Source organism: Mytilus californianus, unplaced genomic scaffold (genome assembly GCF_021869535.1).
Source record: "Mytilus californianus isolate M0D057914Y unplaced genomic scaffold, xbMytCali1.0.p SCAF_11, whole genome shotgun sequence".
NCBI lineage: Eukaryota > Metazoa > Mollusca > Bivalvia > Mytilida > Mytilidae > Mytilus > Mytilus californianus.
Window position 1 is genome coordinate 17940299 of NW_026262593.1, and position 121896 is coordinate 18062194.

At 33.1% G+C, this 121896-nt stretch overlaps 3 protein-coding genes and 2 long non-coding RNA genes across 6 annotated transcripts; 2 read left to right on the top strand and 3 right to left on the bottom strand.

Annotated features, from left to right (window-relative positions):
• Nucleotides 1-3030: 3030 nt before the first annotated feature.
• Nucleotides 3031-14562, top strand: LOC127720805 (uncharacterized). The gene is made up of 4 exons (XM_052227556.1): nt 3031-4032; nt 6075-6246; nt 9370-14462; nt 14548-14562. Exons 1-4 carry the CDS (start codon nt 3043-3045, stop codon nt 14560-14562), a joined length of 6270 nt encoding a protein of 2089 aa, XP_052083516.1. The 5' UTR covers nt 3031-3042.
• Nucleotides 14563-17383: 2821 nt separating this feature from the next.
• Nucleotides 17384-19298, bottom strand: LOC127720731 (uncharacterized). Its single transcript, XR_007990967.1, has 2 exons — nt 18387-19298; nt 17384-17753 (listed from the first exon to the last, which is right to left on the bottom strand). It is a non-coding gene; the product is annotated as an uncharacterized LOC127720731 (long non-coding RNA).
• Nucleotides 19299-28114: 8816 nt separating this feature from the next.
• LOC127720721 (DNA fragmentation factor subunit alpha-like) lies at nt 28115-39166 on the top strand. 2 transcript variants are annotated; one of them, XM_052227493.1, is made up of 5 exons: nt 28115-28225; nt 30919-31019; nt 32981-33139; nt 35383-35516; nt 38395-39166. In XM_052227493.1, the coding sequence occupies exons 2-5, from the start codon at nt 30926-30928 to the stop codon at nt 38608-38610; spliced, it is 603 nt and encodes a 200-aa protein (XP_052083453.1). In that variant the 5' UTR covers nt 28115-28225; nt 30919-30925; the 3' UTR covers nt 38611-39166. The 2 variants fall into 2 exon arrangements, with proteins under 2 accessions (XP_052083453.1, XP_052083454.1); XM_052227494.1 differs by lacking the exon at nt 28115-28225 and adding an exon at nt 29694-29712.
• Nucleotides 39167-42421: 3255 nt separating this feature from the next.
• LOC127720703 (exocyst complex component 8-like) lies at nt 42422-92410 on the bottom strand. The gene is made up of 16 exons (XM_052227458.1): nt 92320-92410; nt 83528-83677; nt 76364-76459; nt 74090-74187; nt 73667-73809; nt 66318-66471; nt 65709-65832; nt 61890-62036; nt 58991-59042; nt 53503-53647; nt 52680-52860; nt 51543-51676; nt 49922-50041; nt 46577-46679; nt 44760-44950; nt 42422-43273 (listed from the first exon to the last, which is right to left on the bottom strand). Exons 1-16 carry the CDS (start codon nt 92384-92386, stop codon nt 43112-43114), a joined length of 2067 nt encoding a protein of 688 aa, XP_052083418.1. The 5' UTR covers nt 92387-92410; the 3' UTR covers nt 42422-43111.
• A 12774-nt stretch (nt 92411-105184) lies between these two features.
• On the bottom strand, nt 105185-108954 carry LOC127720741 (uncharacterized). The gene is made up of 2 exons (XR_007990978.1): nt 108876-108954; nt 105185-107522 (listed from the first exon to the last, which is right to left on the bottom strand). It is a non-coding gene; the product is annotated as an uncharacterized LOC127720741 (long non-coding RNA).
• Between the last annotated feature and the right edge of the window lie 12942 nt (nt 108955-121896).

Genomic DNA, 121896 nt, shown 5'->3' on the forward strand with positions numbered 1-121896 from the left:
CCAAGGTCGGTTGACAGGTGTCAGACTGACCTGAACAAACCTGCGGATTATTCCATAGACCAAATATCATTGGCCTATCATGTGCAGTTACCGAGAAACAGACCGAATCACAAAAAAATTATAAAGTTTTACGCCGCCGTCGCAGGAAACGCAATCCATATGTCTGGCTTTCTACGACTTTCATAGAAGGCGAGACAAAAAATTGTTATTTCACCCATGCGGTTTATTTTAAGTAACGGTGTCCATGTTGTTGGTTGTCGGTCATAATCGACGGACGCCAAGTGATGACAATAGCTTCCCAAAATATATTTCAACTCAGATGATGGGTCAAACCTGGGAATAGTATATATATAGATTCTACCACTGCATCGAGTGTGATACGATATTTATCCACTCGAGACAGTTAAATTTTCAAATTTAAAACGCGAGGCTCGCCGAGCGTTTTAAATATTTAAAATTTAACTGTCGAGAGTGGATAAATATCGTATTACACGAGATTTGGTGGTGGAATCTGTTTCTCTAATGATTTTCAAACAATACGCAGGCAAATTTATTCATTCTTTTCGAATGATCTGCAAAAAGATGTGCTCTTTCTATGTGACGTCATCCGGCATGGTCGATTTTATTTCATGCCGTCACAATAGGAAATTCAGAGGAAAGCAAGAAAATTCGACGTCAAAATCGGACTTTAACCAATGAAGAACTGAGATCAAACGAACCACACGTTGATTAATTTTTTTTTATACAATGGGTGCAGAAAGGGATAAATTGACGAAGAATTAGAGAAATATATATTTCTTGTGTTTATTTCGGAGTTTACTAGTAAGACGTCCATTATCACGAGGCGAGGGAAGAACAAAAAATTTGCGAAAGCAAATTTACAGATCTAACATTGTTGGGTTGATGTTTAGACGAATTGTATATACAAAATGTACACAGCCATGTATCACCATCACTGCTTGTGATCTGATGGATAAATCTGTTGTAGAGTTGTCACTGGTTCAGACGTACTTATAAATATAATTATTTCTGTGACTGTATCTTACATTAATTTGTAGGATCCTTTACTATAGATAATTTAGCTGATCTGTAAAAATAACATCTGCATGCCTTATATATCATGTACTGTATTACGACGCTAGATTAAAACTGACGTGGAAATGTAACACCCGGCCACCGAAAACTTCATTTTTGAAGCCCAGGTGGTCGTGTGGTCTAGCGCGCCGGTTACAGTGCAGGCGATTTGGTGTCACGATATCTCAGTAGCATGGGTTCGAATCCCGGCGAGGGAAGAACAAAAAAATTGCGAAAGCAAATTTACAGATCTAACATTGTTGGGTTGATGTTTAGACGAGTTGTATATATATATATATATATGTTACTGACCAAACTGATCTTTCTGGAATTTTGTCATATTGTCATGATGAACCCTCGACGGAATTGTGATAGATGTAACAGTTTTCGGGATATTTGCCAAAAATGCTGTGTGATCATAATGCCCTATTTTATGTAACAGCGGCTGTTTTATTTTAGGAGTCAAAATTCGAAACACGCCATTTGTGGAGGAAATATTTATTTAGGAATAAACAAACCTTCAAGGAGTTTTGCAAAGTAATTTCCGAGTAGAAATTTTAAGAAAGCTTCCGACAAACGACGACGGACGCCAAGCGATACCAATAGTTCACATAATCCTTTGAATACAAGACACATCTTCTCAATATTTTCATGCATGCCAAATATAACTAGATGTTCCAAGGAGCATGCATCGCTCACCTGTTCACTGACTCGGTCTCATTAGAATTGACTATAAAATAAAGTTCTATTATGAGCAAGACAGTAAATAACTTTATAATCAAGTTCTATTATGAGCAGGACAGTAAACATCTTTGTAATAAAATTTTATTATGAGCAAAACATACAGTAAATTTTCTCATTATTGAGGGCATAATGCATAATGATGACCTATAGTTGTTAATTTCTGTGTCATTTAGTGTCTTGGCAATCATAATACATATTCTTTTATATATATATAGCGATGTCGTTATTACGACATAGCTATGTCGTAAATACGACATAGTGATGTCGTAATTACGACTTGTTATGTCGAAATTACGACATAGCGATGTCGTTATAACGACATGTTATGTCGTAATTACGACATAGTGATGTCGTTATTACGACATGTTATGTCGTAATTACGACATACTGATGTCGTTATTACGACATGTTATGTCGTAATTACGACATACAATTTTTTTTTTTGAATGGCCCTTATCGGCTTCCGTATCGATGAGACAAAAAGTTCAAATCTAATTGAAATTTAAAGTGCCCATGAACTCACTGATCATGCACGAGTGATTCTATTCATAAAAAGTGTCCGTGTAACAACTAAAAAGTATCCGTGTAACATCTAAAAAGTGTCCGTGTAACATCTAAAAAGTGTCCGTGTAACACCCATTAATGTACTGTTTTTCTATAGCTCTGCTGGGGGCAAAGTCGTACAAATCAAGGTTAGTCCGTTTCTTAGATACCATTAAGCAATAGGTTACTACATACGGTAATGGAATGATTGTACATGTCTGTTTGGCCTTAATCTTATTTTTATGGTTCATTAAAGAAAGATCGTTTGACTATCATGCAAGTGTTTTGGCAATAAACAAGAAAAAGACCAGAGTAAACTATGATGCCATACAAAAGCAGTGATAAGATATAACTTTAATGAAATAGGCATAGAAGTAATTTAAATTTCATTCCAAATCCATAAGTATAACATCTTCCGAAAGTGTAAATATTCCTGTTTGATCAAAACAAATTGATTTTTTAGAATAAAAGGAAAAAAAAGGAAATAACTACTTATCATTTCTATGTTAATTATATACAGTCGTTTAATATCTTTGACTAACGCCACTCAGATTATGTGAGAAGACTATATCTAATTACTGCTTTACCTTGTTGACATGTTAAAGTCGACTCGTGCTTAGAATAGTCTAAGTACTTAACTGATAATTGCTTAATATTTTTTTCAGAAAAGAAACGGGAAAGATGTCATCAAGACTAAAGGAAAACTTTTTAAGACATGCAATTCTTGTTGTTGATCATTCTAAAGATGCCTTGATCTCATTAGTAGATTTGGATCTGTCAAATAATGGGTTCAATTTTGAACAGTTTATAAACAAGAATCAACACGAAATCTATCATTTACATAATAGTTCAAGGTGTTGCCAATGTCCAAATGGCTACAATCCACCAAGAATATCTCGGATCTTACATGTTCAACAGATGGACCTGTTATTTGACATAACATCGAAGCAACCTTGTCATAAAGCAGGAAGATCGGCTGATTATTGCTGTAGTACTGCTAAGCCTGGACTGCGCACAGACATCCTAGACCTTACATTGGCAAGATGTCTGCTAGTTAACTTTTGTCTAGATGTGTTCTGGTACAGCTGCTTAAATCAGCAGGGGAAGACGTTAGAAGATTTTTTGAACAATCATAAACATGATATTTACCATCTCTGGCAGTATAATACACCATGTTGTGAATGTCCGGCATCAGGGTACAGTTTTCCAAACAGTCGACCAATTTTGGATCAGACCAATTGGATTCAGATGTTTAATGCCCTTAAATTACCATGTTTAAATCACAAAAAAAGACCGAGTCCTGGAGGTATGCATAGTATTTGTTCTGTTGTAGCAATGCCAGGGATAACAGTTACACATCTTGATCCATATCTATCCAAAGTGGTTCTTCAGCACTTCTGTTCACTAAGACAGACCGTTGAAACATTGGTTCAGATAAGAAATGTAGACTATGGCCATGCTACAGTAGGTGAAATGACAGATGAAGAATATAACAAATCAGTCACCACAATCGAGCTTAGTATTATGGAAATCGGAAGGGTTTGTAATAAGGAAACCCACTTTAAAGGAGTTATTCATGATGCCAAACATGGTACACTTCAATATACTCTGTTCGAGAAATATAAAGATAGTCTGATAGAAACACTCGCTCGACAAGATGAACTTAGCAAGGTAACCACAAAGTTCATATAACTAATAATTTTACTTTTGCGGTAAAAATAATAACATATATAAACGCTTTAGTAGCTGTGGAATGTAAAGCATGCACGTACAAATTTTATAAACAGAAATTTGTTTCAAATGGTTTCTTTCTCCAAAATCTTATTTTTCATCCAAAAAGGACTGATAAAAATCAAAATCGCATATTTGTACATATTTAACCATGATAATTATTAAAATAATCAATTAGTTGTAAAACGTATGTTAGCCTTCTTTATCACAAATTCTTGACACTTTAATAGAATTCTATGCGACTGCCAGGCAAGTAAAAGGTTTAGCTAGCTTTAAAACCAGGTTTAATACACCAATTTCTACAGGAAATGCCTGTACCAAGTCAGTAATATGACAGTTGTTTTCCCTTCGTTTGATGTGATTGACCAATGAATTTGCCATTTGATAAGGGACTTTCCATTTTTATACGCCCGTTTACGGGACGTATTATGGTATACCGTTGTCCGTCCGTCTGTCCGTCGTCAACATGTCGGACAATAACTCAAAAACGCTTGAACCAATTCGCATGACCTTTGGTGAGTTTTGGTTTTTATGCCCCCGCCGAAGCGGAGGGGACATTAAGTTTTACCCTTGTCCGTCTGTACGTATGTACGTCCGTCCGTCCGTACGTCCCAAAATTGGTTTCCGTTCTCTAACTTAAGTTTGCCTCAACCAAATGTTATTAAACTTATACACAATGTTTATTACCACAAAACACAGATCAAGTTTGAATTTTGGTGGCGTCACTTTAACCGTTCTAGAGTAATGCTCCTTTATAAATGGAAAAATTACAAAATTTTTCGTTTCCGTTCTCTTACTTTAGTTTGTCTCAACCAAATGTTATAAAACTTATACACAACCGTTCTAGAGTTATGCGTGTTTACAAATAGAATAATTGCTGAATTTTTCGTTTCTGTTCTCTACTTAAGTTAGCCTCAACCAAATGTTATGAGACTTACACACAATGCTTATTACCACAAAACTCAGATCAAGTTCAAATTTGGATAGCGTCACTTTTACCGTTCTTCAGTTATGTCCCTTTATAACTATATGATATGCAAGCCGGGGCATCATCTGTGTCCACATGTGGACACAATCCACATTTATTTTTTTATTCAAAAGGGGAATTTTCCAGTTTTCGGACAATAACTCGAAAACACTTTCACTAATTTGCAAGAAATTTTGGTGAATTGTTTATATCTATTGACATGAGCTCCCTTTCGATTTTATAAATTTTAGATTTTACGTTTCCGAGTCAAAGCGTTTTTTTATTAAAAAAGGGGGATTTCCCAGTTTTTTAGACAATAACTCAAAAATGCTTTCAGCAGTTTCATGAAACTTTGGTGAATTGTTTATATCTATTGACGTAAGCTACCTTTCGATTTTTATAAATTTTAGATTTTATGCATAAAAAAGGGGGGATTTTCCAGTTTTCAGACAATGCTTTGAGCAGTTATCATGAAACTTTGGTGACTGGTTTATATCTATGAAGATAACCTCCCTTTAGTTTTTCATGAATTTCTGATATGACTTGAGAAGTTATTGAACTTTATTCTTTGAAAAAGCGACGGGCGTATCATGAGCTCATGGCGCAGCTGTTTATTAATTTTCTTTGGAATTTTTTTGTTATTTTACTTTTTACAATTGTTTGTTCCGGATGGACATTAGTTCGGTAGCCAGTGTTTTGATACTGAAATGATTTATAACATACCAGTTGACCTTCTATTGATTTAGCATTCTGCTATGTTATTTTTGGTAAGGATCATATAGCTCCTCAAGTTTTGAAGTACCTAAACATCCTTAGTTTTCAAATGTTCGGGCTTAAGGTACCTGATGAAGGTAAACCAAGAAAGTCTATTGGAACGGACCAAATGTGTTTTTGTTTTATTTACCTCATATTGTACTTGGTTGCTGTCAAATGAATGATTCTTCACATTTAAAATTGTTGAAATCACATGATTAAGTGTTTTCTATTATTTTCATACAACTTTTCATTCATTTAGAATGTTACGGAAATGGTGGTTCCAAGACTAGACAGGATTGAAGGAAAAATTGCATTTAAAGCTAAAAAGATACCAACTGTTATTGCTGAAAAAATCCCCAAAATCATTGGTGAATCGGTAGAACAGTTTCAAGAAAACCTTGGACAGAAACCAACCAACCAAGTATTCATATGTAAGTACTCAATCACTGTGTTATAACAGAATATATTTTATATTCCTTCAATGTAATATGTGAACCTCAGTGTATCTCGATACTGAAACAGAACAATACGATTTAAAGAATCAACCAGACAACTTTATCTCTCAGGTTTTCGTGGTCTGTATCTTATGATGTATGTATATAATGAGTGTAATGTCTACATGCCTGCCTGGCAGGTGTCATAAGACTTTGACCTCATTTTCATGGTTCATTGGTCAATTGTTTTTGTTGTTTTAGTTCGTTTCTCAGATTCTTTAAGCAATATGTCAAATATATTTAGTTTAAACATATTTATTCGTCATCATTACAAATATATCATCATACAAAAATTCATTATAAAAACAGGAATCGGAAACTAGCTGTTCATGGCTTATATTAATCCGTTTCCGTGAAATACCAACTCCAATTAACAATTTCATACACATAGCATGCAATGTTACAATGATATGGAACAAGAATAAATAAGTAATTACTTAACAAAGAAAGAAGGGAGAAAACATTTATAATACTTGGTTGGTTGGTTTCTGTCCAAGGTTTTCTTGAAACTGTTCTGACAGGGTTCATCTAACCTTGACTTGCTTTGCCTTTTTCTTTGGTCAAAGATTTGATTTTGTGGTTAGATCTGCTTCTCATATACAATTAGCAATAGGTTTATATAAAAATAAGGAAATCTGGTATGATTTGCAATGAGACAACTATATCCATCAGAGTTCAAGCGACCTGGATGTAAGCAATTATAGGTTATCGAACGGACAACAACAATGAGCAAAACCCATACTGTATAGTCAGCTATAATATGCCCTGACATTAGATAATGTGAAGTAATCAAATGAAAAACTAACGGCCTAATATATAACAATACAATTTAAGAAACATTAATCCATTTGTTAACAGTTTTAGATAACTATCAGTCTACAATGAAGATGTACACTTCAATGTTTACGTTGATGTATGTATGCACAACTTAATTATTTTACAAATGATAATATAATAGTACTTATGCATACATTGTTACTTTCTATTCCAGGAATATTGCAAATAAAATATTTGTAAAATGCACACCAAAATGTTCTTATGTGAGGAGTTTTATGAATATTAGAGAGGAAACAAGTGTGAAGCAAAATGCCGAAATCATGAAACGATTTCCTTTAAAATTCCGAAGAATAACCTTTAAACTGAACATTTATTTACCTATCTTTCCTGATTCTTTCAAAACTGTGTTTTCCTTTACGTTTCTCTAAAATGAGATATAATTGGTTTAATGCCAACTTTGTTGTACATAAATATTTTGAAATGGAACACATGTGGATATAGCCTTTAGTGATAAATTTATATTACAAGCACATGTCCAGTTATTTGTAATCACTTAATTAGAAGAAGCAAAGTATCATTAGAGGTCATAAAACTGCCCAAGGCTACCTTTGGTCCATTGATACCAGTGTCTGTTACAATGTTCAGAGGCGGATTTAGGTGGGGGCTGGGTGTCCAGGCTCCCTAATCAAGCATTTATAATTGATAATTCAGACTTTTAGCTGTTCCACTCCAAACATTTTGTCTATTTCGCGGCCCCCCTTTTTCAAAGGGTTCCGCATAGTCGGTTTCACCAAAAATTGATTGTTAATCATTAATAATTCAGTATACTTACGATCAATCTTAGTATATGTTGTCTTCTGTTTCTTTAAAAAAAAAAGAGAGTAAAAAAATGTCCTTTGGATTTGATAAGATTGATAATTCTGCTCAAGTAGACTTTTTCAGATTTTAATTCTGTGATGAAAGTCCGTTATTGCGACGTCATTAAAACAAGTAATACTTAAGAATTCTGTTAGATTTATGTTTCATGTTAATAGTTATCTCCCCTGGAACTAAATCGAATCGGCCAAGTAACGATGCACAACCTTTTTAGTAATACAAAAGTGACACAATCATTGTTATCTGTTACAACAAGAAGCCGTTTTGAAGATAAAGATTTGACGATGGTGACTTTATGATTTTTATACAACCGTATTATGGTATGACGTTGTCGATGTCCGCGTCGTTGTCGTTGTCTGAAGACATTTGGTTTCCAGACCATAACTTGATTATAAGTGTATGGATCTCTATGAAATTGTACCACAAGGTTCCATACCACAAAAGGAAGGTTGGGATTGATTTTGGGTGTTATTGTTCTAACTGTTTATGAGAAAGTGACAAAAAACAAACATCTTTCTTGTTTATAGTCAGTAACTTGTGTGTCAGTGTATGGATCTCTATGAAATTGTACCACAAGATTCCATACTTCAAATTGAAGGTTGGAATCAATTTTGGGGGTTATGGCCTAAAATGTATAGGTATAAGGAGCCAAAAAGGGGCCAGATTCTGGTATATGATAATAACCAGAGTACAAATATATAGACCTCTACGAGATTGTTCCACAAGGTTCCATACCTAACAAGGAAGGTTGGGATTGATTTTAGGGGTTATAGGGGCCAGAACAATACTTTGTATTATTTGCTTATTTCATGACCAATTTCAATGGAGTTCAATACAAAGTCTTGAATTCTTCGGAATCTTTAATATGCCGAATCTTAACATGTATTTGGATTTTGGGTCCCGTTTTTAAATTATTCCACATTGAGGTCAAAAGTCCAAAATTAAACTGTTTTTTGTTGTTGTTTGATTTCATCAAAAATTGAATTGTTGGGGTTCTTTGATATGCCAGATCTTACCGTGTTCTTGTCTCTTGACACATTCCTCATTTCTAATCTCAATTTTATTTACTTATATTTTGGATTCTTGGCCACGCTATTAATTTGGTCCACATTCAGATCCAAGATTTCTAACATTAAACTTTGTTTGATTTCATCAAACATGAATTCTTGGGGTTATTTGATATGCTGAATCTGACCATATATTTCGATTTTGGATATTGGACCATAATACTTGAACATGTAGGTGAATGTAAAATTTTATTATTTTATTTCTTGCACAAACTATTCAAGGTTCGACTTCTGCGGTCGTATCAAGCTGCGCCCTGCGGACCATTTTATTTTTATATATATTTAAATTGAATATCATTATAACTTTGAAGCTTTGGAATGTTTCTCATTATTTCAATAGGTCAGACAGATTTTGAAATACAGTCCCATGTAAAGGAAAGAACGTATGTAGAAACTAATGCCGTCAGAAAATGCATAAAAAATGCAGAAAAGTACGATGTTTTTGTTATTTACGGTTCAGAAGGTACAGGGAAAACAAGAACAGGATTAGAGATCTTGAGACAATTTGGTTCTAAAGACCAGAGCTATGACCTAATTAAGATTTCTATTCTTGAAGAGGTTAAGCAAGTCATTACAGATAAAGGGAAAATTGTAATACTATTGGACGATGTTTTCCGTACTAATTATTGCTCTTGTGAAAGTGTTAAAAGTAATAACATTTTAGATTTATTGCATTCAAGAAGATCCGCTGGAAATTTAAAACTAATATTTACTATCGATTCAGCAATCAGAAGATCAGTAAAAGAGTTATTTAATTCCCACAGGCTATTTCAGGGTCGCTATCAAATGGACCTTACTCTGTTGCAATTCTGTATGACAGATCCTGAAAAGGAAGAAGTTTTGACCAAGTTTTGTGAATACAAAAAAATTCAAATAAAGTTGAATAAACCTGAGGGATGCAAAGACAGGATGTTAGACAGGAAAACATTTTATGAGATTACAGTGACGGATCCTTACATAGGATACCCAAAAGCATGTTTCTTATTTACTTCAGATATACAAAACTTTCTACAGGGAGCACGCTTTTTCAAACACACAAGTAAATCGTTGATAAATAAAGTAAATGCACTGTGTTATAAGACAGATGACCTTGTCTTATATGCAACTCTAGTTTACATTCTTCTGTGTGACAGCTATATAACAGTTGATAGCATACAAGTGCAAAAGGTAGCAGATATAATGCAGTTATGTGGAAGTAGGCAACGGTTTATCCCTAAATGTAACATTATTCATAGTCTTGAGAAAATGGACGGTAAATATCTCATGTATGATGCATCTGACCAATCCTATCAGTTCAAACATCAAATGGTGTATGAAGCTGTTGCTTTATCATACTTTGATGTGGATCCAGACTCTGTTATATATGTACTCACTTTTGAGTTCATTAGTGCAATGGTGAGGCTCCAAACTGATAACTTAAAAAAAAACGAAGAATTTGTTTTGATAATACCTGAAGACCAGTACATTAATTTAGCAAAGCAACTTATACGAATTTTACAGAAAGATTACCAGACCAAGTCTTTTAAATTCGTTGAAATGTTATGCGAAACAAGATTAATGTTGGAAGACAATGCATATTTCGTAAATATTTTATTGAAAGAATCCGAAACATGTATAATTAGTGATGAAAAAGATCTAACTTACCTCGGAAAACGGGAAAAGGTTATGTTTTACCTTTCTTCTGCCTTATTATTGTATCTGACAAGGAAGCAAAATGTGGACAACTCTATTACAGTGGTACTATCGTTCATGGAGCGGACTATCAAAGACAAAAGAGATCAGAACTTGGTCTTTGCCTGTACCAAAACGATACGTTCAACATTTGACTATTTGTGTGAAAGTGAGGAAGTGGATGCCAAATCAGCATTTATTGTACGAACAATTACTGAATGTGAAATTGATTGCGACTTCAATGAATTTATATACAGAGCAATGGATAATGAAAAGGATTCTACAGCAATTTTTCTTTTGGAATATTCATCACAGGAAATTAATCTAGTTGAACTTATTATGAATATGGAAGCAGTAGAGATGCCAAGACTAATTAATATAGCAATTGAAACCTTCAAAATTCCTTCATCGTGTTTATACAGAGGTTCTGACAAAATTGAACTTATCAAATGGCTTATAAATAAAACACCTTATAACACGTTCAACATAAATAATATAATAATTACATCAGCCTCTGAAAATCTTGTAAGTCTTTTAACTTGGTGTCTGCAGGAAACCAACCATTCTACAGTAGACGTAAATGGTGTTATTTACTATGCTTGTGAAAACGGATGGGAAGAGGTGTTAATAATTCTTATGGATAAAAACACACTTAACCCAAATCAAGTAGTTAACATATTCAATACAGCAAGTACAAAAAGTATGGAGCATTTGATGATACTGATGCTAAGGCGATATTCATCGTTTTGCGACGTTCAAGCAGCATTCACTAGTGCATTAGAAGACAACAATTTTATAACCATGAAATGCTTAATCTTGAATGTCATAAACCCTTTCCATATGAGAATGGTTATGAATAGTATTTTTTTTCAGTTGGAATCATGTCAAATTTATCCCTTTTATGATTGGTTGTTGCAGGAAGCAGATAAACATATTAAGAAATCAGTACTTAATAATGAAAATTTACATATTTTAAAGTGGAGTCTTACCAATTTTGCGTCACATCGCAAAACCTTAGTTGAAAGAATATATGGGACACTTAACACTCAAATTACTAATTATGTAGACATATTACAGTGGTTTGGGGTAAATATGGAACCATCAGTTCTACCAATCAAAAATGTAATGGACATGGCGGTACAGATGAGATTTACAAAAGTTCTAATATGGATTTTAAAGAACTATCATCATGAACTGTGTAACCATCTCGATCAAGCCACTGAAGTATGTAAATCAAAAGATCGAAACTTAATAGAGATATTCTTCTCAAATGTAGACCATCGTCATATAAATTTAGCTGTTGTCATGCAAACAGTGATAGCAACAAATCGGAACAGCCAATGTAATGATCAGATCTTATGGTTTTTACAAAATGTTGACCATACACTATTTGATATGAAAACGTTAATGAACACAGCTTGCAAACACGAGCAAATGGATATAGTGAAATATCTGATGGAGAACGTTGATCATACATTGTTTGATATGAAGACAGCAATGAATGTAGCTTGTCAGTGTGGATCGCTGGATATAGTGAAATATCTCATAGAGAATGTTGATCATAAACTGTTTGATATGAAGGCAGTATTGAATACAGCTTGTTGTAATGGATCGCTGGATATAGTGAAGTATCTGATAGAGAATTTTGATCATACATTTTTTCATATGGAGACAGTAATGAATAGAGCTTGTCAGTATGGAAGGATGGATATAGTGAAATACCTGATTGAGAACGTTGCTCATACATTGTTTGATATGGAGACAGCAATGGATGAAGCTTATGAAGAAGAACATATAGCTATAGTGAAATATATGATAGAGAACGTTGATCATACATTGTTTAATATGAAAACAGCAATGAATGCTGCTTGTGAAGGGGGAGACATGGATATAGTGAAATATCTGATGGAGAACGTTGATCAAACATTGTTTGATATGAAGACAGCAATGAAAGCAGCTTGTCACTATGGATCGCTGGATATAGTGAAATATCTGATGGAGAACGTTGATCATACATTGTTTGATATGAAGACAGCAATGAATGCTGCTTGTGAAGGGGAAGACATGGATATAGTGAAATATCTGATGGAGAACGTTGATCATACATTGTTTGATATGAAGACAGCAATGAATGCTGCTTGTGAAGGGGAAGACATGGATATAGTGAAATATCTGATGGAGAACGTTGATCATACATTGTTTGATATGAAGACAGCAATGAATGCAGCTTGTCACTATGGATCGCTGGATATAGTGAAATATCTGATGGAGAACGTTGATCATACATTGTTTGATATGAAGACAGCAATGAATGCAGCTTGTCAGAATAGAAGGCTGGATATAGTGAAATGTCTGATAGAGAACGTTGATCATACATTGTTTGATATTAAGACAGCAATGAATGCTGCTTGTCAGTATGGATCGCTGGATATAGTGAAATATCTGATGGAGAACATTGATCATACATTGTTTGATATGAAGACAGCAATGAATGCAGCTTGTCACTATAGATCGCTGGATATAATGAAATATCTGATGGAGAACGTTGATCATAAATTGTTTGACATGAAGACAGTAATGAATGCAGCTTGTCACTATGGATCGCTGGATAAAGTGAAATATCTGATAGAGAATGTTGATCATACATTGTTCGATATGAAGACAGCAATGGATGAAGCTTATGAAGAAGAACATATAGCTATAGTGAAATATATGATAGAGAACGTTGATCATACATTGTTTGATATGAAAACAGCAATGAATGCTGCTTGTGAAGGGGGAGACATGGATATAGTGAAATATCTGATGGAGAACGTTGATCATACATTGTTTGATATGAAGACAGCAATGAATGCTGCTTGTGAAGGGGAAGACATGGATATAGTGAAATATCTGATGGAGAACGTTGATCATACATTGTTTGATATGAAGACAGCAATGAATGCAGCTTGTCACTATGGATCGCTGGATATAGTGAAATATCTGATGGAGAACGTTGATCATACATTGTTTGATATGAAGACAGCAATGAATGCTGCTTGTGAAGAAGAACATATAGCTATAGTGAAATATATGATAGAGAACGTTGATCATACATTGTTTGATATGAAGACAGCAATGAATGCTGCTTGTGAAGAAGAACATATAGCTATAGTGAAATATATGATAGAGAACGTTGATCATACATTGTTTAATATGAAAACAGCAATGAATGCTGCTTGTGAAGGGGGAGACATGGATATAGTGAAATATCTGATGGAGAACGTTGATCATACATTGTTTGATATGAAGACAGCAGTGAATGCAGCTTGTCACTATGGATCGCTGGATATAGTGAAATATCTGATGGTGAACGTTGATCATACATTGTTTGATATGAAGACAGCAATGAATGCAGCTTGTCAGAATAGAAGGCTGGATATAGTGAAATGTCTGATAGAGAACGTTGATCATACATTGTTTGATATTAAGACAGCAATGAATGCTGCTTGTCAGTATGGATCGCTAAGTATAGTGAAATATCTGATGGAGATGTTTAATCATGCATTTGTTTATATCAATACTGTTGATAATATTAATTGTGAAGAATCAAACTTTAATATATTACGATACTTTAATGAATATAGACATTGTGTAACAGAAGAGATACAGGAATTACTTAACACAACTTTCAATAGTATTGATGACAATGAAAATGAAGATTTTGAGGATGTTATAATGTTATTTTGTGAAACAAAAAATGAACACATTGAATGGTCAGATGTACTAAGTCGGGCGTGTGGTGTGGGGTTTAATAAAGTTGTTAGATGGCTTCTAAATAATATATCCCATGCTATTTTTGATTTAGATACCGCCGTTATGAGAGCATTGCATTTTGAACATTGTTTTGCTCGTGAAATCGTTTCCTTAATTCTTCTTAATTGTGATCACAATTTGATTGATATGAAAACTGTTATAAATGCAATTTGCCATCATGGCTTCACAGAAATCGCAATGGAAGCTTTAAAAGATCAGAAACTTCCTACATTTGACCTAAAAACAATAATGAATGAAGCATGTCTGCATGGGGATTTGAATTTAGTAAAGTGGTTATGGAAATCTGCGGATAACAGCCTGTTTGATATGAAGACAGCGATGCTTAAAGTTTGCAGATCTAGAGGAGACGACGCTATTTCAGTATTAGATTGGCTGTGGGAAAATATTGATAGAGATATATTTGATATGGAGGTATCTTTGAATAATGCTTGTGCGTATGGAAGAACGGAAACGGTTGAATGGCTTTGGATGAACACCGATACTAATACTAAAACATACCAAATACAAAATGCATTACTGAAGGCCTGTGAAAGTGGTCATGTGTCTACAGTTACATGGTTGACAATGAATATTCCAGGGCAGTTTCTTGACTTACCACATGCCTTACAAACTGCATGTTCGAGTTCTAAATGCAACAATGCAAATATTGTCGAAGTACTTGCAAAGCATGCTGATAAATCAAAATTAAAAATAGACTCATTGATAGGGACAGCTTGTAAATGTTGTAAAACCGATATAGTTCGATACTTGATTAGCTGTACGGAGATAAACACGATTGATTTTAAAAAGGCGTTGAATTCGGTGCTTTCTATTGACATAAATCAAGGTCAAAACGAAAAGCCTGTCCATCAAGGAAAACAGGATTTGGTACTATTGATACTTCAAAAAGCCGATTCGTCGAATATAAACATCGAAGGTGCCATCATTGAAGCTTGTAAGCACGACTGGGTAGATATTATGGAACATATTTGGCTTAATATTAGTCATAGGTATTTCGAAACGAATGCAACAAGGATAAGAATAGCATGTGAATATGGCAGTGTGAATATTATACAGTGGTCTTTATGTGCTATTTCGTTAGAGTGCATTGATATAAATTCGTTAATGATTGAATCATGTGGATATGGTTGGATAAACATTGTTGAACATGTATGGAATCATGAGGAGATAATTCATGACAAATTAGATATGAAAACAGCAATGAATGATGCGTGTGCTTACAATAGACTTGAAATAGTCACGTGGCTACTCCAAAATACTGATGGTCTAACGTTTGATATGAGTAACGTTCTGATTGAGTCCTGTAGAAACGGGTGGATAAATATTATAAAGACAGTTACACAAAATGGTGATTCAACGTTTTACAATATAATGTCATGTATAACTCAAGCATGCACTAATAGTCATTTAGAAGTTATTGAGTACATGTACAAGATATATGGGACAAATCATTTTGATCTTAAGAACATTTTTGAATGCACATCTAAAGCGTCAGAAAACGAAGGTGTTACAATGTTTTTGATTCGACATTTTAATATTGATTCTGTTCATATTCCGACCATTGTGACAAGAGCGTTTTCGTTAGGTTGGACTAAGGTAGTTAAATGGATAGTTGAAGAATTCAAATATAACGGTGATCTAGCAAAACCTTTGAACAATGCTTGCGAAAACGGAGAGGCTGAAATTGTGAAATATCTGCTCCAAAATATTCCCAATCAAAAACTGGATTTGAAATCTGCAATGAGTTCTGCATGTATTAAAGGTTGGGGTGACATTGTTGCATTACTATTACAAAATGTTGACCATCAAAAGCTAAATGTGAGAAATGCTGTTATTGAGGCTTGTCGCTGTGAAGATAGTGATTCTGTTGTTTTAATTATTCGACAAGTGGACCATAAACTCATAGATTTAAATGCGGTTTTAATAGAAATATGCAAGCACTCAGCGCGTGAACGATTAGTACTTTCCATCCTGAAAACACTGGACAGTTCTGAATTTGATAGAAACATTGTAATGGAAAAGGCCAAGAAACATAATTGGCGGAAAGTTTTGCTGTTTCTGGATATTTAAAACGGTTAACACTAAAGCGAACAAAATTATTATAACTTTAAATTCATATAAAACAAATGCGCTACAGAATATGCGTTGCAGAGTATAATTATGCTATATATTTCAATGTAGCACCTATATTAGATATTCAAAACATCGATATCGACAACTAAAAATATGATTATATTGTACATGTTGTACTTTGTAATAATACTGCTCCTTTTTAAAAAAAATTTTTTAACATCGGTTGGTTCATTAACTGTCGATGTACTGATACTCCGGACTGATGATTATATCATGTTATGACGTAATAAATATAAACATAACAGTTTGATAATATTAAAAGCGCCTTAACATTATATTATATATCGCAATATTTTGGAGATATTTTTTTTAATCTCTCTTATGTTTTCTGAAACATTGTTGTTAACTGTAACTTTGAAATATAATAATGTAAAAAACAAATATCAATATTCAAAAGTAAAAAAAAGTGTATCCGTTTATTTCTGTTTCAAGTGTGATTTACAGCTTTGCTGTTTTGTTTGAACTTATGTACATTTACTGTTTTAAAGTAATTAAAATACGGTCAAACAGTTAGTTTATGGACCGCTCGCTCACCTCCTAAAACCTATATTGACCTCAGCTCCGCCACGGTTCATATACTTAAAGGGAGATGACCATCCTGTCCATATACTGTTATTTGATAATCGGCATTAAAATACGGTCAAACATCCAGTTTATGGACCGCTCGCTCATTGTCACGGATAGACGAGAGCTGACTTAGGAGTTTGTACTTACAGATAATAAATGACTACTACTTTAAACAAAATAACAATTTAATTAGGTACAAATTTACAAATATAAATAGATGAAATCAAATGAAATAATACTGTCAAATGTTTAATGAACTGTTCCTTCTTCTTTATATTAAACTATGAAATCTGGATAAACGATACTACGGAATTTTACGTATTTGGTTTTCGGTAACTACACAAAACTGGCCCAACATAAGCGGTGTACACATTACGGCTGCCCTATTGTCTAGACTCGACTCCAAATATTCTATGTTGCCAAACTATTGATGATAAACACGGAACGCCGCACTGTCAACAGGTTTCACCACCATCTGTACTATATCTCCATACTTTACAATACAAAACTACATACACCTAGCCCGCAAACTGGGACCTATTGAAATACATACTGTACGTTAAGATACAATACTATACTTAAGAAATATACATATGTTTATGTATTACACATGTCGCATAAATAATGACAAATACTTAGTACGACTACTTATGTTCAATCTATAGAAAATTATAGCATATTGAATAATGCATTACTTATACACAAATAATTACGGCATATCGTATAATGCCTTACTTTACACAATACAAACTACGGCATATCGTACAATGCCTTACTTTACAAGTCACATAATTGACTTTATTGTATACTATCATTATACAATTACTACACACAATATACAGCTTTTAACGCTGAATATACATTTATGCTTATACGTTGCATATTACTTTACATACTTATGGAGATACATACATCATTGCATTATCGTACGCAAACGTTCCTAAAATACCAAACAATTTCGATACTCGAATATTTACTACAGCCGGAAACATATAACCGTGTTAAACTTTCATTATAATGAACATTAATTAACTTATTACATTTATAAAATAGCAATGTCAAAAATTACAATTACAATTGAAATAATTATTCTATATTTGCGTTGTTGCAGAAAACCGAACACTTTAGAACGAATAATGATTAAATAAATAAGAATAAATTGAATCCTACCTCAGAAATCCAGTGTGTGTGTCCACGCCACATTGTAAACTAACTTTATACAAACATTTCTGACCACACCTTGACTCGTTAAGGTGTTACCTGAGAGTGAATAGTCAGCTCATCAAATACAGGTATCACTGTTACTCAACCCGTTCGACAAGTTTACAGGTAAATGCCCAAGTAAATAGTGGACACTACTTAATTAATTAGATGTAAAATGTGGACATGTATTATACACCGAAGTCTGCAGAATATAGCATTTATAAGATACTGACGTTCTGCAAATCGAAATAGAATTAACAACCAAAATAACAACATATATGTGAGTAAACAAAGTCACCCTGTGACACTCATCTCCTAAAACCTATATTCACCTCAGCTCTGCCTCGGTTCATATACTTAAAGGGAGATGACCATCCTGTCCATATACTGTTATTTGACCATCAGCATCACCAATTGTTTGACTGTAATGTGTATCTTGTTTCCCAATACGATTCTCAAATATGGTTCACAGAAATAAAACGAACATTGGCACCGTACCTTTGTATTTACCTTATTTAAATAATTATATGATAAAATCCCATGGCTTTACTTTAAAAGCCAGCAACCCCAATAACAATCTCATTAAAATCAGCTGTTAGTTTTTTCGCTACGATAATCTCCAAGGAGTGTAGCGTATCACAACATCGGATTTTAATAAGATTGCCCCAATAAATATCCCTGTGAAGATTTATGTTTTAATTTTCATTTGTTTGAGTAAATTTAATGTGTATGTATTGTTAAATGCATTATTTTTGAAAGTGTAACAAGAAACTATGTACATCTGCTTCTTATTCATTGTTATTTATAAATATATCAGCCTGAAATATGATGTTTCCTATACAAACCAAAACTTCTGACCTGAAAAGTGATATTATGTAGGAAATGAGACATGTATTTGAAAATAGTCAAAATGCAGTATTAATCAATTACTTAATTTAATTTATTGTCAGTATATAAGTAATTTTTTATCAAACCCATTTTGGATGCATAAATAACTTCACATTTACAGTAACTATATACCCCATGTTACGAAGTTGTGGAGAGTATATAATGTGTTTGCCTCGTCAGTCAGTCAGTCCACCCCCAGGAACCATTTTTCTAGAGTTTAAGAAAAATATCCACCACTTTTATTTTTATTTTTTTGTCGACGGGATAGAACATTCACGTTTCAGATCCTCTCTCGATTTTGATAAATCATTATGTTTCAACTCATCAAAACCTCGGATGAGTTGATAATTAAAAACAATCAGAAAATAAGGTCCATTTTTGCAGGAGAAGGACTTGTTCAAATATTTGTAATTAGCTCTTGTAGCTGGGGTAGCGCCATCAACTATCATAAGATCTACTTCAAGCCTCCACTCATCAAAACCTCAGATGAGTTCGGTAATTGTAAAAAATCGGAAAATAGGGAAAATTCTTTCAGTAGGGGAAAGTGCAGCCGTGTCCACTATTTACTATATGTGGGGCATGAGGTATGTGAGCTTGCTCACTAATGGTTCTATCATTGCACAGTCAATACATAAAATTGAGAATGGAAATGGGGAATGTGTCAAAGAGACAACAACCCGACCATAGAGCAGACAACAGCTGAAGGCCACCAATAGGTCTTCAATGCAGCGAGAAACTCCCGCACCCGGAGGCGTCCTTCAGCTGTCCCCTATACAAATATGTATACTGGTTCAGTGATAATGGACGTCATACTAAATTATACACAGGAAACTAAAATTAAAAATGATACAAGACTAACAATGGCCAGAGGCTCCTGACTTGGGACAGGCGCAAAGATGCGGCTGAGTTAAACATGCACAGTACTCAGAAAAAGAAATGAGGTATTTGAGTTTTTTTTTCTAAAGAAGTAGAAAATACCAAAGGGACAACTTAAGTCGAAGAAAAACAGACAAAACCATATTGATGGCAGAATACACAACATTGTACACAGACGATTAAAGATTAACCAACACAAACTCCGTCCAAAAACATGAGAAATTTTTTTTTTTTTTTTTTTTTTTTTTTTTTTTTGGGGGGGGGGGGGGGGGGGTCCAAGGTGATCCTGTAAAATGCATGGTAATCTTTAAATTGTCCAGCTGTCCTTTACTGTCAAGGTGAATGCATATATAAATTAAGGAACAACTTATAGATGGTCTGGTGGTAACGTGCTCAATTCGGGTGCGAGCGGTCACGGGTCTTTTCCCCGGTCGGGTCACACCAAAGACATGCAAACTAGTATTTGTTGCTTCTCCGCGTAAAATGCGGCATTTTAGGAGTAAGAGTAGTGAGTGGTCAGATCGGAGTCAGAACAATATGACACATCTTCCTGCGGAGTTTGACATGTGAACCAACTTGTTAAAGTTACGGCTTTAGTAGTGTTGGTCTTATACAGTTCAGGGTTGATATCAATATGACATTAATATGCTTGTGTCCTGATATTCATGTTATATTTGCCAGTGGATGTTAAACACCAATCCATCATCGATCCGTAATTTATTAAATGAAAGCATGAGTGATGTAAAAAAACAATCTAATTAAAATATCGATCTGTCGTAACTAGAGTCAAAGCTTATGTAAGTATAAAGAAATCAGAGATATATTTATTTTAAGTAGATTGATAAAAATAAGGAGAAGTAGTATGATTGTACACGATACAACTCTACACCACTGTCAAACGATGATGTAAACTTATGTTGGTCACCGTACGACCTTCAACAGTGAGCAAAATCAACACCGTAGTGAAACGTCGAAATATGCCCCACGTGAAAAAATGTTAAATAATTCAGAAGAGAAATCTACGGCCTGATCTATGCTAAACAAAATAATAAAAAAAATATAGCAGGCAGCAACCATTGACGATCACTGGTTTACAGGCCCGTGACTTGTGACATGAACGCAAAGAACGTGTTGTCTATAAACGCTCAATATTCCTAACATTAGACATAATTGTTTACCTGCACAACATAATAAAAAAACTATAAAAAAATAAGTTGGAAAGGGTCCGACAGGCATTTACTGAAAGCTAGTTCTAGTTCAACGCCAATTGAACTGATAAATAAACTATTTTTTCTTAGACTTAAATTCAAATCAGTGGACATCCGACGGATTTTAAGACTTTTAAACAGTCAGGAATAAATATGACATTACACATAGCCAAAATACAAGTATCGACAAGATGTAGCATTTATCAAAAATCCGTGTAGTAAAAAATGTTTTCAAGAAATATTCAAACAGCGAACACTTAGTTTAATAACATTTTATTTTTCAAACGTGTACAAATGTCAAATTTACAGCAGAAATGTAGGGATTCGGAGACAAAAAAAAACTTATATAAATCCGTCTACCTTGAACACCTGAAAATAACTGTAAATCTTTTGCCAAACCTATTTAAACCGACAAAATCTCAGATGAGTTCGATAATAAAAAAAATTGAAATATCCTGCTCTTCCTAACACGTCTGTCCCTGACATCAACGTAGATAACGAGTTAATATAAAACCTCGGTATAGAATATTTGACGAGAATTTTCCTTGTACAATGAGTGCTGTAAAATATCGACAAAGACCACGTGGCAGCACGGTAGAAGTAAAATTGTTTACAACTCATTATCAAGTTTCAGGTAAAAAGTAAAGCCAAATAAAACTAACAATGCAGTAAATTTCTCCATTCCAACATCGTGCCGAAGATGATACCATCAATAGTAGAGCTTGAAAAACCATTCGAATGGCAAATGAGACAAAACTCCTTCCAGAAACATTGCTTTTGGTGAGGAAAGAGGAGATGGCATGTGGTAAGACAGTTGAGGGCTTCACATCGTATTCCTACAGCTTGACTAACCAACAAACCCAGATTATACTTTGTAATGAATACCAGATAGGTATAAATGGTAGGTGAACTGCAATTTAAATCTGTTTCAGTGTGTATATCGCATTGAAATGACAAAGATTTACTCGATTGACACTTAATTATGAAAACGCCTTACACTGTAATTGAACCAGATATAGCTTATTATCAAATATGAAAAAATCGTTGATTTTCAATGCTAAATTTTAAAGATGCGAATTTATCAAATTTTAATGTAGTCGGCAAAAAGGAATTTATAAGCTAATGTTCTTACAACTCATTGAACCAACAAGCACTATGTATTCAACTAAGCCAAATACACAGAAAGAAGAAGATGTGTTAATATTTTCCGACAAAAATTACGAGAAAGGAATATTTGCTTGTGACAAAATACTGCTTAATATAATAATTTTGAATGTGTGACTACTTTTTAAATATTTTGAGAAAATATGGGTTTACAAATATTTGAGAACCAGGGTGATCACAATTTCCATCCAAAATGGTTTATTAACATTGACGGTACCATTTTACTGCACCAGATGCGTACATTTCGACAATCCTCAGTGATGTTCGCGGCCAATGTTTAAGGTAAGGTATAAAACAGAGAAAATATTTAGATGATTACCTAAAAAGGTTAAAAGAAACTTATATATCCAGGTTTAGAACTTGAAGTCACTGAACTTATAGAAAGAGATAGATGGGAGACAAGGGAGGTATTATTTACTCAGTAATACTGGAGATGAATACCACTATATACTCAATTGTGCAATTCAATTGATATCAGAAGAACTTTACTAAAACCGTATTATTTAAGCTTAGTAAATGTTAAAATTAAGATTTTTATTCCGTTGTTTTGTGCCCGTAACGGTCTATCACATCTACATCAAAGAATCGTATTGCCGTGGAAAGCTATTGCTGTAGTAACCTTTTATTAATGATTACTATGAAACAAAAACAAGCTTTCGTTCTTTTATTTCTTTTCCCGTATAGTCTTTGAATTCGAAATAAAAACATCACCCTTTTTTATATACAAACGCCACCTTCCGTTTTTTGTTTCATGATATCGAAAATGAAATTCAAATACACTTTGAAGCTTGACTTGAACAACTCCCCGGTCATGTGTGGATAGTATTATAGGGCTTCATAATAATATGGATTCTTATTTTCGTGTCTCATTTATAGAACAGGAACGAGTTGATACATTCACAATGAAGCGATGCAAAATTATTTAACAAACAAAAATTTCTTTTATCCAAACCAAGTTAAATATCAAAGTTTCTGCATCTTTTATTTTACTGTGCATTGATTTGTCTCCCTTCAGTTGTTACCTTCTGAAATAATTGAGCATAATACAAACCATTTCTTTGAACAGATTCCTATATCTGAATTTCGTCCGAAATTTTACTGAATATTTATAGAGAGAATCGACCAACAATAATGCGATAGTTTCTAGGTCAAAGTACTGCTATATGTATAAGTTCGAGTTAAGAAAAAAAAGTATATAACAAAAAATACCAAAAATCCAACAAATAAAACAAGGGGGTAGTTAAACTGAAAAAAGCAAACGCTATCGATCAATGGAACAAGTGAAAAACAACTGTCATTTTCCTGACTTGGTACAGACATTTTCCGAAGAAAATAGTGGGTTAAACCTGGTTTTATAGCTAGCTAAACCTCGTTTGGTATGACAGTTGTTTATGATTCCGTTTATCAGTGATGCTTAGAGCGAAAATAATTGAAATTAAATCAAAAACTTATTCAAAAACTGATCGAAGAGGTAATAAAATCAAAAGAAAAAAGTTAAGATCAGAGTTTTGCACGAGGTAGATATGTTCCTTGATATGAAATAATTTCCAAAATTGTGTAATTGCAAATTTTAATAACTATATCCGTATTTGCATGCCAGTACGGAAACAGTGGCTTCTAGCTAGGCTTGTGATACTCTAGTGGACTAACAAATGTAAAACAATCCAAACGAGAAAACTAACGGCCTGATTTATGAAAATATTAACGAAAACAAATATGATATACAGCAACAAACGACAACCATTGAATTACAGGCTGTTGACTTCGGACAGGCACATACAGAATGTAGCGGGGTTAAACTAGTTTGAAAGCGCCCACCCTCCCCTAACCTTAGACAGTGGTGTAACAGTACAACATAAGAACAAACTATAATATAATGCTCCGCTGGGCGCAGCTTGATACGACCACAGAGGTCGAACCCTGAACAGTTGGGGCAAGTATGGACACAACATTCAAGCTTGATACAGCACTGAATTTGGATTGTAATTAAATATTTGACACAGCCTAGGTTTCTGACACAGAATGAATGTGGTCTAAGAACTTAAAAAAAAATTAATTAACCTATTCAAACTATATCATTATCATTTGCTTTTATATATAAATCAGAAATAACCAATTTAAAATGGAAAATTTTAAAGAAAAAAAAAGAAAAAAAAATCCCCCCCCAAATTTTTTGAACCCCCTTATGATTCATCACCCCCAAACTCAATCCCAGCCTTCCCTTTGTGGTATGGTACCTTGCAGTACAATTTCAGAGAGAACCATACACTTGAACACAAGTTATTGTCTGGAAACTAGAAAAATGCTTGTTTTTTGGCCCCTTTTTGGTCCTAAATTCCTAACTCTTTAGGGCAAATACCCCCAAACTCAAACCCAGCTTTCCCTTTGTGATATGGAACTTTGTAGTACAATTTCATAAAGATCCATACACTTAATAACTTAAGTTATTGTCCTGAAACTAGAGAAATGCTTGTTTTTTTGCCCCTTTTTGGTCCCTAATTCCTAAAATTTTGAGGCAATGACCCCCAAAATCAATCCCAGCCGTCCCTTTGTGGTATGGTACCTTGCAGTACAATTTCAGAGAGGTCCATACACTTGAACACAACTTATTGTCTGGAAACTAGAAAAATGCTTATTTTTGGCCCCTTTTTGGCCCCTTATTCCTAAACGTTTTGGGCAATTACCCCCAAACTCAATTCCAGCTTTCCATTTGTGATACGAAACCTTGTAGTACAATTTCAAAAAGATCCACACACTTACACACAAGTTATTGTCATGAAACTAGAAAAATGCTTGTTTTTTGTCCCTTTTTTGGCCTCTAATTCCTAAAATTTGGGGGCAATTACCCCCAAAATCAATCCCAGCATACCCTTTGTGATATGGAACCTTGTGGTACAATGTCAGAGAGATCCATACACTAACACACAATTTATGTTTGGAAGTTACAAAAATGCTTATTTTTGGCCCCTAATTCCTTAACTGTTGGTACCATAACCCCCAAAATCAATCCCAACCTTCCTTTTGTGGTATTGAACCTTACGGTAAAATTTCATAGAGATCCATTCACTTAAACTAAAGTTAGAGTGCGAAAACCAATGTGTCTTCGGACGACGACGACGACGCCGGACGACGACGCCGACGACGCCGGACGACGACGACGACGACGACGACGACGCCAACGTCATAACAATATACGACCACAAAATTTTTTTGCGGTCGTATAAAAATAAGTTAAAAGGGTTTAACTCATCAGATCGATACAAAGCAGAAATACAGCTAACAGACCGGATGTGACGGTATTTACACATCTCCACAACAAAAAAAGACACTAAGTACAGATCTGAGAGTACTCGCAGCAGTGGCGGATCCAGAACTAACTGGGGCGCTGACTGACCTAAAAGGGGGGCCGCTCCAGTCATGCTTCAGTGATTCCCTATATAATCCACCAAATTTTTCCCACAAAAGGGGGGCCTAGGCCCCCCAGGGCCCCCCTGGATCCGCCTATGCGCAGTTACTGACAGCTAGTTCCAAGCCAACAACAACTAATGAAAAAATCATGCATTTTGTTTCTTTTCGTCGTTTTACTTCTGTCCCTTGGTGTGTTGTTCCTTCACTTATGTTAACGTTGTGTTTGTCCCCTTTGTATCTTCTCCCTTTTTGTGACACAGTATATGAGATATGCTGCCGGTGCTAAATTATTGTACAACTGAGTTACCAAACCAGTTGCAACCATCTTTTGAATTCAGAGGCAGATTAAGGAGGGCTTTTATGGTGCTACAAATATGGTAAATGCAGACTATTTAACATTTCCAACTCCTAGCGTTGCCTAGTCCCCCCCCCCCTTTTTTTTTGAAATCCGTGATCCGCATCTGTAATTAATCCATGGAATCGTGACTCGTGTCATTGAAATGCCTGACGCTTTAGTAAAATTAAGATATAGATCTCTGACTTTGTTATCCTCATACATGTCATATGACTAATCTATACGAGAACACGAGTTAAGATGGACCTGAATTTTAATCCGATTGGGAAAATTCCGTACTTTCAAAGAACTAACCCAATGCAACTACTTGTGTTAATTTTGGCTGTATTTTTAATTGTTTCATGAACATTTCTGTCTCAATTATTGCACATGTCTGGTTTACTTCAACTTTCAAACTTAACTTGAAAAAGGAATTTACATAAATATAATACAAACTATTATCATTCCACTTTTTAATTAAATAATTGCTAAATATAAGTATATGTCAGGACTATACTCAATAACAATAACAGTTGTTTACGAGGATGACCGTACCCGGGGCGGATCCAGCATTTTTGAAGGAAGCGTAATGCGATCATTCATCGCCCCCTCACCCACCCTTTGAATCCGAATCTGACTGTCTTCATGTATTATCCAGTGTTAATAGACTATTCAAAAAGATGATGATTGAAAGTGATATTTTGGTGCAACTTTTCTTTTCTTTTTTATCAATTCTCTATTCTACATATATTCAGAGATTTTGATAGAGATGATAGTTTGGCAAATTTGAAAATGAACATCATTATTCTTAAAGAGATTGTTATAAATTATAACCAAACAAATATGTATGTAATAAAAAAATTAAAAAATAGTCACAAATTTGTATTATATAATTCTAGCTTTTCTTGTCAGGTAGGTTATTTCTTAGTGCATATAAACCATTAACTCCCTTGACAATATAACTTTAGTTATGTCATACTCGTTAAAGGTAAACATAGATGTAAATTTTTCCTCATCAGATATTCTGTTGAAAGATGAGACTATACTCTCTAAAGGGGCGATCCTTTGAAGGTCCTTTTACCGAACGTCGGGATTGGGCCTTATTTTTGTAGGAACTCTGGATTGTGCCTTTATTTTTGCGGGAATTCGGGTTTACACCTATCGGGACTCGGGAATTAAAGATTAATTTGTCGGGACTCTGAGGAATTTGGGATGACACCCCCTTCTAGAAGCCCCTCCTACCCCTTTCTCTGTACTTCTTGAAAATGTTTTTGCCAACGATAAATTTTGACATTTTATAGCAAAGTGAATACATCTCAGTCCAACCTCTCTTCTTCTTCTTAGCGGAAGGATGTTCCATATATGCTTTCAAGGGATACATTAATTTTTATTAATTTACGGTGTCTACCCAGTCCAATATTATTTTATTAATAAATATGGATACCATCAGAGACATATGATATCACGTATCGGTTTTCATCTATCCTTTAGTTCAATCAGAGAATCCCGAAATCCCGGGCTTAAAAACATGGAATCCCGAGGTCCCGAATTTAAAAAAATTTAATATGTTTCTGGTTCAATGTCAATGATGTCCCAGATCTTCAGTTCAATAAAAAAAATATTTTATAATAAGTTTTGAATTTCAGTACGCTTATTTCATTTAGGGCTATTTTTATCATTAAAAGACTAATTTTTTTTCATAAATCTATATATCTTAAGTTCAGCTCATTTATTCCCTACAGCCTAATCAGTCGTGTTTTTTTTATGATTGTTGAATTCCGGCAAAAATTTAGGGTGACATTTCCGGTACGGTCTGATTTTAACACAGATTGTTTTACTTCCGCTTTGATTTCTTTGTTTTTTTGGTTTTGTCTTTTTGCTAGAACTAGAAGTTGAGTTTTCAAGTTGTTTCCTTATTATTTATACAGGTAAATCAATACTGCTTTACACATAAAAAATCTAAATCAAATATGCTTATACTTTCATCCATGCACATCGATAACGTTTTAAAGATAACAATATATATATATATAAGTTCGGTCTTTTACAGCAGGGGAAAGAAGAGCTATTCAAAAAGTCCTTAAAGGCAAAATTTAAACTACAAAAATCCATGTCAGCTTGTAATCCAAGTATTGATACTGCAATCCGTTGATATGATCACACAATCAAACCAAATTTATTATATTGTAGTGAAATCTGGGATACCTTTAAGATTAACTCTGCTGCTTGCAAGAAAAAAAGTGATTATCTATTTGAATTAATTTACATAAATGATTATTTGGAAAAATCACATTTCAGGTATCTAAAATATATTCTTGGTATAAATAAAAAAGCCTCAAATTTGGCAGTGTTATCAGAGGTTGCAAGATTTCCATTTTATTTTTCTGTCATTATATCTATGGTAAAATATGTACACAGGCTTAATAAATTGGACGATGGGTTACTTTATGATGCTTATGTTTGTAATACAATTTTAGATGCAGGAAACATTAATTGTTGGTATTCATCTATGAGATATGTCCTTCAATCACTTGATATACAAAATTTGAATACAAAGCTCAATAAATTAATTAAATTTGTAAAATGTAAACTTTGTAACAGTTTTAAAACATTTTGGGTGGTCAAAAGATCTGATATCTTATCACAAGGTAATAGTAAATTAGAAAATTATTTCAACCTCAAGACTGAATTCGTAAAGGAGGCTTATTTATCAATTAAAGATTTTAATATAAGAAGAGCTATATGTAAATTGAGAATAAGTGCACATGATCTTAAAATTGAGAAAGATAGATATAGTAAAAAATACATAGAGAGAAGTCAGCGTCTATGTCATCACTGCCTATCACATGGATCAAATTCTATTGAAGATGAGACCCATTTCACAGTAAGTTGTCCTTTATATAACGAACAGAGAAAATTATTATGGGATAAAGTAAACAGTTTTTGTAATAATTTTAAAGAATTACCAAAGGATAAAAAATATTTCTGGCTGTTCACAAATGAGCATTTACCAACTCTTATGTGCCTAGGCAATTATATAATTAAGTGTTTAGAAATAAGATCCAGGTGGATACAAAATATATAAAATAATATTTAATTATTATGAAATTATTGTTATAGTTATGTAAGACACATGATGTGTTAGGCTCTGATCCTGTCCATAATATGATAGTTATAGTAGGATCTAGTTTTTCTTTTTTCCAATCATATTGTGCTTAATATTGTTGTAAATGATGCCCTTTATGGGTTCTTGATTAGATTAATAAAATTCTTATCTTATCTATATATATATAATGTCACAGTACCCAAATACGGCAGTTCCGGGATACGGTAGTTAGTTAAATCTATTGTGACCTCCATCACCACGTGACCAAAATGTAGGCATCGTCATTTCCAACACATGTTGAGCAAACGGGTGAACAAGTTTAATTATTATTGCACAAAATATTTGGGAAATTTAAATCTAATAAGCTGGTCACCCTCCCTCAGTCGTATGGGAATTAAGATTACGTAATTACGGAACATTAATTATTTCTATACTAACCTACAGAATGAGGATTCTGAAAGTGCTTAAAACTTTTAAAAGAGCAGGGATACAGGCGCGCCTTCTATCTGGTAAATGACGTCATAAAGGCGTGCGAAATTGACAATCTTTTCCAGTGAAAGACACGATTCCAGAAATGACGTATTGCACCTATTTAGCAAAAATAGCAGCGAAAATCTTACAAGTTTTCTTAGGGACTAAACAATTTGTATTTTTTTAATATTTGACATTACGCACGTCTTTCAAATAGGTGAATATATTTAAATATTGACAAAACGTTCATAGTAAATATCAACAGATGAAGTATTCACCGGAAAAAGTAAAATCTACGGAAACGTCGCCATGCGACGTCCACAAAAGTCATCTTTTAAAAATGAGCAAATAAAATATGTTACGAGCATCCATTTCTTAAGAAATGAATAGTAAGCATGGACTAATGTCAAATTGTTCTGAATATTTGAAGAAATAAAACAAAACATCTGTTATTTGATTTTTAAGGATGTGAATTTAAGCATAGATGCAATTTGGGTACTCCTCATTACAGAATCATTGATCGTTTGGAGGTCGGTTCAAACCCATTTTTCTATAATTCAATATCGATTCAAAATTAAATTGGTGGAACTATATAGTAAATAAGGATAATCTACAAAATAACAAAGAATGGAAACTTTTGTCTGGATCATAAATAAACGTAGGTGAAAAAAACTGTCAAAATAGGTGCAATTTGGGTACCCTCACGTTATATATATATATATACCAGAAAAAAATAAAATTGACTTATGAAAAATGCAGATGAGAGCAACTACGTATACATCATCAGTACATGTAAATCAATTCCAGATATTTGTTAAAAACAAACGTATCCGTGGACTCCGAAATGACTTACAATATTGTCGAAGTGGATGCTATAACATGTATAATAAATAACATGTTTACAGTTTCGAGTTTGCACTTTAAAACAGTTTAATATAGGCAATGACATACATGACATACATGACATAATACATGTATTAGGTAAAAAGGTTATTAAATATAACAAATGAAGTGTTTTATTTGAAAAGAATTTTTATTTTAAAGATTCTCAATGGCTGGTGCCAGACCTTTCAAAATCTGGAACCAAGACAGAAGTGTAAAGAAAGGGATTGTAGCATCTTCTCTTCAAGAACTAGTTCAGAAAGGTATTATAATCATGATAATATAAAAATAAGAAAATGGGGTATATGATTGAAAATGAGACAACATTCCAACAGAGACTAATGATGTAGAAGTTAGTAACTATAAGTCACAGTACTGCCTTAAGAATTACCAAAACCCATACCGCTTAGCAAGTTATAAAAAGGCCCTGACTAGACAAAACAATTCAAACAAGAAAACTATCAACCTGATTAAAAATGGACAAATCAATAGCTCATACATGTATTTCTTTCTGATTGCACCAAGAGTTGATACATTGCTTTTGTTTAATCTGATTTTCAACCTACAATATTTAGGGTATGTTCTATTGGATAATGAAAATTTTATTTCAGAGAACTCAGAAAATAATGAACATAACAAATGTATGATAATAAAGATGCATCTTGTGTTATTAACATTCTATCAAAATATAATTATACTAATTATTTAGAAAAAGTTCAAAGTGGTTGCTGAAAAGTCAACGATGTACTTAAAATTTGAATATAACAATACTTTGGTAGAATAGATTTCCTTAGCAATGTTTCCAAGTATTAAAAATTTTGATGGAATGACAGAACTGTCATATTTACAATTAGAATTGATGGTAAGTTATACTGAAATGTTCATCATTTTCATGACTTCAAAGTATTTATACTGTCTCTTTTTTTGAATTTTGTTGTATGAGAAAGAACTTTAAATAACTTCATCACATTTTCCTTTCAAAAATCAGTAGACAAAACTTTGAGCGTGGTCTTAGAGCAGTTTTCTGATGTAAAAGAAAGATTTTAAAATCATTTTCTATATGTGGGAAATTAAAAATAAACAATGCTAACAAATTCTGGATCATTTAAATAGTTAAAATAAAGGAATCAGTTCTTGAAGTTACACATTTGTAAAAGAAGATAACTGAAGTTAAATTAACATAATTAATGAACCTCAATTTCTGAGCCAGAAGATAAGTTAATGTAAATGAACCACAATGTCTGAAACAGAAGATGAATTAATGAATCTGAAAATGTGAACCAGAAGATAAACTAATAAACCTCAAAATCTGAGCTGGAAGATAAATTAATGAACCTTAAAATCTGAACCAGGAGATAAATTAATGAACCTCAATATTGAACCAGAAGATAAATTTGTTTATTTCTTATACAGCAAAAATCCTGCAATCTGATTGGTTAATTACCCGGGTGTAAATAACACCCCACCCTTGTTCACCCGGGAAAAAATAAAATTTTGCCAAAAATTCCCAAAAATAAAAATTTTGCCAAAATTAAGAAAAGAAAATAATTGCCAACAAAAAAGTACATGTGTATTTGACAATGTGCAGCAATATTGGTGTTGAAAAACTGGAAATTCAATTTTACATCCCGGTTTAAAAATGAGTAAAGGAACACTTCGTTAGAAATAAATTCATTATCTTGGTCAGGGTGTATGAATTTTCTACACCGGTGTAAAATTCTGTACACCCCTGATTACACCAAGATAACTAATAGAACCTCTAAGTCTGAACTATAGAAGATAAATTAATGAATCTCAAAGACTAACGAAAATCCTATGAAATTTTGGAAATATAGACGTGCTCTCATTATGAACTTAATACATGTATATCTTATTAAATTAGAATAGTTGAGAAATGGAGGCTTTGTCTGTAACTTACATGTAGCAACTTTCGCTCGCAGTATAAATATCAGGATTACAGTGGATTCATTAATTTTCGTGAGTACCAATTTTCATGGATTGAGGAACAAATGTATTTTTATAAATATTTGAATTTTTGGTTTTGCCCAAGTCTGCATACAATCTCCTGTGGAAAACTTGAACTTTGTTGAACATTTAAATTTATGGTTAACCTAAACCAACACAAATCCACAAATTGGTATTCCATGAATAATAAAGAATCCACAGTGTGAGAAACAGCTTCAATGAAAAATTTGTAATCAATCATACTTTTTTTTGAATTTAGGTGAAGATAAATTAGGTATAACAAGTACAGATGGGTTACGTGTTGTTATAGCAGAGGATGGAACAGAGGTTGACGATGAGGATTACTTTGTTTTCCTTCCTCATAACTCGACCTTGATGATCTTACCTAAAGGTCAGATGTGGAGACCTGAAGGCATAGGTAGGTATAATAGATCCTGGCCTCTTAAGTTATTTGGTTTTTCTGTCACTTGACTTTGATGATCTGAAATAAATTACCTTAAATCTAAACGTAAAAGTATGTATAAGAGAGGTTTGTAACAAGAATTATACTGTTTCTGCTCCTGCAAACATGACCTTGATTGATAATAAAATTAGACAATCTGATTAAAATACAGATCCCGTGCTCAAGCTTTACTTTCAAGGATCTGAAGACCTTTCCCAGATCCTTGGTATTTGTGGAAAGAAAAATACATTCAGAAATTTGGAGATATATATTTAATTGGTCAAAATAATAGATATCAACATAAAAAGTCGAGCAGAGTGTTGTCAGATTCTTGTAAGCAATACATGGAATCAGGATCTACATTTTATTCAGAATGAACTTGAGATTGATTTGATTGAGTAATACTTAGCATAGATACATAAATGAATAGAAATGTGGGTTATATATGATATCAGTGAGACACAGTCCATCCACATCCACTCAAATTTTTTGTCTTGTATTAGTATCAAACTCAAATGCTTGTCTACTATAATAAACTCAGTTCTTGGATGATTTTCTTTAATTTATGGTGTTCTACAATGACTGTGTTAAATTGTATTCTTCTAGTTAGCAAGAAACCTCAGATTTACAGTATTTTCATAGAAAAGGGCATATAGCTAATACAGAAAAAAGTCCTTTCATTGAATATATTATGTAGAAAATTTAGAGAGAGAACATTTTTCTTAGACACTCTAATTTAGAGCTCCTTGAAATTTGTCATTGGGCAGTACCGTGTGACTTATTTTAAAGTTCATCTCTCATCAACTTCCTGTTTACAAATACATGTACTTTTATATTCTAACTCAAAATGACTTTTTACATTACATTTTTCTAGGGAACTACAAATAGGGCACAGGCTTCCTAAAATATGTTATCAGGTTTCATATAAGCATGATTTATACCCTTCAAAATGTTTTTATTGCTCATCAACTTCCTGATTGTCAATTAATTTATTTATATTATTCTAACACATAATGTCCATGTATGAAATTTTCATCTCATTTTTCTAGGAAAGCTACAAATAACAGTTTCCTGAATTTTGATATCAGGCTTCATGTGAACATGCTTTACTATATATATTATATATATGTCAACATGCTTTACTATATATATTATATATATGTCAACATGCTTTACTATGTTATATAGATGTCAACATGCTTTACTATGTTATATATATATGTCAACATGCTTTACTATATTATATATATGTCAACATGTTTTACTATGTTATATATATATATGTCAACATGCTTTACTATGTTATATATATGTCAACATGCTTTACTATGTTATATATATGTCAACATGCTTTACTATGTTATATATATGTCAACATGCTTTACTATATTATATATATGTCAACATGCTTTACTATGTTATATATATATGTCAACATGCTTTACTATGTTTTATATATATGTCAACATGCTTTACTATGTTATATATATGTCAACATGCTTTACTATATTATATATATGTCAACATGTTTTACTATGTTATATATATATATGTCAACATGCTTTACTATGTTATATATATGTCAACATGCTTTACTATGTTATATATATGTCAACATGCTTTACTATGTTATATATATGTCAACATGCTTTACTATATTATATATATGTCAACATGCTTTACTATGTTATATATATATGTCAACATGCTTTACTATGTTTTATATATATGTCAACATGCTTTACTATGTTATATATATGTCAACATGCTTTACTATGTTTTATATATATGTCAACATGCTTTACTATGTTATATATATGTCAACATGCTTTACTATATTATATATATGTCAACATGTTTTACTATGTTATATATATATATGTCAACATGCTTTACTATGTTATATATATGTCAACATGCTTTACTATATTATATATATGTCAACATGCTTTACTATATTATATATATGTCAACATGCTTTACTATATTATATATATGTCAACATGCTTTACTATGTTTTATATATATGTCAACATGCTTTACTATGTTTTATATATATGTCAACATGCTTTACTATGTTATATATATGTCAACATGCTTTACTTTATATGTGAAGCATTTTGTCCATTGTCCTTCAACTTCCTGTTTACAGCATTCTTTAAGGTATCATTATTGAGCAGTAGCAAGTAGTTCTAATTGTTATACATGACTTGTTACAGGTGAAGTGTCTGGCCATGATGAACCTGATTTTATCGGAGGAGGAACAGAAATCTCTGAGAGGTCCAAAGAAATGATTGCTGGCTTACAGAAGAATATTACTCGCATTATAACACTATCAAATGAAGATTTACAGGTTTGTAAACAACACAAAATGCTTTTAAGCTTACAAACAAAATTATTACTTGCATTATAACACTATCAAATGAAGATTTAGAGGTTTGTAAGTTTAAATAATACTAAATGCTTGCAAGCTTACAGAAAAAATGATTCTGGATTCCTTTTATATTCATTGGGTACCAATTTTTCATGAATTTTCTAGGTATAGGTGAACCACGAATTAAAAAATGATGTTCAACAAAGTAAATATTTTGTATAGGCTAGTAATCACACTTTTGCTAAACAAAGAAATCAAACATCCAGGAACTTACAATTATTCCTCAATCCTTGAAATCCACAAAATGCTTGTGAGCATACTAAAAAAATTATTCACATTATTTTATTGTCTGTATGTAAACAAACAAAATGCTTGCTCATAGTAAAGTTAATCAAAACAATTCCCTTTGCAATGAAGAACTACAGCCATAAATGATAAAAAATACTCATAAACTTATATGAAAAGGGCATTCTATAGTTATGTTTATATCAAACTATTCATTAAGCAAACCAGCTTGTTGGTTATCAGTGTTCCAGCTAGGATTTCAAAAGGGCAGGGAGCCAATCATGAAAAGGGCACTTTAGCACGATGATTGATATTTCAAAAAGGGCATGTCAAACATTGTCTTATGCTAACTGCAGGGGTTTCAGCTAGGAGTTTTGAGGGGGTTTAGTCACTTTTACGCTAGATGAAAATCAACCTTATTTTGGGTAACAGTATTAAAGGCACCATGCAAGGACGTATATTACTAGCTCAGTCTTCCCTAGAACATTTTTGATGCATGGTAGGTCTAAGGTTAAGTTGCAATGCAGAGCGCAGCAGTGTTTTGTAGAATTATTTTTATTTCATTAGTGAAATGAATTGTGCATGTCAGTTAAAATACTACACTAGATCTGCAATACAGTCAGGAACAATACCTTACATTTTCTCCAGGGGCCAACCTGGATCCCAAAACTTTTTTCCAAGAGCCCAGTAGAAATTTTAAGGCCCTACCAGGGTATTTTTACTTCAGGTACATACTTATTAATAGTCTTGAATGTTCTTATAAAGGCAATAATATATGTTTGAAATGCCTAAAACATGTAGCCCAGTGTTTCTGATTATGATAGAAATAATAAATAAATGAATTATAATAAACCACATTGAGTTTTTCAGAATTAAAATCCATTTAACCATGTCTTTTCAGACTGTTAAACTTATATTTGTAATATTATATATAAAAAATCCCTCCCCCCCCTTTTCCATTTTACACACCCTAGATGTAGAGTATTAAAGTATCAGTTTCACCCCAAGAAAGTATTCATTTTTAATGAAATAATCTTAGCAGTTAATCAAAATGAAAATCTTACTGTCTATAAATAACAATGAAATGTAACTGTTTCTTGTTAAAGGGTTTTCCGAAATTTTCACGCCAAAAAAGCACATGGCTTTCAACAAATGTAAACAAAGCAGTCAATTTGTGATCATGGATTACAGCTTTAATTAATTTAATTTGGATATAGATATTCAATGAAAGGTACAGTCAAGCATTGTTTTTACTTTCTTCTGGATAAAAACTAGTTTAAAAGATTAATTTAAAAAAAAAAATCTTTGACAAATAAACAACAGACGATCTACGGATACATCGAACGCAAATTGTCATCTTTTGAGAAATATTGAAATTGAAATACTGACTGACCGAATTCAATAAGAAAAATTATTACAATGGTCAATTATGAAGTTTAATTAACGGATTAATGACCCATCAGATGTCGATAAGTGGATTATCTGTAATCACAACTTATTACACCTGCTGTAAATGGTAATTAGCTGAGGGTCATAAACTTGTCATAAATATGAAGACAGGTAGAATAATTGTATTTTCATCAAAATATTACGGCAATAAAGGCATGGACTTATGATAAAGGGCAGGGCGTCTTAAAAAGGGCACAGGGTGTCAGAAAAAGGGCACAGGGCGGCACTGGGTATAGGGCGGGCGGACCACCCTGTGAAAACGACTTAGCTGGAACACTGGTTATACCCTTCCGGAGCACCTGAGATCAACCCCAGTTTTTGGTGGGGTTCGTGTTGCTCAGTCTTTAGTTTTCTATGCTGTGTATTGTGTACTGTTGTCTGTTTGTGTTTTTCTTTTTTAGCCATGGCGTTTTCAGTTTATTTTTGACTTATGAGTTTGAATGTCCCTTTGGAATCTTTCTCCTCTCTTGTATCTCGTTTCAATTGTTTCAGATTTTGTCATGTCAGGGCCTTAAATAGCTTACTACATGGTATATGTTTTACTCGTGGTTGAAGGCTGTACAGTGACACATAATTGCTTATTTCCACATCCTTTGGTTTGTTGTAGATACTTGTTTCATTTATTTTTTCTTTGGTAATCAGACCACATTTCTCCTTGTTTTTTTTTTTACAAATTAAATCAATTAACTTAAAGTGATGCAAGCAATTAAGCATTCTTGAGAGTTGACCCATAGTTTTTTATGGGGTTTGAGTCCCTCTATCTTCAGTTTTCTATGTAGTATTTTGTAGACTTGTTTTGTTTTTTTGTTATTTGCAATGATATTGTTGGTTTTTCATCCACTATTATTGTCCTTTTCTGTATCTTCTGACCCTTTTTTTTCACATTTATTTGATCAGATCAAGAATATTTGCAACCATCATTTGACATTTTTAAAAGGAATACATATTGGGGACAGTTATACATCCTTCTTTTTACTTCCTTGACATCTCTTCAGTCAACAGTAGTATTAGAATGTTTGCATATTGCTTTCTTTGGACATATTTTTTGTCTGTACTCTTAACATGAAAATTTTTTTTTTTTAAGTTCAGGTTTAACAATGTGAAATTTTTATTAAATTTTCAGCTGATAGTTGATTTGCCGATAGGTCATTTGGCACTTCTTCTGCAGGACACAGAAAACTATGCAAAAACAGTACAGGAAGCATGTCAGCGCCACCTGGACGAGAGATCTCAGACAACACAAGCATTGGACTTATTACAACTTTACCATAATGCAAGACAAAATAGTCCATTTATTGGAGATGATGAAACTAAGAGACAAAAACTTGCAAATACATAGAATAGAAGACCATACATTACATTCCATTTTCATAGACAATTTTGTGTTCAATATGAAACAATGCTTTTCTAGATGCAAACATTTCTTGATTCAGTGACAGCATATGTATATAATTCACAGAAACTACAACACTTACTGAAAAGATGATTTTCAAATTCATGCATTTTCTATATCACAATGCTTATGTTATTATGTCACAGTAGGAACTGATTGTTCAAATATCTCATTTAAGCCGATTGACCTCAGGTCAACCTGTGTAACTCATTCATAAAAAAAAAACTATAGATATATTCAGAAATTCAATGTCTGTCTTGTTCAGTCTCATCATACTTGTAAATATCTACTGGACCAATCAGATTGTCCAATCTAATGATATTCCCATATGAAATCATGCAACAATCGTTTTTAATAAGTCATATGATGAATACAATGTATTACTGATATGCATTTAAAAGTGCTGGTGTTTTTTTTTTCTATATGATAATATGATAGGAAATTTTATTCAACAATGTGTTTTTAAATTTTTTATAAGAAAATAAAAGTGCCATTTTTTTTTCATGTGTTTTATTTATTTTGTATTTAAGAATTTAAATTGATGAAATACTTCATAAAGTTCATTTAATACTCCTTATGAGTGAATATAATATTACCTTTATGAATTTATAGCCACACATTTTTGTCAAGTTTATTCAAACTTAACACAAAATATACCGCTGTTTATACCAACGGTAAAAAACTTATGCAATATTTATTATAACCTGTTTGATTTTTTATCAGATTGATTTCTTGGAGTTTCCCATTGCACACCTTGAATTTTACTATATTAGAAAGATGTCAGAGCTAATCTTATTTAGTTAGAGTTTGAATGGAATGAAACTTGACATAATAGATTGATATCACATGGTGTTGTGCACTTCACATTTTCTTTTTGTCTGATTAATTTTCAAGGTTACCCATAAGGAAACTCAACAAAATCAGTCTTATAAAAAAATGAAATAGGATATATAAGTTTAGCAATATGAACTTTGCCACTTCAACATTCGAGACATCTCTAACCAAAGAATGAAATTGCAAATGTAGTTGTTTTACCCTGCAACCCTATGATTTTAAGGTTTGGGGTATAAAACAAAAACCTATATAGATCGGTAAAATAATCAAGACATCAGGATGAACATAGTCTTCACCAATAGACAGAGGTCTATAAATAAGTCAACCTCCAAATCATCCATTGCCTGTGTGTGTGTCCCTTTGTTAGAGGATTGAATGATTGTCCAGGTATAGTATAAAGGACCCAAAAGAGAAATTTGACATGAACCAAAGACAACCACTGTACTACAATGGTCTGCATATTCAGGGGCGTAGATGCTGTTGGGCACTTGAGACATGTGCCTACACATAAATTTTTCACAAAATAATGACAGTGTTATCTGTAGATGCACTTAAAGTCGTCAAAACTCTTTAATTATCAAATGTCATTTGTACACTAGTCTATCATCCTTAGTGACTGGAGAATTGGATATAATTGTATGTACCTTATACCATCTTATATAGAAACTGGAAACTAGAAGTTGGGTTCAGATCATTTCACTTCTATCAACAAATACTTGAATGAACCTCAACATGCTTAAAACCGACATTTTTTTCTTAGATGCATGATTTTTTTGTTAGTTGTTGGCTTTCAAGTAGCTTTCCTCTTGGTCTTCATCCGACCTACAATAAAACCCTTGCCAAAGAAGGGCATCCGTCTAGCTGTGCAGGATGTATAAATAGGCAGTCATGTCTAGTCAGAATGGGGACATTAAATCTGAAGCCTAGTGTAGAGAGAATACCACACTCTCTGCACGTTAAGAAAACTTGCAACAACTCTTTGAGGATTCCATAGGTGGTCTGCTGAAAGGCAAAATTTCTGTCCCTATCCAATAAACCCTCATTTTCCAATGGCATTTCCAAAATTCCAGACCTTCATCCTGTACAATCCTTATTACAGGACCTACCTATTGTATTTATTGTAAATTTGTATTTGTCCTGAACATGCATGAACTATTTGACACTGGACATTTAGCAATCAATCAACTAGCTTTCAGTAAATTGAGTACTCTAAGATCTACGTGTAATGACCAATATGTACTATCAATTGACGTATATATCAATTATCAGCAATCAGAAAGGTATAGATATGAAAATACTAAACAGGATGAACTGTATCATTATAAGTCTACGCTGATCTACACATACTGTAAATATTTGATTTTAGATTTTCGATTGTACTGCATTAATTCATTAATCAGATGTTATTGTAAAATTGTTAAAATTCTTCGAACTTTTCTTTTGTATATTATCATGATAAAATTACCAGGAAATTTTATGTGTTTTTGTACACAAAAATTTTGCACCTAAAAATGGTAAAACCGCCCCACCAGGCCACTGCCCAGACCCCCTGCCACAATTTGTGCCTGCAGTTTATTGGATACCTAGCTACGCCCCTGATATTGTCAGGGTTTGAAGGAGGTCATATTTTGTTTTATTTTGAATGAAGGGTGTATTGTGTGTCTGCTTAACTCCTTAAGTTTTAGCTGGAGGATTTTTATTTTGCAGACTGATTATAATGATTATGAACATACTGAAGATAGTTCATTGACCAAGTCAATTTATGAATCTCCCTCAATGAGAGGTCATCGTTTCAAAGACTTTTCAGATTTGGACGAATTTGTCGATCTAAACTTTCATCTCAGAACATACCAGAAAAGAAAATTATCCAGCAGAACTGGTACCTGTCAGTCTCATTTCAATGCAGAGGAAAGTGTTACCAATGAGTACATTAGAATATAAAGAATAGTTGAGATTATAATTCTTATTTGATAGTTTCTATTCAAGTTGGTTTTTTTCCCTTAAAATCTGAAAAAATCTGGTTTGTTTACAAAATATAAATTTCAACACTATCTGTGTCAGTGGAAACTCAAAACTTTAACCCTATGGGATTCAGGAGCACATGGACTCGAAAACAATATGCCACCTTCTATTGTAAGAAGGCATAAAACTTTGAAGTTTTTTGTTTTTTTTTTTACATGATTAACTGTAATACACTGAGCAAGATACAATTTCCAAATAATATTAAAAGTATTTTATGATAAATATTTTTTTTTACAAATATCTATTTTATCAGTTTCACTTTGAACACCCCTATTAAAGGTAGGAAAAGTGAACACGTACACAATTTTAACAAAACCTACAATCCATGAAATGATCAGGGAAATGATAAATAAAATTGAGAATGGAAATGGGGAATGTGTCAAAGAGACAACAACCCGACCATAGAACAGACAACAGCAGAAGGTCACCAACAGGTCTTCAATGCAGCGAGAAATTCCCGCACCCGGAGGCGTCCTTCAGCTGGCCCCTAAACAAATATACATGTATATACTAGTTCAGTGATAATGAACGCCATACTAAACTCCAAATTGTACACAAGAAACTAAAATTAAAAATAATACAAGACTAACAAAGGCTAGAGGCTCCTGACTTGGGACAGGCGCAAAAATGCGGCGGGGTTAAACATGTTTATGAGATCTCAACCCTCCCCCTATAGCTCTAGCCAATGTAGAAAAGTAAACGCATAACAATACGCACATTAAAATTCAGTTCAAGAGAAGTCCGAGTCTGGTGTCAGAAGATGTAACCAAAGAAATAAACAAAATGACAATAATACAGACTACTAGCAGTTAACTGACATGCCAGCTCCAGACTTCAATTAAACTGATTGACATGAATGTATGATTCTTGACAATAGTGGCCAAATAATAATGAAAGAAAGTTCTTCATATAATATCTTTAATTAATATTAAATAACAAAATAAAAACAAGTATTGCACTTTACATATCAAAATAAATGAAAAATACTATAAATTATAAAATATGTTATATACATAAATTAAATCCTCTTGGTTTTATTTTCTTTGTATAACAAATGCCTTCTTTAATTTGGGACGATACATTAAGATTTTGTTTAATGTGTGTTTGTAATATTTGTACTCAATTAGTGAAGATTTAATACCACAAAAAAGGTATGGTTACTTCACTTAAATTTGTTACACCTACAGATAAAATTGCAGCAAATTTGGTCATACTTAGTTGGATTTGAACATTAAAAAAGACATAATAATATACATGTACATCAGTATTTGTGATTTTGCAACAATTTTCAACATGTCCATAGAAATTACCGTTCATGTAATTTAAAAAATGTTCATGGTATTTTTTGCAAACATGAAATAAACAAAATTACCACAAAATCAAGCTATAATACATAAACAAAAGCTAGAATTTGTGAATTATGGTAAAATCTGTGTTTTTATCACCACAACTGATATAAGAACTGTTATATGTACATTAATATAGTTTTCCATTTCAGGATTTTAAACTATTATGTTGGTCACTATGACAGTAATTTTCACATGGTACAATAAATATTGGTTCTGTATATCTTAATTATGGTACTTCAAATTCAGCTACCAGATGATTTTGAAAGTGATTCTAGTTTCTTGTACTTTCCACTGACCGACACTAACTGTTTTGGGAATGATATTGATCTGGTTTTAAATTGTTCTTCCACTTTCTTCATTAAGGTCTCCAGGACATATTTGGCATTCTTCAATATAAACTTGTGCTGAAAAACATAAAAATACAATAAGCAAATTACAGTCAACATTATCAATAGTTAAAAACATCACAAAAGTTAAGCCATACAACTGATGTCGTTCATAGCAAGGAACATTTCAAACATTACATATTATATGATTAATTTTATTTATATATGCCTGCATTCTTGCATCAGAGCAATCCATGATAATAGTATCATAGAGAAAAATGTTTTTTTTTTACACAAAAGTACATTCCTTCTTTTTTCCACTGACGAAAAGGGACCGAGATGGGTACAGTAAAATTTGTTTTTATGCTGTCATGTTACTGTGTCAGGATCCTTGTTTGTGGCAGTCTTTATTTACCTATATTTTGTTGTGTTTGTTAATCCTTTCAGGAAATTGGTGTTAATGTAAAATGTTTGATAGGTCTACATTTAATTTGTTCACATCTTTTCTAGACTTGGGACGATTTAGAACTTGACATGACAATGATAAAGACCCATGTCTGTTATTGAAGACTGCATGTTCAGCTCTAGATGTCTGTTGTGTTATAAGTAAAGTTTTTTTTTTATAGTTCATAAATATATGTTAATGTATAATGTTGCAAAATCTTGATCAAAGTAGGAGAAAAATACTAAACTGTTCATTTTCTGCTCCTAAGTATTCATTGGTATTTAGTGATGTAATCAAATTAATGTTTTAAATCAATATATACCCTACAACACAAATAACGAACCACATTTACCATATATAGTTAGTTTCATAATTTGTTTTTTTTGTTACAAATTTGTAGAAATGTAGTATATTTAAGCAAAACCTTGGAATTAATGCAGAGTTTACAGAGACATTTTCATTTTTGTGGTAACAATGGAGATTTCAACCACAAAAGTCTGAGATAAGTCAATTCCAAAATGTTATTTAGAAATAAATTCAATTAAGAAACTGAAAATCAAAGACATTTTTATTGTTTTCAGGTGAAAAGATAAGCAAGACTTTAGTTTAAACAAATTTTGCAAAATTTTTATGGTTATTTGGGTTACAAGTGGTTTTTTTTTAAATGTCAAAAATTAAATTAAGAAAATTTTGTTTTCACAGAATTTGGTGTTGATGACTTCATTAATGTGTCAAACTTTTTACTCATTTCAATCATTTTTAAAAAAGTTATATGCAACAGAACTTTTGACTCCAAAAAATATAATGGTTGTCGTTTCTTTTGTTAATGAATCATTCATTTGTATATGGTTACTTTTACTGCAATTAACTTGAATACTGTAAATTATTATTTTTTTAAAGAGAATTATGAATGAAGACCATAAAATTATAAAGATTTTTAGAACAACATATAGAATCAAAATTTGGTAATAACAAATTGTACAAGTTTTCACATGCATTCTATTTTTATTAATACTTGTCTATTGACAGTTTCTCAAATCTACAAACGAGAGTGGTAGTAAGAAAATCCAAATCACCACTGAGTCTCATTTGATTATTTGTAATACAAACTGTGATTACCTCTGTTTTAAAATCTGGGTTTTTCAAACTATCCTCAAAATGTAACAGTTGTGCTTTAAATACTTCAGTTATTGTATCTGTGATGAGGGGAGATAACTCCAAGGTGTGTAATGTCAACAAATCTTTCGTCATTGTCATACAAATCTTTGCAAACTGAGCTGTATTCATTGTAAGTGCCACAAAACAATCACCTATGGAAAAATAAAAAAATCTTTAATAATACAGAAAAGTTAAAAATGATATTAAGGTTTTAAAGTCACAAGAAATGATATCACTATTCAGGAACATGTATTAAGCCTTAATTATTTATTAAAAATTTGAGAGACAGCATGATAGCAATGTCATAAATGTAAAATTCATCCAAGGGATAACTCAAATAAACTAGAGGCTCTAAAGAGCCTGTGTCGCTCACCTAGGTCTATATGCATAATCAACAATTAACTCTCCAACATTGTAGACAAGCATAGAATTCATGACAAAATTTCTTTTTTGTTGATCTTGTATTGCTGATCATTTTGTGTTTAGTTTCTCTCTATATTCTTTAGTTTTTGCTCAAAACAGAAAAGAGGGTAAAAAAACCCTCATTTAAGGGCAAACACTCCTATGAAGAGTGACAGTCTACTAACTATATCAGCAAAATTTGACATGTTTGTTGGTCTTGCCTTGCTGATCATTTTTGTTATTTAAAGTTTCTATTTATCTCTTATGATTTTATCATATAAGGGAAAACACAAAAAAATTGGTAAAAATTGTCATTAAAGGGCAATAACTCCAATAAGGAGTTGTCGGAAAATTTCCTCCATATTGTCTGAAATGTAGATCTTGTCTTGTTGATAATTTTTGCTTATCTAAGTTTCTATCTATCTATCTATTATAATTTTTAAGATATGACAAAACCGCCAAAAATTGGTAAAAATCGTCATCAAAGCTAATTAAGGGCAATAACTCTAATTTGAAGTCAAATGACAATTTCTACAATACATACTTATATGTAGATCTTGTCTTGCTGATAATTTTTGCAACTTAAAGTTTCTCTCTAACTATAAAAGTTTTCAAGATAAAAGGCAATAATGATAAAAATTGGTAAAATTTGTCATTTAAGGGCAATAACTCCTATAAGAAGTCGCCTGACAGTTTTGAGGTCAAAGAACAATTGGTAGAGCTCAACATTCTGAACATTTTTGTCCTGTCAGATTTTCTCTTTTTATAACGATTTTCAAATTAAGACACAAAACTTGCATTTTACCCCTATGTTCTATTTTTTGCCATGTCGGCCATCTTGGTTGGCGGGTGGGGTCATCAGACACATTTTTTAAACTAGATATCCCAATGATTGTGGCCAAGTTTGGTTAAATTTGGTCCAGTAGTTTCAGAGAAGATTTTTGTAAAAGTTAAGGGACGACGATGGGCGCCAAGTGATTGAGAAAAGCTCACTGCCAAAAATTTTGTCAGAAATCAACTTTTTATGATTAAATCAGTGTTTATATTGAACAGATTAAAAATATATTATTAATATTGAATAAGTACAACATCATATGCATTTTTGAGAGTTGATGCATATATTTTCATTTACTTAGAAGATAATTTATTTACTCCGGTAAATTATAAATGAGTGATGGATTTCTCTTATTAGAAATTTAAAGGTCCCAGTGAATAAACTACACAGAGAACAATAGCTATTGTATTTTTCAATGGGACAATAAAACTGACAAAAGTTTAAATACCTTGACCAAGAGGAGATGACTCTGTGGAAATGTTTCATTTCGTTTGCAATAACATCATTGTTCCTTATTGAAAAAACATTAATGAATTCTTACTTTCTACATAAGGTTTCAGGTCCAAACCTACAGACATCATCTCTTCCAGGAATCTGCTGCATTCCTTTTCTTTTAAATGATTCATTTTCCTCCATTTATCATCCTATTCAAACATGCATTCTTATTATAAAGTAATTAATAAATAAATGAACAAAAAAGATATCTCCAAAGAAGCTGCTTTATAGTTTGTAATAAAATGCTCCGCAGGGCGCAGCTTGATACGACCGCAGAGGTCGAACCCTGAACAGTTGGGGCAAGTATGGACACAACATTCAAGCTTGATACAGCTCTGAATTTGGATTGTGATTAAATATTTGACACAGCATAGGTTTCTGACACAGAATGAATGTGGTCTAAGAACTTAAAAATTTTAAATTGGACATTCACCTATTATGGTCCAATATCCAAAATCTAAATACATGGTTAGATTCAGCATATCAAAGAACCCCAAGAATTCAAAAATCTAAATACATGGTTAGATTCAGCATATCAAAGAACCCCATATATTCAATTTTTGTTGAAATCAAATAAAGTTTAATTTTGGACCCCGATTTGGACCAACTTGAAAACTGGGCCCATAATCAAAAATCTAAATACATGTTTAGATTCAGCATATCAAAGAACCCTAAAAATTCAATTTTTGTTAAAATCAAACTTAGTTTAATTTTGGACCCTTTGGACCTTTATGTAGACCAATTTGAAAACGGAACCAAAAATTAAGAATCTAAATACACGGTTAGATTCGGCATATCAAAGAACCCCAATAATTCAATTTTTGATGAAATCAAACAAAGTTAAATTTTGGACCCTTTGGACTTCAATGTGGACCAATTTAAAAAGGGGGCCCAAAATCCAAAAACTTAATACACGGTTAGATTCAGCATATTACAGAACCCCATATATTCAATTTTTGTTGAAATCAAACAAAGTTTAATTTTGGACCCCGATTTGGACCAACTAGAAAACTGGGCCCATAATCAAAAATCTAAATACATGGTTAGATTCAGCATATCAAAGAACCCCATATATTCAATTTTTGTTGAAATCAAACAAAGTTTAATTTTGGACCCCGATTTGGACCAACTAGAAAACTGGGCCCATAATCAAAAATCTAAATACATGGTTAGATTCAGCATATCAAAGAACCCCATATATTCAATTTTTGATGAAATCAAACAAAGTTTAATTTTGGACCCTTTTGATCTCAATGTGGACAAAGTTGATAACGGGGCCCAACAATCAAAAATCTAAATACATGGTTAGATTCAGCATATCAAAGAACCCCATATATTCAATTTTTGTTGAAATCAAACAAAGTTTAATTTTGGACCCCGATTTGGACCAACTTGAAAACTGGGCCCATAATCAAAAATCTAAATACATGGTTAGATTCAGCATATCAAAGAACCCCATATATTCAATTTTTGTTGAAATCAAACAAAGTTTAATTTTGGACCCCGATTTTGGACCAACTTGAAAACTGGGCCCATAATCAAAAATCTAAATACATGGTTAGATTCAGCATATCAAAGAACCCCATATATTCAATTTTTGTTGAAATCAAACTAAGTTTAATTTTGGACCCTTTGGACCTTTATGTAGACCAATTTGAAAACAGAACCAAAAATTAAGAATCTAAATACACGGTTAGATTCGGCATATCAAAGAACCCCAATCATTCAATTTTTGATGAAATCAAACAAAGTTAAATTTTGGACCCTTTGGACCTCAATGTGGACCAATTTAAAAACGGGGCCCAAAATCCAAAAACTTAATACACGGTTAGATTCAGCATATTAAAGAACCCCAAGAATTCAAGAATAAATCCCCATTGAAATTGATCAAGAAATAAGCAATTTATACGAAGTATCTTCTTTTGCACAATACTGTGCAATTGATTATTTCTTGCTATTGTGCAATACTGTACAATTGACAATTTCTTGCTATTGCGCAATATTGTGCTATTGGATATTTCTTGCTATTGCGCAATACTGTGCAATTGAAGATTTCTTGCTATTGCGCAATACTGTGCAATTGAAGATTTCTTGCTATTGTGCAATACTGTGCAATTGAAAATTTCTTGCTATTGCACAATACTTATTATATAATAATTTACACATCCTGTTTGGAGTGTATCTCCTACCATATCATTATTATTTGCTTTTAAATATAAATCAGAAATAACCAACTTAAAATGGAAAATTTTAAAAGAAAAAAAAAAGGAAAAAAAGAAAAAAAAAGAAAAAAAAAAAAATCCCCCCCCCAAAATTTTTTGAACCCCCTTATGATTCATCACCCCCAAACTCAATCTCAGCCTTCCCTTTGTGGTATGGTACCTTGCAGTACAATTTCAGAGAGATCCATACACTTGAACACAAGTTATTGTCTGGAAACTAGAAAAATGCTTATTTTTGGCCCCTTTTTGGCCCCCAATTCCTAAACGTTTCGGGCAATTACCCCCAAACTCAATTCCAGCTTTCCCTTTGTGATATGGAACCTTGTAGTACAATTTCAGAAATATCCAAATACTTACACACAAGTTTTTGTCATGAAACTAGAAAAATGCTTGTTTTTTGCCCCTTTTTTGGCCCCTAATTCCTAACATTTTGAGGCAATTACCCCCAAAATCAATTACAGCCTTCCCTTTGTGATATGGAACCTTGTGGTACAATGTCAGAGAGATCCATACACTTACACACAAGTTATTGTCTGGAAGTTACAAAAATGCTTATTGTTGGCCCCTTTTTGGCCCCTTATTCCTTAACTGTTGGTACCATAACCCCCAAAATCAATCCCAACCTTCCTTTCATGGTATTGAACCTTATGGTAAAATTTCATGGAGATCCATTCACTTAAACTAAAGTTAGAGTGCGAAAACCAATGTGTCTTCGGACGACGCCAGACGACGCCGGACGACGACGACGACGACAACGACGACGACGACGACGACGACGCCAACGTCATACCAATATACGACCAAAAAATTTTCAATTTTTGCGGTCGTATAAAAATACAGACAAGGTTATTTTATTTAACAACATGTAGATAACTCAATTCACACATGTGATTTCTGATGGAAGTTTCTTGTTTATACCTAATTGGATTATAGACATTATCTTTAAGTATTTATATTCAAACAGTAAACAGTCAAGAATTTTATAGCTTACTATACAGTATAGGTTTTTTTCATTGTTGAGGGTGGTACTGTGACCTGTAATTGTTCATGTCCTTTGGTCTTTCGATAGTTATCTCACTGGCAATCATACCACATCTCCCTTTTTATAGTTAATACTTTTTTTCTAAGAAAATAAAAACCTAATAATAAAACAAATTTAAAATACTTACATTTCCCCTATATTTTATTCCTTCAATCATCTGTTCTCTATTTTCTTGAACAACTCTCTCCAACTCTGGTGTAATTGTGTCCTCAAACACAAATGATACATCAAAACCGATACTACACAGCTAAAAATATAGAATAGAGACAGTGTTCGATAACTAGAATCCCCCACAACGTACTCATTCAAGTATACTTTGTGTCTCTTTCATTTTATATCTGTATTTGTATCTTTTACATCCATATATTTTAAGCAATTTGTGGTAAAATAAAGACTGTCATAAAATAGAAGTTTCTTCAAAATATAAGATCCAAATGGAAAAAAATATTCTAGAATATTATTTTCACTGGAGCAAATATAACAGTACTTGTGCCCAACAGAATAAATGCTTTAGGAACATATATTATGGCATTGTTTATAATAATATTTCACTGGGAACTTCTGTTGGAAACTTCTGTTAGGCGGAACAAATATCCATCTATAATAAGTAGTCATTTCCATTATTTTTGGTAATTGTTTAAAGTTTCCATAAAAACTATTTAATAAAGAAAAAAGATAAAATGTCTATTTTTTAAATTGTTTGGCAACTCTAACTTATTCATACTCCTATTTGCATTATATGTGCTGGGTATTGAGAATCCTCCACATCTGACTAGGATGAAATTATATTGATTATTACTAGAGCAGAAGCATGAAATCATTTTATTCAAGTTATCTCCCTTGTCACCTGTAATTTACCAGAGTTCCCCAAGGTCTGTTTACTTACAACCATGTTATATGTCAAGAATCTTCACACTACAATTTATGTATAAAGTTTACAGAGAGATTCCAAAGAAAGTTGGTTTTAAAATGACAATGTACTGTGGATTCATTTAATTTCTTAATTACCAATTTTTGCGGATATTTTATTTTGTGGTTTTGAAAAAGGTTGATACAAGATTATAGAAAATTTGTAATGCTTTGAACATTTAAATTTGTGGTTCACCTGTCCCATGAAAATTGATATCCCACAAATAATATAGAATCCACAGTATTGGGATCAACTGACAACAAAACATTATCAAATACGTTTACCAATTTTCCACCAAAATATTTAAAGTATGTGCTTATTGATGACTGAAGGTCTGTATAAAAACCCAAACAAATGAAAGACCACTTTGATTAAATTTTCTCAAATTTATATACATGGACTGAAATTGATAAATGGAAATGTGGATTATATGTTAATGAGACTGAAACTAGTATCTCATCAGCCCAATAACACCAAAAAGATCTGTAGAGACGTCAATGGGTCGTCAATCAAAATCAAGTGCCAATAATAATTTAAGTGTTGTTTTGCATGCTGTTAATTAAGAAATTTTTGCATGCATTTATTCTTGTGATTTTTGAATAATGGACAAAAATGTGAGATTTTTTAATTATTATCAGATACCAGGAAAAACTGCATACAGATATATATATATATATATATGTATCAGATATAAGAATGTGAGTTCTTATTAATGCGATATTCACCCAGTCACATTATTTGCGTTAATAAAAACCTTGCTATAATTTTTGAATTTACAGTATGTCATGATTATCTTGATTTATTTAAAACAATACTGATACTGAATAATGATAGGTACCTGTTCATCACAATGTTGTCTGGCTGTCTGTACACATTCTGATATAACTGTTAATGTTGACTTGCCGCCAAACACATGTCTGTTGAATGTATTGACACACATTTCTAACTCTTCCTTGGCCCACACCACAAATGCTACAAGTATATAAGACTTAACTTTGATTGATTTGAAATATGTCTGCATAAATAGTGTATTGGACACATTTGACAATCCTAATTGACCGACTCTAGAAATGCTACATGGGGAGGAAGAGGATTGGTGGGTAGGTAGAAATACAATACATCAAATGTCCAATCACCAACATATCACATTTCATAAATGTACTCAGTGAATTTTTAAAATGAGACCTTCTTATTTCATCTCTTAAAATTCTTCAAATTGTTTCAGTGATTTCAAAGTCTCAATATTATATAACTCTGACATGGTTTATAAAATCAATCTGTCCTGATATTATTGTTTAAGATATTTTTTGATCCAACTGAAGTTCAAATTTTGTTTGTTAATACCTGAATACATTCAAATAATTTGAAAGAAGGCTTCTGGTTATATTATTACTGTGGATTTTTATATTTTTGTGGGTATCAGTTTTTCTTGGATATTTGGTTTCCTGGTTTTGCCAAAGTCTGCATATAAGCCTATCAAAATTTGTAATTCATTGCAAATTTAAGTGGTTCACTTTTACCCATGAAATCCAGGAACATTGGTATCCAACTTATAATAATGAATCCACAGCACTGGATTAATTATGTACATGTATGCTCCATTTTCTCCTCTCAATCCCCCCCCCCATCCCTATGGTACAACTGAACAGATATTTTTAACACAACATGTTAACATTACCCATACAGCTATATTTCTGACAATTTTCCCACAAATTTCAAGTTTTATTCTAGATATCATTTGTTCACATCCATATCAATCAAGTAAAGAATATTTCATTCTCCATTCGAATGCTAAAGAGGTTAGCTATACACCCTTCTGCAAAAACTTTAGGCATTTTACTTCAATTATATAACAAAAAGTATTATTGCAACTACTTAAAGTAAAAACACCATATGACCATGGTGCTATAATAAATTTTTGAGGTGAATACTGATTTATATGTTTTATAAATAACATACATTTTCCGTTCCTTACCAGACATACAACCATAATGATCTTGGAATGCCTTTGTAAACTCCTTTCCTGTCTCTGACAAACATGGGAAGAACACGTCACATAATCTCCTGATGTACAGGGTCGTAGCTCCTTCAAACTTTAACTGACGAATGTTGTACTTGATGATAGCACTACGGTTCTTCAGGAATAAATCACATGCCTGGAAAACAGAAATTTACTTTAATCACTTTTATTCTTTTTCAGAAATCATAATTGTTTGTCTTTAGTATTTATTTAAGCCATTCTTTTATATTCATATTCATTGCTTTTAGTTATATAATAATGTTTTATTGTATTGTAAGACTTTGGTGTTTATAGACTCTCATTTTTTCAAGAGAAAGTATGTTGACCTCAAGATGTCTCATATCTTTTGTGTTGTAGGTAGGCTGTCTCACTGACGTATATATCAAACTCTCTTTCTTTATCTCTATTTTCAGTCTCTATGCAAACTGTCAGTGATTTAAAATTTGGTCGATTTCTTCAAAATTTAACATTGACCATTCTTTATTATACCTTTCTTTCCCTTGATGCTGATCTGTGAAAACACACTTCTTCTACAATGTTACATGGGTTTTGCTCATTGTTGAAGGCCATACAGTGACCCATAGTTGAAAACTTCTATGTCATTTGGTTTCTGGTGGAGAGTTGTCTCATTGGCAATCATACCACATCTTCCTATTTTTATAACTCTTTAGTGACATTCATTATGAACTGTTTTTAATGTGTCACAAATAAAGAATTTTAGATTCATTATGGATATTTATTGTATACATACACAAATGACATATATGTATTGACAAACCTGAGCTGACTTTCCCAATCTGATCAACTGTGTTACAGCTCTCCTGGCAGCTCTAGGTCCACCCCTCAGTGACCTCTCTGGGGATACCTGTAATTCCCCCATAAGACCCTCTGTCAATTGTTTGATTCTGTTGTCTATTCTGGATCTGAAATTGAGATGAAACATTAATACTACACGCATGCTGTCTTTGAAGAGAGCTGATTTCATATCAATGCAATATAAGTACTATGGTTTATACATAGAAAAAGTCATGTAATCTTTATCATATTCAATATTAATATTTAGGTAAGTAAAAAAGATGACAGGAATACACCATAATATTGGGACAGTACAACAGACCACACCAACCAAACAACTTCTCCAAAAAGATAGCCGCACTTAACACTTACCATGCTGAATTGTTTTCAGAAAAAGTCTAATTTTCGTTTATTTGCAAAAATATGCAAATTATATGCAAATGAGCTTTACCCTGCTGCTGAAGCATATTGATTTCTTTAAATCTAAGGTAGGGGATCACAGGGCGGGGTGGTTGGGGTGAGGAGGTGGGGGTGGGTGGGCGGGAATTTGCCCCAAAGTTGGTCATCAGGTGCAAAAAGCGTCATTTTTGACGATTTTTCGTCCTATTACTTGACCCCAAAGACCGAGGGATGCTGATATAGGTATCCATCTGTAGTCTGCATGTACAGTGGACCCCAGTAAACACATTAACCCCAACAGTTCTTAGGTTGGAGTGAAACTGATCTGGGAACACCAGTCTAAAGAAGGTCATTTGGACAAAAAATACGGTATTTCACGATTTTTTCCGATTTTGGACTTCAACTGGACCTGAAACCGGAAGTAGTCGTTTCCTCTGCGTATTTCAAAAATAATTATGATCAGTAGATATATGTCTGCGGGTTTACACTATTTTTGAAAGTTTTAGGCCTCTGAACTTCCTGTGTAAGACACAGAAGGGAAGCCCACCCCTCCAGAAAAAACAGTTTTATCCAATTTCAATTTTCCAAGTTCGTATTTGAGCTCAAAATGCTACTTAAACATGAGAAACATGACAATAGATAGCCTCAGGTTGAGGGAACATGCATCCATTTCGAAATAAGTATCATAAAGTTGACCTCTAAAAGTATGGAGAGCCATTAGAGCCAAATAACGGTGGTCTGGGTCATCCCGTCATATGACGGGCTCAGCATGGTAAGGGTTAATAAACAACAAAAATTCAAATCAACTTAAAAGTGTTTTTGAGCAAATCCGTGTATCTGGAGGCCTTGATAACCCATTCCGACCTAAAATGAGATGAAAAAACATACAAATTGAGGCTAAAACTGGAAAAAAATCGATTTCTACCACCAATGGCCTTAACACTTACCATGCTGAATTGTTTTCAGAAAAAGTCTAATTTTCGTTTATTTGCAAAAATATGCAAATTATATGCAAATGAGCTTTACCCTGCTGCTGAAGCATATTGATTTCTTTAAATCTAAGGTAGGGGATCACAGGGCGGGGTGGTTGGGGTGAGGAGGTGGGGGTGGGTGGGCGGGAATTTGCCCCAAAGTTTTTTCATCAGGTGCAAAAAGCGTCATTTTTGACGATTTTTCGTCCTATTACTTGACCCCAAAGACCGAGGGATGCTGATATAGGTATCCATCTGTAGTCTGCATGTACAGTGGACCCCAGTAAACACATTAACCCCAACAGTTCTTAGGTTGGAGTGAAACTGATCTGGGAACACCGGTCTAAAGAAGGTCATTTGGACAAAAAATACGGAATTTCACGATTTTTTCCGATTTTGGACTTCAACTGGACCTGAAACCGGAAGTAGTCGTTTCCTCTGCGTATTTCAAAAATAATTATGATCAGTAGATATATGTCTGCGGGTTTACACTATTTTTGAAAGTTTTAGGCCTCTGAACTTCCTGTGTAAGACACAGAAGGGAAGCCCACCCCTCCAGAAAAAACAGTTTTATCCAATTTCAATTTTCCAAGTTCGTATTTGAGCTCAAAATGCTACTTAAACATGAGAAACATGACAATAGATAGCCTCAGGTTGAGGGAACATGCATCCATTTCGAAATAAGTATCATAAAGTTGACCTCTAAAAGTATGGAGAGCCATTAGAGCCAAATAACGGTGGTCTGGGTCATCCCGTCATATGACGGGCTCAGCATGGTAAGGGTTAATAAACAACAAAAATTCAAATCAACTTAAAAGTGTTTTTGAGCAAATCCGTGTATCTGGAGGCCTTGATAACCCATTCCGACCTAAAATGAGATGAAAAAACATACAAATTGAGGCTAAAACTGGAAAAAAATCGATTTCTACCACCAATGGCCTTAACACTTACCATGCTGAATTGTTTTCAGAAAAAGTCTAATTTTCGTTTATTTGCAAAAATATGCAAATTATATGCAAATGAGCTTTACCCTGCTGCTGAAGCATATTGATTTCTTTAAATCTAAGGTAGGGGATCACAGGGCGGGGTGGTTGGGGTGAGGAGGTGGGGGTGGGTGGGCGGGAATTTGCCCCAAAGTTGGTCATCAGGTGCAAAAAGCGTCATTTTTGACGATTTTTCGTCCTATTACTTGACCCCAAAGACCGAGGGATGCTGATATAGGTATCCATCTGTAGTCTGCATGTACAGTGGACCCCAGTTAACACATTAACCCCAACAGTTCTTAGGTTGGAGTGAAACTGATCTGGGAACACCAGTCTAAAGAAGGTCATTTGGACAAAAAATACGGAATTTCACGATTTTTTCCGATTTTGGACTTCAACTGGACCTGAAACCGGAAGTAGTCGTTTCCTCTGCGTATTTCAAAAATAATTATGATCAGTAGATATATGTCTGCGGGTTTACACTATTTTTGAAAGTTTTAGGCCTCTGAACTTCCTGTGTAAGACACAGAAGGGAAGCCCACCCCTCCAGAAAAAACAGTTTTATCCAATTTCAATTTTCCAAGTTCGTATTTGAGCTCAAAATGCTACTTAAACATGAGAAACATGACAATAGATAGCCTCAGGTTGAGGGAACATGCATCCATTTCGAAATAAGTATCATAAAGTTGACCTCTAAAAGTATGGAGAGCCATTAGAGCCAAATAACGGTGGTCTGGGTCATCCCGTCATATGACGGGCTCAGCATGGTAAGGGTTAATAAACAACAAAAATTCAAATCAACTTAAAAGTGTTTTTGAGCAAATCCGTGTATCTGGAGGCCTTGATAACCCATTCCGACCTAAAATGAGATGAAAAAACATACAAATTGAGGCTAAAACTGGAAAAAAATCGATTTCTACCACCAATGGCCTTAACACTTACCATGCTGAATTGTTTTCAGAAAAAGTCTAATTTTCGTTTATTTGCAAAAATATGCAAATTATATGCAAATGAGCTTTACCCTGCTGCTGAAGCATATTGATTTCTTTAAATCTAAGGTAGGGGATCACGGGGCGGGGTGGTTGGGGTGAGGAGGTGGGGGTGGGTGGGCGGGAATTTGCCCCAAAGTTGGTCATCAGGTGCAAAAAGCGTCATTTTTGACGATTTTTCGTCCTATTACTTGACCCCAAAGACCGAGGGATGCTGATATAGGTATCCATCTGTAGTCTGCATGTACAGTGGACCCCAGTAAACACATTAACCCCAACAGTTCTTAGGTTGGAGTGAAACTGATCTGGGAACACCAGTCTAAAGAAGGTCATTTGGACAAAAAATACGGAATTTCACGATTTTTTCCGATTTTGGACTTCAACTGGACCTGAAACCGGAAGTAGTCGTTTCCTCTGCGTATTTCAAAAATAATTATGATCAGTAGATATATGTCTGCGGGTTTACACTATTTTTGAAAGTTTTAGGCCTCTGAACTTCCTGTGTAAGACACAGAAGGGAAGCCCACCCCTCCAGAAAAAACAGTTTTATCCAATTTCAATTTTCCAAGTTCGTATTTGAGCTCAAAATGCTACTTAAACATGAGAAACATGACAATAGATAGCCTCAGGTTGAGGGAACATGCATCCATTTCGAAATAAGTATCATAAAGTTGACCTCTAAAAGTATGGAGAGCCATTAGAGCCAAATAACGGTGGTCTGGGTCATCCCGTCATATGACGGGCTCAGCATGGTAAGGGTTAAAGCTTGTGGTTTGATATATATATATGTCAATGTTGAAAGATTTTTGGATGATTCATGTTCAATTTTTTTCTGAATCCTTTTTATTAGTATTATGAATCTGATCTAACATCAAGTCTGACAGTGAATTTACACTTCTTATCAAGATATAAATTAGATTTTCTCCAGATGATGGATGACAGTCATGGGTTACACTACATGGCCAAACCATTGGGGTGTCATGAACCACTAGATTTACAGGCTCCTGTCCTCCACAATTTACCGGTAACATGTTTACAACATGATCAGCCAGATAAGCTCATGAACTAGGGTCATTAAAATATGACCCCAAAAGAGATATTAAATCTCTTCAAGATATTAGCAATGTGAATGGCAAACTATGATATTTTACGGCAGCACGTTTGGTATCAAGCATTTTACTTCCTTACTAAATAAAGCCCAGCGATCAATTTCACAAAAAATCTTAAGAGAAAAAATACATGTAAGTCATGAACATTTTAATGAGCCCATTACTTGTATTCATGTAAAATGAGTTTAGGATGGCATGATTTAATTCAGTATGGTTACGTACTTATTCTTGCTTTCAGTGACAGCAATAATTCTTTTATACAGTATTATTGTTTTTTATATTATTACAGGGATTTTTTTTTTATTATTACCCCCATTGATACTGAATCAAGTCATTTTCCTGTTCAGATTTTGATTGTATGTTTTTTAATGTACCTGTTTATTGTCCATTGATTGTAAGGGGAGGGGGGAGATGAAATCTATTTTCTTAATTATAAAAACTTATATACCACATATATATGTGCCTTTCTAAAGTCAGGAACCTCATCAGTGGTTGTCTTTTGTAATATTTTAAAAGTTTTCCTTTCTTGAAAAATTTTGTTTTGATGATGGATCTTTGATAGTCTCTAATAAATTTATTTACCACTTTTTAGATTTTTTTTAGTTTAATACTATTTTATTGTATATAAACAAATGGATTGAACAAAAGTAAAGTTATTCCAACTTAAAAAAAAGTCCTTTCCTTTTTAATTCATTGCGATATAGAGCTTGTCACATTGTACACCTATCTATAGCTACAGTCGAACCCATCTCAACCGACCCTCTTCGGGACTTAAGATTTTGTTCGGTATTGACAGATATATGGTTTTATCAGATTCACAACACATAAAATTTGTTATGATTGGACTTTAAAACATGTTTGGTTAGACAGGTTTTCCGTTTATTCAAGATTCGGTTTATACAGGTTTTACTGTATTTAATGACTTCTGCATGTTGTGGTTATTTGTGTTGATGGGTTGATGTCACATTATCATTTACCCTTATCTCTTATATATATATATGTCTTTATCTCTGTAAATACCTGAATTCCTTAACTACTGGTACTTTTGGACAGTCTTTCAAATATTCATTTACTGAAATACAAAAAAATATATATAGATTAAAAATCTATTTAAAGGCAAATGTATATCAAGGCCATTTTTTGATTCTTTAAATCAGTTTTTTGTCTTACATTTTAGACTGCGGATAACATATCTTTTAAGAGTAATGACTTGGCTCATTTTTATACGACTGCAAAAAATTTTTGTGTTCGTATATTGGTATGACGTTGGCATCATCGTTGTCGTCGTCCGAAGACACATTGGTTTTCACACTCTAACTTTAGTTTAAGTGAATGGATCTCTTTGAAATTTTACCATAAGGTTAAATACCTTAAAAGGAAGGTTGGGATTGATTTTGGGGGTTATCGTACCAACAGTTAAGGAATAAGGGGCCAAAAATAAGCATTTTCTAGTTTCCAGACAATAACCGTGGAACGGTGTATGGATCTCTCTGAATTTATACTACAAGTTTCCATACCACAAAGGGATGGTTAGGATTTGCTTTGGGGGTTATGGCTCAAACTGTTTAGGAATTAGGGGCAAAAAAGGGGGAAAAACAAGGTTGTCTGGTTAATGGACAAATACTTTAGTACAAAACATAATTTAAAGCAGTGTAAGGGAGATAAATCAAATACATCATTGAAATTACCTCCCTTACACTGCTTTTGAATTATGTATAAAGTAATGGTTAATGAACTATTAAGATAATTTAAAACAGTGTAAGGGAGGTAATCCAAATACAACGTTTTGGTTACTTCCCTTACACTGCTTTTAAATTATGTTTAAAGAAATGCATATTTATAAAGGAAGACCAGTAAAAATATCTGCAAATGTTGCATCTTTTTTTTTTTACAAAAAAATCCATATGAAAGATTTGACACTTTATTTTAAATTCTATTATAAAATAGATTAAGTTAGCACTATGGTAAATTTAAATGGGTAATTATGGTTGCAAACTCCATTGGAAATTTGAATTGAGATTATGACCATATCTTGAGGGAAAGATTTTTTTGGGGGAAAAAAAGGGGGGGGGGGGGGGGGGGTAAAAAGAAATTGTGGGGGTAAATTTTTTCTCATTTCAGATTTCAGAAATTAAAAAGAATTATTCTTCAAATATTATTTTTTTTTCAAATTTCAAATATTGAAAAATTTCAAGAAGCAATCTTTAATTGCACAGTATGGCGCATTAGATTTGTAAAATCTTTGACCACATTTATTTATTTGTTATGCCGAATCTAACCGTGTGTTTAGATTTTTAATTTAGGTCCAGTTTTCAAATTGGTCTACATTAAGGTCCAAAGGGTCCAAAATTAAACTTTGTTTGATTTTAACAAAAATTGAATATATGGGGTTCTTTGATATGCTGAATCTAAACATGTATTTAGATTTTAGATTTTTAGCCCAGTTTTCAAGTTGGTCCAAATTGGGGTCCAAAATAAAACTTTGTTTGATTTCAACAAAAATTGAATATATGGGGTTCTTTGATATGCTGAATCTAACCATGTATCTAGATTTTTTATTTGTGGACCCCGCTATCAAATTGGTTCATATTGAGGTCAAAAGGGTCCAAAATTAAACTTTGTTTGATTTCATCAAAAATTGAATTATTGGGGTTCTTTAATATGCCAAATCTAACCGTATATTTAGATTTTTAATTTTGGGTCCTGTTTTTTAAATTGGTCTACATTAAGGTCCAAAGGGTCCAAAATTAAACTTAGTTTGATTTTAACAAAAATTGAATTCTTGGGGTTCTTTGATATGCTGAATCTAAACATGTGTTTAGATTTTTGATTATGGGCCCAGTTTTCAAGTTTGTCCAAGTTGGGGTCCAAAATTAAACTTTGTTTAATTTCAACAAAAATTGAATATATGGGGTTCTTTGATATGCTGAATCTAAAAATGTATTTAGATTTTAGATTTTTGGCCCAGTTTTCAAGTTGGTTTAAATTGGGGTCCAAAATTAAACTTTGTTTGATTTCAACAAAAATTGAATATATGGGGTTTTTTGATATGCTGAATCTAATCATGTATTTCGATTTTTTATTTGGTGGCTCCGCTATCAAATTGGTTCATATTGAGGTCAAAAGGGTCCTACTTTTGCTGTTGATTTCATCAAAAATTGAATTATTGGGGTTCTTTGATATGCCAAATCTAACCGTGTTATTAGATTTTTAATTTTGGGTCCCGTTTTTTAAATTGGTCTACATTAAGGTCCAAAGGGTCCAAAATTAAACTTAGTTTGATTTTAACAAAAATTGAATTCTTGGGTTTTTTTGATATGCTGAATCTAAACATGTGTTTAGATTTTTGATTATGGGCCCAGTTTTCAAGTTGGTCCAAGTTGGGGTCCAAAATTAAACTTTTTTTGATTTCAACAAAAATTGAATATATGGGGTTCTTTGATATGCTGAATCTAACCATGTATTTTGATTTTGGACATTGGACCATAATAGGCAAATTAAAAAAAATTCAAGTTCTTAGACCACATTCTCTCTGTGTCAGAAACCTATGCTGTGTCAAATATTTAATCACAATCCAAATTCAGAGCTGTATCAAGCATGAATGTTGTGTCCATACTTGGCCCAACTGTTCAGGGTTCGACCTCTGCGTCGTATCAAGCTGCGCCCAGCGAAGCATTTTATTCATTTTGCCAATCTTTTAAAAAATGCCATTTTATGTCAAGAATGTTGATTTCAAAATCTATATATTTCAAAAACATTTGTAAAGGTTTGACAAAATTATTGATGTCTAAAAAAAACTTTAACCATACACTGAACATAAATATTGACGACACTGACACCACAATTTAGGACTATGTGTTGCTTCCACATCATAAATATTGCAGGCTTGACAATAATATGTATACATGGTAAACCATACCTTTCTCAACTAAATCTACTGCTCCTTCAAAGTCTCTCTGAGCTATACACATATCTAGATCTTCTGGTAGTTCTTGTATCCAATCAGCATTTAAACAATCTGTTTCTATGGCAACCATAGTTTCACTATCGTCCTCAATTGGAAATGCTAATAGAAGAGAAGAAATAAAGCAATTTATGTATTTAAAACAAAAATTCAGAATAGTTAGTACATGTATAAAATTCGTAAGGGTTCCGCGGAACCCAGTGTCTCGCCTACTTTTGCTGTTAATCGCAGGCTCAACAAAAATGAAGAAAAAAATTAATAAAGATATTCCTCTCTATACTATCTTTTGATTGTAAGTAGCTTCTGTCCAAGTTTGGTAAAAATCCAGGATAGTTTATGAATCTAATAAATGTTTTAAAAACTTAAACTGCAGACTGTATGTAATGTTAACTGGAAGAAAAACTAAGTCCATTTATAAGTAAAATATGAAAAACATGGAACAAAATTTTAACAAAATTTCCTTCTAGATACTAGTTTTTAATCATAAACAAGCTTCTGTCCAAGTTTGGTACAAATCCAGGATAGTTTAAGAAAGTTGTTAAAATTTAAAAACTTTAACCACAGAGTGAATGTAATGTTAACTGGAAGAAAAACTAAGTCCATTTATAAGTAAAATACAGAAATCAAAGCACTGTAAGCGCTGTAGGCAGTTAACCAAAAACCAAGGCAAACGTAATAATGAAAACTGTGGCAGTGTTGCTTCAATTTTTTTTTTTAATTTGAAAGAACAAACATTAAACATTCGTATATTGTACATTTATGTTCATTAAATGAATTGACTATTAAGGCAAATTAATTAATATTTCATCAAGGTTTTCAAAAGCAACTCATATATCAATGTAAATGACCCCCATCTTCACCCCCAAAAAGATTGAAAGATTTATATGGTTTTTTTTTAAATGAGCCATAAATGAAAATTATTATAGGCCCAGAAATAATTTAATAAATAATTAAAGTAAATTCAATTAACCTAGACTCATTTCTTGCATCAATACAATTTTATAATAAACAAGAAATAATTGTAACAGGATGCCGTTGTGAAGTCTCCCAAACAAAGCCCCATAATTCGCCATTCCCATGGTCTCCTGACATTGGGCAAAGTCCAGTTCATATTGGTTTGGTCTAGTAAAGTGATATGCATATGTGACACCTAGGAGATTGACCCTGTATGTCATTCAAATCTTTTTGAAATGATGAACAGGAATAAATATGGTTTAGGGGTGGGTATTTCGACCGTTTACAAGTTCTCAAACAGGAGGGGGTGGGGTGACCCCAGAGACTCCCCCTATATTTCATTTGATTTGTTATATTGTCCCATACATGAATATATATGGTTTAGGGGTGGGGATCTTGACTGTTTACAAGTTCTCAAACAGGAGGGGGTGGGTGTCCCCAGGGACTGCCCCTATATTTCATTTAATTTGTTTTATTGTCCCATACATGAATGTATATGGTTTAGGGGTGGGGATCTCGACCGTTTACAAGTTCTCAAACAGGAGGGGGTGGGGTGACCCCATGGACTCTCCCTATATTTCATTTGATTTGTTATATTGTCCCATACATGAAAATATATGGTTTTAGGGGTGGGGATCTTGACTGTTTACAAGTTCTCAAACAGGAGGGGGTGGGTGTCCCCAGGGACTCCCCCTATATTTCATTTGATTTGTTTTATTGTCCCATATATGAATATATATGGTTTAAGGGTGGGGGATCTCGACCATTTCCAAGTTCTCAATCAGGAGGGGGTGGAACGACACCGGGGACTCCCCCAAATTATTTTCATTTGATTTCTTATATTGTCCCATACAAGTATATATATTGTTTAGGAGTGGGGATCGCGACGGTTTACATGATAAACGTACATTTTCGAATTGAAGGGGGTTGGTATGACCCCCAGGGACTCACCCTATATTTTGGTTGATATTTTTCATTGTCCTGTTCTCATTACTGAAGACTGCATGTGTCTATCACTTACTGTTTTCGAGAAATAGTCATTTGAAAATTAAAAAAAAAATAAAATCCCATAGGTTCTATAGTAAACCCCTCCCTTCTTCAGGCCCCTCCAAATACCCCTAAATAGACCCCAATGCACAAATAAAAGAATAATGGCTCCGCTAGACATGTTAGTCTAATATTTTATGAAACCCTAAGTAAATCTGACAAACGGTCAAATTTGTCTTCTTAGACGGGTTGAGTGGATACGGTCCGACTTGTCTCGGGGACGAGTTGTCCACATTACTTAAAACATCCCATCAACGTCGATTTCCGCATCTGTTTCATGACCTCGTTTCATTCATAAAATAACAACAACCTTATTTGGCAAGATAAGTTAAAAATTACCGCCCACTTATATAACTTTATTTCCTCTATCATAGAGATTTGTTGTACATGAACAATATTCCTGCGTATTTTGCCATTTGGGAAATATCAACGACTTGTAATTACCGATTTTCGGCGATGAAATATTTCATACAATTGTTCTTTGACATCGTAGCCAAAAGCACAGGGGATAATAAACTACCTACGGATTTCTCTTGAGCACTACTTCCTATGTGCAACTTCAAAAGTTTTGGGTAGTTCGACGATCATTTAAGGTTTTTCTGGTCATATTTTTTGTATTCCAGAAATAAAAGTATTAATAAAATGTCCAATTAGTTATAAATAACATAATAGCTTGCTAGATAATAACAATGGCACGTATTTCAGCATTTATTGGGTAGAACACAAATCTAGGGTGCTCGCATAAGGCAGCTTAACTGCCTAAAAATGGAATATTTTTTTTTACAAAATTTACTTCTGGATACTATCTTATGATCATAAACAAACTTCTTTCCGAGTTTGGTAGAAATCCAGGATAGTTTAAGAAAGTTATTAAAATTTCAAAAACTTTAACCACAGAGTGAATGTAATGTTTCCTGGCAGAAAAACTAAGTCCATTTATAAGTAAAATACGGAAAAAATGGAATTTTTTTTTTTACAAAATTTACTTTTGAATATTATCTTATGATCATAAACAAGCTTCTGTCCAAGTTTGGTAGAAATCCAGGATAGTTTAAGAAAGTTATTAAAATTTCAAAAACTTTAACCACAGAGTGAATATTTGTGGACGCCGCTAACGACGACAACGCTGACGCAGACGGAATGTAGGATGGCTATGTCTCACTTTTTCGACAAAAGTCGAAGGCTCGACAATAATGAAACCTTAGACAACAAAATTTGCTCTTTCTTATTTATCTTGTTTTATCCAAGAGTCTGTCAGAATTTGTAATTCAAACAGAGACGGTTGCTAAGGGCCATCTTAAACACTTGCAGTAAGGTGAGAGTTTTTTTTGCTCTGTGTTGAAGGCCTCACTATGACTTTGAGACGTAGAACTGCAATAAAAGCTCTGTTCTTTTACTCTTTGTATGTTTTTTTGCTGTGCATGTATTGATTTTTCAACCCATATCCTTTGTTTTTTGTTTTTTCCTATTACATAGTAATATGTTTAACTTTTAAAAATAGTTACGAATAAGTTAGATGTGGAGCATACGTATTAGTCAATGACACAGCAACCTAATGTTAATTAAAACCAAAAGACATTTAGATGGCAACCTACAGTCTTTAACAATAGACAGAGGTCTACATAATATGTTTAGTTCTAAATCATTTTCAACTGGCAACAATCAATCAAACAATTTTTTCACTTAATGATAACATGTAATGTCCTAGTCATAATCTAGTGTAAGACACCAAAGTACAATATGTATACATGTATAGACTATATATAGCCTTACATTTTCTCTCCTCTTCAGGAGTATGTGCCTGTTGTTCAGCTAACAGTATTGCTGCCTCTTTCTTTTGTTTATCTCTGGAAGCTTTAGCTTTCTTCGTTTCTTCTAGTATGTCTAACCAATGCCTCTATAACAAAATTATATTTTGAGATTTAGGATGATTGCTTTTCATTTTTTCATCTTTTCCTAAATATTTTGTAACCTTATGTTAAAAGTTTTTGCATTGTAACCCTTTTATTTCTCAGCATCTTTAAATACTCTCATCTTAACTACACTTAACATACTGTAAAAAAATCTTGTTATTTTTCATATAGTTTTTATATGCAGTTTTAGATTCATTCCTGCACATGAATTTCATAAGAAAAATCCTGACATGGCTAAAATTCTGGATATAAAAATGTCAGATCTTAAAAATTCAACTCACAGATTTATCTGTTTTTCCCAAGGTTTTGATTTATTATAGATTCTCTATTTAATTTTTCTTATTTTAAACAGAAAACACCATTCAGTGAAAACACATTTTGTCAGAATAGCTTGTCTGTATGGCACCACATACATTACTATATTCATCTACTGAAAGAACAGTTCTAAAACATTGTAAATTAAACAAACCTTTGCTTTAGCTCCATCAGCTTGATACATTTTAGCATCAGGAAACATCAAAATTTTAAATGCATTCTTTATAGGTCCAGCATCTCTAACATTAACTATAGCTAGACTGTCCAACTCATATAAACCCTGGAACCTGTATCTAACTGGACCTCTCCTGAAAATTAAAAGACATTGTTATTTCTATAAAAGGGGCCTCGGTGGCCGAGTAGTCTAAGTAGTTACTACTGTAATCACTAGTCAGTCAACAATGAGGTTGTGAGTTCGAACCCCGCTCATGCGGGTGCACTCAACTCCAATCTTGATTGACTAGGAATGTCAGTTTTCCTATCGAAGGTCGTTGGTTTTCTTCGGGCATTCCGGCTTCCTCCACCAATAAAAAACTGGCCACCACGAAATAGCCCAAAAGCGGTGCTTAAAAGTGGCGTTAAAACACCAAAAATAAATAAATAAATAAATAAATAAATAAACAAATATTTCTATAAAAAAAAAAAAACTTTATCTTCTGAAAATAATTTATACATTGTAATTTCTAGCAAATCATAGCTTCCAACATATGAGGCTTATATTCCCTTTTTCGTATATTGATTTTATTGTTTTTGCTCTTTCGGTCTTTGAGCTCCACAGATGTTTTTGTTAATCTAGAAGTTTCTAAACGGTTAATTTCTTGATTTGTATTAAATTTTCTCCAATTGACAGGCTCTTAATCTCCCATTAATCATACTTTATTTAAACTAAAAAATGAGTATATTTTAGATTGATTTGTTCTATAAGAATAATAATAAATAATAATCTATTTTATTATTGTGTCACATATCGATTGACATACATATTATACAATAACATTAAAACATACATAGAACAATCAATACCCAGCCATATCAATTTGGCTTATGAGATACATTACACAAAATATATACAAATAAAAAAATCCAACAATACTTTGAAATACTATATATTTAAAACTAATAACTATGATTTAAGAGTATTTTCAATATGATTAATAAAACGAAAGAGAAATATATAAAAAATTTTCGTAAAAAATATTTACTTTACATTTATCTAAAACTTCATACATATGTGAAAATATTTACGTAAAGATATCTAGAAAAAATAAAAAAAAAATAAATAAATGGGGAATGTGTCCATTGGAAACAGATGATGCATATAACGTTACAAAGGGACATAACTCAAGAACTGTGAAAGTGATGCTACCCAAATCTGTACTTGATCTGAGTTTTGTGGTAATACGTATTGTGTAAAAGTTTCATAACATTTGGTTGAGGCAAACTAAAGTTAGAGAACGGAAACGAAAAATTAAGCAATTTTTCCATTTGTAAAGGGGCATAACTCTAGAACGGTTAAAGTGACGCCACCAAAATTCAAAATTGATCTGTGTTTTGTGGTAATAAGCATTGTATATAAGTTTCAAAACATTTGGTTAAGGCGAACTAAAGTTAGAGAATGGATGGAAACGAAAAATTCAGCAATTTTTCCATCTGTAAATGGCATAACTCTAGAACGGTAAAAGTGACGCCACCAAAATTCAAACTTGATCTGTGTTTTGTGGTAATAAGCATTGTGTATAAGTTTCATAACATTTGGTAGAGGCAAACTAAAGTTAGAGAACGGAAACGAAAAATTAAGCAATTTTTCCATTTGTAAAGGGGCATAACTCTAGAACGGAAAAAGTGACGCCACCCAAATTCAAACTTGACCTGTGTTATGTGTTAATAAGCATTGTGTATAAGTTTCATAACATTTGGTTGAGGTTAACTAAAGTTAGAGAACGGAAACCAATTTTGGGACGTACGGACGGATGGACGGACGTACGTACAGACAGACAAGGGTAAAACTTAATACCCCCTCTGCTACTGCGGGGGCATAAAAACTAATATGCATAATGTAAATAAACAGAATTAATTAAAATGATGATTCAAGGTTTAATATTTAAGTAAACAATATTAAGGTCGCATAAAAACGGTTAAAAATTTATGTAAATAATTTACGTCGCATAAAAAACATAAAAATGGCTGAATCTAGGAGCAGTTCATGATTTGTATAAATTTTAAATCATCATTCAAATTTTCGAAACTATTAACATGTTGTAAACATTCTGAGTAAAGGTCATACTTAATAAGGGATTGTGAAACAAAGACAATTAAATATTGATAATCGTCACAAAAATGAAATTCTTTTTGAGACCAGCAAGCTAAAATGAAAGAATCAATGCACATTTTGTTAAGTCTGCTGATTGAGATTGAAAGTGATAAAGTTGAGATCTTGAAACACATACTGTTAATGTTTGAAATGTTTTTTCTTACTGAGAAAATTGCTGCATGATAGGTTTTGCAAAAATTAAATTTCTAAAGCATTAATTGTATGCAGCTTTTTCTGAAGACCCCGTAATTAATCTAGCAAATTTGTCTATTGGTTCAAGGATTGCAAAAAATAAATTCATGCACAATTTTCTGAATTTACCCTATTTATGAGCCTGTTCCAAGTCGTATGTCATATCTTAAACTTGTTTTTGGTATTCAGAGAATTTGGTGTTGATGGCAGAACTTTAATGATTTCAGTTTAATTTATTCACAACTCTTTTAGACTCAGGGTAATTGCTTGGCAAGAGCTTGGCAAATTTTATAGATATTTGTTTTGTTAAAGATTGTATACTGTGGATTCGTTATTGTTCATGGAATATTCATAGTATGTCTACAAGTTATGTATCTATACTATTAAACGAGAAGACCTCATTTTGTGTGTCGCTTCTCTTCCTTCCCCAATAAATTAATCATCATGCCTCTGTGTCCTATAGGTACCATGCATAGTCGCATTTGTCATCCATTCTTATGACTATTCAGTTTGGGTTATTTTGGGAGAAAAACGAAGAAAAAGGTGTCCGGATATTGTTTCCGTCATCAGACCGACTTTTAAATCATACCCAAGACTTCCGATTTTAAACTTTAAAAGAGGGGGTAAAGTTTTTTTTTCGAGCAACGTGTTTTGCCACTTTTTATTTCACGTGCAGCCGTGAAAAAGGTTCGTTATTCACCAAGTTTCTTAAAATCGATAAAAAGATCAACGTGCAAGAATTTTTTAATTGTTCGCTCATCGAGAAATGGCAATTTTATTTCACGTTCTTTCGTGCAGATACCTCCCTTTACTCCCCTCTTTAAACATAATTTTCATAATTACTCGGGGACAGGACAATTATTTTCGCGTTATTCTGCATGTATACTATGATTATAATCCTATAATATATAGAGACTCTCTATATAATACAGCAGTGATCGCCGTGGATGGAATTGATAGTTAATAGCAAATACACTTTATTTATATTATATGTAGATCTATGTTCATACTATACAGAAACGTGAAAATCATGCAATTTAACAGAGAGAAAAAAAATAAAGGACTTTGGAAAAAAGGGAGAGAGCTCAAAATAATTGTCCTGTCTCCAAGTGCCTATGACTCAGTTTGATACCTTTTCTGAATTTCTCCAGACATAAAATCTTTTACAAAAATTCACCCTATAACAGTTTACATACTTTCAACCAAGCTCTAAATCGCGGGTGTGTTCTAGTCAATAATATAATTTTGGATGTAACGCGTCTTCTGATTGGCTGACGTTGTTTTGTTTATCAGCTCTAGACATAATTTTGTCATGTGACCGTGACGTCATCAACGTTTTTTCATGGTTTACTCCGGTTTAAAATGGAATTTAGAATTAAATTATAAGAAATGACTGTAATATTTTTTCTGTCTATTCGAAATAACATAAAAAATGTGGTGCACACTTTAAAATAACCTGCTATGCAGGTTATTCAGTGTGCACCACATTTTTTATGTTATTTCTTCATAGACAGAAAAAATATTACAGTCATTCCTTAATTGGGTTGAAGTCTCAAAGATATTTATTACTCATCTTTTATTTATATAAAAACTAGAGGCTCTCAAGAGCCTGTGTCACTCACCTGATTCTACTTTGGTTTTGGAAATCATGTAAAAATAGATTAAAATCATAACAGATACCCTTATAATGAGTGAGGCCAAATTTGGTTTAATATTGGTCCTGTAATTTAATAAAAAAATCTTGGTGGCCAACTTGATCAGTAAATCGGCAACAAAGTAGCAACACTTCATCAGCACCTCATAAGAAACATTTATGCCATGTTTGGTTTCATTCCATTCAGTGCACCTCTAGAAGAAGCATTTGTATGTATTTCCTATAGGGTCTTATGTTAAAGGACGTCCCCCCACTGGCGGCCATCGTGGATGAAGGATCAGCTTCAAAGTAACAACACTTAGTCAGCACCTCATAAGGAACATTCATGCCATGTTTGGTTTCAATCCATTCAGTCATTCCTGTCAACTGACCCGGATCCTGCGGGTGTGACTTGAAATTTTCACAATTCTGAAGGGTCACCCGGAACACACGCCGGGTGACCAAGTAACCCGGCAATTCGGAAAATAACCCGTTTTCACCCGGATTCCTAAGCCTTCAGACTGATTAGATATAAACTGATTTCTTTGAAATATCGGCTAATTCGTAATTCTTCCTGGACAAGAAGTTCAACTAGCTGTGTAAACTCAGCTCAAGTGACCCATTTCAATGTATGGCTTCATTTGACAGCTTTGGTGTCAAACACACTGTTAATAAACACCAATTACCTTAGCTTTAGGTCGTAAATAATTTGTGTATTTCAAAGTTGTTTTCAAAACAATTTGAGTTACTTCCCCTTGTCAATTCACAATATACTCCTTTAACTTATGTTTTTTTTGTAAAAAGATTAAATCTAAAATGAATTGAATGCAAAAACATATCAGAATAATACTTTTACTTATTAAAAAATAAAAATTTTGAAAATTACTTTTTTCATCTATACCTCCTTTAATTGTTTAACTTTATTTTATTATACTCTAATATCAACCTCTGATATATTCAACTGTTTAAAAGCTGCACAAATGTATGCGAAGAAAACACAAATTGGCACATTGTATGTCATGGACTGAATATGAACAGGAACAAAGGCAATGTAACACAAATCTATCAATGGCCTCCAAGTGCTATGAAATAATAAAATGTACAATTTTAAATTACTTAACCATGTGGACATGTTTGGAAACTTTGATATAAATTATAGGAAAAATGTCCCCTAAATACTGAAATACAGCTCGAAAAAGTTTGTACGCGTTATGACCTGAGATTTCATTCTTCTATGCAGGTCATCACCTGCATTTTCATTGTCATAGGTTGACAGGTATGATTCAGTATGTGGTTCTCTAAAAGAAGACATGTGTATGTATTGTCCATAGGGTCCTATGTTAAACTAAGTCTCCTGCTGGCGGCCATCTTGGATTATAGATCGGCTTCAAAGTAACAACACTTGATCAGCACCTCAAAAGGAACATGCATGCCATGTTTGGTTTCATTCCATTCAGTGGTTCTCTAAAAGAAGACATTTGTATGTATTTCCCATAGGGTCCTATGTTAAACTAAGTCCTCCGCTGGCGGCCATCTTGGATTATGGATTGGCTTCAAAGTAACAACACTTGGTCAGCACCTCATAAGGAACATTCATGCCATGTTTGGTTTCATTCCATTACGTGGTTCTCTTAAAGAAAACATTTGTATGTATTGTCCATAGGGTCCTATGTTAAACTAAGTCACCCACTGGCGGCCATCTTGGATGATGGATAGGCTACAAAGTAACAACACTTGGTAAGCACCTCATAAGGAACATTCATGCCATGTTTGGTTTCATTCCATTTAGTGGTTCTCTAGAAGAAGTTCAAAATGTAAAAAGTTAACAACGACGATGACGATGGACGACGGACGCCAAGTGAGCTAAAAAAGACATTTATATGTATTGTCCATAGGGTCCTATGTTAAAAGAAGTCACCCACTGGCAGCCATCTTGGATGATGGATCGCCTACAAAGTTACAACACTTGGTCAGCACCTCATAAGAACATACATGCCATGTTTTATTTCATTCCATTCAGTGGTTCTCTAAAAGAAGACATTTGTATGTATTTCCCATAGGGTCCTATGATAAACTAAGTCCCTCTCTGGCGGCCATCTTGGATGATGGATCGGCTTCAAAGTAGCAACACTTGGTCAGCTCCTCATAAGGAACATTTATGCCATGTTTGGTTTCATTCCATTTAGTGGTTCTTCAAAAGAAGACTTTTGTATGTATTTCACATAGGGTCCTTTGTTAAACTAAGTTCCCCTCTGGTAGCCATCTTGGAAGATTGCTTGGCTACAAAGTACCAACACTTGGTCAGCACCTCATAAGGAACATTCATGCCACGCTTGGTTTCATTCCATTCAGTGGTTCTCTAAAAGAAGACATTTGTATGTATTGTCCATAGGGTCCTATGTTAAAAGAAGTCACCCACTGGCAGCCATCTTGGATGATGGATCCCCTATAAAGTTACAACACTTGGTCAGCACCTCATAAGGAACATACATGCCATGTTTTATTTCATTCCATTCAGTGGTTTTCTAAAAGAAGACATTTGTATGTATTTCCCATAGGGTCCTATGATAAACTAAGTCCCTCTCTGGCGGCCATCTTGGATGATGGATCGGCTTGAAAGTAGCAACACTTGTTCAGCACCTCATAAGGAACATTCATGTCATGTTTGATTTCATTCCATTAATTGGTTCTCTAAAAGAAGACATTTGTATGTATTGTCCATAGGGTCCTATGTTAAACTAAGTCCCCCGCTGGCGGCCATCATAGGAAGATGGGTCTGCTTCAAAGTAACAACACTTGGTCAGCACCTCATAAGGAACATTCATGCCATGTTTAATTTTATTCCATTCAGTGGTTCTCTAAAAGAAGACATTTGTATGTATTGTCCATAGGGTCCTAGGTTAAACTAAGTCCCCCGCTGGCGACCATCTTGGAAGATGGATCGGCTTCAAAGTAACAACACTTGGTCAGCACCTCATAAGGAACATTCATGTCATGTTTAATTTCATAACAATCAGTGGTTCTCTAAAAGAAGATATTTGTATGTATTGTCCATAGGGTCCTATGTTAAACTAAGTCCCCTGCTGGCGGCCATCTTGGATGATGGATCGGCTACAAACTAACAACACTTGGTCAGCACCTTATAAGGCACATTCATGCCATGTTTGGTTTCATTCCATTCAGTGGTTCTCTAGAAGAAGTTCAAAATGTAAAAAGTTAACGACGACGATGGACGATGACGAACGACGGACGCCAAGTGATGAGAAAAGCTCACTTGGCCCTTTGGGCCAGGTGAGCTAATAAGAAGATGTGGTATGATTGCCACCAGAGGCCCAATGACATGGAAGGTTAGCATGTTAACATATACCTATTGGGAAGCCATGTAGCTATCATCAGACTGTCATTCAGAAGGAAGGCATGGACCTTCTGTATCTGTGTGAATGATTCAGCATCCAGCTCGGCTAAATCTCCATTGTGTATCAAATGTCGTCCTGGAACTTCTGTTACACTCTATCAATAAATATCATATCCGTTAAAACTTTTTTTGTCACTATCTACCTGGAATATTTTATTATTTAAAGTACTTTAAATCTATAACTTGCCTTTCCCTGAAAATAGAATGTTGACACCTATGATTATTATTCTAATTACCGGTACTGATTGATTTTAACATAAGTTTATCAAATAGTAGTTTTATGTCCTGTTTTACAGTTGTGTGTTAATCAACTTGGTTAAACTATATTTGATAGAAATGTTTTCTATAAACATGATAAACAAAGCAATGACTTACAGAACAGCCTTCAACTTTCTCCAACAGAAATGCCAGATTTTTCCTGGTATCTTCCTCTGGATTCTCTTGGGTTTGTTCTTTGGGTTGCTCAACAATAGCTACATAATAAAGTATAAACAAAAATATTCATTGTTTTCTAAATGTTACAATGCAAGAGAACAGTTACACACATGAATTAGTTGGCCTAGCAAGAAAAATCTGTCTGAAAATAAAATTGACCGAAATTTTTTACTGGCTCTTTAACAATTAATAAAATAGACAGTGTTGTGAGATCTATTAAAGTTTTGCATTACAGACAACAACAAATTCCCTAAATGACAAAATAATTTAGATATACCTAAAGGCATCCTCTGACAAGGACATTTTAACATATTGTGGTATTAATCTACTTGTTTGTTTTTTTAATTCTAGATCTGAACCCTCCCCTTTTTTATCCGTCAGTTGTTCTATAAAATATGTGAAAGAACTTGCTTGGTTTTTTAATATTTCAACCTGTAATCTATCAAAATAAACCTAGATAAGATTTACAGACAGTAATTTTTAAAGTTTGTAGCTATCCTCAAAACACAAATCCTTACAAGAACTCTAATTCAGATGATCTTAAAATTTATTATTTAACTTACTAAAATCCATATTTGATACTTAACCCCTTCACGTTCCCATCAGTACTTTGGTACCAATGGGCTATGTTTTTGGGCAACTAGCTTGCGTAAAGTATTAAATCTTTGGCATTTGTCAATGTATAGCAGTGGTTGAGGGCTCAAATCAATACTCTATATCACAGCTTTGTGATTAATTGTGGCTTAAACCTCTACCAAGTACTGTTTGGTATCAAATTGCCTCTTACTGACAAGATTTTCTCCCGTGAAAACCATTTTTTTTGATAATTTGAACACATTTAATTTTTTCATAGAGTGTGGTAAAGTATAATGTTGATTTCTGGGGGTAATATGACTTTTTTTGTTAACTATGCCGTGTGTTTTGGAAGAAAACTATTCATATTATGATTGAAACTTGTACACAAGTTAAATAAGTGATTTAAAGTTTACCATGCAATCATCAACTTGAAATGCACTCTAAACTTGTGGTCATTTCTTACCAAATTAATTGAAAAAGAGACAAAAACCCCAAAAATATCATGAAATTTTTAGCGAAGTTGAAATAGATATAAAAAAAACATTGTTTCTCAAGTGCTTGCTTATGGTAATGCCGAAAACACCTTTGTTGAAATGAGGGCACAGGCATAAGTCAAGAGAAAAATGGCAGACTAAGGTATGATATCCTCCTATATTTGCTTAAAATGATGGAATTGACAACAATTATGTGTTATCTCGACACTTAATTTCTAAACGAAAACAGGCTGGGTTTTTTTTACTCTCACTTCGTTAAATGTAGAGTTAACTACTAAAATTTTGATATTTTAAACTGGTATTCCAGCGGTGCAGTGGGAAGCTGTACTAACCCACAGAAGAAAGATTGCATTTGAAACTCAAAGCCGGAGGTGAAAAATTAATTTCCTATATTAAATGTAACTTAACTTTACTTTCAATTTCAAAAAGAGAGTCCTGAATATATGCAAAACTCAAAATTAAAAACAATGTTTGTTTGTTATTAAAGAATGTGTGTCCTAATTGCACCCCCCCATTCCCAAAACACCAATTTATTATTGTTAATTCATCTTGTTTCTATTTGCTGCTTGAATGATCATGATTTAGCCAGAAATTTGTGTCAAGGATTAGATTTGGACGAAAAAAAACAGCTGAAGTCCGTTATTTTGCATGTTGCGGACATCAACATCGCGAGGCATATAGCACGTATTCCCTCTGTCTATACTATAATGACAACTTTTCTGTTTCCATCAGACTTGGGTCATTGCTTTGACACCAAAACTATACCCTATTAGCACATAAAGTGTCTCCACACGACTTTTTTTGGCAAGAATTTTGTATTTTTTTTCACTTTTTTCCCACAAGTCACATAACTTTTGGAAAGATACCACTTGACTTAAAAAGACAAACTTTCTGAAATATTACATTTTTGGAAATATTTAATCAATTATCTTTCATATGGATCCAAAATGATCTTTGTGTGAGCTTTGGAGTAAATGCTATATTCGATTGAATTTCGATAGTGTCTTTTCCATAAGTTAATGTCCATTTGGCAGAACGTGAAAGGGTTAATATTCAGCTATTATTTTCTTGCCCTGGGTAAATTTCATAATTTTGTTGTTTAGATGTTAACAAGTTAAATTTTGTGGTATTGTGCTTAACCAACCTTTATCACTAACTAGTGACATTTCCATCATGGATGACATCAAACTTTTCTCTTCTGTCAGAATGTGACTCAGCTGGTACATCTCTCCTTCCAAAACTGTCATCAAAATGTATATATAAATAAGTGAAATATGTACATGAGATTTGGCTTCAAGATTAGTTTCAATACTCTTGTAAAACATATAAAAACTAGTAAATATTAACAAAAATTAAATATACAAACTATAATTTTTCTGAGATCTTAACCCTTACCATGGGGGGACCGTAATATTATGGTCATACCCAAAATACTGTTAAAAGGGTCAACTTTATGACATTAATTTCGAAGTGCATGCATTTTACCTCAACCTCACACTATTTATTGTCATGTTTCTCAGGTTAATTGTTCATTTTGAGCTCAAATTCAAACTTGGAAAATTGAAATCTCATAAAAGTGGTTTTTTTTTTAGGGGTGGGCTTCCCTTCAATGTCTGACACATGAAGTTCAGAGACATAAAACTTCAAAAATAGTATAAACATGTGGGGATATAACTACTGATCATGCTTATTACAAGAATCCGTATAGGAAACAACTACTTCTGGTTGTAGACAGTTACAGTAAAATATTGGAAATAAATGGGGAATGTGTCCATGGGACACAGATGATGACCCCGCTTACATATAACATAAAGTTATAAAGGGACATAACTGACGAACGATAAAAGTGACGCTACCCAAATTTGAACTTTATCTGAGTTTTGTGGTAATAAGTATTGTGTATAACTTTCATAACATTTGGTTGAGGCAAACATAAGTTAGAGAACGGAAACGAAAAATTCAGCAATTTTTCCATTTGTAAAAGGGCATAACTCTAGAACAGTAAACCTGATACCACCAAAATTCAAACTTGATCCATATTTTGTGGTAATAAGCATTGTGGATAAGTTTCATAACAGTTGGGTGAGGCTAACTAAAGTTAGAGAACGGAAACGAAAAATACAGCAATTTTTCCATTTGTAAAGGGGCATAACTCTAGAACAGTTAAAGTGATGCCACCATAATTCAAACTTGATCTGTGTTTTGTAGTAATAAGCATTGTGTATAAGTTTCATAACATTTGGTTGAGGCAAACTAAAGTTAGAGAACGAAAACAAAAAAATCAGCAATTTTTCCATTTGTAAAGGGGCATAACTCTAGAACGGTTAAAGTTATGCCACCAAAATTCAAACTTGATCTGTGTTTTGTAGTAATAAGCATTGTGTATAAGTTTCATAACATTTGGTTGAGGCAAACTAAAGATAGAGCGTTCCATTTGTACAGGGGCATAACTCTAGAACAGTTAAAGTGATGCCACCAAAATTCAAACTTGATCTGTGTTTTGTGGTAATAAGCATTGTGTATGAGTTTCATAACATTTGGTTGAGGCAAACTAAAGTAAGAGAACGGAAAACAACTTTGGGACGTACGTTCGTACAGACGGAAAAGGGTAAAACTTAATGCCCCCTCCGCTACGGCAGGGCCATAAAAATAAGGAAATTAGTTTTCTTTTTGTGCAAATGACCTTCTTAAGACTGCTTTACCCAGATCATTTTCACTCCGACCTAAGAACTGTTGGGATTAATGTGTTCACTGGGGTCCACTCTACATGCAGACTACAGTTGGATACATCGATCAGCATCCCTCTGTCTTAAAGGTCAAGAAATAGGATGAAAAATTGTCAAAATTGATGCTTTTTGCACATGATGACCAACTTAGGGGCAAATTACCGCCCACCCAACCCCTACCTCCTCATCCCATGATCCCCTATCTTAGCTTTAATGGAATCAACAGTATCAGCAACAGGGTATAGTTCATTTGCATGTAACATGCATATTTTTGCAAATAAACAAAAAGTAGACATTTTTGAAAACAATTCAGCATGGTAAGGGTTAACAATATAGTTAAAAAATAAGAAAAATAAGATAAATAAATGTGGATAGTGTCCACATGTGGACACAGATGATGCCCCCGCTTGCATATCATATAGTTATAAAGGGACATAACTGAAGAACGGTAAAAGTGACGCTACCCAAATTTCAACTTGATCTAAGTTTTGTGGTAATAAGCATTGTGTGTAAGTCTCATAACATTTGGTTAGGGCTAACTTAAGTAGAGAACAGAAACTAAAAATTCAGCAATTTTTCTATTTGTAAACACGCATAACTCTAGAACGGTTGTGTATAAGTTTTATAACATTTGGTTGAGACAAACTGAAGTTAGAGAACGGAAAGGAAAAATTCAGCAATTTTTCCATTTATAAAGGGGCATAACTCTAGAACAGTTAAAGTGACGCCACCAAAATTCAAACCTTGATCTGTGTTTTGTGGTAATAAGCATTGTGTATAAGTTTCATAACATTTGGTTGAGGCAAACTCAAGTTAGAGAACGGAAACCAATTTTGGTACGTACCTACGTACGTACAGAAGGACAAGGGTAAAACTTAATGCCCCTACCGCTACGGCGGGGGCATAAAAGATATATAATCAATTCTCAGATCCAGGGATCGAACCTCTTTATTCTATGAAAATCTGTGTTTTTTTTGTAAAGCAAGGACCATTTAATTTTGTTGGATGAAAACTTGAATCTCCACTGTACTACAATTATTGATAATGAATCAACCAATCTTTTGTTTATGTGATGGAAAATAAATTTTTGAACAAATACATAATAAACTGTTATCACAGAGATATGTCTCGCCTTTTTGTAATTTTGATAATGCAAATGTTGAAATTAAAATAGCAATACTTTAACATGTAAGTTATGCAAATATTCAAAGTCGATGAACCATGACTGAAGGTACATGGCTAAACAATCTCCATGGAATGAGATGTGCCAATGCTAATACAACTGCATACCAAATACCATTGACTTATTATAAGTAGTTCCCTTTAAACAAACCTAAACACAAACATTAACTTGTAAACTAATGTAAAAGTTTCAAAGTCAATGAACCATGATCAGGGGTGGGGCTATATAATCTCCATGGAAACGATACTTGCAAATGCCAATAAATTTGCATACCAAATATCATTGACAACATTAGCAGTTTATCTAAAACTGATCTAATCACAAACTAATACATGTAAACTAAGCAAAAGTTTCAAAGTCAATAGACCATGACTGAGGGGCGGGGCCAAATATTCTCCATGGAAATGAGATGTGCTAATGCTTATACAACTGAACACCAATTAACATTGGCCTACCACTAATGGTTCCCCTTGAACTGACCAAATCACAAACTAATACATGTTAACTTAGCAAAATTTTAAAAGTCTATAGACCATGACTAAGGGGGCGGAGCCAAATAATCTCCATGAAAATGAGATATGCCAATGCTTATACAAGTACATACCAAATATCATTGACCTACCACTAGTGGTTCCCCATAAATTGACCTAATCACAAACTAATACATGTAAACTATGAAAAGTTTCAAAGTCAATAGACCTTGACTGAGGGGACGGGGCCAAATAATCACCATGGTAATGAGATGTGCCAATGCTAATACAACTGCATACCAAATATCATTGACATACCACTAGTGGTTCACCATGAACTAGACCTAATCACAAACTAATACAATGTTGACGCCGTCGCCGACAGAAACAGCATACCTATGTCTTGCTTTTTGACTCCGTCAAGGCGAGACAAAAATGTACAACTTTTTTATTAGCTGTTTTATTGTCTTTGAAGTTTTGAACTAGCTATCAGCAATTGTAAGTACTCTGAGATCTTCACATTGTATTCTTTTTTGTTGTGGGAAATGTAGATATGCTGCCACATCCAGTCTGTGTTTTCTTAAGATGTTTTCTGCATTGTATCCATCTGATGAGTTAGGCCCTTTTCAACTGATTTTTGGAAAGATTGGAACTTGTTCCAATTTTTTCCTAAGGCACTGGCCTCCATACAGAAAGTGGACAGATTAGCTACTAAATCTATACACACTGACATAAAGTTCCCAATTGTTCTCATGTCTGTGTACATATGCACAAGGGAACTGGAAAGAAATTTGGTTACATCTTAATGTAGATTATTTTTTTTTCGAAAAAATAATAGTCATTACTTTTTTCAATTACTGGCTTAGTTTTGTCTTTTTACTTCAGTGTATTGATACATTAACAGTATGATTGACAACTGTCATGATCAAGGTACAATTAAACACAAACGGTGAGACAATAATTGGAATTCTATATAAACTCCTCCTCCTTTAATGCCAATCATAATTGAATATAATGACATAACTTGAGTTTATACATAACATGGCAGTCCACTCAATACACAAACTTTGACCTCATTAGTCATTAGTATCTGATATGATTTGATCTATATAGGTCAGTCTCTATCTTCATGTTTAATTGAAACTAACAAATACTAAATGGGGATTTCTTTAAAAAAATTATATACAGATGATAGATTCATTTACCTATATATATATATATCTTTTGATTTACACTGCATTAAACAAATGATCTCTTTAATCTTGTTTGAAAGATGTTAAGTAAGGATTAATACATAATGTATTTTTTGAGAAAAGACCAAAATGAAAATCTGTATGAGTAAAGAATCCAAGTGGTGTCTGTTTTTCTTGCAAAATCTGTACAACAATTATCTGTAATTAATCCATAATTTTTAATAGGTTACATTTATCAAAGAAGGTATTAGTATATTTGAATACTGTGAGGTAATATATTTTTTCAATGAAATAAATAAGAATTTGCCTCAATAAATTAAAAGTCTCCATCTTTGGACAATAGAATAAAAACATCATGTTAAGTTTATTGATGTGAAAATTACCCTTTGTCAAGCATGCATCTTAAATGTCATATATTATTGTTTTAATCAAAATCAATAAGCTATACTTAGCAATGTTTGAACACAGAGTAACAGACATGCCCACAAAATAACCATTCACAGCCTGTGTCGTTCACCTGACTCTACTTTGGTTTTGGAAATCATGTAAAAATAGATAAAAATCATAACAGATACCCAAATAATGATTGAGGCAAAATTTGGTTTAATATTGGCCCCGTAATTTAATAAGAAATCCTGGTCGCCATTTTGAACAGTAAATCAGCAATAAAAGTAGCAACACTTCATCAGCACCTCATAAGGAACATTTATGCCATGTTTGGTTTCATTCCATTCAGTGGTTCTCTAAAAGAAGACATTTGAATGTATTTCCCTTAGGGTCCTATGTTTAACTAAGTCCCCAACTGGCCTCCATCTTGGATGATGGAGCTGGTTCAGAGTAACAACACTTGGTCAGCACCTCATAAGGAACATTCATGCCATGTTTGGTTCTATTCCATTCAGTGGTTTTCTAAAAGAGAAGACATTTGAATGTATTGTCAATAGGGTCCTATGTTAAACAAAGTCCCCCGCTGACGGCCATCTTGGATGATGGATCGGCTTCAAAGTTACAATACTTGGTCAGCACCTCATAAGGAACATTCATGCCATGTTTGGTTCCATTCCAATCCGTGGTTCTCTAAAAGAAGACATTTGAATGTATTTCACTTAGGGTCCTATGTTAAACTAAGTCCCCCGCTGGTGGCCATCTTGGATGATGGATCGGCTTTAAAGTAACAACACTTGGTTAGCACCTCATAAGGAACATTCATGCCATGTTTGGTTTCATTCCATTCAGTGGTTCTTTAAAAGAATACATTTGTATGTATTTCCCTTAGGATCCTATCTTAAACTAAGTTCCCTGTTGGCAGCCATCTTGGATGATGGATCGGCTTCAAAGTAACAACACTTGGTCAGCACCTCATAAGGAACATTCATGCCATGTTTGGTTTCATTCCTTTCAGTGGTTCTCTAAAAGAAGACATTTGTGTGTATTTCTCTTAGGGTCCTTTGTTAAACTAAGTCCCCCGCTGGTGGCCATCTTGGATTATGGATCAACTTCAAAGTAACAACTCTTGGTCAGCACTTCATAAGGAACATTCATGCCATGTTTGGTTCCATTCCATTCAGTGGTTCTCTTGAAGTTCAAAATGTAAAAAGTTAACAACAACGGACGATGACGGACGACAAGTGATGAGAATAGCTCACTTGGCCCTTTGTGCCAGGTGAGCTAAAAAGGACTTTTTTAAGTTTCAAGTCTCTTTAACCATTGATGATATTTTTTTTAAAGGTAATTTCTTCTGTTTCAAAAAAATATAAACATTAAGTTGCAATCAAAAAGAAGTTATTATGCAAATTTAGTGACCCACTGACATAACTCTAATAAGCTACTTTATTCACTGGAAAATTGCTTATCATTCTAAAAATCTGCAGTAATATAACAAACAAATATGCAATTATAGTGTTATAGCAAGTTTTTGTTATCCACTACCACTGCTATGGAAGTGTAAAATATGATTGAAATTATACACACAATTCTTCCAATCTTTCCATTAGTGATTTTATATCACTTTGATTAAAGTTTGTTCTTATTATGTACTGTTACACCACTGTCCCAGGTTAGGGGGAGGGTTTGGTGCCAGCAAACTAGTTTAACCCAGCCACATTCTATTCTGCCTGTCTCAAATCAGGAGCCTGCAGTTAAGTGGTTGTTGTTGGTTCATGTCTATCTTATTTGTTTTTCATAAATTGTTTTGTAATAAATTAGGGCGTTAGTTTTCTCAATTGAATTGTTTCATATCTTTCATGTCAGTGTCTTTAAAGCCGACTTTATGGTATGGGTTTCTCATTGTTGAAGGCTGTATGGCTGCCTATAATTGCTTAAATCCACTTCATTTGAAATTTGGTGGATAGTTGTCTCATTGGCAATCATACCACATCTCCTTATTTTTATATTAGTTCAAGGGGAGATAATAAGAATAGATACTGCTGCAAATCAAACAAATTTTCAACTAATAATAAAGCTACATAATTTGCAATTAATGAAATAAAAAATTCAAAATGTATTTCAACAAGTGAAACTGCAAGCTACTGCTCACTGATGATACCCCCACCCAAATATGCATTTGGAATATTTAAACCATAATAATTACTTGAAAAATATTCATGGGACGGATGGACAGACGGACAGACAGAGGTAAAACAGTATACCCCCACTTTTTTAATGCAGGGGTATAATTAACAAAAAATAAGATGCATAATGTGTAATAGCAGTTTCATCACATTAAATTAATCTTACTAGAAATTTCCTTGGCAGTTTCTATGAACTGTGAGTAATTTTTGTATACATTATGTTTCAGAGCATGAGCTGTCTCATCGGATAATATCTGGACCTTTTGTTTCATGTCCAACAACTGATCTTCTCCACCCTCTGTCTGTTTACTGACAACTGAAATATGCAGAAAGGAAGATTTATTTCCCTAAAGAAACTCATAATGTTTCAACTCATTATACACATACTACAATGTATTAGATCAGATTTGGCATTGAGTACACCTAATACTTTTTAAGTCCATGATATCATTCAAAAGGTGTTGTGAGTAATTTGTGATATTTCATACTAAATTCACTCATAGAGCATGTAGAGTGCACGTGCCAGAAGGCATAATTTCTATATCAGCAGAATAAGTACTTGGACCATATTATCTATTATTGAAACAATTTTGTAAACTCGAAATGACAAGTGACAAAAGACAAAAGACAACAGGTCATCACATGTGTTCTTACGCATATAATTGGCAACACATCGTTAGCTGAAAATTAAAACCTTAATTATGATAGTGTTCTAGTTTAAATGATAAAATTAGACAGAAATCAGTCTGATTCTGCATCCACAGTTCCTACATCTTTCCATGTTATTATAGTTAAAACCTGTTCTCTCAAGTTCGTCCATTTTAAAACATGTTAAAAGGTGGGATGGCACAAATCAAAGCAAAGAAATAAATTTCATAATGCTCTACCTGACCTTTTTAATTTTTTTTTGGTAATACACCAATCATTTTGTTGTTGAATTAATTTAAAAAAAAACACTGAAAAAAGGCATTTTTGGGCATACAGCAGGCTATGCCATGCAACAGGCGTGCCTCAGGGCATCTTTAGGGGTGAAAGGTTTAACATACATGTAAATATGAGAATTGGTAGATAAAAAATGGTTAAATAAAATGCCATTAGCATATTGCAATAACACAACATTATTCCATTGTGATTCACAAAAATTCTAATTTGATCTGAGTTTTGTGGTAATCATGCATATGGTAATAAGCATTGTGTTTAATTTCATAACATTTGATCAGGTTGGTAGAGGCAAACTAAAATTTGTGAATGGAAACAAAAAAAATAAACTGCTTCGCTGAGCGCAGCTAGATACGCCCGCAGAGGTCCAACCATGAACAGTTGGGGCAAAAATGGACACAATATTCAAGCTTGATTCAGGTCCGAATTTGGATTGTAATTAAATATTTGACATATTATAGGTTTCTGGATAAATGTAGTCAAAGATCTTGAAATTGGTTATATGAATTGAATTTATATTCAATTAAAGATTTCTTGCTGTTGTGCAATACTTAGTAAATCTGTTGTCAGACTATAAACAAATAAAGTTCAATTAATTCTCAATGTCATTTTAGAAATTTATGAAAATAAAGAGGGAGCTTACATCAATAGATATAAACAATTCACCAAAGTTTCATGAGAATTGGTGACAGCATTTTTGAGTTGTTGTCCGAAAACTGGAAAATAACCCCTTTTTTAATGAATAAAACCCCATAACTCAGAAATGTAAAATGTAAAATTTATAAAATTCTAAAGGGAGCTTACATCAATACATACAAACAATTCACCAAAGTTTCATAAGAATTGCTGAAAGCATTTTTGAGTTTTTGTCCGAAAACTGGAAAATCCCCCCTTTTTTCATGAATAAAACCCTGTAACTCGGAAACGTAAAATCTAAAATTTATAAAAATTGAAAGGCAGCTCATGTCAATAGATATAAACAATTCACCACAATTTCTTGCAAGTTGGTGAAAGCATTCTTGAATTATTGTCCAAAAACTGGAAAATCCCCCTTTTTTTAATGAATATATATATATAAAACCCCATAACTCGGAAACGTAAAATCTAAATTTTATAAAAAAAACAAAAGGGAGCTCACGTCAATAGATATAAACAATTCACCAAAGTTTTATGCAAATTGGTTAAAGCATTTTTGAGTTAATGTCCGACATGTTGACGACGGACGGACAGACAACGGTATACCATAATACGTCCCGTAAACGGGCGTATAAAAACTATTACCATAGAGATATGTCTCGGCTTTTTGTAATTTTGATAATGCAAATGTTGAAATTAAAATAGCAATACTTTAACATGTAAGTTATGCAAATATTCAAAGTCAATGAACCATAACTGAAGGTACATGGCTAAACAATCTCCATAAAATGAGATGTGCCAATGCTAATACAACTGCATACCAAATATCATTGACTTATTATAAGTTGTTCCCTTTAAACAAACCTAAACACAAACATTAACTTGTAAACTATGTAAAAGTTTCAAAGTCAATGAACCATGAACAGGGGTGGGGCTATATAATCTCCATGGAAACGATACTTGCAAATGCCAATACATTTGCATACCAAATATCAATGATTTGACATTAGCAGTTCATCTTAAACTGATCTAATCACAAACTAATACATGTAAACTAAGCAAAAGTTTCAAAGTCAATAGACCATGACTGAGGGGGCGGGGCCAAATATTCTTCATGGAAATGAGATGTGCTAATGCTTATACAACTGAACACCAATTAACATTGGCCTACCACTAATGGTTCCCCTTGAACTGACCAAATCACAAACTAATACATGTTAACTTAGCAAAATTTTAAAAGTCTATAGACCATGACTAAGGGGGCGGAGCCAAATAATCTCCATGGAAATGAGATATGCCAATGCTTATACAAGTACTGCATACCAAATATCATTGATCTACCACTAGTGGTTCCCCATAAATTGACCTAATCACAAACTAATACATGTAAACTATGAAAAGTTTCAAAGTCAATAGACCTTGACTGAGGGGGCCGGGCCAAAAAATCTCCATGGTAATGAGATGTGCCAATGCTAATGCAACTGCATACCAAATATCATTGACCTACCACTAGTGGTTCACCATGATCTAGACCTAATCACAAACTAATACATTGTTGACGCCTCCGCCGCCGGAAACAGCATACCTATGTCTCGCTTTTTGACTCCGTCAAGGCGAGACAAAAATCAGTAATTTTTCCATACATAAAGGGGCATAACTCCAGAATGGTAGAAGTGATGCAACCCAAATTTAAAATTGATCTGTGTTTATTGATAAACGTATTGTGTATTAGTTTCATAAAATTTGGTTGTGCAAACTAATGTCAGAGAACGGAAACCAATTTTGAGACATACAGACAGACAAGGGGAATAAAAAATGCCCCTCTGGTGATGGTGGGGTGCGGGCATAAAAATTTGTCATAGATTTCTAATGAATTATAATATTCTTGAACCATTGCTCTCTTGTACCACTAAAAACAAACTTGTACCAACTTATTTTAAATGGTGAACATTTGAATTTAACTGAATAACTAAGAAGTCTGTAATTGGAAAATCACAACATGCACAATGACCAAATTGAAGCGGATTGTTCCTTGGCTAATTGGATGAAGTAATCAAAGATTAATATTAAAATAAGGAGATGTAATATAATTTGCCAATGAGACAACATCCACCAAAGTTCAAATGAAAGGGATGTAAGCAATTATAGGCAACAGTGAGGAAAACCCATACCGTGTAATCAGCTATAAAAAGCCCCAACATGAAATATATGAAAAAATTCAATTAAAAAATCTACATCTTGATTTTTAACAAAACAATTTACGATAAAAAAATATGACAGACATGAACCAACAACAACCAAAAGATAACAAATAATTCAATTATGGTCTATGATACATCATGATACATGTACTAGAAATTAAGAAATTCAGGAAAATCTTTTAATACTTTTTAAACATTTGCCAAAAACAATTAATAAAACATTCTTAAATGGTATGAGTTTGTAGTGGTACAAATTATCATTGGTAGCAGTAGGTATGAGTTGACTTGCTTCCATTTCCAAAAACTATCTACATCATTTTTAGCTATATTTATTGTTGAATAAAGAAGGATTTGTTTAAAGTAGGTCATTGGCTCATTGGTCAGATATGTACTGACTGGTCCTCTGTTTGTAAAAAAATCTGCCATAAATTGAGAAACTAGAAAATCTGCCCTTGATTCGGAAACAATCAAATTTGCCATAGATTTGCCATCATTTTGATTCTTCATAGATTTAGAATGGCAAGATGTCATATTTATCATACATGTAGTTTTGAAATCTGCAAAAGATCTGGAATCAGGAATCTTCCATGGATATACACTTTATCGCTATTTAGTCCAATCAACTTCCTATTTGGGTAAAGTGTCACAAAACAAAGGTCATCAGTATTGAGCTGACGGTGAAAAAATGTAAAGAAAGAGAACACTTTGAAACTTTGATCTGGTCTCGTATCTGCTCTACAAAATAGAGAACAACAAAGTGGGTTTGTGGCTTAAAGGTTAAGTTGATCTGGTCTTGTATCTCATGTATCTGCTTTACAAAAAAGAAATTTTTCCTGTATACCGGTAACTCAAGTCCAAAAAGGTAATAACGGTAAACTAAATTAGAACTTTTAATTTGATTGATTTTTTATATTAAAGAGGAGCTAAAATTTAACAGTACATGTAATGCCATTATTTAAAGAAAACACCAATTTTGTTTGACGAATAGGCACCAATATTTAAAGAAAGAAAAGAAATAAGAACAGAACATTTGTCTTAGACTGTTCAGTCATAATTTTGCTCTTTTTCAAACAGTGGATAAATTGGTTCAATGAGTATCTCCTTCCAAGTAATACCCTTCAAAGTTTTTCTGTAAGGAAGCTACTGACTATATAAGTTTGCAAAATATGTTTTAGTAAATAGTAAGTGTTATAGGGTAAAATGACAAAACAATAGAGTTATCATATAAATGATATCATATATCGACATGATAAACAATGAGATTGTAAGGTTATTGGAGTTTTGTATACAATCAGCATGTTTCTTTGCTATGAAAAAAATACAAACTGACCAACCACTATGTTATTCTTAGATAGCTGCATTTGTCACAGGAACATACCATTACTCCCAATTATATATATGTATGAATTAAGGAAAGAACTAAGATCGATTGATTGTTGTTTGCTTTCTGTCCAGCGGCAAATACTTCATGCATGCTAAATATGAGAACTAATCAGCAATAGATTTAATTGTTAAGTCCCGTATTGAAAGATGAGGAAAGTTGAAATGCTACTGGAAAATGAGGGTATATATACTGAATAGGGAAAGAATATGGACTTTCCAAAAAGTTTGTGCAAGGGTTCTTAAAGTGCAAAGAGACTCTCTTTTCTTGAGGCATTGGATTTTATGTCCTCATTCTGACCGGACGTGGCTGCGTATTCAAACATTTCTTGCAAACTGTAAAAAGGGCACAGGGCGGCACTCGGGAAAGGGCGGGCGGACCGCCCTGTAAAAACAACCTAGCTGGAACACTGTATACCCAGTCACCTTTGATTTTAGAAAAAAGTTATAAGAAAATCAAATGCTATTAACATGATCAAGCAAAGGTTAATGATTATTTAGGAATTAATGCATGAATGTAAATTTATTTGAACGTTAATTGGACACGAACAAGTCATGAAATTTCATTCCTGTATACAGGCTTTCTTGCTATCAATATTAATAATTTTACAAAATGGCACTGACAGCCTTACTTGCCATATCATTTATGATTTTCACAATGTATAAGTTGCATGCTATGCATAGGTTATAATCACAAGCCACACATGCACTGATTTCTTATGGTGATATACCCACATGCTGAAAAAAAAACTATATCAAAAGATAAAAAGAACAAGTAGAATTTTAGTGAGAAACCATATCGTTTTCAATGTCTAAATAGAAGAAAACATGATTATCTGTTTAGGGTTTCTCTGGCTACCTGAAATTTTGTCCTATTTATTTGGATTTCGAACGAAATTATATTCACTAATCATGCTAATCGTGTTTGCTTATGCTATTGACGGATTAAAAATGTTGACCGTTAATCTATTATTTTCTAAGCTGGAAAGAACACCAATAAAGTATTATTTTTTTCAAAGAGTGTGATTTTTTAATGAATGTGCAATACATGATCATAGTACACTCCCAGCCATTCTTACATGATTACTTTTTTTTTCTTAACGCCCAGTTGTAAATGTATGGCAAATAACAATCAATCAAATTCTCTTTTTGACAGAGTGTTTTTAATGAAGTAGCTAGGTCACTATTTTGTATTAATAAAGCAAAATAAAGTTTTCTTGCATACCAGATGGTAGACACTAGTTCAAATACCACGTCTACCGATCCAATGAAGTACAATGTATATAGATATTATGACATGTGTCGGACTAATGGGACGTTGGACTATCGGACAAATGGGGTGTCAGACTAATGGGGCGTCAGAACGATGGGGTGTCGGAATAGCAGGGCGACCCAGAAACGGCGAAAGTAATCACCATCCAGCTGATATTTTTCTGTAAATAAATAAGATCTCTTACATAAAGGTCTATTAAAATGCTTTTACTCCTAGGGTTGTAACTTGTATCAGCACTGTCTGTCAAGTAAAATCATGTTTGTGGAGGGGTGGTTCTGTATGCGTACCAAACCTTATGGCCATAGCAGTATAAACAGCATACTAGAGCTTGTGTTAATTTGTTTGTAATGTATTGACAATAAATAAAACTTTGATTTGATTTGAAGTTTGTTTAATGTGGCCATAAATTTGGCATTCATTAATAAAATCAAAGCATTGTAAGCGCTGTAGGTAGTTAACCAAAAACCAAGGCAAACATGGCAAACATAATTATGAACACTGTGGCAGTGTTGCTTCAATTTTTTTTTAAGATTTGAAAGAACAAACTTTAAACATTCGTATATTGTACATTTATGTTCATTAAATGAATTGACTATTAAGGCAAATTAATTAATATTCAATCAAGGTTTTCAAAAGCAACTCATATATCAATGTAAATGACCCCCATCTTCACCCACAAGTGCATGATGTTACTCCATACCAAGTTTGGAATAAAATTACAGGTGATTTTATTATAAAACAGTTGGTCAAACATTCTCGGGATTTACACTGCTTGAAAGATTTATATGTTTTCTTTAAAATGAGCCATAAATGAAAATTATTTTTAGGCCCAAAAATAATTTAATAAATAATTAAAGTAAATTCAATTAACCTAGAATTTTTTGCATCAATAAATTTTTTTTTATAATAAACAAGAAATAATTGTAACAGGATGCCGTTACGAAGTCTCCCAAACAAAGCCCCCATAATTCGTCATTCCCATGGTCTCCTGACATTGGGCAAAGTCCTGTTAGTATTGGTTTGGTCTAGTTAAGTGATATGCATATGTGACACCTAGGAGATTGACTCTGTATGTCATTCAAATCTTTTTGAAATGATGAACAGGGATAAATATGGTTTAGGTGTGGGTATCTCGACCGTTTACAAGTTCTCAAACAGGAGGGGGTGGGGTGACCCCAGGGACTCCCCCATTATTTCATTTGATTTGTTATATTGTCCCATACATGAATACATATGGTTTTGGGGTGGGGATCTCGACCATTTCCAAGTTCTCAAACAGGAGGGGTGGGGTGACCCCAGGGACTCCCCCTATATTTCATTTGATTTTTTGTTTTATTGTCCCATACATGAATATATATGGTTTAGGGGTGGGGATCTCAACCATTTCCAAGTTCTCAAACAGGAGGGATGGGACGACACCAGGGACTCCCCCAAATTATTTTCATTTGATTTCTTTTATTGTCCCATACAAGTATATATATTGTTTAGGGGTGGGGATCGCGACGTTTTACAAGATAAAAGTACATTTTAAAATTGAAGGGGGTTGGGATGACCCCCAGGGACTCGCCCTATATTTTGGTTGATTTTTTCAATTGTCCTGTTCTCATTACTGAAGACTGCACGTGTCTATCACTTACTGTTTTCGAGAAATAGTCATTTGAAAATTAAAAAAAATAAAATACCATAGGGTTCTATAGTAAACCCCTCCCTTCTTCAGGCCCCTCCAAATACCCCTTAATAGACCCAAATGCACAAACAAAAGATTAATGGCTCCGCTAGACATGTTTTATGAAACCCTAAGTAAATCTGACAAACGGTCAAAGTTGTCTTCTTAGACGGTTTGAGTGGATTCGGTCCGACTTGTCTTGGGGACGAGTTGGCCACATTACTTAAAGCATCCCATCAACGTCGATTTCCGCATCTGTTTTATGACCTCGTTTCATTCATAAAATTACAACAACCTTATTTGGCAAGATAAGTTAAAAATTACCGCCCACTTATATAACTTTATTTCCTCTATCATAGAGATTTGTTGTACATGAACAATATTCCTGCGTATTTTGCCATTTGGGAAATATCAACGACTTGTAATTACCGATTTTCGGCGATGAAATATTTCATACAATTGTTCTTTGACATCGTAGCCAAAAGCACAGGGGATAATAAACTACCTACGGATTTCTCTTGAGCACTACTTCCTATGTGCAACTTCAAAAGTTTTGGGTAGTTCGACGATCATTTAAGGTTTTTCTGGTCATATTTTTTGTATTCCAGAAATAAAAGTATTAATAAAATGTCCAATTAGTTATAAATAACATAATAGCTTGCTAGATAATAACAATGGCACGTATTTCAGCATTTATTGGGTAGAACACAAATCTAGGGTGCTCGCATAAGGCAGCTTAACTGCCTAAAAATCTGGCAGAAGCAAAGCGGATAATTTATGGGCTTGGACTCCCTCAGTAGAATAAAGTCAAAAGTTGGCAATTGAACGCCAATACTATGTTTCTCCAACCCTGCTTAACATACAATGATCCGGATCGAAATCCTGCTTTGATAACACTCTTGCAAGTCCATGTTCCACACGTCCTTCCATTATTGTTTACAGCAGATTATTTCCCCTTATCATAGGCGGCTCTATGTATGTATTTTTTGATAGGACAATAATTTTTGTCTAAACAATTCTTATTGGCTAAAGCTATTCGTACTTTCGGTTTTAGATTGGGACAGACCCGAAAGTAGTAAGAAGATGCATTTGACATAAATTTCAGTGCAAAAAAGTATTGCTAGGTAAAGACATACCTGCATCGTTTTATTTAATGTTCTTTTTAAGGTTTTGACAGAGATAATTTCGTTTACAATGATGTTATTTTGATTTTTTAACTTTCACTTTCGTTTTACAGATTTTCCCCCGTATTATTCATTTTCTTGGTAAAGGTTGTTCACAAAAGAAATGGTATTCATATATCGTTTACATTTAAGCGTTCATAGAAAATCATAATTTGATTAACGAAAAAATCATTACATGTGTTTAGCAGGTTGGGTACAACCTTCCAAATGAGGGATAACCCCTCAAGGTAATGGCTCAGAAAAAAATTCCTATATATACTATAATATAAAACACAAGGTACATAACTCACATTTTTGAAAAGTGTCACCCGCTTGCGAACTCTGATTTCACTGTTGTTAACCCCACTAAAACTTGTTATGTTGTAAATCTAAATTGATGTATCTAAATAATATGAGGCAGGCATTACCTGTGAAAGGGGTCGAAGTCTATATAAATTATTTTTTTTAATTCAAACATATTTTAAGTTCTAAATCTGTTAAAAAAGAAACGGAAATACCGTAACGTCTCCGATTTTGGTTCTGTTAGGGATTTTAGTTGTGACGTTATTTTAGTTATGACGTCATATTCAATGTAAACAAAGAAACGCTATCATCAGGTAACGTTTTTTTTATATCAAAGAATAATTAGAAATGAAATTGTTATTGTGTTCCTTCCTATATTTTACTGGACTGATAAATATATATTTCATTCAAAGTCTCATAACTAACGAGACCGGAAGAAGGAAGTAGATTTCTGCGCAGATGCGGGAATTAAAAAAAGTTACAAAAAAAAAGTTAACGATTTTGAGTTCATTAGTACAATGAAAATTTCGGGAAATTTTCCCGATTTTTTTTTTTTTTTTTTTGTATTGATTTTTCTTCTGTAATAGGGGACTTCGTCCCCTTATAATGATATTGAAACGCCAACCATTGTTGTCTGAATCATTCGTAGCAGGCCTCTCCAAGTATGTCAACCATACCTGTCAACTGACCCGTATCCTGCGGGTTACAACCCATACCCGGGATTTTTGTTGAGCCTTCAACTTTTGTCGAAAAAGCAAGACATAGCGATTCTACATTCCGTCGGCGTCGTTGTTGGCAACGTCCACAAATATTCACTCTGTGGTTAAAGTTTTTGAAATTTTAATAACTTTCTTAAACTATCCTGGATGTCTACTAAACTTGGACAGAAGCTTGTTTATGATCATAAGATAATATTCAAAAGTAAATTTTGTAAAAAAAAAATTTCATTTTTTCCGTATTTTACTTATAAATGGACTTAGTTTTTCTGCCAGGAAACATTACATTCACTCTGTGGTTAAAGATTTTGAAATTTTAATAACTTTCTTAAACTATCCTGGATGTCTACCAAACTTGGAAAGAAGCTTGTTTAAGATCATAAGATAATATTCAAAAGTAAATTTTGTAAAAAATAAATTCCATTTTTTCCGTATTTTACTTATAAATGGACTTAGTTTTTCTGCCATGAATCATTACATTCACTCTGTGGTTAAAGTTTTTAAAATTTTAACAACTTTCTTAAACTATCCTGGATTTTTACCAAACTTGGACAGAAGCTTGTTTATGATTAAAAGCTAGTACGTATCTAGAAGGAAATTTTGTTAAAATTTTGTTCCATTTTTTCCATATTTTACTTATAAATGGACTTAGTTTTTCTTCCAGTTAACATTACATACAGTCTGCAGTTAAAGTTTTTAAAACATTTATTAGATTCATAAACTATCCTGGAATTTTACCAAACTTGGACAGAAGCTACTTACAATAAAAAGATAGTATAGAGAGGAATATTTTTATTAATTTTTTTCCTCATTTTTGTTGAGCCTGTGATTAACAGCAAAAGTAGGCGAGACACTGGGTTCCGCGGAACCCTTACAAATTTTTTAAATACCCTCCGTGACGTCAAATAACCTGTGAATTTGGAATATGACCTGTTTTCACCCAGATTCTTGGGACTAATTAGACTGATTTCATAAGTAATTTTCTATGAAATACCGGCAAATTCGTTATTTTTTCCTAGGCAAGAAGTTCAAATAGCTGTGTTAACTGTCAAATTAAGTCAGTCTAATTAAAATTAGTTCTCCGCACTTGCTCCTCATTGTTTATATGTCGCACGACATATAAACAACGAGGAGCAAGTGTGGAAAACTAATTTTAATTAGATTGAAATTAAGTGACTCATTAAGTGCATGGCTTCACTTGACAGCTTTGGTGTCAAACACGCGGTTAATTAACACCAATTACCGTAGCTTACGGTCATAATTAAATAATTTGTCTATTTCATAATTGTTTGACAATAAATTTGAGTTACTTCCCCTTTTTGTCACCTTTCACAATATACTCCTTAATTTTATGGTTTATTTTTGTAAAAAGATTAAATCTTAAAACGAATTGAATGCAAATACATATCAGAATATTACATCCTTTTATTTTTATACGACCGCAAAAAAATTTTTGTGGTCGTATATTGGTATGACGTTGGCGTCGTCGTCGTCGTCGTCGTCGTCTGGCGTCGTCCGGCGTCGTCCGAAGACACATTGGTTTTCGCACTCTAACTTTAGTTTAAGTGAATGGATCTCTATGAAATTTTACCACAAGGTTCAATACCACAAAAGGAAGGTTGGGATTGATTTTGGGGGTTATGGTACCAACAGTTAAGGAATTAGGGGCCAAAAAGGGGCCAAAAATAAGCATTTTTGTAACTTCCAGACATAACTTGTGTGTTAGTGTATGGATCTCTCTGACATTGTACCACACGGTTCCATATCACAAAAGGAATGCTGGGATTGATTTTTGGGGGTAATTGCCTCAAAATTTTAGGAATTAGGGGTCAAAAAAAGGGGCCAAAAACAAGCATTTTTCTTGTCTCATGACAATAACTTGTGTGTAAGTGTATGGATCTTTCTGAAATTGTACTACAAGGTTCCATATCACAAAGGGAAAGCTGGAATTGAGTTTGGGGGTAATTGCCGAAACGTTTAGGAATTGGGGGTCAAAAAGGGGCCAAAAATAAGCATTTTTCTAGTTTCCAGACAATAACTTGTGTTCAAGTGTATGGATCTCTCTGAAATTGTACTGCAAGGTACCATACCACAAAGGGAATGCTGGGATTGATGATGGGGGTAATTGCCTCAATATTTTAGGAATAAGGGGCAAAAAAGGGGCAAAAAACAAGCATTTTTCTAGTTTCAGGACAATAACTTGTGTGTAAGTGTATGGATCTCTCTGAAATTGTACTGCAAGGTACCATACCACAAAAGGAAGGCTGGGATTGATGATGGGGGTAATTGCCTCAATATTTTAGGAATTTGGGGCCAAAAAGGGGCCAAAAAACACATTTTTCTAGTTTCCAGACAATAACTTGTGTTCAAGTGTATGGATCTCTCTGAAATTGTACTTCAAGGTACCATACCACAAAGGGAAGACTGGGATTGAGTTTGGGGGTGATGAATCATAAGGAGGTTCAAAAAATTGGTGGGGGGGATTTTTTTTTTTTCCTTTTTTTTCTTTTTTTCCTTTTTTTTTTCTTTTAAAATTTTCCATTTTAAGTTGGTTATTTCTGATTTATATTTAAAAGCAAATAATAATGATATGGTAGGAGATACACACCGAACAGGATGTATAAATTATTATATAATAAGTATTGTGCAATAGCAAGAAATTTTCAATTGCACAGTATTGCACAATAGCAAGAAATCTTCAGTTGCACAGTATTGCGCAATAGCAAGAAATCTTCAATTGCACAGTATTGCGCAATAGCAAGAAATATCCAATAGCACAATATAGCGCAATAGCAAGAAATTGTCAATTGTACAGTATTGCGCAATAGCAAGAAATATTTAATTGCACAGTATTGTGCAAAAGAAGATACTTCGTATAAATTGCTTATTTCTTGACCAATTTCAATGGGGTTTTATTCTTGAATTATTGGGGTTCTTAAATATGCTACCGTGTATTTAGTTTTTGGATTTTGGGCCCCATTTTTAAATTGGTCCACATTGAGGTCCAAAGGGTCCAAAATTAAACTTTGTTTGATTTCATCAAAAAATTGAATAATAGGGTTTTTTGATATGCCGAATCTAACAGTGTATTTAGATTCTTAATTTTTGATTCCGTTTTCAAATTGGTCTACATTAAGGTCCAAAGGGTCCAAAATTAAACTTAGTTTGATTTTAACAAAAATTGAATTCTTAGGGTTCTTTGATATGCTGAATCTAAACATGTATTTAGATTTTTGATTATGGGCCCAGTTTTCAAGTTGGTCCAAATCGGGGTCCAAAATTAAACTTTGTTTGATTTCAACAAAAATTGAATATATGGGGTTCTTTGATATGCTGAAACTAACCATGTTTTTTGATTTTTGGGCCCCGTTATCAACTTTGTCCACATTGAGGTCAAAAGGGTCCAAAATTAAACTTTGCTTGATTTCATCAAAAATTGAATTCTTGGGGTTCTTTGATATGCTGAATCTAACCATGTATTTAGATTTTTGATATTGGACCATAATAGGTGAATGTCCAATTTAAAATTTTTAAGTTCTTAGACCACATTCATTCTGTGTCAGAAACCTATGCTGTGTCAAATATTTAATCACAATCCAAATGCAAAGCTGTATCAAGCTTGAATGTTGTGTCCATACTTGCCCCAACTGTTCAGGGTTCGACCTCTGCGGTCGTATCAAGCTGCGCCCCTGCGGAGCATTTTATTCTACTTTAGAACTATTAAAAAAAATATTTTTGAAAATTAATTTTGTTATCTTCACTTCCTTTGAATTACTAATTATTTTATTACATTATAATAAGCATTCTCTTGTCGCTTATTACCGACCGTGCAAGGGCTGTATAGCCAGTCAAGGTCGTTAAAAACTTCAGGGCTCGACAATAAGCTTGTCCGATTGTCCGGTACCAGAGGAAAAAAAGGTCGGACAAGTAAAAGCTAGATCAAGGTTGTCCGACGGGACAAGTAAAATCATTTTGTAGAAAATAAAATTAAATCCAACTTTGATGAACAAAGTATTGTAATAAACAAAAAATTTGTAAGGGTTCCGCGGAACCCAGTGTCTCGCCTACTTTTGCTGTTAATTGCAGGCTCAACAAAAATGAGGAAAAAAATCAATAAAAATATTCCTTTAGATACTATCTTTTGATTGTAAGAAGCTTCTGTCAAAGTTTGGTATAAATCCAGGATAGTTTATGAATCTAATAAATGTTTTAAAAACTTTAACTGCAGACTGTATTTAATGTTAACTGGAAGAAAAACTAAGTCCATTTATAAGTAAAATACGGATAAACAGGTACAAATTTTAACAAAATTTCCTTCTAGATACTAGCTTTTGATCATAAACAAGCTTCTGTTCAAAATTTGGTACAAATCCAGGATAGTTTAAGAAAGTTATTAAAATTTTAAAAACTTTAACCACAGAGTGAATGTATTGTTCCTGGCAGAAAAACTAAGTCCATTTATAAGTAAAATACGGAAAAAAAGAAATTATTTTTTTAACAAATTTACTTCTGGATACTATCTTATGATCATAAACAAGCTTCTGTCCAAGTTAGGTACAAATCCAGGTTAGTTTAAGAAAGTTATTAAAATTTTAAAAACTTTAACCACAGAGTGAATGTATTGTTTCCTGGCAGAAAAACTAAGTCCATTTATAAGTAATATACGGAAAAAATGAAATTTTTTTTTTAACAAATTTACTTCTGGATATTATCTTATGATCATAAACAAGCTTCTGTCCAAGTTTGGTACAAATCCAGGATAGTTTAAGAAAGTTATTAAAATTTTAAAAACTTTAACCACAGAGTGAATGTAATGTTTCCTGGCAGAAAAACTAAGTCCATTTACAAGTAAAATAGGGAAAAACAGGAATTTTATTTTTACAAAATTTACTTCTGGATACTTTCTTATGATCATAAACAAGCTTCTGTCCAAGTTTGGTAGAAATCCAGGATAGTTTAAGAAAGTTATTAAAATTTCAAAAACTTTAACCACAGAGTGAATATTTGTGGACGCCGCCGACGACGACGCAGACGCCGACGGAATGTAGGATCGCTATGTCTCGCTTTTTCGACTAAAGTCGAAGGCTCGACAAAAACAAGAAAAGATAAAAACAAATATTAATTTGACATGTTTACCATGTTTACTTGCAATCGATAATTTAAAACTGGTTCTTTGACAGATACTTTATAACAGATAAAACGCGTAATATTCTCGGAAACCAGTCTTAGATGAAATCAAGAATGCGCTTTGTAGATAAGGTAACAAGACAGTTCGGCACCGGCACGGAAACTAATCCTTCCATGTTTAATAGACAGTATGGCACCGTAGGAGACATTTCGGGACCAAGCCAACCAGTACCTCATTTCCCTACCTTTTTCTGTTGCTTATAATAAATATGATAAATTTTGTTTAACAAAGATATTTTTTAAAATAAAAAATGAAGAAATTATTGACCATAAAATTCACAGAATCATATTTGATCATATGTAGACAAAACAATACTTGATTGCGTTTGAATAAACATTTTAATATATTAAAAACAAAGCTGTTTGTTGTAAGGCATTAATCATAATAATCAATATTTTACCAACATGAAAGACCAGGATACAAACCAAATGAGTGTAGACTGACAGGCCTACCAGACTGTGCCTCATGTGCAGAGTCTGATGAGACTTTGGCATTGATGAAAACTAGAACCTAAATCCTGTGACATGACTTGATTCAGTTGTTCTCGACTCATATTTTTGAAAAGGATATCAAGAGATATAAATCAAATTCTGTTCTTATGTTCATTGAATCAACTTAAAATGCAAAAAAGGTTAATATTAAGTTTTTTTTTTGGACAAGTTACAATTTCATTCGAACAAGTAAGTTTTGATGTGTACTTGTCCTATTGGGCAAGTTGAACAAAAAGTTATTGTAGAGGCCTGAACTTCCATTTGTTGTCACTTATTTGCACAGAATGATACTGAGAAAAAAAAATCAAGTACTACAGTGAATAATGATAAAAAATCAAGTACTGTAGCTTGAGATTAATACTTAAAACGAAACAAGGAGAGGGGGTATGGCTAGACTTGAAATGATACAGTATATTAAACACATTAGTATATGGTTTATGCAATGAAAAAATAAAATTAAAGCCTATTTTCAATTAGTAATTCACCATGTGAACATATTTTGGAAACTGTTGGATTTAAAATATAAAGAAATGTCCCCTTAATATTTAAATTCAGCTGTAAAAAAGTTTGTACGCGTTGTGACCTGAGATTTTTTTCTTCAATGCATGACCTGCATTTCCAATTTCATAGGTTGACAGGTATAATGTCAACCGTAAAAATTTCATATACCTAGCCAACAACTGATTGGAATTATAAGACTCGCAGTAAATGAATAATTATAAAAAATATTTCTCAAAAACGTAGTTTTTGTCTGAATATAACTTATCATCCAGATAGAAAATTTGTAAAAGATTCTGTGAAAAAAATAAGTGTTATTTGAGGTATGTCTAATGAGTTACAAGTTCCTATTTTTAGACTAAAATTTTCCCATTCTATCAATGTCATTCAGACTCCCTGGACTTAACATATAAAATGAGATAACTCCAAGAAACATTTATTTTTAGCAATAGACCTTCCCATAAAATTTGACCAATCAGAAACAGAGATATATATAAGAGTGGGAAAAGATACCAAAGGGACAATTATAATAAACCATTCACTGCAAGTCTTCAATTTCCAATGGATTTTGGTATACGACGACAATAATATGATATTTTATGCGACCGTCGTATATTGGTATGACGTCGTCGTCGTCCGGCGTCTTCGTCGTCATCCGAGGACACATTGGTTTTCGCACAATAACTTTAAGTGAATGGATCTCTATGAAATTTTACCATATGGTTCAGTACCACAAAAGGAAGGTTGGGGTTGATTTTGGGGGTTATGGTACCAACAGTTAAGGAATTAGGGGCCAAAAATAAGCATTTTTGTAACTTCCAGACAATAACTTGTGTGTTAGTTTATGGATCTCTCTGAAATTGTACCACAAGGTTCCATATCACAAAGGGAATGCTGGGATTGATTTTTGGGGTAGTTGCCTCAAAATTTTAGGAATTAGGGGCCAAAAAAGGGGCAAAAAACAAGCATTTTTCTAGTTTCGTGACAATAACTTGTGTGTTAGTGTATGGATCTTTCTGAAATTGTACTACAAGGTTCCATATCACAAAGGGAATGCTGGAATTGAGTTTGGGGGTAATTGCCCAAAACATTTAGGAATAAGGGGCCAAAAAGGGGCTAAAAATAAGCATTTTTCTAGTTTCCAGACAATAACTTGTGTTCAAGTGTATGGATCTCTCTGAAATTGTACTGCAAGGTACCATACCACAAAGGGAAGGCTGGGATTGATTTTGGGGGTAATTGCTTCAAAATATTAGGAATAAGGGCCAAAAAAGGGGCAAAAAACAAGCATTTTTCTAGTTTCAGGACAATAACTTGTGTGTAAGTGTATGGATCTTTATGAAATTGTACTACAAGGTTCCATATCACAAAGAGAAAGCTTGGTTTGAGTTTGGGGGTAATTGCCCTATATGTTTAGGAATTTGGGGCCAAAAAACAAGCATTTTTACAGTTTCCAGACAATAACTTGTGTTCAAGTGTATGGATCTCTCTGAAATTGTACTGCAAGGTACCATACCACAAAGGGAAGGCTGGGATTGAGTTTGGGGGTGATGAATCATAAGGGGTTCCAAAAATTGGGGGGGGGGGGGATTTTTTTTTCCTTTTTTTTTTTCTTTAAAATTTTCCATTTTAAGTTGGTTATTTTTTATTTATATATAAAAGCAAATAGTAATGATATGGTTTGATTTCATCAAAAATTGAAATATAGGGGTTCTTTGATATGCTGAATTTAACCGTGTATTTAGATTCTTAATTTTTGGTCCTGTTTTCAAATTGATAAAATTGAGAATGGAAATGGGGAATGTGTCAAAGAGACAACAACCCGACCATAGAGCAGACAACAGCCGAAGGCCACCAATGAGTCTTCAATGCAGCGAGAAACTCCTGCACCCGGAGGTGTCCTTCAGCTGGCCCCTAAACAAATATGTATACTAGTTCAGTGATAATGGACGTCATACTAAACTCCAAATTATACACAAGAAACTAAAATTAAAAATGATACAAGACTAACAAAGGCCAGAGGCTCCTGACTTGGGACAGGCGCAAAAATGCGGCGGGGTTAAACATGTTTTTTGAGATCTCAACCCTCCCCCTATACCTCTAGCCAATTGGTCTACATTAAGGTCCAAAGGGTTTAAAATTAAACTTAGTTTGATTTTAACAAAAATTGAATTCTTGGGGTTCTTTGGTATGCTGAATCTGACCGTGTATGTATTTAGATTTTGGATATTGGACCATAATAGGTAAATTAAAAAATTTTAAGTTCTTAGACCACATTCATTCTGTGTCAGAAACCTATGCTGTGTCAAATATTTAATCACAATCCAAATTCAGTGCTGTATCAAGCTTGAATGTTGTGTCCATACTTGCCCCAACTGTTCAGGGTTCGAACTCTGCGATCGTATCAAGCTGCGCCCAGCGGAGCATTTTATTTACAGTTGACAAACTTGGGTAGGCCTGCTATGAATGTGTAACCAGAGAGCATGATTCGTCTTAAAAAATCATCTTTGTCTCCACCAGGACTCGAACCCTTGACCTCTGTATTACAAGGCATTGCATATACCGACTGAGCTAAGGAAGTACTTCCTTAGCTCAACCACTTACCGCTGACTAAGTATCTACCATATTTACCAAGGGAAGATGATTTTGTGTGTTGAATCATGCTCTCCAGTTACAAATGATTCCAACAACAAAGGTAGGCGTTTTATACACCATTGTGTAGATTAATCAATTTAGATTTACGACATAAGTTTTTGTGGGGTTGAGAACCGTGAAATTGAAATATAAAGGAATTTCACGACAGGGTGACATTTTTCAAAAATGAGAGTTAAGTACATTGTGTTATATTAAGGTATATAGGAAATTCTTTTTTCTGAGACAAGTGCCTTTGTGTAATGACTATCCCTACAACATTGTACAAACATTTGTGCACTACCAATGTACCTTTAATGATTTGTTATGCCATGATAATCATTGTAAAATTTTTGTATTTTGTGTAAATGCTCCTTGAGGGTCCATGATTGGATAATAAAATCTTGAATCTTAAATCCTACTATCATTACTATGAAGGGCAAATTTCAAGTGAATTTTTTTAAACCACTTCCCAGTATAAAAGGGCACATATTTGTATAGTTTTCAGAAAATTTTCCCGAAGAACTATACCAATATCTGTATTATATTGTGACTGGTTTGCTTCCCTTAGTACATGTGGAAGATACTTAGCCAGACGTTAGCAGTTGAGCTAGAGAAGCACTTCTTTAGCTCAGTTTTGTAACCTTGTAACACAGAGGTCCTGGGTTTGAGTCTCTGAGGAGACAAGTGATTTTGTAATGAAAATCATGCTTTCCAGTTACAATATTGACAAAACATGTCCATGAAATTTAGAATATTCATGGACTTTAACATGTGTTTAAACTCCTTTATTATTGAAAATATGAGCATCCCTCTTTAAGAAAAGGTGTTCTAAATATTATGAATTTTCAACCTTACACAATGAAAAGAATGATTTTATATTTGGTCTACAGCTCATCCTGTAAATACTTTTCTGACACCAGCAGTTCTTTCTGTTTGCTCATGTTTATTGTAGCTTTTTTCAATGAACTTTAAATTTATCTTCCTACTACTCTTTTATAAGCCTCCAGCGAGTAATTTTTGAATGCCTTGTGCAGTTACTTAACAACTATGCACAGTAGATTTATTTGTTTAATGTTGAAAATATTAGCAAAGCAGAATTTTTTTTCATAGGAATATACCAACCAACAGTCAGGGAAATTACTTCAATGAGTGATCTTAAAACACTGATTCAAGTAAAATTTTGTCTAGAGACGTTGGAAGTAAAGAGTTATCTTTCATTAATCTCCTATTTAAGTAGTACAAATAAATCACTAGACTAAGTGATATAATTTTATCATGTTTATTGTAGCTTTTTAAAAATATATAATACTAATCCAAGGACTCATTATGTTGCTAACATTATCAGAACCAACATCTGTGTTTTTGTCGAGCCTTCGACTTTAGTCGAAAAAGCGAGACATAGCGATCCTACATTCCGTCGTCGTTGTCGTCGGCGGCGTCCACAAATATTCACTCTGTGGTTAAAGTTTTTGAAATTTTAATAACTTTCTTAAACTATCCTGGATTTCTACCAAACTTGGACAGAAGCTTGTTTATGATCATAAGATAGTATCCAGAAGTAAATTTTGTAAAAATAAAATTCCTGTTTTTCCGTATTTTACTTGTAAATGGACTTAGTTTTTCTGCCAGGAAACATTACATTCACTCTGTGGTTAAAGTTTTTAAAATTTTAATAACTTTCTTAAACTATCCTGGATTGTACCAAACTTGGACAGAGGCTTGTTTATGATCATAAGATAGTATCCAGAAGTAAATTTGTTAAAAAAAAAAATTCATTTTTTCCGTATTTTGCTTATAAATGGACTTAGTTTTTCTGCCAGGAAACAATACATTCACTCTGTGGTTAAAGTTTTTAAAATTTTAATAACTTTCTTAAACTATCCAGGATTTGTACCAAACTAGGAGAGAAGCTTGTTTATGATCAATAGCTAGTATCTAGAAGGAAATTTTGTTAAAATTTTGTACCTGTTTATCCGTATTTTACTTATAAATGGACTTAGTTTTTCTTCCAGTTAACATTAAATACAGTCTGCAGTTAAAGTTTTTAAAACATTTATTAGATTCATAAACTATCCTTGATTTATACCAAATTTTGACAGAAGCTTCTTACAATCAAAAGATAGTATCTCAAGGAATATTTTTATTGATTTTTTTCCTCATTTTTGTTGAGCCTGCGATTAACAGCAAAAGTAGGCGAGACACTGGGTTCCGCGGAACCCTTACGAATTTTTAGGATGACTAGGCATGTTAGGTGATGACCTTGTACTGAATCTGGCAAAATCACTTGTTTAAGTATCATACCTCTATTTTCTTCCAAAAAATCACTTCTTTAAGTTTTTTTATTTTAATTACCCCAACTAATTTCAACACCCCTGAACAGACAAACATGACAGTGAAATTTTGATCGCAAATAGTAAAATTGTACTACATAATTAATCTGTAAGATGAAACCTTGATGTTTAAAATTTTGGTAAAACTGCAAAATCACAGAATTTCTAATTTGCTAATTAAATGAGTGATATTTCAATAATTCCCCTGACTGACCAAAATTTCAGATTGAAGGTGTTAAAAGAAATTTGTGTATTAGGTGTATAACTTAATTTTGGAGAAGATTAAACAGTCAGGGGTACTACTTAAACAACACTGTGTATCATCGCCACCGGAAATTGGGTACTAACGAAGCGGAGAGAAATGGGAAAAAAAGTAAACAAGGTAAGAATTCGTTCAATTTAAAGCATTTCTACTGATTTGACTAGGGTACCGCTTAAGAAATGATTTTCTGATATATAATTCTTTTAATTATTAGGCCGATAAGTACAAAATTAAGACAAGCTTTTGTGTTATACTCAAGAACTTGCCACTTAGTACCTGAAAATTTCGAGGTAGATCGTCCTCTGTCGCCCCATTGGCAAGATATTCAACTGTTTTTCATTATTTTTCCAGACACGTTTTTAGATTATCATAGTGTGGCATCATATTTACTGAAATTTGTTGTCAAAACGAACGTTTTTAAAGAATATAGACCATAAAAAATAAAGTCTAGGGTACGGCAACTTGCTCATGTTGACAAATTTACTGTATGGCAACTTGTTTTCAACTGTATGGCAACTTGCTAATTTCAAAATATTTATTTGCCGTCTTTTTAAAGAAAATAAAGTATTAGGTTCATATATCTAGTTATGCATTTGATAAAAATACAATTCGCTTGACACCATTTAAGATGTATACACAATATAAGGCTTGAACACAGTCCTATTACATCTTTTACATACCTGATGTATACAATATGAATACGGCATATACAAAAGCTGGCAAATGTTGTAACTTTCGGAAAGGCATGTCACTGTTTTACTGACCTGTTGTTCTGCCCTGACGTAGCGTTAAATGTTACCCTACGAAATGCTCATCACCACAAAACACAGATCAAGTTATAAATTGGGTAGCGTCACTGTTACCGTTCTTGAGTTATGCCCTTTTATAAATGAAAAAAAGCTAAAGCTGTCGTTTCTGTTCTCAAACTTTAGATTGCCTCAACCAAATGTTTAACCATACAACATTAGTCAGAATTTGCATATAAGTGATGAACATTTCGGGGATGTGTTGTGGGTGGAGGGAAGGAAGGAGGTAATGGCAGGAGAATTTTTCCGCATTGAATATTTAGAACCATTAAGTGAATGAATTCTCTTTCAATTTTCAGATAAAATGAAATATAAATGAATTATCATTCTCTGCCAAAAAAAATGTTGTATTGCTACATCACGGCACCATGTTAAGGGAGGTTTGAGTGCTCACAAACATGTTTAAGCCCGCCTCAATATATATGTGTCTGTCCCTGGTCAGGAACATGTAATATAGCGGCTGTCGTAAGTTGCTGCCTGACATATTTGTTTATGATTTTGTCATAAATCAGGCAATTTTGATACGGTATGGGTTTTGTTCATTGTGAAGTGTATAGTAACCAATAGTTGGTCAAATCTATTTCATTTGGACTTTGTTTGAAAGTCCTCTCAGTGAAAACCATTCCACGTCTCCTTTTTCAATTAATGTTATTGTCTTATTTGTAAAAGGCAGATACAGCCAATATATTAGAATAAAGAACATTAATTTTCTAAAAAAAGACTTCATCTCTATATAGTAAGAAATGAACAAGCTCGGTGGCTAACACTGTTTAAATTAAAAAAAAATATTAACCTTAGATTAATCATTTTTGGAAAGAATGAAAGAAGAATCCGATACAAGGGATACAAATCCGGCTGTGGCTACGGCATAAACTATTTATATAAACTTTCTACTTGAGAATAAAGATGACCTTGTATGAAGTTTTTTTGGTTGTCATCTTAATATTATATACTTATTAATACAATTCACAAAAGCTAGCATCTCCGACTTGTAAGTTTAAAGAATTATAATGAAATAACATCTAATAAGGACAGGTTGAAATATTTTTGAATCCTGATGGTGCATACTCACAAATTCTTTTGGAAAAATTCACGTAAATTTAAATGTTGATTTGATAGCATTCATTTATTTATTTGCCCTCGTAAACAGTTTTGTTAAAATACCGAAATCTGTAAATTCTTATCGTGAACGAATAAGTCGGGTACACCTTTTTACATTCAGGCGTGCTTAAGTTGCACTTTTTTCTTCGTATTAAGAAAAATGATTTTAATTTTAGCATCTATCTAAAGATTAGATTATTTACACACACACAAAAATAGGGCTTACTGTTGATTTTGAAACTCTATGAATTCACATTTATATTCAACCAAACAGATAGGCCTAGATCCATACCTTTATAAGTTTCAAAACAGAGAAGGTGTGTTTGAAAACAAATAATCACGTACTGCTATATCTTTTAAGGCAAATGCAAGTCTTACTTGTATTATTTATATAATTTTAATTGGCACAATATCACATTAAAATTTACTGAGAAATATTATACATAGTAATCATGAAAATGTACTACTGTAACAATGAAAATTTGGACGAATACACTCCTTTTCACTACCCCTCCATCTACTCATTTAAGTTTAGGCCAAACAGCCTTAGCAACAGTCTTTTATTATTTTTTCCCTGTAAATAAAAAGATTGATTGAATTTATTTAAACTCAAAAAATAGAATCTTATTTTCAATAAGAAACAAGAAAATTAATTCGAAACACAATTCATGATTTATTTCTCCTAATTTTCAATGAAAACAAAGTATTTTCTTCACTTTTCTTTTAACAAATTATTCATTTCAGAAATTTAAAAAATAAACAATAAACAATGTTGAAGACCGTACCTTGACCTATAATGGTTTACTTTAAAAAATTGTGACTTGGATGGAGAGTTGTCTCATTGGCACTCATACCACATCTTCCTATATCTATTTAACCCAGCACATTCTTTATGTGTCTGTCCGAAGCCACGAGCCTGTAGTTTGGTGGTTGTCGTTGGTTCATCTCTATCATATTTGTTATTTTTCGTTAATTGTTTTGTTATGAGTTAGGCCGTTAGTTTTCTTGTTGAATCCTTCCACAATTTTCATGTCGGGACTTTTTATAGCCGACTGTAAGGTACGATTTTTCGTTGTTGAAGGCCAAACGATAGCATATAATTGCTTACATACACTTTATTTGACCCTGGTGGATAGTTATCTTATTTGCAATCATACAACATCTCCACTGTTTATATTTAAAAAAAAAAACAGCGCCAACAAAAGATGAATGGTCGTTTTTTTTTATTGAACTTACAAAATTTCACCCTGACAACAAATAAGACAACAGTCGTTAGTATTATATCGATATATGAATGTATTTAGGATAATATGGTTGAAAAAAAACTTTTTGTCTTTAAAAACACAAAGTCAAATAGAGGTACGCAACGACGACTTCTGAACGAAATTAACGGCATATATCTTATAATATTTGATAAGTAGTTTATTTTGTATATTTGTAAGCCGGTAAAGCTTTGATACAGCCAAAATTTCGTCACTTGATATTATCTAAACAGTGATTAATTTCATCTTTAAATTACAATATATTGCAAGACGCCGTACAGACAAAAGTTGTTATTTTGCAATTCGCCGTACAACGTCCTGCAATTCGCCGTACAATAAACAAACAATGTTTTGGTCCATATTCTTTAAAAACATCTTTATGACAACAGATTTCAGTCAATATGATGTCATACTATCATAATCTAAAAACGTGTCTGGAAAAATAATGAAAAACAGTTGAATATCTTGCCAATGGGGCGACAGAGGACAATCGACCTCGAAATTTTCAGGTACTAAGTGGCAAGATTTGGAGTATAACACAAAATATTGTCTTAATTTTGTACTTATCGGCCTAATAATTTAAAGAATTATATATCAGAAAATCATTTCTTAAGCGGTACCCTCGTCAAATCAGTAGAAATGCTTTAAATTGGATGAATTCTTACCTTGTTTACTTTTTTTTTCCATTTCTCTCCGCTTCGTTAGTACCCAATTTCCGGTGGCGATGATACACAGTGAACAAGTGATTTCATTATCACCTATTTCAGTGATTTGATAAATTCAGTAATCACCTATTTGAGTGATTTTGGTGTTTCCTTTGATCTTCAAATGTTCATTTCATTAATTTTCCATATTTTACAAATTTATCTGTAATTTTCCTACATAGATCAATTATCCCTTTTTCTTTGTATATTAATATCACCAGTGCGCCTGGGCAGTAAGTTAGTGCGCTAAAGCTTTTGAAAGTACCCTTGGGAATTTTTCTCTAATCAAATATTCATTAACTACTCTTACAATCAGACAAAGGTCAACAATTTTAAGTAACCTGATTGGTCTCCTTTAGAGTTAGAATGATCTACTTCAAGTTTATGTCCTGATCTACAAATTATTCCAGTTTATGCATATTTTGTATAAACTGTAAAAACTGACAGGCTTATCAAGCAAAAGATAATTTCTGCATGTATATAGCTGTTTTTTTTAAATTGAATCCTTGTCTTTCTACCAATAATAAACCCAAGCTTGCAGGGAAAATATCAAGAAAATGTTATAAACACTTATTTAGTTATAAACATTTTTATACGACCGCAAAAAAATTTTTGTGGTCGTATATTGGTATTACATTGGCGACGTCGTCGTCGTCGTCCGAAGACACATTGGTTTTCGCACTCTAACTTTAGTTTAAGTGAATGGATCTCTATGAAATTTTAACACAAGGTTCAATACCACAAAAGGAAGGTTGGGATTGATTTTGGGGGTTATGGTACCAACAGTAAAGGAATTAGGGGCCAAAAATAAGCATTTTTGTAACTTCCAGACATAACTTGTGTGTTAGTGTATGGATCTCTCTGACATTGTACCACAAGGTTCCATATCACAAAAGGAATGCTGGGATTGATTTTTAGGGTAGTTGCCTCAAAATTTTAGGAATTAGGGGCCAAAAAAGGGGCAAAAATCAAGCATTTTTCTAGTTTCATGACAATAACTTGTGTGTAAGTGTATGGATCTTTCTGAAATTGTACTACAAGGTTCCATATCACAAAGGGAAAGCTGGAATTGAGTTTGGGGGTAATTGCCGAAACGTTTAGGAATTGGGGGCCAAAAAGGGGCCAAAAATAAGCATTTTTCTAGTTTCCAGACAATAACTTGTGTTCAAGTGTATGGATCTCTCTGAAATTGTACTGCAAGGTACCATACCACAAAGGGAAGGCTGGGATTGATGATGGGGGTAATTGCCTCAATATTTTAGGAATTAGGGGCCAAAAAGGGGCAAAAAACAAGCATTTTTCTAGTTTCATGACAATAACTTGTGTGTAAGTGTATGGATCTTTCTGAAATTGTACTACAAGGTTCCATATCACAAAGGGAAAGCTGGAATTGAGTTTGGGGGTAATTGCCCTAAACGTTTAGGAATTTGGGGCCAAAAAGGGGCCAAAAAACACATTTTTCTAGTTTCCAGACAATAACTTGTGTTCAAGTGTATGGATCTCTCTGAAATTGTACTGCAAGGTACCATACCACAAAGGGAAGGCTGGGATTGAGTTTGGGGGGTGATGAATCATAAGGGGGTTCAACAAATTTGGGGGGGGGGATTTGTTTTATTTTCCTTTTTTTTCTTTTTTTCCTTTTTTTTTTCTTTTAAAATTTTCCATTTTAAGTTGGTTATTTCTGATTTATATTTAAAAGCAAATAATAATGATATGGTAGGAGATACACACCAAACAGGATGTGTAAATTATTATATAATAAGTATTGTGCAATAGCAAGAAATTTTCAATTGCACAGTATTGCACAATAGCAAGAAATCTTCAATTGCACAGTATTGCGCAATAGCAAGAAATCTTCAATTGCACTGTATTGCGCAATAGCAAGAAATATCCAATAGCACAATATTGCGCAATAGCAAGAAATTGTCAATTGTACAGTATTGCGTAATAGCAAGAAATATTTAATTGCACAGTATTTCGCAAAAGAAGATACTTTGTATAAATTGCTTATTTCTTGACCAATTTCAATGGGGTTTTATTCTTGAATTCTTGGGGTTCTTTAGTATGCTGAATCTAACCGTGTATTCAGTTTTTGGATTTTGGGCCCCATTTTTAAATTGGTCCACATTGAGGTCCAAAGGGTCCAAAATTAAACTTTGTTTGATTTCATCAAAAATTGAATTATTGGGGTTCTTTGATATGCCGAATCTAACCATGTATTTAGATTCTTAATTTTTTGTTCTGTTTTCAAATTGGTCTACATTAAGGTCCAAAGGGTCCAAAATTAAACTTAGTTTGATTTTAACAAAAATTGAATTCTTAGGGTTCTTTGATATGCTGAATCTAAACATGTATTTAGATTTTTGATTATGGGCCCAGTTTTCAAGTTGGTCCAAATCGGGGTCCAAAATTAAACTTTGTTTGATTTCAACAAAAATTGAATATATGGGGTTCTTTGATATGCTGAATCTAACCATGTATTTAGATTTTTGGGCCCCGTTATCAACTTTGTCCACATTGAGGTCAAAAGGGTCCAAAATTAAACTTTGTTTGATTTCATCAAAAATTGAATTCTTGGGGTTCTTTGATATGCTGAATCTAGATTTTGGATATTGGACCATAATAGGTGAATGTCCAATTTAAAATTTTTAAGTTCTTAGACCACATTCATTCTGTGTCAGAAACCTATGCTGTGTCAAATATTTAATCACAATCCAAATGCAAAGCTGTATCAAGCTTGAATGTTGTGTCCATACTTGCCCCAACTGTTCAGGGTTCGACCTCTGAGGTCATATCAAGCTGCGCCCTGAGGAGCATTTTATTACTTCTCAAATTACTTGTTTCAGTGATTTTAAAATTTCTGTGTCTATTTGGTGAAAATTTTCAATTTTTCAAAGCCAAAATCACTTAAAGATGTGATTTTGAAATCACTTGTACAAGTAGTACCCCTGACTGTTAAAGGGAGATTATTCAAATCTTGAAATGAAAATTAAAATCTTACAAATTTACTTCTACAAGTATTTAATGTGACTTTTGAAATTATTATTATAAATGATTGTGAAATTTTTTTTTGCATCTGACAACCATGCTTGACAAAAATCTAGTATGAATCGTAAGAAAATGAAGGTCATTTTCTAATTTCTCTGGATAAAAGCAATACCAGTACAGTCTGCGCCCTTAGCCACTAGTCATATGTCCCAGAATAATAAAAGTCCTCACAAAACTTTGTTCAGCCACATTTATAAGAAAAATGTTGGAATATTGGTCTTCAAAATAGAAAGAAAAAAGATTTTGGTGCAGACTGCCAGTAGCAGATTTTGCCTCACCTGTGACAAAAGTCCCAGAAAGTGGTACATGCAGCGACGGCTGCAGCTGTGACATGAACAATTGTCAAGTTTTCTGCTTAAGTTAGTTTGATAGGAAGTACTTGTGATCTATCATTGATATTTGATAAAAAGTTGAATTACTATCAGTACATATCAGTTCGAGGAATGCCCTGCCCCCTAGGTCGTGGTCCAGCAACTTTGAATTAACTAACAATTTTCAATGTTAAGTTTTCTGCTTAAGTTAGTTTGATAGAATCTACTTGTGATAGATCATCAATATTTAACATAAAGTTGCATTACTATCAATACATATCAGTTTGACGATTATTTTGAGGCCTATGTCCCCTATGTCATGGTCCAATGACTTTGAATTAATAAACAATTGTCAATGTTAAGTTTTCTGCTTAAGTTAGTTTGATAGGATCTACTTGTGATAGATCAATGATATTTTTGTATGAAGGCCCATTATTATCAGAACATATCAGTTTGACGACTATTCTGAGGACCATGGTCCTAAGGTCAGGATCCAGTGACTTTGAATTCATAAGTAATTTTCAATGTTGAAGTATCATGCTCACCAATTTCACTCAAATTCTCATATTTGATTTATAACATACTAAAATGTATATCCAAATTATAAACTGTCAGGGGTACTACTTGTACAAGTAATCTTTATTTACGTGAAGAAGTAAAAAAAATATACTTATATAAGTTAATTACAATGTTTGAATAATCTCCCCTTAATTTTCTCAAAAAATCACTTGTATAAGTAAATTTTTTTTACAATCCCACAAAAATTCTCAAGTTTTGAGATGTAAAAACATGCCTTTAATGATTTTACCCAGGTTAGCTCATAAGTTTTGATTAGAGTTCAATGTTTCATCTCATTAATTCAACAAAGAAACTGATTGAGCAAAGATCTTAAGTATATTTGGGCAAGGCCTTCAAAAATTGCTCCTTGGGGACTTGTAAATGAGCAGTGTTCTGAAGATAACAGACAAATGAGATTTTCATTGTCCATGAAATTACACTTTAATGATTAGTTGAGATATCTGCAAAGGACAGACAATTTAAAATTCTATTAGAGCAAAGAAGTCCTAAGAATTCAAGAAAAGAAGATAGGATGAATTTTTCACTTATATAAGTAAAAAAATCTGAATGTCTAAGGGACATAACTAAGCCAATTTTTTTTTTACCTATACAAGTAAATAAAATACACTTGTATAAGTATCCTACAAATTTACTTATATAAGTATATTGATATTACTTCTTCAAGTAAATAAAAATTACTTGTACAAGTAGTACCCCTGACTGATAAAAAGTCTAAAATAAACAATTTGCATTGCATTGGCTCGATAATATGTATCAGCATTTCGTGTGTATTTTAGTCTAGACGCCATATAATTATAATTAACCATCTAGGTGACCTATGAAGACTGCCGATGGTCATATAATCAGATATAAACATAAATATAGCATGTATAGATATAAATAGATATCGAACTCATGCAATTGGATTTTCTAGGTCTGTTTGATTTCATATTATACAACTATTTTGAGGCCTCTAGTCTAGGTCTTGGTCCAGTGAGTTTGAATTAATTAGCAATTTCATTGTCAAGTTTTCTGCTAAAGTCAGTTTGATAAGAATTACTTGTGACAGATCAATGATATTTTGTATATGTTTGTATTACTGTCAGTACATCTCAGTTTCTTGACCATTTATAGTCCCTGCCCACAAGATAATGGTCCAGTGACTCTGAATTGATAAGCAATGTTGCTGGCTTTCTGAATTTTGTGCCGACAGGCAAGACATACTCTGTTTCAACTGTTTATTTAGGATAAGTACTGTAAATACAGTGGATCTTTGCATGTAACATAATATGTTGACTTCTTAATAATCTGATTTTATCAATTGTGAATTTCTTCTATGAATATATATGCTGAAATATTTGCCTCTCATGGATGTTAAGTAAGCAACAATGAATCAACCAATCAATTGAAACAAAAAACTGATCATAGAGACAAACATATGAATTAAAGGGGAGGTAGGAATTCAGATCTTTTTTTCCTTATGCTTTTTTATTTAGCCAGGTTTTCACAAAGAAAACTTACAAATAGAATTGATCAGAAGTATACTGAGTTGTTTAAGACTTATGATCAATTTAAGTCATAAGATACATGTATGTTGTGAAAAGACTGTCAGGTATATCATGTATATTAGGTCAGTTGAAATGCATAATGCATTTATTAAACTTTTTTCTTTTCTTTTGCAGACTGGTATGACCCCTTATTTCAACAGTCAAGGACCATAAAAAATGAGTACCAAGTGACAAAAGTTGATAAAATGAGTGGGGAATCTAATAGGAAAAATGAAGTGAACCCAATTCCACCAGCAGGAGTGCATGTAAGATCTAATCTCCAAGGAGGTAATGCTTACAATACAAATGCAATGTCTTCAACTCACAGCAGTACCCAGACAAGTCGTCAAAATTCACAAAATGATAATGCAACAGCTACATTCCAGATGAATGCATCAACAACCACACCACTATCTGGACAAAATAGCAATCAAAGCAACAAAGTTCCTAGTTGTCAGAACTCTAAGACAGATGATGAGTCAAAAAAAGGTCAGTCATCATCTGATGATTTACAAGCAGGTGGTACACCATCCTCAAGTCAGAGGAAAAACTCATCAAGCAAACCTTCATCACGGCAAAATAGCAATCAGAGCAACAAAGGTCCTAGTCGTCAAAACAGTCAGACAGAGGATGAATCAAAAACAGATAATCATTCTAGAAGAAGCATAAACAAAGACCAGACTGGAGATCTTGGCCCAATACGTACTCCTCACATTGATAATATAACAAGGAGTTCAGATTTTGGATCAGGACATGCTGTTGGTAATAATGAGCAGCCTTTTCAAACAGTAAACATGGTAAAAAATGTATCTTCTGGTGAGAAGACAAACAACGGAAGTGATGGAGACGCAAGTCCTGACATATGGACTCCAGGACAAGGTACAGTTTAAAATGCATTGCTTACATGGAGGAGAGGGGCATTAATTTTTATCTTGTCCGTCTGTACGTCCATTCGTTCCAAAATTAATAGCCGTTCTCTAACTTTAGTTTGGCATAACCAAATGTTATGAAACTTAAACACAATGCTTATTGCAACCAAACGCAGACCATTTCAAATTTGGGTGGCATCACTTTCACCATTCTAGAGTTATGTTCCTTTGTAAATTGAAAAATTGCTAAATTTGCCATTTCTGACTCTTATTTTAGTTTGACTAAAACAAACATTATGAAACTATTACACAACACTTATTACCTCCAAACACAGATCAAGTTTGAATGTGGGTGGCGCCACTTTCTCCTTTCTCGTTTTATGTCCCTTTGAAAATTGAAACACTTCTGAATTTGATGTATATTTACACGTGGGGACATCTGTGTCCCATGGACACATTCTTCATTTATGTTATACGTTTTTATACGACCGCAAGACATCGTCTGAAGACATTATGGTTCGCAGACAATAACTTGAGTATAAGTTCATGGATCTCTATGAAATGATAGCACAAGGTTCTATACCACTAAAGGATGGTTGGGATAGTTTTTGGGGGCTAGTGTTCTTGTGGTTTTTGTAATTAGGGGCCAAAAAAGGTCATTTTTACTGGTTCATGGAAAATAAATTGGTTCGCAGACAATAACTTTCATGACTTTAGTGTAAGTGTATGGATGTGTAAGAAATTTTAGTAAAAGGTTTCATTTCACAATAGGAGGGTTTGGATTGATTTTGGGGGTTAATGTCTTAGCGGTTTTGTAATTAGGGGCTTTATATCATATTAGTTTTTTTACGATCGTATAATGTTATGACATTGTCAGCATCGTTGTCCTATTCCCTGTTGTTTTTGTCAGAAGACATTTGGTTTTCAGACAATAACTCTATGACATTGACCACAAGGTTCGTCTGTACCTACCAAAATTGGTTTCCATTCTCTAACTTGAGTTTTTCTCAACCAAATGTTATGAAACTTATACACCATGCTTATTACCACAAAACACAGATCAAGTTTGAATTTTGGTGGCGTCACTTTAACCGTTCTTGAGTTATGCCCCTTTATAAATGGAAAAATTGCTGAATTTTTTGTTTCCGTTCTCTAACTTAAGTTTGCCTCGACCAAATGTTATGAAACTTTTATAGTTATAGTTGAATCAACTACAATCAATGCTTTATACAATGCAATGTTTAATTTTGACTTCCACTGATAAAACACAGATCAAGTTGAATTTGGGTAGTGTCACTTTAACCATTATTGAGTTATGCCCCTTTATAAATCGAAATATTGCAAAATTTTTAGTTTCCATTCTGTAACTTAAGTTTGCCCCAACCAAACATTATGAAACCAATACACAATATTCATTACCACAAAACTATTAAGATCAAGTACAAATTTTTTGTTTCCGTTTTCTTACTTTAGTTTGCTTCAACCAAATGTTATGAAACTTATACACAATGCTTATTACTACATAATACAGAGTAAGTACGAAATTTGGTGGGGACACTTTTACCATTCTTGAGTTATGTCCCTTTATAAACATAAAAATTGCTGAATTTTTCATTTCTGTTCTCTAACTTTAGTTTGTCTCAACCAAATGTTATAAAACTTATACACAACCGTTCTAGAGTTATGCCTGTTTACAAATAGAAAAATTGCTGAATTTTTAGTTTCTGTTTTCTACTTAAGTTAGCCTCAACCAAATGTTATGAGACTTACACACAATGCTTATTACCACAAAACTCAGATCAAGTTCAAATTTGGGTAGCGTCACTTTTACCGTTCTTCAGTTATGTCCCTTTATAACTATATGATATGCAAGCGGGGGCATCATCTGTGTCCACATGTGGACACTTTCTACATTTATTTTTTAATGCTGAATCTAACCTTGTATGTACAGTATGAATTTTGGGCCACGTTTTTAAAAACATTAAGTCCAAAATTTTATAGATATAAGGCATTGTATTAATGATGGACGATATTTTAGAAATTGTGTTTTCAATTTTTTTGTAAATTATTTTGAAGAACTTCATGGTAGGTTTGTTTGTTTTTCTGTTTAAATTAATTTTCAGAATGCTATGTATGTATATTATTTTTGATGTAGCAAACCCCCTTGTGAAATTCTTGGTGTACTTGGATATGCTGAATCTAACTGTGTATTTAGATTTTGGATATTGGACTTTTATATGTAAAAGTCCAATTTAAATTTTTTTAGTTCTTTGACTACCATGACTTAACATTCATTCTGTGTCAAATTAGGAACTGTATCAAGCTTGAATGAAGTGTCTATACCTGCTCTAGCTGTTAAGGGTATGACCGCTGCGGTTGTATCAAGCTGTGCCCCTGCCATTTTATTCTATTATTGTTTTGTACATAAATCAGGCCATTACTTTTCTTATTTGAATAAGTTTACATTTGTCATTTCTTGGCCTTTTATAGCTTGATTTTTGGTATGGATGTAGCTCATTGTAGTTGTAATAGTTAACTTCTTTGTCATTTGGATATCTCTGGATATTTTAGAATTTCTACTGCAATTATAGTTTAGTTGAAATGATTTTTTTTATATTTTAGATTATCTAAATGACAAGGCTGAGGATAAACCAGACAAACTGGTCAATTCAGTGCATGTACCTACAAAGATTCTTACAGGTAAATTGATAAAGGTTTTAAAGTGTCATTATAGGATACACAATAGACCCAAATTGACACTGCTTCAATTTAACCTTCCTTCAAGAGTATATGATAGAAACTTTGAACAGCAAATATGATGATGAACATAATGGTTAACATTTAAATGATTGAAATCATCAATCAATTTTACAACAGTTTTTATTCCTAAACATTTTAATTTTACCATTTTCTTTCATTTTTCACTGGATTTTCTAACTGGGATCTAATTATTGATTTGACCTCATTTTTATGGTTCATTGGTGAATGTTTAGTTTTCATGGTGTTGTCTGTTTATCAGATAGTAAAAGGAATAGGTCAACTATATTTGATTTATTGAATTGTTTTTAGGTGAATATGTCTGTCTGCAGGTTTCATTTGATCAGGGTTTCCCCTGGGTCAAATTTTTTTCCCCCACCTCTTTTGCCAAAACAATATTTTTTTCGCCACTCTCAAATTTTTCTTGCCAAGTAACAACTAACATCAACATATTTTTGTTAAGAAATGGTTTCCCTTCTTGCTAAAAAAAAATCAGTTTGCAGCATTTTTGTCTCATCTGTTATAATTCTACATATTTATTTTATAATCTACATTGAAATATTAGACCAAATTTCTTACAGTTCTTTTTATATGCCCGTTTATTATACGCCCATTTACGGGACTATTATGGTATACCGTTGTCAATCCGTCCATCGTCAACATGTCGGACATTTACTCAAACTTTGCATGAAACTTTGGTGAATTGTTTATATCTATTGACGTGAGCTCCCTTTCGTTTTTAAAAAAATGTTATTTTACATATTCGAATTATGGGGTTTTATTCATTAAAAAAGGGGGATTTTCCAGTTTTCGGACAATAACTCAAAAATGCTTTCAGCAATTCTCATGAAACTTTGGTGAATTGTTTATATCTATTGATGTAAGCTCCCTTTACATTTTCATAAATTTCTAATATGACATTGAGAATTAATTGAACTTTATTTGTTTATAGTCTGACAACAGATTTACTAAGTATTGCACAACAGCACAGTGTGTTGCACAACAGCAAGAAATCTTTAATTGAATATAAATTCAATTCATATAACCAATTTCAAGTTCTTTGACTACATTTATTCAGAAACCTATAATATGTCAAATATTTAATACAATCCAAATTCTGACCTGTATCAAGCTTGAATATTGTGTCCATTTTTGCCCCAACTGTTGGTCAATTGTTTATATATATTGATGTAAGCTCCCTTTTGATTTTTATAAATTTCAGATTTTACGTTTCCGAGTTATTGGGTTTTATTCATTAAAGGGAAACTTCGCAAAAAAATGAAAAATTTATATCATGTTCATTATGTATAAAAAAGCACAAATTCATAAATATCAAAGTTTTATTCTGCTAGATAAGAGATCACCATCGATTTTGAATTATGAGTATCAATTCTCTGCATGCGGCCATTTTGTCATCTTCCCGGTTTACCAACCCCCTTGATGTCTATAAACCACAAAGGACCAAAACCAGCAGTAACCTAACGTAGTCGTAATTGAGTGTCATATCTTGTCAAGCGTACGATTGTTTTATTCGACAAGGAAAGCATAAACTGTTAACGGGGTCACAAAAATGATTATATTAGACATGGTTGTGCAACCTTCCTAACTAAATTGATACGGAAAATGCTTTTATTTTTTTATACGCCCGTTTATGGGACGTATTATGGTATACCCTTGACCGTCTGTCCGTCCGTCTGTCCGTCTGTCCGTCCGTCCGTTCGTCCGTTGTCAACATGTCGGACATTAACTCAAAAAAGTTTTAACCAATATGCATGAAACTTTGGTGAATTGTGTATATCTATTAACATGAACTCCCTTTCGTTTTTTTATAAATTTCAGATTTACCGTTTCTGAGATTTGGGGTTTTATTCATTAAAAAAGGGGGGATTTTCCAGTTTTCCGACAATAACTCGAGGATGCTTTCACCAACTTGCAAGAAATTTTGGTGATTTGTTTATATCTATTGACATGAGCTCCCTTTTGATGTTTATAAATTTTAGATTTTACGTTTCCGAGTTACAGGGTTTTATTCATAAAATATGGGTGATTTTCCAGTTTCCGGACAATAACTAAAAAATGCTTTCAGCAGTTCTCATGATACTTTGGTGAATTATTTATAGCTATTGATGTAATCTCCCTATTGATTTTCATAAATTTCAAATATGACATTGAGAAGAAATTGAACTTTATTTAAGGAATGCCTGCAATATTTTTTCTGTCTATGGAGAAATAACATCAAAAATGTGGCGCACAATGAATAGCCCGCGTAGCGGGTTATTTTAAAGTGTGTACCACATTTTTTATGTTATTTTGAATAGACAGAAAAAATATTACAGTCATTTCTTATAATTTAATTCTTATTTTCATTTTAAACCAGAGTAAATCATGAAAAAACATTGATGACGTCAAGGTCACATGACAAAATTATGTCTATGAGCTGATAAACAAAACAACGTCAGCCAATCGGAAGACGTGTTACATCCAAAATTAAATTATTTGTTTATAGTCTGACAACAGATTTACTAAGTATTGCGCAACAGCACAGTGTATTGCACAACAGCAAGAAATCTTTAATTGAATATAAATTCAATTCATATAACCAATTTCAAGTTCTTTGACTACAATTATTCAGAAACCTATAATATGTCAAATATTTAATACAATCCAAATTCAGACCTGTATCAAGCTTGAATATTGTGTCCATTTTTGCCCCAACTGTTCAGGGGGGTTGGACCTCTGCAGGCGTATCCAGCTGTGCTCAGCGAAGCAGTTTATTGGTTTATACGCTCGTTTTCGTGGGCCATTTTCATTTACAGAATTATTTAATTTAAAGTAATTCAGAATTTCGATGTTACAACAAAATATTCACCTATTTATTTAAACTGAGCTATCGCAAAATATTAAAAAAATATATAATGGCGACATATTCCTCCCCAAATAATTTTTTTTTTCTGTCTCAAAACACGCACACTTTTCTTTTATCTTTTTTTTTTTAATGTTTTTCACACCTGAAACGGAAAAGCCCTTGAGGCCAAACAACACTTTAGTGAAGATCAAAAGATTAAAATTACATAATGCTAATCTTTTAATTACCTTTACCAGGTAGTGTCAGTATAATACACATTGTATTTACACAGTACTAGCGGGAAATGTTTGCTAGACTGAAGCAAGGATTTGTATAGTAAGACAAATCCTTGACTGAAGTAAAAGGTGAGAATACAAACATGCATTTTTATTACACTGTCAGTTATAAATGTTTGTTCAACATATCCGTCGGAAAAAAAATTCATAAAAATATTCTATTGTATGATTTACTTTTATTACAATAATCATATCAGAAATCCCTAAAATATAAATCGTACATTTTGATTTAAAAGTTGCACGGCTGATCACTTTACTCACTTAATTATTAGTTGGTTAATAGATACGCAAAATAGTCGTTGATGCGCTTTAAATCGCGTTATTAGATGATTAATGAACAAGACTTAACATGAGATTAAATCCACTACCGGCATGCAATTAGACTTAAACTACGTCACAGAAGTCAGGAAGTTCGAATAAATAAAATTAAAAATTCCTAATTTTCTTCTTTATTAGTGTTCATATCCAGATAAAACTTGGTGAATATGTTTTTTTATGGTATTATGAACATAATAAGATGATAAGTAAAAAATCGTGAATTTTCCCTTTAAGAAATGGGGGATTTTCCAGTTTTCGGACAATAACTCAAAAATGCTTTTAGCATGTCTCATGAAACTTCGGTAAATTGTTTATATCTATTGTTGTTAGCTCCCTTTCGATTTTATATATTTTCGATTTTATGTTTCCGAGTTATGAAATTTTATTCATAAAAAAGGGGTGATTATCCAGTTTTCAGACAATATCTTTAAAG

Bases quoted from the DNA above. Each gene is read 5' to 3' on its own strand.
- LOC127720805 (XM_052227556.1), top strand. From the start codon at position 3,043: ATGTCATCAAGACTAAAGGAAAACTTTTTAAGACATGCAATTCTTGTT. The intron at 4,033-6,074 runs GTAACCACAAAG...TCATTCATTTAG, and splicing joins GACAAGATGAACTTAGCAAG to AATGTTACGGAAATGGTGGT. The intron at 6,247-9,369 runs GTAAGTACTCAA...TTATTTCAATAG, and splicing joins AACCAACCAAGTATTCATAT to GTCAGACAGATTTTGAAATA.
- LOC127720721 (XM_052227493.1), top strand. From the start codon at position 30,926: ATGGCTGGTGCCAGACCTTTCAAAATCTGGAACCAAGACAGAAGTGTA. The intron at 31,020-32,980 runs GTATTATAATCA...TTTTGAATTTAG, and splicing joins TCAAGAACTAGTTCAGAAAG to GTGAAGATAAATTAGGTATA. The intron at 33,140-35,382 runs GTAGGTATAATA...GACTTGTTACAG, and splicing joins GTGGAGACCTGAAGGCATAG to GTGAAGTGTCTGGCCATGAT.
- LOC127720703 (XM_052227458.1), bottom strand. From the start codon at position 92,386: ATGGAAGGACGTGTGGAACATGGACTTGCAAGAGTGTTATCAAAGCAG. The intron at 74,188-76,363 runs GTTGGTTAAGCA...TTTATTATGTAG, and splicing joins GTCACTAGTTAGTGATAAAG to CTATTGTTGAGCAACCCAAA. The intron at 73,810-74,089 runs GTAAGTCATTGC...ATTTATTGATAG, and splicing joins AGAAAGTTGAAGGCTGTTCT to AGTGTAACAGAAGTTCCAGG.